General features: G+C 37.0%; 8 protein-coding genes and 3 pseudogenes across 8 annotated transcripts; 5 read left to right on the forward strand and 6 right to left on the reverse strand.

The window, feature by feature from the left end:
* The first annotated feature begins 6762 nt into the window (after positions 1 to 6762).
* LOC143583060 (putative indole-3-acetic acid-amido synthetase GH3.1) lies at positions 6763 to 9171 on the forward strand. Its single transcript, XM_077065478.1, has 3 exons — positions 6763 to 7156; positions 7236 to 7337; positions 7589 to 9171. Exons 1-3 carry the CDS (start codon positions 6840 to 6842, stop codon positions 8952 to 8954), a joined length of 1785 nt encoding a protein of 594 aa, XP_076921593.1. The 5' UTR covers positions 6763 to 6839; the 3' UTR covers positions 8955 to 9171.
* A 16684-nt stretch (positions 9172 to 25855) lies between these two features.
* On the forward strand, positions 25856 to 40341 carry LOC143583061 (uncharacterized). The gene is made up of 4 exons (XM_077065479.1): positions 25856 to 26223; positions 37486 to 37691; positions 39405 to 39663; positions 39740 to 40341. The coding sequence occupies exons 1-4, from the start codon at positions 26053 to 26055 to the stop codon at positions 40190 to 40192; spliced, it is 1089 nt and encodes a 362-aa protein (XP_076921594.1). The 5' UTR covers positions 25856 to 26052; the 3' UTR covers positions 40193 to 40341.
* Positions 40342 to 46194: 5853 nt separating this feature from the next.
* LOC143583062 (uncharacterized) lies at positions 46195 to 48404 on the forward strand. The gene is made up of 2 exons (XM_077065480.1): positions 46195 to 46862; positions 46956 to 48404. Exons 1-2 carry the CDS (start codon positions 46353 to 46355, stop codon positions 47877 to 47879), a joined length of 1434 nt encoding a protein of 477 aa, XP_076921595.1. The 5' UTR covers positions 46195 to 46352; the 3' UTR covers positions 47880 to 48404.
* A 7691-nt stretch (positions 48405 to 56095) lies between these two features.
* Positions 56096 to 56984, reverse strand: LOC143583071 (uncharacterized). Its single transcript, XM_077065490.1, has 2 exons — positions 56780 to 56984; positions 56096 to 56703 (listed from the first exon to the last, which is right to left on the reverse strand). The coding sequence occupies exons 1-2, from the start codon at positions 56982 to 56984 to the stop codon at positions 56096 to 56098; spliced, it is 813 nt and encodes a 270-aa protein (XP_076921605.1).
* A 7913-nt stretch (positions 56985 to 64897) lies between these two features.
* LOC143583076 (U2 spliceosomal RNA) lies at positions 64898 to 65020 on the reverse strand (annotated as a pseudogene).
* An 11303-nt stretch (positions 65021 to 76323) lies between these two features.
* Positions 76324 to 76429, reverse strand: LOC143583075 (U2 spliceosomal RNA; annotated as a pseudogene).
* Positions 76430 to 79565: 3136 nt separating this feature from the next.
* Positions 79566 to 80707, forward strand: LOC143583073 (3-oxo-Delta(4,5)-steroid 5-beta-reductase pseudogene; annotated as a pseudogene).
* A 5361-nt stretch (positions 80708 to 86068) lies between these two features.
* LOC143583064 (uncharacterized) lies at positions 86069 to 87038 on the forward strand. Its single transcript, XM_077065482.1, has 2 exons — positions 86069 to 86423; positions 86493 to 87038. Exons 1-2 carry the CDS (start codon positions 86076 to 86078, stop codon positions 87036 to 87038), a joined length of 894 nt encoding a protein of 297 aa, XP_076921597.1. The 5' UTR covers positions 86069 to 86075.
* Positions 87039 to 90178: 3140 nt separating this feature from the next.
* LOC143583063 (putative protein phosphatase 2C 63) lies at positions 90179 to 93550 on the reverse strand. Its single transcript, XM_077065481.1, has 4 exons — positions 93211 to 93550; positions 92108 to 92481; positions 91164 to 91400; positions 90179 to 90588 (listed from the first exon to the last, which is right to left on the reverse strand). The coding sequence occupies exons 1-4, from the start codon at positions 93464 to 93466 to the stop codon at positions 90334 to 90336; spliced, it is 1122 nt and encodes a 373-aa protein (XP_076921596.1). The 5' UTR covers positions 93467 to 93550; the 3' UTR covers positions 90179 to 90333.
* A 3627-nt stretch (positions 93551 to 97177) lies between these two features.
* LOC143583065 (putative E3 ubiquitin-protein ligase RHY1A) lies at positions 97178 to 99704 on the reverse strand. The gene is made up of 3 exons (XM_077065483.1): positions 99356 to 99704; positions 98188 to 98360; positions 97178 to 97990 (listed from the first exon to the last, which is right to left on the reverse strand). The coding sequence occupies exons 1-3, from the start codon at positions 99530 to 99532 to the stop codon at positions 97651 to 97653; spliced, it is 690 nt and encodes a 229-aa protein (XP_076921598.1). The 5' UTR covers positions 99533 to 99704; the 3' UTR covers positions 97178 to 97650.
* A 34049-nt stretch (positions 99705 to 133753) lies between these two features.
* Positions 133754 to 134678, reverse strand: LOC143583067 (LOB domain-containing protein 37-like). Its single transcript, XM_077065484.1, has 2 exons — positions 134418 to 134678; positions 133754 to 134254 (listed from the first exon to the last, which is right to left on the reverse strand). Exons 1-2 carry the CDS (start codon positions 134599 to 134601, stop codon positions 133878 to 133880), a joined length of 561 nt encoding a protein of 186 aa, XP_076921599.1. The 5' UTR covers positions 134602 to 134678; the 3' UTR covers positions 133754 to 133877.
* Positions 134679 to 144179: the final 9501 nt, after the last annotated feature.

The following is a 144179-nucleotide window of genomic DNA, read 5'->3' on the forward strand; positions in this document are numbered from 1 at the left end:
TGCATTGTTCTTTGTTTATTTATTCTTTTTGTGATTGAAGTTATGATATGTTACTTTATTTTCTTTTGTTTGCTAAATCATTGAAAATAATACTAAATTTGCACGCGTTGCGCAACGAAAGACCACAAAAGATATTAACGTTGTCCAAGGTCTATAACTATAAAATTAAAACGTTTACTTGAACCCGCCCTATCGACTAGCACTGCGATGAGCACATTGAACCATGAAAAAAGTTGACGTCAGATATGTATACGTTTACATGGGTGCTCAGATGACTTGTAAGTTTTCACCCGCAACTTAGTTTTAAACAAACTTATATAAAGATAAACACGTCACAACTCACAACGGTATACTCAAAATTTTATAAAACAATATACGTTAAAAGTTATAACCAGAAAACAACAAATACAAAAAGTTATGTTACTTTTAGTTGATAATTTAATAATGACATGAAAACACTGTACATTCAACTCCGATAAAAAGACCCCTCATTTTTGTGAGTTGTTACGATTGATATAGTCGTGGCAGAGCCGACTCAAAAGAAGACCGAGAAAGGCAATAGACCCATGCCTATTTTCCTAAGAGGCCCATAATTGTTGAAAAATTATATATTTTTATATAATTTTGTTTTAAAACGTAAGTCTACAAAATGATTTATTGTTGCAATGAAAATAGTGGTAGTTTATGGAATTAAAGGCCATTGGTTCAATGTCATTTGTAGTATTTTTACTTTTATAGAAAAACTTTCTTTTGTGTTTTATATCACTATTAAAGTAACTTTTTTTTATTATTATTGGTTTTTTGCTTTAGTCCATATTGAGGTTTGAAAATGCAACATAACTGATAAAAATGTCAAAGTATCTATCACATAATTAAAAACGTGATTTAAACACCGTTTTTAATACTCGTACTAAGCTTCAAAATTTTAAGAGATTCTTAGAAACGACTCTATGCGTGGACACGTTCTTTTTGAGGAAAAATTATAATGCAAGAAAAGATCATTATTATTTGGATGATAAAAGTGAAGTGGACAAAATGTTAGGCAAATTAGGAGCATAATGTTCAATGTGCTATCAATGCATACAGTTATCTAGAAGTTTTATTATTATTTATTTTATTTCATTGTTAACCAAACATACAAAAATAAACGGCAAGATAACAAATAATCTTTTAAATTTTACAAAGTATACATATCTCAATCTTAAATCTATTTAAATCTATATAAACGAAACATCTCTAAATTTGCTCAAACTATCATATTGTTTTATTTGTAAACGGAGGATTCCCATACATTTAACCTAAATTCGGATACGAGTCTCACCAAACCTAGATTATTTTTAAACGGATTATAACATTTCATTAATGTAAAAATTAATCTCACCAAATATTTGTTATGAAAATCCTATAAATCATGGATATACTAAATATTAATATTCGGATTCAGAAAAGAGATATTATTTTGAAAACAATTTTATAGTGAAAAATAAGCGGGTTATGAATCTTACCAAACTCACATAGTTTGGGCTATAACATCTCATTTATTTATGAAACAATTTCATCATCATACCCTAAGTATATCATTAACTTCTTAAAGTACATAAAATTAATATATAAAAATAGATAGAATTACAGAAATTGTCCTTTATGTTTGAACTAAATTTCAGTGGTTGTCCTTTATCTTTAAAAGTAACATGTTTTATACTTTACGTTTCCAAATGTTACACCGTTTGTCCTTTAGCCCTAACCCAGTTAGTTTTTATCGTTAATTATAGTCATGTGTCTTGCACGTGAGGGTAACTTAGTCATTTTACCCACTTATTAAAAATTCATTTTAAAAATTAAAGAATATATATATATATATATATATATATAGGATAGGGTTAATGTAAAAAATAATATTTTTGTGAGAAAAATAAGAATAGATCTAGACCCTTGGATCTATGATCTATGGTTGAGATTGGTAGTTTCTAAATAATTGTATTGTTTCATATTTACATTGTATAGTGTCATATTTAGGTGGTTTGTTTTATTTTAAAGCTCTTCTCACACTTCTCACAAAACACTTGTTTTTTATTTGAACTCTTTTATATATATATATATATATATATATATATATATATATATATATATATATATATATATGGTAGGGTTAATGTAAAAAACAATAGTTTTGTGAGAAACATAAGAATAGATGTATACCATTGAATATAGGATCTAGTGGTTGAGATTGGTGGTTTCTAAAAGTTGTATAGTTTCATATTTACATGTTATAGTGTTATATTTAGGTGGTTTACTTTATTTTAAAGTCTTCTCACACTTATCACAAAACAATTGTTTTTTATTTGAACTCTTTTATATATATATATATATATATATGATTGATTTCTTTTGAGAACCACTTTGAGTTTTAAGAACTCGAAAGAACTCAACGTAACAAATTTTTTTTACACATGTGTAATACGTAAGTGTAAGTGATGTAAAAAAAATTACGGTATTTTTTTACACACCAAATCGACTTTTTACACATGTGTAACTAACGTTTAAATTTGTGTAATTATCAAAAATATTTATTTTCTCTCCTGCTTCATTTTTTAATTAAATTTAATCTAAGCCATACATTTCAAATCATTAAATTAAATGTGTGGTTTAAAATTGAGTTCTTAAAGTTCTTAAAACTCATCATGGTTCTTAAAATAACCCTCTCATATATATATATATATATATATATATATATATATATATATATATATATATAGGGGAGGGATATTTTGAGAACTTGATGAGTTTTAAGAACTTTAAGAACTCAATTTTAGACCATACATTTAATTAAATGAGTTGGAATATGTGGATAAGATTAAATTTGATTAAAAAAAGAATTAGAAGAGAGAATAAAATTTTGTTGATTACACAAGTTTAAACTTTAGTTACACATGTGTAAAAAGTCGTTTCGGTGTGTAAAAAATAACGGTAATTTTTTGTACATTACTTACACTTACGTATTACACGTGTGTAAAAAAAATTCAAAAAAAAAAAGTTGTTACGTTGAATTCTTTCGAGTTCTTAAAACTCTAAGCGGTTCTCAAAAGAAATCAATCATATATGTGTGTGTATTCTCTCTCTCTCACTCTCTCTCTCTCTCTCTTCCGTTCATACACAATCACCACCACCGTTTTTTCCGGCGAGCCTCCACGGCCACCGAAACCCCTACCCCACCAACCTCTCTCCTTCCCTTTTAAACAATGGCCGGAAACCACTACCACCGGAAACCACCGCTGCACCGTCGTCGTACCCACCTCCGCCATGACTTACTTTCATTAAATCTACCACAACAACATTTCTGTCTCCCATCGACAACACCATCTGAAAACCTATGGCTATAAACACCATCGTGCCTTTGCCGTGAACTCCTGGTGGCGACTGCGGTGTCACTCGTAAATGGATTTTGCAGATCTGAAACTCATTTCTCAAAGAATAGATCCGAAACTACTTAAGGAGGCTGTCGTAGTGGCTGACGAAGGTTTGAGTTGGTTGCAAGGTTATGGGTTATCACCGGAAAAAAAAACTCTTTATACAGATCCGAAACGACACGGTGCGGCGGCGGTTTCCGGTGGTGGTAGTTTCCGACAAATGTTTAAAATGGAAGGAGAGAGGTTGGTGTGGTAGGGGTTCCGGTGGCCGTGGTGGCTCGCCGGAGAAACGGTGGTGGTGATGGTGTATGAACGATTGAACGGAAGAGAGAGAGAGAGAATACTGTATGCATGTATTCATTTATTTCTAAAATGTTTTTTTTAATAAGTGGGTAAAATCTAAGTTATCCTCACGTGCAAGGCACATGACCATACTTAACGATAAAAACTAATTAGGTTAGGGCTAAAGGACAAATGGTGTAACATTTGGAAACATAAAATATAAAATATGTTACTTTTAAAGATAAATGACAACCATTGAAATTCAGTGCAAACATAAAGAATAATTTCTGTAATTCTGTCTATAAAAATATAAATATTAGAAATGAATAATGTAAAATAACTTTGTAATACGGGGAAATCAAAACTAATGATATATATAATTTAAAGAGTTTGTATTGGCTTTCGTTCGCGAGAATAACACTATTGATTATACTCTTAATTACAAGAACATTTAAGTTGTTTTACATTACATACAAACTTTTAATAGAGAATGTATGGCTAGTTTTGTACTATAAAATAATACAGAATCACAAAAAGTAAAATGTTAATCTATTGACTCATTCATTGTCGATCCTTCCTATTTGCTCTCATGATGGCTCCTCCTTCACTATCAGGGTGGAGAGAGTGCGTTTTATCGATCGTTTGTACTCTCTCATCTCTTAACATTTTTTCTTCATGTTAATGTAAAATTATTTTTTTCTTCCACTTCTTACTTCATCCATAAATAATCTAAAAAGTGGTTATATTCTTAGTCCTCATTCCTAAACATTTCTTATGTACACACACGCACTTTTATGTCTCACATTGGTGGAGCGAGCGCTTTAAACCTAAATGAAAAATGGTCACGTTTTTTGAGAGAACCACCATACGAAGTGGTTTTTGACGGTACCAGCCTACCTGGTAGCTGCAACAATGTTCCGGTTGGTACCGATTCATCTTTCCACTCTTTCAGTATCATATTTTCCCCACTTCGTCCACCTCACTACTCAACCACCATAATCCACCTTATACTACAATTTAATCAACTCTTGAGCTTTTGACGCTAAGTTTTTGTTGGTACCAACAAGGGCATGTTTTGGAAGTGAGTAAGGTGATGTTTGTTTTTTTGTCAGCGCCACACAAACAACGCGCATACATTGCTATCTACAAATTGTTGTTTTTTCGAAAATGTTTCATTATAAAACATCTGCGTGAATTCTTCTTGATTCAGAATTGGATCAACTTATAAGATCTTCTAAAGTTTACAGAGAGTTATACACCACCACCCATTTTGACATTGTCCATGTAACACCCTTGGCAAACACAACATCGGCAGGACATTTACTTATGAACCAAGGATCTCTCTTGTCCACTGCCGATGTGGGATTTGCCTAAGTGTGGGACGATGTTGTGTTTGCCAAGGGTGTTACAAACAACCCCCCTTTGGACTCATCGTCCTCGATGAGGCGTGTCCCATCATCCCGAACGACACAAGAGTGGCTTTGATACCACCTGTAACATCCGGCCCCTCGCACCACCAGTTTTGTCCGCTCTGCCCACGAAGAGCTCACGGATTTGTTTTTGGTTGCCCAAAACGCGTTGGTGATTGAAGAGGCAGGACATTATTTATGAACCAAGGATCTCTCTTGTCCACGGCCGATGTGGGATTTTCCTAAGAGAGGGACGATGTTGTGTTTGCCAAAGGTGTTACAGTCCACCACCACCACCCACTGTCTGCGCGAATATGTTTTTTGTTTTAAAGGTAAAACACATTTAAATTCCTTTTATTTGTTAATTTACTTATTTATTTTCTTTTTAGAAACCTGAAACTCCTAGAATAAGATTTTGTACATAAAGGTCAAATTAAAGACATAAATGACTTTTAACTTAACATCACAACGTAACAACATTAGTTATAAAGACTAAAATAGAAAGAAATGAAAATCACATACACTTAAGAGGAAAAAAAAAGAAAATATATATTATTGAGATTTTCAAAGTCATAAATATGTTAGAAACAAGTAAACTATGTTAGAAACAAGCCAAAGCCAAAGAAAAAACTCACGGAATAGAGAAAATAGAAATAGTGAAATACCAAAACACGTCAAAAAAAACCCTCTCCTAAACATATAACCCACAAGGAACCTAAAAACCGACATAACCTAAAAACCGACATGCGGAGAAGAACCTAGCTTGAGCAATCTAATGAGTATGGCATGGGTCTTTGTATTATCCACGTGAAACAACTAAGAATCGGTATTTTCCAAACATTTTGATGGTGTTAAATTTGCTCAGTTAAAAACCAATGTTTATCTCGCTTTTCAAATGACTCACAAACCCTGTCAAATCCTAGCAACACCACATCACATCCGACCCCGTAAAAAATATAGTTTTAAATGACCCACAACCATCAAATCCTAGCAACACCAATTTCAAATCCGACCGGTAAAAAAATATAAAAAAAACTTTTCATCAACCAAAAAGGTTACATCTCAAAACTTTAACCTATATAGCAAAACAAATTACGTTAATCAAAACCCATTCACCTCAAATAATTTTTTTCTAATGACTCCCAGCTATAATTCAATACATAATCTGCCATAACCGCCCTAACGATTTCACAGATAATTTCCCAACAGTCGCCAACCCAGCTTCAATCGTAATTAACTGTATTACGCAAATGTAACGTAATAAACCCATATTATTATTATTATTATTGTTATTATTATTAATAAAACTTATATTAATTAGGTGTGTTGGTTTTTCTCACGTGCCACGTTTGCAACAGTTGACACACACACACATACATAGAGCCGGCCAGCCGTCTTAATCAAACGGCAACAACATTACCAGAAAACAGCCGCGTGTGCCAACGTGTCTCCTGTGTCATGGGGCCCACCTGTCCCCTTTCAACCCTACACCCCGCCATTCCTTCTTCAATTTTACATAGTTACCCATCACCTCTCCACCCCTCTCTCTAACTTTTAGTTACTTTCCCACCCCATGGGCCCCACCATGACATGTCACGTGACTATTCCTATATAAAACCTGCCACCCCCTTCATCATTCTCCATCACTTCAACATACAACCAAAACACACATTCATTCCATCATCATTTGTTTTTTAAGGCTAACTGAAAGTTATTTTTATTATTATTATTGTTATTATTAATGGCGGTTGATGCTTTGTGTTCGCCGTTGGGCCCACCGGTATGTGAGAAAGACGCAAAGGCGCTTCAGTTTATTGAAGAAATGACGAGAAACGCTGACGCCGTACAAGAGAAGGTGCTGGCGGAGATTCTTAGCCGGAACGCCGAGACGGAGTATCTCCGGCTGCATAATCTCGCCGGTGCAAGTGACCGGGAAACATTTAAGTCCAAGGTTCCGATGGTTACTTATGAGGATCTTGAACCCATTATTCAACGTATTGCTAATGGCGATAAATCTCCTATTTTATCAGCTCATCCAATTTCTGAGTTTCTCACTAGGTGAATAGTACTTGATATTATTACAAAATTTTAATAATAAGTTATACATTCTAACTTTTTGTATTATGAACATGAACAGCTCAGGGACATCTGCCGGTGAGCGAAAACTCATGCCCACGATTAAAGAAGAGTTGGATCGACGGCAACTGTTGTACAGTCTTCTCATGCCAGTGATGAACCTGTAAGTTGACAACTAGTTAACGTTATTTGAAAGAAAGTACAATAATGATTATGAAGAAAGTAACACCATAAATTATATTTCATATTTATTTATATCTCAATATTTTATTAGAATTATAATACGTATCAAAACATAAATATAAAAATTTTTAAACTTGTTTTTGTCTTATATAGTTATGACTATACTGTCTTTGTAAAGTAAATTAATACAATACGATTATGTGACATTTTTTTCTGTATTGTTTGTAATAGGTACATGCCTGGATTAGACAAGGGAAAGGGACTATACTTCCTATTTGTCAAGTCCGAAACCAAGACACCCGGCGGGTTGATGGCCCGACCCGTTTTAACTAGCTACTACAAAAGTGACCATTTCAAGACCCGAGCCTTTGACCCGTATAATGTGTACACGAGCCCAAATGAGGCTATTCTTTGCCCGGATTCATTTCAAAGTTTGTATTCGCAAATGTTATGTGGACTCTATGAGCGTCAACAAGTACTTCGCCTTGGCGCCATCTTCGCCTCGGGTCTTCTTCGTGCAATTCGCTTCCTCCAGCTTAACTGGCGGGAGCTTGCACGTGATATCCGAACAGGAACTTTGAATTCAAAGATTTCTGATTCGGATATCCGAGCATGCATGCTCCGGGTGCTGCGACCAGACCCGGAGCTTGCGGATTTTATTGAATCCGAGTGCTCAAAGGATAACTGGGAACGAATTATCACACGAATTTGGCCGAATACAAAATATTTAGAAGTGATTGTCACAGGTGCAATGGCTCAATACATTCCAACTTTGGATTATTATAGCGGCGGGTTACCGAAAGTTTGTACAATGTACGCTTCGTCCGAGTGTTATTTCGGACTCAATCTGAACCCGATGTGCAAACCGTCCGAAGTTTCGTACACCATCATGCCAAACATGGCGTACTTCGAGTTTCTCCCACACGACCCGAATTCACCAACTGCGAGAAGCGACAAACTCGTTGACCTAGTCAACGTGGAAGTCGGAAAAGAATACGAACTAGTAATCACCACTTACGCAGGCCTATGCAGGTACCGCGTAGGTGACATCCTCCGTGTCACGGGGTTCCACAACTCTGCCCCACAGTTCCGTTTTATCCGACGCAAAAACGTGCTTTTGAGCATTGACTCGGATAAAACGGACGAGGCAGAGTTGCAGTCTGCGGTGGAGAACGCGTCAAAACTTTTAACCGAATTCAACACCACCGTAGTTGAGTACACGAGCTACGCGGACACGAAAACAATCCCGGGACATTACGTAATCTATTGGGAGTTATTAATAAAAGATCCATTAAACTCTCCCACAAAAGATGTGTTAGAAAAATGTTGTTTAGCAATGGAGGAGTCCTTGAACTCGGTTTACCGACAGGGTCGGGTCGAGTGCAATTCGATCGGGGCGTTGGAGATTCGGGTCGTGAAAAACGGTACGTTCGAAGAACTCATGGATTATGCAATATCAAGAGGTGCTTCGATCAATCAATACAAGGTTCCACGGTGTGTAAACTTTACTCCGATTATGGAACTACTTGACTCGAGAGTGACGTCATCGTGTTTCAGTCAAACGTTGCCTCATTGGACACCCGAACGACGTCGTTAATTGAGTTGGACGTACACGTACACGAACACGTACAGGTGATTAATGATTAATGATTTACGTATATTGTTTAGTTGTCACGCGAAACCGACCATATTTGAAGTCAAATGTAAGAAAGATTCGATGGTTTAGGATTTGTGTTTTTTTAATGTGTGTGTGATTATTAATTAATTATGTATAGTTTTAATTAGGCGATTAAGATGGGGACGTTACAAGTTTTTTTATTTTTTTCTTAAATAAGAACTTGTACGTATGCATGTAATGTATCTTGCTTGTGTAGTAAGAAATTGAAACTCCTTTCTTTGATGTATAAGTTGATTCGTCACAACGTTTATTTTTATTACGTGACAAACAAGCTAACAATATTCAATATATTAATTTCTCTAAAGTGGCACATGGATTTGTGACTTGTATTACTTGTTTTGTAATTTTAACACGCGTCGATCATCAAAAACTTCAAATTAATTTGTTCTGAAACATTATACTTTTGCATATACAAGTCACATTTGCGCATGCTTATATGCATAGGCCGATCTAACATAATGAGGAGTATCCCGGGATGCTGTAGGGTCCAAAGAAAATTTTAAGATAGTCCTGAATTTTGCTTCTAGATCCACCACTACTTATGCGTGTATATCTTGTTAATTATCGTAGTTTGAAACTCCTTTCTTTAACACATAAGTTAGTTTGACAGAAAGTTAAAATTTGTTACGTGACAAACAAGCAAATTAACAGAGTTCATGATAATAACAATCTAATTAAGGTGGCACATGGATTTGTGACAGCTTGTATTACTTGTTTTGTAAGTTTATCATGAGTACGGATTGTTAAAAACTTAATTTGTTCCTAGACGTGAACAATAACCAAAAACCGTACTAAAGTACTTTTGCATATGTAATTTGCGTATACGATACTTATACGTGTGTATCTTGTTAATTGTCGTAGTTTGGAGGCTATATGCCTATATCTAGTCTGGACATAATTTCATATGAAGTAATTAATTAGTGTATGTTTATTAATAAAAAAGCAAAGTGAAAACTGTACAGTTGTTAGGTTGGATTTAATATAGCTAGAATTGCATGCCTTAATGAGAGGAACGTGAAATTCATAAATGGATGTGAAGTTTTAAACCACAATGCACATGCAATTCTTCTCTTCTCGTTGGACGTTCTTTTATTTAGTTATATTAAATTATATTTATATTATTCTTTTTTAAATCAATGATTGTTTAATATTATATTGCAATCATCATTAAATATATAGTCCAGTAATTAAGTTAATAATAAATCACATATATATAATATATTAGATTATTAGCTATATGTATTGCAACAAATGACTCAAGGTGGTTGGAAAGACATATAATATGATCTTAGTTAAATATTTAGCTTTGAAGTAATGTCACGATTGTTTAAGTAAACATATATAGTAAAATTAGGTTAAAACTGCATAATAAAAATTCGTATACGTAACGGAATGTATGTAGAAACACACACGAATAATTAAGCACATATAGAGAAAATTTTCCAGTTACATGAAAATTTAAAACTTTGAATAGACGCAAAAAGACGCACGCAAACTTTTTCGGCCTACCATTTTGGATTTTGTAGACTACGGGATTGATTTTCTACAAGCATCAAAGTAAAAAAGGTGACACTTTTCTAAACGATAACACGATATGTATGCTCAGGGCCGGCTTCGAGAACACGAAATTTTTTTTGGGCCAAAAGCGAAATTTTTTTTAGGCCCTAAGTAATAGGAATATTTTGTTGGGTTTAAACAATTTAATTTTAAGTGGGTTTACTTGGTTATGATTTGAGTTGTGTAAAAAAGTTTTGTATAAAAATAAACTTAATAATGTTTCAAATAAGAATAGAAACCACAACCTCTTGGTTCTTTGTCATACATCTTTGCCACTAGACCAAACTATTGTTTATGTAAATGTGTTGAAACATTGATTATACATATTCTGTTTCATAAAAATACATATAATTTTTTTCTATAAAAAAAGTTTCGGGCCTAGCGAGGTGTCGGGCCTATGGCCGTCGACTACCCTGCCTCACCTTTGGGCCGGGCCTTTGTATGCCAGGCTGGCACTGCTACAAATGTAAATGAATTAATAAGAATATGTTCTTCAAACATATCCGATTGAAAGAATATGTTCTTCAAACATATCCCGATTGAAAAGAAAACGATTTAAAATCTTAATAATTGCTTTCAACATGTGCGTTTGGCGGGTACGCAGTGGAAACTCGGTCATCATCGGTTAAACTCACACATATAATTAAGAGTATGTTTTTCTTAGTCTACAAGACAGATAAGCTAAGGAAGTGCATTTGTAAGCTAGGCTTAGCCTACAAGTGACGCATGACTAAAAATCTAAAATATGTTGCGCATGTTGGACTAGCAGGCCAAGGGTACTCCTTTTGGGCTTCGAAGTTGGTTGTGTTGGAGTTAATTCCCGAACCGAGTTATGGGTCGGGAAGGTGGGGCTGGTTTGAGCCAATGGATCGATCTCAATAATTATTTAATTATTGCAATTAGAGATAATTATCTTTGTTATTTATTAGATAGAGATGGGATTTTATTTAATAGATAAATAGGAGTTTGTGTTTTACTCTAATTGTAATCGAGCCTCTATATAACCCCAAAGAATTCATGTAAGGGTTAAGAGAGAATTGATCAAGTTTTGAGTTAATTTCTTGATTAATAAAATTGGTGAGTTGTGCCAAATATATTCTCGTGTTTAATTCGATCCGGGCCATTAATTGGTATCAGAGCAAGGATTGAATAGCCTATAGATCGCAGGAGAAGCAAACCAAGAACAACCAGGTTTGTGTTCGAGCGGCGAGACGAGAATTGTAGATCGAACAGAAGGATTTGTTCGGTTCCAGCAGGTTTCGCAGGTCCTGTTCAAGCAAGGCAGGCGTTGGGTTTGTCGAATTCGAGAACGAGGGTTCGGTTCTACGGTGAGCAGTGACAGGTCGGGCGGATCTCTGGCAGTTGCTCATTCTTGTCCGGTAGTTGCGATTGGAAAAGTAAAGAGGTCCGTTGATCAGGTTTACAAAGAGAGATCTCGGATTTTTTTTTTTTTTTTAGATGTGTTAAAAATTGGGTTCTAATATATAGATCTCGGATTTCCAACTTTTCCAATTTGTGTGATTTGATTGTTTTGTGATTAAAGGAGTGTCACAAACGTATTTGGATTTTTGTGGATAAGGTTGCAGAGATTTCTTTTTGTGTACAAGGAAACGCAAAAGTCAAAGGATTTTTATATTTCTTTCTTTTTCTCAGTTACTATATATATATATATATATATATATATATATATATATATATATATTTTTTAATTTAGCAAAGAGGCATTTGTTAACGGGTTTCAAGAACGAACGGATTCGGTTCTGAAAGTTGTTCAGGACTGATTTGTTTGTGTTTGTTCCAACGGACTGAAGCAAGGGAGTTCGACACCGTTAAGTGTTTACCGACGGAAGAGAAAAAAGGCTTCAATGGCAGATGCCGAAGAAAGACCGATAATCTCACCCAAAGCGAACGGGGGGATATCATTGTAGGTTACAAAGCTGAATGGAACACATTACATCACATGGGCGATTGTGATGGAAGCGATTTTGGACGATCAAGGATTATGGGAAGTCGTTCACCGGAAGAGGGCGCGGCTATTTATGCGAAGAAGAATAAAACGACAAGGTCGTTTTTGTTTCAAGTTATGGAAGGTAATATTCTTCTTCAGGTTGCTCAATACAAGAATGCTCGAGAAATATGATTTTTTCGATTTATTTTAAGTTTTACAATGCAATTTCACAAATATGGTCTCACCCTAAACAACCTTAATTTAATCATTGCTAATTAAGAATGGTTTGTTTTCAGCCAATTATTGATGCTAAGAGACTCATGGTGCTAGTTGGGGTCTGGGGAAGTTGGCTATGACTTTGTTTGAAAGTTAACTACATAGATCTTGTTTCATGATATTCAAAATTAATATTAGAAAAAATACACTACCTATTTATATAAATATGGTCTTTTAACTTTACTTGTTTTCAACATTTGGACTCACAATATAATAAGTTCTACCCGTTACATTGAAGATTATTCAAGATGATTAATTTAGAAGTAACTAATGTGGAGTTTTTATACCTAATAAATAGAAGAAGATGGTTATTTTGCTAAAAAGGGAAAATATTCTCATGTCCTGTGGGTCATAGCTCCGAGGGCCCGAGTCATATAAAATAAATTTTGTTGGGTTAATAATAAGTATGGCCCAGAAAGAAAGCCTCCTAGTCCTTGCTCACACATGAGTCATGATTATGCGAAAATAAAAATAGTAGTTCACAGATAAATATTTAGGTCGAATACGAATAATTAAACTGGATTATTTCCTAGTATCATTTTTCATGAATTCAGTAATTAACCCCCCTTACATTACTCTTCTTCCCGACTTGGTTCCCGTAATCCCGGTTCTGTGTTTAGTGATAAATAGTAGTTCATCGGTAAATATTTAGGTCGAATACAAATAATAAAACTGGGTTATTTCCTAGTATCATTTTTCATGAATTCAGTAATTCACCCCCCCCCCCTCCCTTCCATTACTCTTCTACCCGACTTGGTTCCCGTAATCCAGTTTCGGTGTTTGGTGATAACTGATAAGCATGCCAAAATTTAACAAACCTTAACTCTAATGTTTTTGATATGTAAATAAAAAACATAGAAAGGTGGAGGCCCCAAGCTCATGCCTTACCAGACATATATATTGGGTAGGCTCTGCCACAATGCAGCCAAGATCCAAACGACTAATAAATAAGATTTTGAGTTAAGTGTCATTTTAGAATATCTGGTTTGTTCAGTTACGTAACTTTAATACCGTTTTTGAATTTATTACAAATGACTATCTTAGTTTTCTAAAGCTTGCAATTTTAGTACTTTAATCTTACCCCGTCAATTTTTGTCCGTTAAGTTAGGGATACTTTGGTAATTCTGTTAATTTCTTTATTTTTTTTCCCTTTAAACAAACTCCTCTCTTTATATCTTCAAAACCCTAAATTTACATATCACCCCATCCATTTCCCTAAAACACAATTGTTCATTGTGTAAAAAAAACAAAGTGATAGGAAAACAATGACATTGAACCTACCTAAAACATGATAGAGGTAGGGTACTAAAAAGACACAAATAACCTTAAGTACCACCCGCGGGTCAGAGGGGATCCCCTCATAAGCCACTCGCGGGGTCATATAAACCACCTGCATAACTCAAGGCAAAGGAAGAATATTTATCTATCATAGAGACTATGTGCGGGAGGATCTAGACGCCCTCAGAAGACATCCGCAGGGTATTGTTTACACCTGCAAGGATGTCCAGAAGGCAACGTCATAGGACATATGTGATTAACCAACTTCATTCTAGAAGATTTACCAAGATCCCCTCGTGGGAAACACGTGACCCTTCAGCCAATGGAAGAAGGACACCTGGCGAGGTTGTGACAACCATGTAAATGGCTAGGTTTATCTCATCCTATCATATACGGACACGTGTCCATGTGGTTGCAACCATGCACATGGGACGTATAGCTCAACCTATTACATGAGGACACATGTCTAGGCGGTTACAAAGACATATTCTAGAATGGGACAGCTGAGCCAATAATATTCTCATAATCCTTCGGCTATAAATACCCCATAATCTCTATGAGGTACACATTCACTCTTCACTTTTTACTCTCAATACTTAAGTATTTTATCTTCACCGGAAATTGTACTTATTCTCACGCCGGAGGGTGGTTACGGGAAGACCCCCCCTCTTGTCCTTCCCGTAACGAGCTTACGGTGCTTGTTTTGCAGGTTTCTGTCACTGGACTTATGGAGATTGTGCTCATGTCGTTAGTCGGTTTATACTTGATTCATACCCAGTGGACTCATTGGATCTAAGATCCGTAAGGAGATTAGGTTCCGTGTTTCTTCACACACATATTTGAACCCTACATTCCGTCAATCCCCAATTTCAATTTGTATTTGGATCTTCCATTTGAAGTTGCTTGTAGCTATAATGGTGATTGCAAATAAAGTTGCTTGTAGCTATAATGGTGATTGCAGATGGCGGTGGCGAAAGGAACTCACTTTTCCAGTGATGGAGATGGTGCAACGGAGATGAAGATAATGGAGGTGGGTGAAGATGGTGGATGTAAGTGTTGGTGAGGCGAGCAAGAGTTGGGTGCGGCGGTGGTTGGTTGCAATTTTCCGGCGCACAAGAGGGGCGTTTTTTCGGTGAGAAGATGGGTGAGACAGTCCGGCAAATAGAAGGTACGTTTTTCCGGTGAGTAGAAGGTGGGTGCGACAGTTGTTGGGTGCGTTTTTCCAGCGAGGATCGATGGAAGAGAAATGGCTTGATTTGGGGATTTAGAGTATGGATTAATGTCATGAGCTAGGGATTCAAAGGGTTAGAGAGTAGGAGATTAATGTACGAGTTAGAGGAGAAAGGGCTTGATATGGGTTTTACAGATATATTAAATATTAAAAGGGTTAAGTTTAGTTTGAACATGCAATAACCATTAACTCTTGAACCAAACATGTTTAAAGGAAAAGAGAAAATAAAGAAAACGAAATTACTTAAGTGTCCCTGACTTAACGAACAAAAATTGACGGGATTAAAAAAAAGTACTAAGATTGCAAGTTTTACAAAACTGAGATAGCCATTTGCAATAAATTCAAATACGGTACTAAAATTACGTAACTGAACAAACCACATGTACTAAAATGGCATTTAACTCTAAAATTTTAGATGACGTTTGACCGAAAATAATAACAACCCACACTTCACTACTCCTTTCACTTTCCGTACATCGGTACATGCCAAGTTTACTTTGTGATACGTTGCTTTTGGTGTAGTATCTAAAAGCACCTAAATTAGCATGGTATGTTTTAAAAGCTCTAATACAAAACTATCACATAAATAACCTAATGTCCTATCACATCCAGGGGCGGACCTAGGTGTAGAGGACAGGGGGTCGGCCGACCCCTGTGGGAAAAAAATATATTCTTACTATACTATTAAAGCAACACATATTTTCTACATGTCATTTAATTAGGTTATCCTCATAGGATGCCAAGTATACAGTTTCTATAAATAAATTATTCACCTAATAAACAATTTGATTTTAAACATTAACTCCTAAGTTGAAAAAAAATTTCAAAATAAATGGTTGTAATCACAATTTATTGAGTAATAAAGACAATTAATTGTCTTCATTTTTATTTTTAAAAATTTTGAGGTTGTTATTTTTTATTTTTTTATTTTTGGATTTTAGGAGATTATTTATGAACGTCTCGACCGGATGTACGGATGTTTGGATTGAAGTGGTGCTTTAAATCACGAAGTTTGGATTTTATTGTTACTTTATTAAACGTCTTAATCAAACTTATAATTGTTATATCTCATTGTTATATTTATATTTGAAGCATTCTTTATGTTGTGTGTTTATAGGTCTTATAATTTCAATAACAATACTTTTTATAACATACAACTTATGTTACAACATCTACATGTTTACCCTTTATAGTTTAAATCATATGACTTCAAATTTAATTAACGTCTATTTTCTTGTTTCATGGTATAAATTAGAAATACGTGGTACAAATTAGAAATATGTTTTAACTTGTTATTTTTCTCTTTTTTATCTTTATATGTTGGATTCTTTTAATTAAAACAACAATGTGATACATTATATTAATGATGGTTCGATTATCTTACGTTTACATTTCATTAAAATGTATAACACATGCATACTTATACGAAGTTTTATATATTTTCACATGTGTGTAACACGGGCTCTAACCTAGTCTTTTATTAAAGCATCATCATTTGTTAAATATACCGATATAGTATTAAAATTCAAGAAAATAAATACGTTAATTACTTTCATCAATAAAAATATATTTAGCATGCTTATCATATAACTAATTTCATATTAATTGATAATAAATTGTGTAATATACAACGAAAGATAATGCATGCCGAAACCTACTTCTTGTGTACTATAAGTAACCCAATATTGAATATTCGTTAAACGTAAATATATTTCAAGGTATAGAAAAATCTTTGGGTAAGATGATAACCAAAACGCTCACTAAAGATGATATAGCAAGAGTAGGGATGATTAGTTTGCCACAAGGCAAAGTCGAAAAAGATATAAAAACGCTTATCGGTGAAGATGATTTTAATGAACTTGTACATAGGATTAAGTTTACTGGTGTCGTTATGGTGAACAAAGAAGAAGAAGAAAAGGAAAAAGAAAATAGAAAGGTGTTCGAGCTATGGTTTGCTGTAGATGGATACGATTACCGATTTGGAGATTTCTTTCAAGTAATCAATACTTATAAGTTAAAGGAGGGGGAAACTATTACGTTTGATACTAAGGAATATTCTGGTGGAATATTGCATATTACGTTTAAGGTTCCGCGTGATCCTCAAACTATACCAGTACCACCAGATGAATGAAGTTGATCAAAGTGGGTATTTTATCGATATCTAAGCCGTCTATATCTAAGCCGTCTATAACTCATTAGTAACAGCTATAAGAGTATCCACAATGTCAAACCTATAATAGATGCTCAAGCTATACCAACCTGTTTCAGAGCGCCCACAAGGTGTTCGATGAAATGCTCGTTTTCATTACAGAATTCTGCAACAACTTTGACAGAAGGATGAAGATGTAGTCATGTAGAAGAACAGCAACAGTGTTCACTTCTTCCATCCGCCATGTCTGCACTTTCAACTGTTCAGTTGTTTCGTTTTTTGAAGTGCCCACAAGGTGTTCGATGAAATGCTCGGTGTAAGTATTTCTATGAGCTTCGGTTCAAAAAGCTGTTGAACCGTCGGGTAGCTCTTGTTTCTGTTTTTTTTTTCCTTCTCGTTTTGAGGTGGAGACATTGTCTAAGTGTCTCGGTTGAAGTTGTTCTCAATTCGGTGGTTTTTTTTTGGCCATGTCTAATGGTTTTTGGCCTTGCCCCTTTAAGGGGTTCCATTGTTGCCCCGATGGTGTTGCTGGGTCTAAGGGGATCCGTATGCTTATGCCTCATATTAAAAGTCACCATTTTGGTTCGGATGATAGAAAAAATACTTTGAGGCGTGCTATTGCTGAAGACCCTTATCTTTTTACATCTGTTTGCGAAGCCCTTAGGTTGTCTGAACAATGGTTGTGTTGGGAGTGCATGCGTCTTCGTTCCTTCCGTTGGGCGTGTCACCATGAAGATCGGGTTATTCGGTTTATTCCAAGGGAAGGGGATGAGGAGGGTTTTATTGTGGGAGTCCCTAGACCGTGTGTCACAACGGAGCCTTCCTCATCTGGAGAGGTATGTGTGGATGTTGCTCTCCTTGACCGGGTTTTTTCTCTTCCTATTAAAACTGTTAAGAGCATCCCTTTTAGTTGTCGCATGGCGTTTTCCCAAGCCTTGACCACAGCTTTGGACAACGTGGTGGCTATGCCTGATTCGGTTGATGCATGGATTCGTCTACTACTTTTACCTCGGTGTACGCTGCGTGTGTTTACGCCAGTCAGCCGCCACGATAAGAGTTCGGGCAACAGGAAAACAGGTCAATGCCTCAGTATACAGCGGGCGCTAGCCCAATGGAGGGACCGTGAGGGGTTTGGCACTCTCATTCAGTCTTTGTTTTCTCAACCTGCGATGGAGGGCCCAAACGGTTTTAAGAAAGGGTCTGATAAAAAAAGCGAGGGGGTTCTAACGTCAAGCAATGTTACGTAAGGTTGCCGATGGTCATTTTACCGCTGCAGTTAAGGTTCTATGTTCGTCTGGGGTCACACCACTTGATAAGAAAACTTTGAAGGCTCTCGAGGATAAACACCCGTGTATGCCTCCCCCCACCATGCCCGCTTTCTTACCAGCACAGCCTCCCCTTGTAGCAGAGACTGACAGTGTACTGGTGTGCATCAAATCCTTCCCTAAAGGGACGTCGTGTGGGAGAGATGGTTTGAGGGCTCAACACCTTTTGGACGCCCTTTGTGGGGAAGGGTCCGTGATTGCGGCTAGTCTGCTTAGGGCGACTGCAGCTATGGTTAACTTATGTTTGAGGGGTGGGTGCCCTAGGAGTTTGGCGGGGTTCGTTGCATCTGCTCCCCTTACGCCTCTTCTCAAGCCCGATAATGGGATTAGACCTATTGTAGTGGGCTCAATCTGGAGGAGAGTAGTCTCCAAGGTGGCTATGAAAGGGGTGAGGAAGGATATGGCCAAATACCTTGGCGACTTTTAGTTTGGGGTCGGGGTTCCAAACGGGGCTGAGGCAGTTCTTCATAGTGCAAATAGGTTTGTAAATGCGCACCACCGAGACGGGTCGTTGGCTATGCTTACAGTCGATTTTTCGAATGCCTTTTAACCTTGTGGATAGAACTACTCTTTTAAATGAGGTAAGGAAAATGTGTCCATCCATCTTTGCTTGGGTTGATTTTTTATACGGGCAGCCAGCTAGGCTTTATGTGGGAAATGATAATATTTGGTCTTCCACAGGGGTGTTCAGCAAGGGGATCCCTTAGGGCCTATTCTGTTTGCCCTTGTTTTACACCCCCTTGTCCACCGGATCAGAGATCGCTGTAAGCTTCTTTTTCACGCCTGGTACCTGGATGATGTGACCCTTATTGGAGACGCTACTCAGGTTGCCAAGGCTTTAGACATCATCAGAGTGGAGGGCCCCTCTTTGGGCCTCTTCTCAACATCAAAAAAACTGAAGTTTTTTTGGCCTACATGTGATGGGGCGAAGACTCAAGAGGGTTTATTTCCACGGGAGATTGGTAGGCCGGTGCATGGTGTAAAACTTTTGGGTGGTGCTGTCAGTAGAAACGAGGAGTTTATTAGTGGCTTGGCCCTTAAAAGAGCAAAACGTGTGGTTGAGCTGATGGAATGCCTCAAAGGCCTTCGTGACCCTTAAAGTGAACTCCTCCTGCTTCGTTCGTGTATGGGGGTCGCTAAACTTCTGTTTGGGCTTAGGACGTGTCAGCCTTCCTATGTCGGAGGAGCCGTCTCTGTTTTTGACACGGGTCTTCGGAAAGCGATCGAGGACATTGTTGTTTGTGGTGATGCCTTTTTTGGGGACCTACAATGGAGGTTAGCTTCCCTCCCAACCCGTTTTGGGGGTCTTGGGATTTGCTCGGCTGAGGATGTCTCTTCCTACGCTTTTGTGGCTTCAAGGGCCCAATCTTGGGTTCTTCAAGACCACATCCTACGGGAGTGTGGGGGTGGGTTGTTTGACTCTGATTATAGGGGTGCGTTGGATACCCTGCATAATTCTCTTCCTGATCTTGATCTTGGCGGTTTCGACTTTAAAGACATCGCCCCTCCTAAAGCCCATAAAATTTTGGCGAATGCCTTATATGGTGAAATCGTCAAGACAGTTGAAGAGAAGTTCGTTTTGTCCCCGCGGCAGCGAGCCGTGTTTGAGTGTTTACGTGCCCCTCACGCTCAGGATTTCCTGTCAGTTGTTCCCATTGAAGGTTTAGGGCAATGTATGTCGCCAGTGGAATATCGGGCCATCATCAAATACCGGTTGATGGTACCCCTTTTCTCGGTGGATGACCCGTGCCCCGTATGCCGAAAGGCTTGTTTGGATTATTTTGGGGAGCATGCAGTCCATTGCAAAGAATTACCAGGCTTTAAATATCGACATGATCTAGTTCGAGATGTGCTTTACGACGTCCTTAAGCGGGCCGGGATCTCGGCAAAAAAGGAAGCCCCGGTGAACTTCTTAACCGACCCTTTAGATGGGAGATCAACCCTACGACCCGCTGACATTCTTGTTTTTGGATGGGAAAAAGGGAAGCACGCGTGCGTTGATTTGACAGGTGTGTCCCCCCTCGTTGGGCTACAGGACCATGGGTTTGTGGTGGGTCATGCGATAAACAAGGCAGAGGCGGGTAAAGTAGCAAAGCACGAGAAAGCTTGCCTTGAGAATCAGCACGTGTTCATACCGTTTGCTTTCGACACCTTTGGCGCTCTCGGCCCTGACGCGGTTCAGTTCCTTAAGTGGGTTCAGCAGGTGGTCAGCAGTAACTCCGCCCATGCTAAAGGGAACGTTGTGTTTAGTAGGGTAGGGTTTGCTATTCAGAAGAGGGTAGCGGCGCAGCTTGTTGCCCGTCTATCTGCCATTAGTCTGTAATTATCCCGGTGTAAAAGTTTTCTCTCTCTAGGCATCTTAATTTGTGGTAAAAAAAAATAAAATAAGTGTTTTGTTTAATGATTAATCTATTGAATTTATAATAGATGTAAGACAATTTTTTAGTACAATAATCTATAAACTATATATCTAGTTATACAGGAAAGAAATATAAGTAGCACAACAAATATGAAAAGTGTTTCGTGTTTGAAAGAATATCACCTTTTTTATATTTTTTTATCACACCGCAGGAAAGAAATATAAGTAGCACCACAAATATGAAAAGATTTGATATTTAGTCAACTCTAAAACTATCTAAAATATCGTAAAGTAGTATTGTAACGATAAGAACCAAATATCCTATCAACTAATTTTATCACACCGTGATACCGGAGTTTTTTAAGTTTTTGTTTTTAATATATATATTAGTTTGGGTACTTTCAATTGAGATGTGTAGGTTTTTCATATTTTTAACGAACAAAAATACACGAACACAAACATGTTGATTTTTTTAAATGAACAAACATGAACACAAATATTTGTCTAATGAAAAAGGGGGACGTTGATGTAGTTGACGATGGCGGATAGTATCGAAAGTTAACCGGCGGTGGAGATGATAGACCAGCAATAGAGAACATGTAAAGAAGATAAATTAAATTAGGGTTTGAGGATGAAAATATTTACCAATAAATAAGTTCTTATAACCCATTTGATAGCTACTAGGGTTTGGTAAGACCAATAACCCGTGAAAATTATTCTTTGATGATTAAGGGGTTGTTTCACAAATAAATGAGATGTTATAACCCGTTTAAGGATTATCCGGGTTTGGTGAGACCCATGACCCGCGAAAATTATTTTTTGATTATGAAAGAGTTTCACGAATAAATGAGATGTTATAACACATTAAAGACTATCTGGGCTTGGTAAGACCCATACCCGCGATTTCGGGTCAAATGCATGAGAAGCCTCCATTTAAAAATCAAGCAATCTGGTGGCTCTAGAGAATGCGGGGAACAACCTGAGAGCGACATGTAGGATTTCATGGTAGACAATTGTATAGATAGTTAAACACGGTAGCTCTTTAAAAAAAATTATTTCCATTAGAATCTCCCTAACCTTTCACTTACAAGAATTTGAACACACCACCTTCATTTGGAAATGTGGACATCATACCACTAGACCATTCAGTCGGTTTTCATTATGCTTGTTACGGTACCGGAATTAAAAAACAAATATCAGCATTTGGTCAATAGTTTGTTTTCGTCGTGTTCATTACGGTACTGGAACTAAAAAACAAATATCAACATTCGGTCGGTTTTTGTTATGGTACTGGAACTAAAACAAAATGTGGTGAGTCTACGCGAATTCGGTCGGTTTTCGTCGTGTTCGACACGATACGGTAACTGAAACAAAATAATAAAGAAAAATGAACAAAAACAAAATTCACATTCGCTAAGTTTTCATTCCGTTCATTATGGCCGAAACTAAAAAACAAAACAAAAAACAATAAAACAACAAAAAAATATACAACCAATAGGTAAAAGTGTATGATAAAAGAAGTAAGATAAGTATACATAGAAATAAGCTAGAGATCGGGAAATAAACAATCAAGGAATGAAATCACCTTGGTTTCATTTCCACCGGGTGCACATATTATTATATAATATAAGTAGCTTTTAGTTTGTGTGTTATTTTTAGTTTTTTTTAATAATTGTTTTTTTAATTATTATATATGTATATTTTTCTTGTAGGATATGTTTATGTATTAAACTTAAAGGTTACATTAACTTATAAAACATGTTATATTTATTAGTTGTAGTTAAAATATAGTTTGCTTTGTTTTTTGTTTATATCTCAAACTAGTTTTTATCCCCCATATTACGGGGGTTGTTCTATATTATTTGTTTCTAATATTTATTTATTTTTTGAATTTTTATTTTTTATTGTATGAAAGTTAATAATATACTTATGGTTTGATGATAAATTGTTTCACAAATAAATGAGATGTTATAGCCCGGTTTAAAAGCTATATGGGTTTGATGAGACCCAAGACCCGTTTATTTTTTTTACTATAATATTGGTTTTTTAATTATAAATTATATATCTCTTTTTTTTAAATAAATCATATATTAATTTTTAGTATATCCATACTTTATAGGATTTTTATATCAAATATTTGATGAGATTAGTTTTTTAATTTAATGAGATGTTATAACCTGTTTAAGAAATATATGGGTTTGATGAGACCCATACCTGTGAATTCGGGTCAAATGCATGAGAATCCTCCATTTAAAAATCAAACAAATCTGGTGACTTTAAAAAAAAGGGGGGGGCGGAGCAACCACATCACGATACGTAGGATTTTTGGATCTTCGTTTATATATGTTATAGATGTGTCTCATTGGTCTAGTAGTTAACGTGACCCAACATTTTGTTATTTAAGATGTGAATTTTCGTCTTAATATACATCAATGCATAAAGAAATTTATATGGTTTGTGTTATTTTCGTTCGCATTGAGTTGTTACGGTTCGTTGGTGATGTAGAACGTATATGTTGTTTAATGGATCACCAAAAAATGGCTCTCATGTGTCTGTCAATTAATGTAGCCCAACATTTTGTTTTTTGTTGTTTAAAATATATATTTTGTGCTTAATAGTGAATTGAGCTTTTAATAAATTGATGTATTTGAATTTCTATAGGTCAATTCTAGTTCCACGTCTATTTGAAATGGGTACGTCATGTGTTATCATTTCATTTTTGAGTGACTTATTAGTTTATTATATTTTTTCTAGTATGATTTTTAGTTTGTGATTTTCTTATTATTTTGTATGTATTTGTTGTATTTATAAATTTTGTAGTTTAGTTATTTTTGTGTATTAAAAGACACATTTAATTTGTTAATTAGTTTTTATTCTTATCAAATATAATAGAAGTTATATTAGTTTATGAATTATATTAACGAAAATTTTATGATCATATGTAAAAATTAAGTTTTTAAAAATTTATTTTTTATTAATAATGTATACGTTTTAATATTTTATACATAAATATTTGTATTATGAAGTTTTGTAGATTTGTTTCCTTTTTATATGTAAATGGGTAATAATTGGAAGCCGTTATTTGAAAGTGACGCTATAATTATAATAAACCGTCCTGAAAAACTCTTTTCTCGTCTTCTTTATCAAATTATTCGTTCATTTAACAATTAGAAACCCTAAGCTAATATTCCCCTTAATTAGGGCGGATTTTGTTGTTAAGTGAAAGTTTTGTAGGTTGTTGAAGAGATTGTGTTTGTTCTTAGTTTATTTAATCAAACATTGTGTTAATAATAATTTATAACCACTTTTAAAATAATATATTGGTTTTAAATAATCTCAGCTATCACCTTTTGGCCACTGACGATCATGACTAATGACTAATTTTGATGCGTGTTCTAGTGATATTGTGATGTAGTAGACTTGTTCATATCCATTGCAAATTGTTCATTTAGATTTTAAATGAATGAACATGAATGCACACGGGCATGCCCTTATTTTTTATGAACGAACATGAACAAAGTAATGATAAGGTACCTTGGAATACCAAGGATTCTTGTGTAGGTCGCCCGCTGGGACCGAACCACGTAAAAATTCTTGTGTCGTGTTTATCATTTATTTTCTGTTTACTGCGCGTGTAATCGTGTGTGCATGTTCGTGTGTGGTTCTGCTACGCCGCTTTGTTCCTAACAATCTTTAAGCCAAACATATCTATATGATCATCTTTAACCATTATCAATAACATGTAATGGTAAAATTAGTGAAAATAATCCTCTGTCTCTCGTATTGGATCTAAATCTTTCAAGAACCCATATAGATAAATCTTGATTTACTCTTCATATATTGATGAATTCTAATAGTCCTTAAACTCGAGATGTTATAGACGTCTATGACCATACAAATCTAGAACCATCTGAGAAACCGAGAACCAAGATAGAGGAGCCCTACAACAAAGCTCCAACTAATGAAATACATATAATAAATATATCCATCATAGTTATTTAAATTTGTAACCTTTATACACTTATTGGTCTTGTTTAAACATTGTTGCAAAAAAACGACGAGTGTTCCAATAGGAGTTGTAATGGTTCTAATGGACGTGTAGGCCTTTAAACCAACGAAACGAACACGAAAAATGGTGTGTTTGCGTGTTCATTTAACTTTAAACGAACACGAATATTAATCGGACAAATATTTATGTTTATATTCGTTCATTTAAAAAATAGACATGCTTGTTCATTTAAAATAAACATAAATGAACAAAACGAATACAAACAAACATAAGTGAACATACTTAAACGAACACAAATAAACATAAACGAACAAAATGAATACAAACAATCATATAAGAACATTTTCGAACATAAACGAACGAACGAAATATGTGTTCATGTCTGTTTAATTAAAATGAGCACAAACTTTTTGTTCATGTTCGTTCGTTTATTAAATAAATAAACATAAACAAACTTTCCGAACACAAATAAATATAAACGAACAAAATGAATACAAACAAACATATAAGAACTTTCTCGAACATAAATGAACGAACGAAACATTCGTTCATGTTCGTTTAATTAAAATGAAAGTAAACCTTTTGTTCATGTTCGATTGTTTATTAAATGAACATACATAAACAAACTTCCGTCAAAACAATTCACTAAAATGTTGAGTTTGTTTACGAGCTATAGACGAGTGGAGTCCATTGAAACACAAATCATCGACAGAGATATGAAACTAACATAAAAAAGAAGCTGACTTGCATAGAGATACGGTGGTCAAACCTCCATTGTTGACCTTTACAGTATCCAAATAACTTATACACCAACATTGTGGCCTAACTTCAACAAAGCTTCACCAAGCAACCAGAAACAGAGAGCTTGCAAAAGCTTGTCAATCCATGGCAGCTTTTGCAGCTGCCTCTTTTCTCTCTCTTCCATCTTCACCACTCTCTTTCCGTCCACGTCACTCCATATCTTTCACCACGAATCTTTTCCCCAAACACTCCGTCAAAACCCTAGTTTTCGCTTCAAATGGAATTAGACCGTACGAAGGCGATTCACGCTCAAAGGTTTGTGGGTTATTCAATTCACTCGATTTAATTTGTGGGTTTGATTTGGTTTAGCGAGATCTTAATGGGTTTTGTTTATTTCGGCTGGTTGATTATAAATCTGTACTGTTGAAATTGATTCAAGAGATTGAGCCGTTAGATGTGAGTGTGATTCAGAAAGATGTTCCGCCTACTACTGTGGATGCTATGAAGAGGACTATATCTGGGATGCTGGGGTTGTTGCCTTCTGACCTGAAGAAACACTAGGCGATCCTGGCAGATTACGGATAATCTTAGGGTTAAGTAGATGTTTCCCACGAGGGTTAGGTCCGGCAAAGATGGTTATTCTTCTTGACCTGCAAAACAGACACCGTGAGCTCGTCACTGAGAAGGGGGGTTCCTCCTTGTGACCACTCTCCGGCGTGAGGATCAGACTAGATTGCTCTGAATATAGGTGTATATTGAGAGAAATAGCTAGAGGATAAGATAAGATGATATGAGATGATGATACCGTTTCAAGGTGTTGGAGTATTTATAGCCGAAGGTAGGTTTCCAAGCAGGTACGGCCAGCTGTATAATATTCCTTTTCCACCAACTACGGGCTATGTACGTGCCACGATGGGAGTTGGTGGGTAGGCAGCGGCTGATAGTGACATTTTGTACTGGAGCGTGCTCCTCCTCGTACTATTGTCGGTGAGCTGTCACCCTGTGATTGATTCATGGGCTGCTTTGGTCAGATCTTGTCTATTTTGTCCATACCTTGGCAGGTATAGTACAAAAGATCTTCCAGAAGCGTACGGACTGGCTCATTTGGGCGGGAATATTCCCGCCTTGCTAATTCCTTCCTCAGGTGACATTGCTGAAGTGTAAGAGCTAGTGCCTTATGCGTGTAGCCTTACTGTTAGTGCGGGTAGCCTTCCTTCCTGGCTTGTACCCATAGCTGCGGGAACAGGCAGGGTACTGTACCAAGGGAGGCTTTCCTGCGGGAACAGCTGGCGTACTGCGTGTAAGGTCTTCATCTCTCTGAGCATGGTGGGTCATGCGGGGCCAGTTAGTCTTTGCGCAGACGTACCTCTTCAAGGTGTGTCTTGCGGGTCCAACTGGGCTTTGCGGGGACCTACCTCTTCAAGTCCCCCAGTCCATTGTTCTTCTCATGAATTGTTAATAAGTGAGGTGAACTTTTGGACTTTAAGCAAGGGTTTTTAAAGAGGTTTTTGTTTTATAAGGTTTTCCGTGGGGATTCTTCCCACGGTTTTCCTAATGTCACTTGCAGAAATTCCCGACTTTTCTGCCTGATCTTTGGTTATGATGCGCGTAGGTGTTTAACCTCTTCGCAAGTCGGGAGCGTTGAATTTCACTTGTATACTCTTCACGAGGTTTTGGTAGTTTTGGACATAGTGATCAGTTATGTTAAACTACCAATTCCACCTTGAAGTTTCAAACAATCTAGTTGTCAACGTTCCCGCCATGCGGAGGTGTTATTTCCCTTTCCCCAAGCATGGCCCACAAGATCCTTCTTGGCTTCAATTCCCTGCAAGTGCTAAGTATGTGAAGGGTTTCGCCTTGACACTGTACCCGCACTTGTCTTATGGTTTTTTGCTTCCCAAGGTGAGGGGGTATATTCCCTCTTATTTTTGAATCTTTTTGAAATCTGAAGAGTTGGTGAAAGGATAAGAACAGTCCAAACTGTTGAAGGGACGTTAGCGTATTCCAACGGTTTCTTCTGGCAGTTCAGGATGTGCCGGAAGTTATGGCGACGTGACAGTATATGGTTATTCCAGACGCTTTTTCAGGCGCGTGGGCGCAAGTTTTCGGGCGCGTGGGCGCGAATTTTACGGCACGCGTCCTGTCGACAGCTGTTGCCAGCTTGCTTTCCACGTGTCGTCATCTCATTGCGCCTGCGCTCTTCTCTCTCCCCCGCATTAAATTCATCGCATTCATTGCGATGAGTATATAAAGGGGGGAGAGGATGCATCTCAACTCACACTTTCACTTCCTTATTCTTCTAAGCGATTTCCGGCGAATACTCTAACTTTTGTCGAGCATTCTCCTGAAATCGTTCCTTCTTTACATCTGAAACATGTCTTCCATTCACGATCCTGAAGTTACTGCTGAAGAGTCCGACGTGTATTCCGAGAACCCGACGTCCACGTCTGACAAGGACGATAAGAGTACTGTTGGCGAGTGCCAGTGTGCTCTTGACGGTGGATCGGTTCGTGGAGGTCTACCCGCCGGGCCATGAGATTCTGAGCGCCACGCGGCCAGGTAAGGGATTCTTTAACCCCCGCCCTCTTCATGCTCAAACCTCTGCTGGAATTCCTCTAATTTTGTCATCTTCTGATGAGGAATCCGCAGATGGTCCTTTCTTCGCGAGGAAGAAGAAGGCTGCCGGCGTGAAGGGCAAGGCGAAGGTTACCTCCGCCGATCAAGGGAATCGGTCTGATTCGGAGACCGAAAGCGAGGAGGAGGCGGGGAATCCTGGTGATGGTGAGACCGCTGTCTCGGAGGTTGAGATAGTTGTTACCTCCGAGCAGCCCAGTACGACGACGGTGACCTGCATGAAGAGGCCGGCTCCATCGGGTTCGTCCCCACCTGTCAGAACCTTCAAGATCATTAAAACCCGTAAGTATAAATTTCATTTGTCTTAACCGCATTTCTTTCCGCCATTATATTTAATATCTTGTCTTCATGCAGGCGTGGATGCAACCGCATTCCAGAGTGTTGCGGGAAGAAGCAGTTCTGGACCCACGACGGTAGGTTTGGTCAACCTACCCGAGGCTATGACCCAGGCGGCCGCGCCTGTTTCAAGTATTGGTTCAGTTGCTCGTCCCGTTGAGCCAACTGTTCCAATTGTGACATCTCCGCCGGCTGTCAGTGCCATCTTCACTGCCTCCACTGAGCCGGCGGTGGTTTTTTCTGCGGGTTCCACCGCAACGGCGGCCACGGTTGTGAGTTCACCTCAAGTGAGTTCACCTCCGATGGTTTCTACCGCGGCGGCTTCTACAGTGCCTCCTCCGGCACCGGCGACTACTTCGTCTATGGCCGGTTCCTCAGGTATGTCCAGGGTTGGGGCTTCTAGCCAATCTCTGTCTCCTTCCCATCTCCCCGACCTCTTGGATGGATATCCCTTAGGTTCGGGTGATGGGTTTGGCGGCTACCGGCCTGTTGTCGACCCTACAGGTACGTAGGGTTATTTTGGCCTATTATCTTTTTTTTTTATCATTTTTTCCTAACTGTTTCTTGTTTTTGCAGTTTCAGATTCCAATGAGGTGTATGTTCCACGGTGGAACATCCGCCGGGGAACAACCCTTCGAATGGCTGTGGACTGCGTCGAATGGGCGCGCCACGCCGCCCCAAGCGGTGCGCTGGGGGAGGCCATGGCTAGCTACCAGGAGGGTAGGCTAACCAACGAGCTCCGAATCCTCCTTGCCCGGATGCAGCCGCGCGTCGAGTTGCTCTGTCGTGAAAACGACAAGTTAAAGACGGCGCGTAGCCTGGAAGTGGCTCAGGCGCGAGCTATCCGGGAGGAGAATAAGAGACTTGCCGCCATTGCTGCGGAAAAGGAGAAGGCCTTCAAGGACCTCGAGGTTGAGGTTCAGGTCCGGCACGAGGCCCGTTCCAAGGCTCCCCAAGCTGTTAACGAACAGCTTAGGTTGGCTAAGGAAACTGCACGGAACTCAACCGAGAGGGCCACCAAAGCTGAAGCCGTTGCTGAGCCTTTGCGCACAGAGAACGAAGAGCTTAAAGCCGAATTAAAAGAGCTCCGGCAGGCTCATGATGCTTTGGCTTTGGAAGATGCCTAGAAGCTCCAGGAGCTACTGGACCAGAGGGGTATGCTTGACCGTGCTGAGCGTAAGCTGAAGGGCGTTGAAGAGGCTGCTGCTAAGGATGTGTTGCTCGCCAACCTTAACAAAAATGAAGCCGAACGTGCCCGTGATCAAGCTCAAGCTGCCCTCCAGGAAGCTCTGGTCACCAAAGAATGGCTTATACGAGAAGCGTTGTCGCAGGTATGCGTAGTTCCGTAGTTTCTTTACGCTTTTCTTTATACTTAGAAAAGTTTTTGATATATTTCTATTTTGTAGGTTGTGCATCGGATCTTCACGAACACATCCTATGACGATGCTATGAGCGCAGCCCTCAACGCTTCTCATGAGGATGGGGAAAAGGCTGGGTTCCTGCTTGGTCTAGGGTTTGTTGAGCAAGGCATCCCGCCTTCCAACTTCCCTCTTTATGACGTGGACACTGAAGCTGCTTATGACCAAGCAGTGAATCAGTATGCTGCCTTCCCGCATCTGGTGGTGGAGAAGGTCAACGAGATTGCTGAGCTGATGATGGGCTAACTATTCTCAAGGCTTTCCTTGACCCGCCACAGTCAACTGATGGTGCGGGTTCAAGTGGGTTTGGAAGGAGTGGTCCTGAAGCTTGAACCCTAAGATCCCTTCCACCCGCTAGGATAGATTTACATTTTTGTAGGCGGGTAGATGCCCAGCCATTCTTGTAATGTTTGAATTTTTATGGAATATAAATGTTTTGTTAATGCCTTGCCTTGTAAACCTTATATGTTTTGCTCATGCATATTTTAGTTTAACTTAGCAACTTTCTAAGTGTTTTGGATAAGTTAACCTGTCAACGTGGTAGATAATAAGTTCAAGTTTTGCTTCCTCTATCATGATTGTGCGGGTAAGACCGTCACTTTCACTTAGTAGAATGACCAAACTTTACCTATATCTGACCTGCGTGAAGGTTTTCCTCATCTTTTCCTTAGAAATTTTTACCGTTTTTATGTTTATGCGGGTTTTGCCGCCTTCCACACGCAACGACTTACTTCTTTCCCCACTTATTTATGCTGTGAATACCGGCATATCAGCGTGGAAAGTTCATAAGTATAAAGGTAAGGCTATCAACACAATGTGATAAAGGAGAATCATTTCCATTAGAAGTGGCTCTAGGCCTTTTCTTTACAAGTTTGGAATTGATCTACATGTAACATTTGCGTAATTAAGCTCCATTCCATGTTCTTGGGATGGGGGCGCCATCGAGCCTTTCGAGCCGGTATGCGCCCTTTCCCAAAACTTCTTTAATAGTGTATGGCCCTTCCCAGACCGGGGCCAGCTTTCCTGGGCGCTCTTGGTTCGAAGCCTCGTTGTTACGCAGTATGTAATCTCCGACATTGAAGTTGCAGAGTTTTACCCGCGTGTTGTAGTACTTTTGCATTTGTCGCTTATAATTTTCTTCACTCGCTGCGGCTAAGTTTCCGCGTTCTTCGGTCAGCATAAGGTCTAATCGTCTTTCCGCATCATTGTCTTCTGGTTGAGTCAAGACCCTTGGTGAGGGTAAACCAATTTCGACCGGGACCATGGCTTCAGTGCCATAGGTGAGGCTGAACAGGGTTTCTCCCGTACTTGCCTTTTTTAGCGTTCTGTTCGCCCAAAGGACATGTGGAACTTCATCTACCCAGCCAGATCTATGTTCCAAGAGTCTTTTCTTTATGCCATCGACGATGCTCTTATTTGCTCTTTCCACCTCACCGTTACCCTGCGGGTGCGCCATTGAGGTAAAGGTGTGGGTGATTTGAAGTTCTTCCAGCCACTTTTGTAGCTTCTTCAGTAAAGTTGGTGCCGTTATCGCTCACCAAATTATGTGGAAGTCCAAAACGACAAATAAAAAAATTCCCAAATAAATTTTTTGATATGTTTTGCGGTTGTTTGGGCTAAGGGTTTTGCTTCTATCCACTTGGTGAAGTAGTCGATGGCTACCACTAGAAACTGAACGTTCCCTGCTGCTGTGGGAAATGGGCCTGTCACATCGATGGCCCACTTCTGGAATGGCCATGAGGAGGTGACTGGAACAAGTTCATTCTTCGGGCGATGCGTGTTGGGTGCGTAGAGCTGGCAAGACCTACATTTTCTGATGTATGCCAGCGCATCCGTATGCATCCCCGGCCAAAAGTATCCCGCGTAGTTTAGCTTGGCTACAACAGCGCGTGGACCTGCGTGTACTCCGCAGATGCCTTCGTGTACTTCCCTTAGGAGGTAATCAGCATCTTGGTTGTCCACGCACCTTAGGAGTGGGCCAAGAAAATTACGTCTGTAAAGGATGTCATCAACGAGTTGATAATTCAGTGCTTTACAGCGTATCTTTTTTGCCTGTGTTTTTGATTCTGGTAGTATACCCGCCGCAAGGTAATTTATGATTGGTGTCATCCACGTTTCCGTGCCGGTTTGGATGACACAAATTTCCTTGTGCGGGACTGATGGTGCTCCAAGGAGTTCAACGCGAATGTCCTTTCCCAAGTGGGTGAAGGCTAATGATGCAAGCTTGCTTAACGCATCCGCAGATTTGTTTTCGCTACGCTTGACGTGTATGACTTTACAACCGTTAAAATCGCGCATAAGGGTTTTTGCTTGTGCGAGGTACAGGGCCATTATGTCGTTCACGGCCGTGTACGTCCCGTTTATTTGGTTGGCTACTAACATGGAATCCACGTGGGCTTCCAAGTTTTTCACTCCCATTTTACGCGCAATTCTCAACCCGGCCAAAAATGCTTCATACTCCGCTTCATTATTCGTACTTGGAAAATCCAGTCGAATAGCGTAAGTGTATTCTTGGCCTGCTGGGTTGGTTAGTTTCAACCCTGCGCCTGAACCCTCGTTGTTGGCTGCTCCATCAGTGTAGAGTCGCCAGACATCATCGATGTCCTGTGCTGGATAGGGTTGGGCCTCCTCCTGGCACTCTTTCTCCCGCGAAGCGGGGACTTCTGCAATAAAGTCGGCCAAGACCTGGCCTTTTATGGCTGGTCTTGGCTTGTACTTTATCGCGTATTCTCCCAATTCTACTGCCCATTTGGCTAGACGTCCTGACAACTCGGGTTTGCCTAGAACGTTTGCAAGTTTGAAATTGGTGAGAATGGTGATTGGGTGACCCTGGAAATATCGTCTCAGCCTGCGTGAAGCCTGTACAAGTGCTAAGACTAATTTTTCCAGGGTAGAGTACCGGGTTTCTACGTCTGTTAAGACGCGGCTAACATAGTAGATTGGCATCTGGATGCCTTTCCGTTCTACTAGTAGAACTGCCCCGGTTGCTCTGTCTGTGGCGGAGAGGTATAGGATTAATTCCTCCCCCGCTTCTGGTGCTGTGAGCGTTGGGAGTTCGATCAAGCGTGACCGAATTTCCTGAAAAGCTGCTTCCGCTTCTGGTGTCCAGCGGAAATGTGTTTTCTTTAAACAGTTTCTCAATGTTGATACGAATGGGAACGACCTATCCGCATGGTTCGCCAAAAAGCGATTAAGTGCGACTAGTCGTCCATTCAGTGTCTGAGCTTGTTTGATGGTAGTAGGTGATTCCATTTTGATAATGGCTTCGACCTTTTCAGGGTTCGCTCTGAAGCCATCTTTGGTAACGATGACTCCTAAGAACTTCCCTTCTTCCATCCCAAAAGAACACTTGCTCGGATTGAGCTTTATGTTTATTTTTCTGAGCGTGTTGAAAGTTTCTTCGATGTCTTTCAACATCGCTTCTGGCTCAAGGCTTTTGATGACCAAGTCATCCATGTAAACTTCCAAGTTCCTCCCAATTTGGGCATGAAACTCTTTGTCCATCAGGCGTTGGTATGTGGACCCGGCATTCTTAAGTCCGAATGGCATCATTTGATAACAAAATGTGCCATCGGACGTCCGAAATGCGGTTTTGTCCTGATCGTCAACAGCCATGTGGATTTGATGGTATCCCTTATACGCATCAAGGAAGCATTTAAGGCGAAACGGTGCTAACGAATCTACCTTAAGGGTCAATTTCGGGTAACGGGTAACAATCTTTGGGGCATGCTTTGTTTAGGTCTTTGAAATCTATGCACATGCGCCATTGTTTGTTAGATTTCGGTACCATGACGGGATTTGCAACCCATGTTTGATATCTGCTAACGCGTACGATGCCCGCGTCAAGGAGTTCCTTGACTTGGGTTCTACACGCGTTAGCCTGTTCCGCCCCCATTACTCGACGCTTTTGTATGACTGGCGTAAAAGCCGGGTCAAACTTGAGCTTATGCTCTGCCTTACTTCGAGGTACACCAGTCATGTCAGCCGGTGTCCATGCGAAGATGTCAGCGTTTTTCTGCAGTAAGCGTTTGAGTAAGGTGCGTGTAGGATCGGTAATTGTTGGGCCAATGGTAACAGCCTGGTCAGGGTATTTGCCATTGAAGGCCCATTCTTCTGGTTCAGTGATGGTTGGTTTAGCCATCTTTGGTTTGGGTTTAGATGAGACAAATGCGATGCATACCTGGGGAATACCGGTGATCATCGCTACACCTTCAGCTGTTGGCCACCCCATCATGCCGTGGACTGAAGACACCATGGCATTGAATCTTGCCATCCCATCTCTCCCGAAGAGAATGTCGTATGTGTGGTGTGGCTTCCTCATTACGACGAAGTCTACGTCTTCTGTGCGGGAGTGTTTCCCGTCCGTGAGAGTGACGGGGAAAGATAGGATACCCAGGGGGTGTTTGTGCTGCCATCGAACCCTTCCATCGAGGCGTAAACCGTTTCTAGGCGTTCTTTGTCTTCGTCGTCTAGCTTGTCGAAGAACTGCCTGTACATGACCGTTGACGAAGCGCCGTTATCAGCAAGAGTGCGGGAAGTGATGTAGTGCCCCAGCTGGCTTTTGATGACTATAGGGCCTTCTTTGTTGGGCCCTCCTGGCACTCGCGGGAAGCGCACTTCAGCTTCCTTCCACGCACATGGTTCTGTCGTTCATCGTTTTCTTCCTCTGACGTTACCATGAACCATGTGGATGCTGATGTCAACAGGCTTTCGCCCGTTGCCCTTGTACCGATTATTGTTCCTCCCTCCATTCTTGATTGATGCCACAAGGTGTGTAAGTTTTCCATCTTTGACGAATGTTTCGACAACATCCTTCAAAGATGTACACTCCTCGGTGGTGTGGCCCTTTGTCCCGTGGAAGTCACAGGATTTGCTCTGATCCGCGTTATGACGCTGCCGGATAATTGGAGCTTTTGGCCATGGGAGTTTCTCGGTGGCCAATATCTCCGTGACGCTTTTGGTGAGTGGCGTCCATCGGGGGTTTCGGTTTGGTGGGTGCGTGTTATCCCTTCCGCCTAATAGAGGGCGAGAGCTGGATGAGGTGTCAAAGTTTACCCTTGACTGCCAAATACCTAGCTTCCTCTTCTTGTTTTGTTGGGTGGTGCAGACATTATTCTCTCTGGTCCTTTGCGTGTAGAGGTTTGTACTCTGGGGAAGATTTCTACCCAGTTGTTTCTCCGTTTCGGCAAAGCGTTTAGCTGCCGTCATGATGGCATCCCATGTGGATGGCATGCCATCTTTACCCGTCAATGTGCGGATAAGCTCTGGGTATTCGGCGCCCTGGATGAAAGCTGCGCGAACGAGATCTTCACTTATGTTGCCCAGACTTAGCTTCTTTGAGTTGAAGCGAGTGATGAAGTCTAGCAAAGATTCATCCTCCTCTCTAACGCATTTGAGGATCGTCCACTGCTCTTCAGTATATTTTCTCTGTTGACTGAAGTGCTGGCTGAACTTGTGCTGGAAGTCCGCCCAATCATAGATGTGGTGGACCGGTAGACGATCAAACCACGCCCTGGCCGCTCCGACCAGCGTCATCTGGAACATATAACACCACGTGGGTTCCGTCCAGTTGCTGACGGTTGCCCCCGCTATGAATCTGTTCAAGTGATCGTCTGGGTCGGATATGCCATCATAAGTGCCGATGTTGGACATCTGTTTGGCACTCTTCGGGGAGATTGCTTCCGCAATGTCCTTTGCAAACTTGGACGTTCCCGCGTTTGCAACAGTTGGTCTGAAAGTTTTGGAGAAGTCACGTGGGTTTCCCCTCGCGTTCCTTGGTTTGAAGGTTTCTCCAAAATTTCTTCTCGGCTGGAGGTCCATTTCTTTACGCTTCCCTTTCGTCTTATGACGAGGGTTTGCGTCACTGTCAGATTCTTCCCACTCATCATCCGAATACTCGCAATCATTGCTCATGTTGAGCTGTTGTCGAGTGCTTCCGAGTTCGTCATTAGCCTGTTGGAGTGAACGTAAACGTTCATCCAACTCAGCTTGGAATTCTTTTTGACGTGCTTCCGCCCAAGCTTTAACTTGATCAAGTGTTTGGCGGGGGAGCCTCGTCTGTTGTTTCTCCAACTGGGTATCAATGAATCCCATGGGAGGATTGTTTACTGCACTTGCCCCGGCTTGAGTAACCGGGGTAGTGTTCGTAAAAATCGTGTACTCGCTGGTGTTCCCCCCAGTAGCTGGGGTTGTGGTTACCGGAGTTTCTTGGTCACTCGTTGGCCTTGGCATCGGAGTAACCTTAACCATCTTTCCAGAGGTTTTGAAAAAACTGAATTAGTTCTAGCTTTTATGCACGGATGGCGCCAATGAAGAAACACTAGGCGACCCTGGCAGATTACGGATAATCTTAGGGTTAAGTAGATGTTTCCCACGAGGGTTAGGTCCGGCAAAGATGGTTATTCTTCTTGACCTGCAAAACAGACACCGTGAGCTCGTCACTGAGAAGGGGGGGTTCCTCCTTGTGACCACCCTCCGGCGTGAGAATCAGACTAGATTGCTCTGAATATAGGTGTATATTGAGAGAAATAGCTAGAGGATAAGATAAGATGATATGAGATGATGATACCGTTCCAAGGTGTTGGAGTATTTATAGCCGAAGGTAGGTTTCCAAGCAGGTACGGCCAGCTGTATAATATTCCTTTTCCACCAACTACGGGCTATGTACGTGCCACGATGGGAGTTGGTGGGTAGGCAGCGGCTGATAGTGACATTTTGTACTGGAGCGTGCTCCTCCTCGTACTATTGTCGGTGAGCTGTCACCCCGTGATTGATTCATGGGCTGCTTTGGTCAGATCTTGTCTATTTTGTCCATACCTTGGCAGGTATAGTACAAAAGATCTTCCAGAAGCGTACGGACTGGCTCATTTGGGCGGGAATATTCCCGCCTTGCTCATTCCTTCCTCAGGTGACATTGCTGAAGTGTAAGAGCTAGTGCCTTATGCGTGTAGCCTTACTGTTAGTGCGGGTAGCCTTCCTTCCTGGCTTGTACCCATAGCTGCGGGAACAGGCAGGGTACTGTACCAAGGGAGGCTTTCCTGCGGGAACAGCTGGCGTACTGCGTGTAAGGTTTTCATCTCTCTGAGCATGGTGGGTCCTGCGGGGCCAGTTAGTCTTTGCGCAGACGTACCTCTTCAAGGTGTGTCTTGCAGGTCTAACTGGGCTTTGTTTATTTTGGCTGGTTGATTAGAAATCTGTACTGTTGAAATTGATTCAAGAGATTGAGCCGTTAGATGTGAGTGTGATTCAGAAAGATGTTCCGCCTACTACTGTGGATGCTATGAAGAGGACTATATCTGGGATGCTGGGGTTGTTGCCTTCTGACCAGTTTCAGGTTTTGATTGAAGCTTTGTGGAAGCCTTTGTCTAAGTTGTTGGTGTCTTCTTTGATGACAGGGTAATTGTGCTTTTTGTAGTTATTTTGCATCAGCGGTTTTATAATTATATCTTGGGGCTTATTACAGTCATGATTATTATTATACATTTATGATTTTGTGTATATCTGAATTCAATTTTAACAGATGTAAAAAACCCGTCACTTATACTTGTTAGTCGGATATTGTCTGAATTTGTTATAATTCTTATTTAGATATGCCTAAATAGGAACCAAGGTTTTCAACTTTTCAAATATCACACCTAGGTCGTGTGACTTAAAACATTTTATGTAGGCATCAAATCACTCGAGTTTAGATACATGTTCACGTCATTTTCTAGTCTGTAGCTGTTTATTGGCTACATTCTGTATGTTATAAATTGTTTATATAGAAATTTGTATTGTTACAAATCACACAAACACTAACTACAGCTACCATCTTGCAAATTGCAACACCGCTTGTTCACTTATTACCACCCTAAAATTTTCCGCTTAGAATCAAATGACATCTCGATAACATCTGCTGGATAGCGGATTCAGCGAATCATGAAACACCTTTGATGGCGGCACCAATGTCTCAGGTAATTTGTGAACATTTGTCCTTGTCCTGGTTTTGAAAAGTGAGGTGTTTTGGTGATTTCGTCACGAAAAAACATTTATGTACAGCCTAGAAGATGCATGACACGCCTTTGGAGACGAAAAAACATTCATAAATTCTTCATCCCTTTGGTTGTTTTTTTACATATCAACCTCCTACACACCCTAATTTTGACCAATTTTGACCCAGATGTATGACACGCCTCCTCATGTGTGCGTTTTAAAACCAAGGTTCTTGTGAGTTGTGAGCATTCATAAAGTGCAAGTTCTGTCACTGAATTTGACTCCAGTTATACTAGTCTATCATCGATTTCTAATCAATTGCCTGTCATCTAACTGTAAGCTTTTCCGTTTCTACTAGCCTGCTTTGTAAAATCATCTGTTTGGATGTAAACTAGTTGACCTGCGCCAAGCGGAGCTCGACTTGGCTTGTTTAACTAGTTAATCTTGAGGTAGGCTTAATATGAGCTATATTTCTAATGCTCGGCTCGTTTCGAGCTCTATTTTTAAGGCTTGAGCTCAGTTTGTGAGTAGTTTTTATATATAATTACTTTTATGTATATTTTATATAATTATTTTTTTTATATATTTTAATATAACTTAAATAGATAACATAATGTATATTATTTAGTTACTTTTATCATAACTTTGTACAAAATAATAATTATCATGTTGGTATATATTTAATATGTTGAATAAAGATTAAAGACTACATAAATAATAGGGATTTTTTAGGCTAACAAGCCAGCTCGAGCTTGATAAGTAAGCCTCGGCTTGTGCTCGTTTATTGAACAAGCTTAATTTCAGGCTCGAGCCTGTTTAATCTCAAGCTTGATTTGAGCTTTTAGCAAGCCGATCTCGAGTAAATCTACATTTACACTCTTTTAGAGGGTAGACTAGTAGAACGACAACTGTTTCTTACATTTATATATGTAGAAACTCGCATCTTACAATTATTTATGGGGAAAGTTTATGAGATGGTTATATGAAGTGATGGTACTGCTGATGGAGATGTTTCATGATCCGTGATTCCGTGAATAATGTTATCTGGTGTCTCCAATGGAGATAGGATTTTATATATTACACATTATCAAAGGAAATATAATTGTCAACATGTTATTGAATTACGTTGTGTTGCAGGTACACATTAAGGAATGCTGAATACAGGCTGTGTCTGGAGAAGAACTTTGATACCGAGGAAGATAAGCACACAATCGAATATTCTAAATCTCCAGTGTTATTAAACATGGATATATCAATAAACGCAATCCCGGGCCAAGATGATGAATTACATTCATCTAGTGAAAACACATACGAGATTCCAGATCTTGGTCAAATGACACCGGAACTACAACAATATATTCTAAAACTACAATCCCGCTTATTCTCTGTCAAAAAGGTAATTACATAAATAAATAAATCATTAATAATATATACTTCAATGTTTCATTTCATAAAATTTGATTAAATGTCAGGAACTACATGAAGTAAAAAGGAAGAATGCAGCACTGCACATGCAGCAGTTTGTTGGGGAAGAAAAGAATGAACTTTTAGACTACTTAAGATCTTTACAACCAGAAAAAGTTGCTGAGCTGTCAGAACCGACATCTGCTGACCTCAAAGAAACAATCAACTCTGTTGTTCATGGTCTACTCGCAACCCTATCACCTAAAATGCACTCACAAGCTCCACTTATATCCGAAAACACTTCTATAGGAGTCGCAAATGCTGGAAATGGAAATAATGATAACGTGGATAACAACACTTCAATGCAGTTTCAGCCTCTCATTTCTTTGAGTCGGGATTATCTAGCTCGTTTACTGTTTTGGTGCATGTTGCTAGGGCATTATTTGAGAGGGCTTGAGTATCGAGTGGAACTTATGGAGCTGTTAACGTTGCCACAAAATGACGGTTCTGGTGGTCAATAACTTAATATGTAAATCAAGGGCTTTTGTTTATATACATTTGAATTTTGTTTTTGTAGAAGGATAATGAATTGTAAGTGAGATTGTTTTTATTGTTCAAAAACTTCAAAATAAGATATCATAATATCTAGTAATATTACATAACTGTTTACTCCGAATCTGAATCATGCGAATTGGAACTGTGTAGGACATTTCTTGTTTGGGGTTTTGATGGTTTAAAAGATGATGATTCGCCTTCAATATAGATAACTTGAGCTTTGGTCAATCTCTCTTCGAGTTCCTCCGTGCTAAGCCCATCGGTCCCACCAAACTCGTTAAATCCCACCTGCACGTATCATTATTTGGACAAAATGTTGATAATGAACGAAGAAAAGCTACGATAAATTACGAGGTGTATAGATGTTAACTTACCACAAAACCATCCACTTTTACATTCTTTATAAAAGCAATTGTTGGAAGAACAATAATATTTAGCTTCTCGGCTAAGAACGGGCTTTTCTCAGCTTGAATCTTTATGAATCGTGTCTCGATATGTTGTTTTGCTAATATGCTCAAATGTTTGTCTACTACCTGCACTATGTCAACATCAGAGGCTGTATTTGGCCATCAAAGGCATATGCCTATTCTTAAATTCTTGTTTGTAAAGAGAGATCTTGAACTAATAACAGTAATTTGAGCGGTATCTTGTGCTAATGCATTGATCAGATATAAAAAATTAAATATTGTCTATGTTAACATCGTTAGTTATCATTACGGTATGTTTTCTAACAGGTGTTTATTAACTAAGTTAAGACTTAAAAGAGCAAAACACTCAGGTGATTTTGGTTATTCACTTCGAACTCTAGAATAGCATAACAAATAGCTAAGCGAATCAAAGCACGCAACCGTACATGAGTACTAATAAATAACACAGGTTCTAAAATACCGTTACACAAAATCCCAAATGTTGGTTACTTGGAATTTCATCATTGACAAAGCTACTGAAAACTGAACCAAATAGCAGGCCGGTTTATTTGGGTCAAGGTCAGGTAACCAGAATAAGGCTTCAATAACAGTAACGACCAAGTTCAAACATGGCCTACAGCCAAAAAAGCCCAATCAGACTAGGCGCTATAGGGAAGATATTGTTGATAAAGCTTGCAAACAAATGGTCATAGGCTTGATTGCTAAAGTTGAATCAAGTCTATTTAGAATCTTTTGTAACTCGGTTCATTTCTTTCCGGTTCAAAATGTGTTCCGCAAGCTGCATGTTTGCAGTATCTACATCTGAAGATGTTATCAAAATGTTCATTTTCTCTTTCTTAATATCTATCAACAGTTCCGGACTCAGGATTTTTTGACAACGGGGTCCTATTTTTTCGTTGTTCAAATTTTTCGGGCCGATCGTCGGTCTGGTCGGGTCGAGTCGAGGCGAGAAACATAATAATAAAACACACACAAACAATCCTTGCATAATTAGCTCTAAAATTCAAGTTTTTACAAAACTATGTCACACGAGAGAGCTTGTTTGGAGAATCAACACGTGTTTATCCCCTTCGCCTTTGACACTTTTGGTTTCTTAGCTCCGGATGCCGTGGACCTTTTGAATAGGGTTCATAAAGTTGTGTATAGTAACGTATCAGCCCATAAGAATCAAAACTTTGTTTTTAGTCGGATTGGGTTTGCTATTCAAAAGGGGGTTGCGGCGCAGCTTGTTGCCCGCTTACCTGCCACTTCATTGTAAATCGTTTGGATGTTTCTATGAAATATAATACATTAAAAATTAAAAAAAAAAAATCTAACAACATTTGATAATAAAACATACAAAATAATTCTTGTGTTGATTACCAATATAAAATAATCAATCAACATTAGCCCTAAAATGATCTTTTGTATGAGACAAAGTCAGAGGGCGGACGAGATGGATAAGAACTAAGAGGGGTGGAGGCTAGCCGAAAGGAACCGAGGTTGGTTGGAGACTCGGAGAGGTGGCGTGACTGTGTTAGTGTTGGTTGAGTCCTGAGAACATGAGATGTGTGTGAGTTACGATGTTGGAATGGTGTTGAGGTTCCAACATGTTAATCGTTGTACAAAAGAATTTATAAATAAAAGAACATGAACCTAATTCTCCTACCTTTTTAAAGGCTTGCAAACTAAGACGTAGGATAACATGGACTTAATGGGTTAAACCATTACTTACAAACTTACGTAAACAAGAATAACAATTAACTATACCTGCTAGGAATTAGGAAATGAATAAGGACACATGCTGAATTAAATTGTGCAGAATCAGGAGAGTGGGATTTTAATCAGTACATATCAAATGGCTGCAGAGTGACTTTAAACCTAACTAAATGACTAATAATAACAAATAATAAAAACAAAACAAAAAAACAACAAAAAACTGAGCATTGCAGAACTGAACCGGCGACCTTTAGAAGGTAAAACAAGGAACTTTCCACTAGACCACACCAATGATAATAGTAGGGGTTCTAATCTAAATATTAATTCCTATGGGGTCCTTAAAAAATTCAATATAGCGCTTCTAAGAAATTTCGAAAAAATAATGGTGTCCCGGGACCCCGATCCATACTATGTGGGTCCGCCCCTGTCTATCAAGCACTACATACAAATGTATTATGTGGTTCTCGAGATTTTTTATTTTCACTAAAAAAAAATAATTATGTAACAAACTCTTTCTTAATTCATGTTACATATGTGATCCGTATCTCTCGATTACATCAAGTCTTGTCGTATGAGGCCTTTAAGTTTAGATTTTAATGTATTGAATGAAAAAGAATTAAAAGTAAAATAAAACAGTAAAATGTTGTTACATGAAAAAGATGAGTGAGTTGGGCCCAGGATAGAATTTAAGCGTGTTATTGGCACTTGCTTTGTACGTGTGGAAGTAGGCCCATTGGATGCCCTTATCTTTCATATTTGGACCACCAGGCTTTTAGCCATAAGCTGTTAATTACTTTTTCAAGATAACTCTCAATCTGGATACATATTGTGGTCACAACTCACAAATACAATCCCTACCTTACAACATTATATTATCCTTACTTATTTTATATAATATTTCATAACTTTATTAAAATTGTGTTCATAATTCAATCAAATTTAAAATATGTATAACTCAGAAAGGGTTAGAACTTAGAATACATTTTAGTATTATGAACTTGACTCCAAACTGGAAAATGAATAGTATGTTGTCTTGAATTTAACTAACAAGAATGTACATCATCATTGAATCAGCTGACTCACTAATGAGTAATGAGTTGTATTTCTTTAAGGGCGTTCATCCATTTGGGTTTTGTTTCCCTCAGTTTGAAGATTTTTTTGGTCGAAATAAAAATAGACTGAATTTGGTTCAGTTTCAGTTTCAAACAACATTTCTGATTTTAACCAAAATAAAGTGTATACATAATTGTTGTCAAGTCGATCTCGTTTCAATCAAAAGAATTTAGGCTAAATGTTATTGGACTGATTGAAACTTATGTTCCTCTGCTGTAACAGAATTGATTTTCCTAGAATCGAAAACCTATTACTAGATTTGGTTTCGGTTTTAAGTTTTCTATTCTATTTGGTTATCAGATAAATGTGGTTTGGAACCGAAAGTACAACTTGAAGTATTCTTTATAATTATTGAAACTTCTAACCATGAATAATGAATAGTCTGTAGTTCATTCCTATTTTTATAAGGACTCTCATCTTATTTGTAAGATATCTTAGTAATAATTTGTATTGATTAGGTTAAGTCTTTTTTATTTTGAGACGGAGACAATATTCAAAACTTAACTCTAATAGAAAAAGCATATAACGTTTGTTAAGTCATGATTAGAGTTCACATGTAACAATAATGTCTTATTCATACTTGAGATTTATGTCTCTACGTAATTCTTCATTGATTTAGACTTACGTTATTAAGTAAATTACTTTACAGGGCCGGCCACATGTCCGACACCGCGCTAGACTCGATTTTTTTTATTATATATATATATATATATGTAAATTACTTTACAGGGCCGGCCACATGTCCGACACCGCGCTAGACCGATTTTTTTTATTTTATATATATATATATATATATAATGCTTAAACTCAACTACATAAGTAGTAGCTTGGTTTAGTGGCGCTTTCAACCAAAAGGTTATGAGTTTTAGTCTCATTTGAGGCATGTTTAATCTTATTTTTTATACAAAAGTTTTTTACACAACTTAAATAATAACCAAGTAAACGCATATGAAAATTAAATTGTTTAAATTTAACAGAATGCTCCTTTTACTTAAGACCCAACAATATTTTTACCTCCGGCCCAATTTTTTTTTTCTCAGAGTCGGCCCTATGAGTTTATATTATACCAAGGATTGTTCATTGCTTTCTTTTATTATAATAAATTTATTAGTACAAAAATTGATGTCTATGATACTAAGTTTTTAACACCCTTTGCTAAAGTATTCTTAATATTCTTGGTTTAAATTGACTTTTTTAATGTTTGCGCAAATTTAGTATTTTGGACTTGATTAACCTATAAGACCTTCATCAATAGGAGGTTTTTAGAGATTCTTGAATGGGAGAGAAGATGAGTTGAAAGAGATAGATGATGATGCGGAGGAAAGAAGGTGTGATGAGATTCTTCCACAAGAATCTCTAAGAATTTGTTTGTGAGAGGACATATAGGAGAGAGGAAAGAGAATATGGTAGTGGGAGTGTATTTTGGTGGACCATATGTTTTGTTGGCATTTAAAAACACATTCTAAGAATTTCTCTATTGGTGATGCTATATAATACATATGTTATTATGTAATGATAGAGGAACATCTTTAAATTTAGGGTTTTTACCCACAGCATTACAACAATATTATATAAGTGAAATTGAGAGATATATGTTCTCTATAAGTAAATTCGAGTGTAAATTTGTGATGATTTAATGAATGAGATTTTAGAGAGAAAAAAAATTATACCATCGCAGGGTTTATTTAGGTGGTCAGGGATTTTGCGTACGACATTTCTCCTTACTGTCACATGTTTTGAATCTAGCAAGTGTATACTAATTTTTTTTTGAAGAGCTAATTTATTTATTCTCTACATTTCGCTTCTTATGGGACTTGAACCCCAACCTTTGTTGGGTACACAACACCTTTACCACCACACCACAAGGGGTGGGGCAAGTGTATGCTATTAAAAGCGTGAGAACGTCACTGTTTAAAGATTGAACTTGGATAAGAAGAAGTTGGTAAGTGCTATAATCATTTGAAAGACACACCGCTACAACCAATATAACGTACTTAAGAAAAATAGATAACAAAAATTAAAGTTAATTACAGGTATTAGAGTACCACACAAATTAAAGTTAAGTGCATAGCCTATAACTAGACATTATTATGGTGTATATAATAATAACACCACAAGTGGTATTTATTTAGGAGTAAAACTAGTAAGTGCATGATTTATTTCTATACTTTCTTTTTTTCTTTTTTTTAATTGATAAATAAATTTAAATGTGTATATTTTATAATTACCTTTTCTTTCGTTTTATTTATTTATTCTACTTTTTGGAACGGATTTTGTCGTTTTATTTAAATCATTATTTTATATTTATAACTTTTAACAACACTAAGATATATAATTTCAATATTTTTTTCAAACGATGAACAAATTTATTTATTATAATTTCAATATTATATTTCAAAATATATTTTATAGTGAATCTAGATGTTATCGATATCGTATATTATACTAGTAACAATCGGTCTTCTAGTTTAATAGAATGTAGGTGATAGCTAAGATTTAATTTTAAGGTTAGATGTTTAAAAATGACTCAATAAAATTTTTTTATAGTAATGAATTTCCTCATTTTTACCTTGTAGTTGTATTCTTTGTTAAGTCAAATCTAGAATGTAAAAATCAGTATGAACGAATAAAATTTGTTTCATAAAGACGTAATAAATATTGAAGATGGTTTTAACGTTATTTGATAAAAAGAATATATTATACTAGTTAGTAAAAAAGTATTAAATGCATATGGTAGACAGAAACTGTTATGTGCTTTGATCACATGCTATATGGGACGCGTCTCCTGATTGTCACCCACAACCTACACAGTAGCAAGCAGTACTCCCACCCTTTTACTCTCACTCTAAATCCTAACAAATTTCCTGCTTCTTGATTTCACTTTTACATGTCTCTCACTAGATCACTTACCCCCATGTCTTCTAGTGATCGAGAAACTCAAAACCAACAACCAAACAATATGGAGAGGAAGCAAGGGTTTTTTTCCGCCTTAAAAGACGAAGTCATTCGCGGCCTCTCCCCAGTGAGGTCTCGTGCCCGCTCCAAGAGCCCAGCAAGAAACGGCTCCCCTATGTCAGGCCTCCTCCTCCGCAGGAGGCCCAAACAATTAACCAACAGGGACACGTTTCTTGCTGGATCTGGCGAGATGCTCGCCCCGTTACACGAAGGCCCGGATCAAGACGAGCCGGGCCTTGGTGATTCCAAACGGGTCGGGTCGGCCATTGGGAACTGGATGAAGGGGCAGCTTTCTAGAGCCCCTTCAATGACAGCTACCATGGCTTATAAACGTAGGTCTGATTTAAGGTTGTTGTTAGGAGTAATGGGTGCACCACTAGCCCCCGTGCACGTTAGCACCAACGACCCGTTACCTCACCTTAGTATCAAGGACACGCCTATTGTAAGCCTGTCTTTTCATAGTTAACATCGAAAAATCTTCATTATTTCTGTTTATAGAAATTTAATATTAGTTTTGGTTTTTTGTCTTTATTAGGAAACTTCATCTGCTCAGTACATATTACAGCAGTACACAGCTGCATCTGGAGGCCAAAAGATTCAAAACACGATTAAAAACGCCTACGCGATGGGGAAAGTCAAAATGGTAGCTTCCGAGTTCGAAACCGCTTCGCGGGTTGTTAAAAATAAGCACGCAGCCAGAGCCGCCGATACTGGCGGCTTTGTGCTGTGGCAAATGAACCCGGATATGTGGTATGTTGAGTTAGCTGTCGGTGGTTCTAAGGTTCACGCGGGTTGCAATGGGAACCTGGTTTGGCGGCATACACCTTGGCTCGGTGCTCATACCGCCAAGGGCCCGGTTCGTCCATTGCGCCGGGCCCTCCAGGGTCTTGACCCTAGAACCACCGCTAGCATGTTCACCGACGCGAAGTGTGTCGGTGAAAAGAAGATTAATGGTGAAGATTGCTTTATTCTTAAAATATCCGCGGATCCGAGGACGTTAAAGGCGAGAAGTGAAGGCCCGGCGGAGATTATTCGACATGTTTTGTTCGGTTATTTTAGTCAGAAAACCGGGCTCATTGTTCACATGGAGGATTCGCATCTCACCCGGATTCAAACCGCGGGTGGGGATGCGGTGTATTGGGAGACCACGATTAATTCGAGTATGGATGATTATCGGCCGGTGGACGGTGTGATGATAGCCCACTCGGGTCATTCGGTTGTGACCCTTTTTAGATTTGGTGAGATGGCTATGAGCCACACCAAGACCCGAATGGAAGAAGTGTGGTCCATTGAAGAGGTTGCGTTTAATGTCCCCGGTTTGTCAATGGATTGTTTTATCCCTCCCGCCGACTTAAAATCCGCATCGTTTAGTGAAACTTCAGAGCTCCCAGAGGGCGAAAGGGGGAAATCGGCTCTTATGGTTGTAGGTCATCGAGCTAAGGTTGCCGCCCTAGTTTAAACCGGGCAATTTCATATATCCTCATTTAAACTTACAAAATATCATACTTTCTAAAATCATGCTGAAAGTATAATATTTTGCAAGTTTAAGGAAAGATAATGAAATTTTCGTGATGCTGGGTCGACGATAGTTCATATAGGGTCTAAGGGTAGTTTGTGATTGACTTTTAACACGTTAGAAGTTACAAGGTAGAAGGTTTAGGTTATTTAAGTAATTTTGCAACTCGAGTTTTAACCGAGCCAAAGGAGGGTTTGGAAGCTCACGTATTAGAAGCAAATGGAGGTTTCATTTTAGTTCACCTTCCATAACGTATACACACCACCGTGTCTGTTCCTAGTACTGTTTTACTTCAGTTGTTTGTTTTTTTTTACTAGGTATTTTTGCATTTGTTGTTGGTGTCAATTGTAAAGATCAAAGATGATGGTTCTTCTGATCTATTGTTTTGTGTTTTTACTTTTTACCCTACTGTAACCAAAATGTTACTGATGTTGGTTTACTGAAAAATGATATAATATATTTATTAATATATAAATTTGGATTTATTTTGTGAAGAAGATTCTTTTAGGTCCCTTTACTTTTGTAAAAGTTGCTTGTTTGGATAGAAAGATGTTAAGATTGTCTAACTTTTTGGTTTGGCTTTTTGAGTGGGTTCGACGTGGCCACGGGGTTAAAGTGGTTTGTTTACAGCTGTATAAGATGAATCATGTGCATTGCAACTTGTACTTTGTGCTTTAAACTATACATTTTATTTTATTAAAGTAATAGAGAAAATATAATTAAAATTTAATGTAAGGTTCTTGTTTTGACGGTGTGTTTGGAATAAGATACGAAGATTCAAAGGATAGATGTTAAGCTTCTGAAATAGCCCAACGTACCTTGAAGTGGTCAAAGGTGGTAAGTGGTAACCATGTGACCTTAAACTTTTGTCATGTGGTCTTGTTACTAAGGGGGTGTTTGGCCAAGCTTTTTTAAAAAAGCTTATAGCTTTTTATAGCTTTTTTTACAAAATAAGCTTAATTTAGTGTTTGGTTTAGCTTTTTAAGCTTATGCTTATGAGCTATATAAGCTCATTTAGAGAAGCTTATGTGAAGATGGTTTTTTAGCTTATTTGAATAAAATTATTTGTTTAAAATTGTATGTTACTCATTTTCTCTCAAATAGTGATGGATTAGTAATTATTGAAGCAACTTATTACTCTCACAAATTAAAGAATGATGGATTTAACAGCTTATTAAGACACATAATTAACTTGTAGGATATAAGCTAATCCAAACACTTGAAAATAGTTTATCAAATAATATAAAATAAGCTATAAGCTAATTTAAAATATAAGACCATGTGTAGTCGTAAAGCTCCACATCCAGGGGTTATGCGCCACGTGGCGCCCAGTCAGAGTTATGGTTTTGTACAAAAAACAAGTGTAGTCATAAAGTCTCCATAACTTGGAGAAGGGCGGTGTTTCCAGAGTTCTACACTTGTTTTTTGTTGACATTATCCGCGTTGTATCTAAAACGCACAAAAAAAAATCAACATAACGCAGGGGGGGCGGTGTACCCCCCGCGTTTTCACAAAACGTTGGCCAACAACGTGACCACTACACCTAGTCTAAGCATAAGCCAAAATAAAAAAGCTAGGCCAAACACCCCTAACTAATTCTTGAAGGTGACTTGTGAGATTCCAAGACAAACTGTAATCTATTTTTTATATACACAGGCCTTATTAAAACCATATATATAATGCGTGTGTAAGAGAGTGAGAGAGTGGGGTCGTCAGTGGGCTAGTCTACAACGGCATACTTCTCTTTGAAAAACCCGATCTATGGAACAGGGTTTGTCTAGTGTCTTCCTAATCCGGACCTCAAAAGTTGAGGCATTGTGGATGCTCTTAGGCAATGTGTAGTGAATGGGGTGATTTTTGTCATGTGGCGCCCAATCAACAAAATGTGGGTTCACCGGAGGGGGGGGGGGGTTACTCCATTTTGTAGCTCAGCCGCCCATTATTCACCCCCATCACGCACACTCTTAGAAGTAAAGAATTTAGGATGTTAAATGTAGATTGATGGGTCGAATCGGTAGAAATAAAAAGTTTGGTACAAAGCACACGTTAGCGTCAAATCAATTTACATTTATCTCATATTTGGAAGTATGGATGAGGAAAATACTGAATCGGTATCAAATATCGAGTTTTCGATACAAATACCAAAAATTTGGAAAAATCGGTACTGGGACCCGCTTATCCCTATTTGAGAGCGTGGTTCCAATTTCCGCTTTAGTTTCCACCGCGATATTATTTTTACTTTTTAAACACATGTAATATTTTTCTGTTTTAACTATAACACATTACATAATATTAATTTAAAATATTGTATAATAGTATTTAAAAAAATGCTTAGATTTTAAAAACAAACTACTAAAAGTAATAGTTAAAAACATGAATACATGCATAATAATAAAAAATACAAATTATTTATAAGAAAAAAGATATACAGTCATAAATAACAATTTGTACTTATTAGTTATCAAGAAAAACATTTATAATTTATTTACTTATTAGTAAATTACGTATTAACTAATAATTAAGAAAATGTCTATTTATTAGGAAGACTATTTAATTATTTTAAAAATTATTTACATTAAAAACTATTTATTTATTTGTTTATTACAAATAACATTTATAATTAAACATATTGATGGTGGGTTTAAATCCTTTCATATGCAAGGTTATGGGATTTCAGATAAAAAAGTTTGTTGTTAAAAGATATATTGGATGCATTATACTAACCATGTTTATTAAAACCTTATAACTTTAGTTTATATTCTTATTAAAACTAAATTACGTTATATAAATAACATTTAATAATACTTGATACACAACATACTAGTTTAACCCGTTCATCACGCAAGTGGAGTTCTTCATACCAACTCGCAATAACGTGACACATACGCATGCAACTTAGTGTTTCACTCTGTGTTTTGGTCACTTTAGACTACCCCTTCCCGCTTAACAACAAACCATGGTCATATTAAAAAGAAATTAAGAGATATTATTTATATATAAATACATTGTTTCGGATTTTTATTATTTGATATTTGACTAATTTTCTTTTAATTTAAATTTTATATTTGATTGATGTGCAAGTGGAGACCATGGACTGAAATGTTTGAAGCAATAAACATATTTTATCAGAAGAGGCATTTAAATAATAAATAAAAAATAAAAAATGAAGGAGGTGGGGGAATACTTTATGATGAGGTCCCTGAATAATGGGAGTGATAAATAGCTGTAAAGAGGTTTATTGCTCTTCAAAGTCATAGTCTTCGTTTTGGGATACTAGTCCCCACATGCTTCACTCGTTCATTATTCTATTTATCATCAATTTGGTGTATATAATAACAAAAATATTTGTTTAGATATTTGTTAAAAGTTTATAATAATTTTTGATAAATAAAACCAACGAGTCAAAAACAATAATTGCCATAGAAGTAGATAAATTTGATACATGTATCTAAAACCACAATGAACCGATGCCATAAAACCATTTGACCACTTGACCGAAACTTTTATAGATTTCCAACAACAAGACAATAACAAATCTTTCATTAAGTTGTTCATTTTTTGTATTAACTAAAATATATTCCCCTCCTTTGAAAATCTGCAAAGGAAATTTAATGATTTAAGTAGAACAATAAAAGCCTTAAATTAAATTATTCCTTCTTTTTTTAGTGAAATTGAAGTAATTTTAATTTTCGAATATTCTCTCCATTGGGTGTCCACTAAATCCTAAAAGGTATTGTTCCAAAAATTGCACTAGTGAGCATTGAAGAAATTTTACAAATTAGAGTGAAGTTAATAGTGGATGAGAAAAAAAAGTTATTGATTTTTTATTTGTGGCCAGTTTGTTTGTCCACGTTTAGTTTTTGATATTTGTTAAAACTGTTTGTGAGTAGAAGAGAAAAAAACAGTAAAGATAACGATATAAAAGAATATTATATAATTGAACAAGAAAGAGGATGACGATAATTTTTAGTGTAATTATAGAGATGAAGATGAGGGACAGCTGAGATTGGTCTAACTCAAAAACCATCGCTCATGCCAGGTGCGAGAGAGTGATGAAAGAGTGAGGATGCACCGGTGCACCCTTTCCTGTCTGGACAATCCTCACTGGTGTTTGCATTTAAGGAAACCATACTTTCCCTATGCTCTAAGTGTTGAGGGGTGAAAGCGCCCCAAACACAGCCCCATGGCTTTTTCGGTCGGGGCTCTTTGTACAAGGCATCTCTCGTTTGAATGTTTTAACCAATCAAATTTATTCCTTCAAACTCCAACTAATCACACATTTATCTTATTTATATTTAATTTTAATTATAATAACTGCGAAATAATTAAATGGGCTCCATCCACTACACCCCTTTATGGCAAAAAGCCCAAACGATAACATGACGTCACATTGCACAAAATAGCCCCATAGGAGTTACATCCACTACACGTGATGTTATAAACTTCTCAAAGTTTCCCCACTAATATGGGACATGTTCCCCCTTGTTCCTTCGTTTTTACTTCTTAAGAGCATGTTCGTTTCAAGGATTTGTAAGGAATTTCAAGGAATGGGATTTTAAATCCCATGAATTGATATGTTCATTTCATTAAATGAAAGAATGAGAATGGAAACTAAATCCCATCAAATCCCACATTTCATGGGATTTTTAAATCCCACCTATTTGAAATGATTGTTAAGGATTTTTTTATTAACAATAAAAACCCATCAAAAAAAAATTCAAAAAAATTAATAAAAATTCATAACTCAAAATATAAATCAAAAACGAAAAATGTAAAAAAAAACTAAAACATTTCTGCCTTTGCCCTCGTTTTTTAAAAAATAAAAAAATAAAAAAAAACTCAACAATGAAGAAGATTCCAATTCCAGTACATAATAACCAACCAAACACATGATAGGGATTCTCAAACATTCCAGTACATTCAATTCCAATTCCAATTCCAATTCCTATTCCAATTCCAAATCCTTTAAAAAAAGTCCGTGAAGCGAACGCGCCCTTAGTCTCACAACTTTCATAAATTTTATGTGTTCAACTTCGAATATCGATATCCCATTATCTTAGTTATGTTCTAAACATGATTTGATTTGTTGCGAAACCCTTACAACTTCGAATATCGATATCCCATTATCTTAGTTATGTTCTAAACATGATTTGATTTGTTGCGAAACCCTTACAACTTCGAATATCGATATCCCATTATCTTAGTTATGTTCTTCACCTTTATATTCAACCTTTTTTAAAATATAGTTGTTTGGAAATGCATTTCAATACGTTATTTATTATTTTGTTTAGAACAACCAACTAAGTAACGCCGGGTACTCTGTACGCGGTACCCATTGGCTAAAGGTAGCCCGAGCCGGCCATACGTTATTTTTACTTGAGCAATATAGCTACAAAATTACTTTAAATCTTCTAATTTTTTTCTATAACTAACTAAATATTCAAACATGTCATCTTAATCAGCAAATTAAACACAATCACGCAGTGTCGTCCATAGCATTTTTTTTATCTTGTGGGAAATAATTTTGATCGATATACTTCTTTTGTTCTATATGTAAATTGTATTTTTTTTATGTATATTTTTATGTAATTTGTGCTTATAAAGAACACTCTCTATATTTAATTTAATAAATAATAAGAGATTATTAGTTGCTTACATACATAAAAAGCAAATGTTAGTTATCTTTTTAACAAAGGCTAGTTTGATGCAACTTCAACAAACAAGAAGTGTGTTTATTTTGAAAGGTGTTTTAACTTTTAAGTAAGAAATTAATTTGGAAAGAAAGGTAACTACCCAAAATCTGATATGAAGCTAGGAGTGGGTCCAAAAGATTTAAAGCACCCTCACAAGCAGGGAATGTTAGCACCAACAAGAGTAAATGGTTTGCAACACCATCTCAATCTGTCACTTAATCATTCACATACGTCATAAATAACAAATAATGAAATCTAAGTGTTGCCTTGTCTGTTGGTTATTATACAATGCTTGCAAATTATATCCAATGAAAGTTATTCAGGTAGTTGAAAGTTGTCTCGTAATTAATTTCAATATATTGTATTTCAACATTATAGTTTGTCTAGTAAGTTCCAAGTATTAGTTGATGGACACACAACAATATCTTCATTTTCTAAAATGCTTTGCAAGTGGTGAGACAAAATTAATCAGAAAAACACAAAGCAATGCCCATGTAAAACGGTCTATACAATTGACTCATTACGTGTTTCAAGTTTACAGATAAATAAATAAGTTATCAGATTGAAAATTAGTGAAATCACAGAGGAAGTATAGTCTCAATTAGAGAAGAGACTGGTATGTGGAAGAACGAGAACAACAAATAAAGAGTGAGGTGTGAGGGCATTCTTAGTCGTGTCTCATCCAAATCACTATAATTATACACTAAAAATCAATACATTTTTTTCTTTTGTTTAATTAAATCATAATATTTTTTATAAATTTATTATTATATTTTTCTTGTTCCTGCGCTCATAACTATATTCAATAAATATTAAAAAATAAATATGAGCAAACAAATTATTCTCAAAATTACAAAACATCACTAACTTTTCTCTCTTATTTACCCACTTACAACCCCACCATATAATTTATAAAAGAGAAATTCCTAAAATATACCTTTAGAAGAGAGATCTTGAAAATAGGCCAAAAAGTTGAGAAAATTCCAATATTAGTCCACCGAAATCCATCTCCGTTGTGACATTTGGATTTCCGCCGATGGTTTCGTCTACCAATGAAAACGTGCCACGTGTAAAGGTTAAGATGCGAACTAATGGTTTTCCCATGTGCCGATATTTTGGGATTAAAAGTCATCTCCGCGAAACTCATCTCCGTCGTGATGTTTGGTCCTGCTTTCGTCTCCGCCGTGAGTTTTTCAAAAAACGTCAAAATCCGTGTTTTTTTTTAAATTCGTCTAACCAGAGGAATTGCAAGTGAATTTCGTCTTCGAAGACGATTTTCAAAATGAAGATAAAGATGAAGAAGATGAAGTTAGGAAAAAAATATGAACTGACCAGATAAGAAACATTAAAAAATCGTCTTTGTAGACTATTTTATAAAAAGTGAATTAAGTTTAAAATATGGTCGGAACAGACGAGATTTTTAAAAATCTCATCTGGTGTGTCAGATCCTTTACACATGTCACCTTTTGATTGGTTTAAAAATTTCATCGTTTATTTTACTAAATCGTCTCCTCAATACATATTTGATGGGTTAGTTTGAGAACTTGGATCCATTTAGAATCTTTTTTTTCTCTCTCTCTTGTTTTGAATCATTTTGGGAATTATCCTTTTTTTCTTTCATTAATGATTAAATATTTGAAATTGAAGGTGCTTGGGAATAAGTGTTTTAAATCTATGGGATTTCTTTCCCCAAGGACGTCATATTTATTATTGCACGTGTGTGCCTGTTTCTATCCATGCATCCACCTCTAAGACGGTCAATTCCAGAATTTATTGTTATGTTATTATTATTATTATTTGTAATTTCAAAACTAAGTGAATTCTCTCGTATGCCTTGGAACAAAAAAGAATATACCAACAAAAACAACTCTCATGCATGTCCTTCTCATACCCTATTAATATCGTAGACAATGTCAGATGGGTCTTTACTGCTATGAACGAGTATCACACACCATAATTTGATAAAGTTTATACGTATACTAGTCATTCATTAATTAATTATACCTAGAAACATGAAAATGATGTGAAGTCAATCTAAAGCTAAGGGTAATAGGGCTTGGTTGAGCCTAATGTGAGTCAAGCAAAATCTGACACGTAGGCGATGACATGGCCATGGATCAAGCCCCTCAACCAAGCCCCAGAGGGTGTAGTGCTCCAGGTGAGCAGAGGCTTGATCCAGTTTTTTATTTATTTAATTATTTTAAATAATACATTAAATAATAATATAAAACATTACATTAATAATAATATAAAACATTACGTGGATACTAGTCTAATACAAGATCATCGGGTCTTCTATCTCACAAATGCTCGACCAACTCATGCCGAACGTTGCCATGTAACTCACGGCTCTTGATGATATTTATGTTGGCGAGTCGTTGTTCATTGGTGATCGTCGATTCTTGTCTTGGAATATCACCTTGGTAGTTTTGACAAATAGCTTTACCCTCGTCTTCTAGTATCACGTTATGTAGGATTATACACGTGATAACGACTTTCGTTATCTTCTCCCTTGTCCAAAATCTTATTGGATTCGCCAACATTGCCCATTTTTTTCTTTAGGACTCCAAACACCCTTTCAATATATTTCCTTACCGATTCTTGTTTCTTCGTGAAGTACTTTCGTTTTTCAGAAACTGGAGCCGCGTAAGCTTGAACAAGTATCCCCCATTCGTTGTAAATACCATTAACGAGGTAGTATCCGTATTTGAAATGTTCTCCATTTGCAAAAAAAGCTTGAGGAGGTTCTACCCCGTCGATAAGGTCATCGATTATCGGTGACTGATAGATAACATTGAGGTCATTATTATACCCGGCAACCCCACAGAACGCATGCCAAATCCAAAGATCCTGTGACGCCGCCGCCTCAAGTACGATAGTAGGGCCGGGGTGATCACCTTGATGAAATTGACTTCGCCAAGCAGTGGGACACATAGCCCAACCAACATGCATAAAATCAAGGCTACCGAGCATCCCGGGGAAACCATGCTTTTCACCGTGCACCTCGTATATGCGTTGGATATCATACATTGTTGGTCTACGTAAGTATCTCCGTTTGTATAGCGACATGACCCCTAAATATAATTATTAAAGTTATATAAGTTATGTAAATATTTGAAAAATATATAAACAAACGTAAAAAAAATATACCTCTACAAAAGTGGTTAAGCGCATCGCGTCCGGTCTTTTTAGCCATTTGTAGATACTCGTCCAACGTGTCCGATCCAACACCATACGCTAGTTGTCGAAGAGCGACGGTAATTTTTTGAGTAGCCGTGAACCCGGGCTTACCTCTAGCGTCATCCCTTTGTTGAAAATACGCAAAGTGCTCCAGCAAGTCATTTGCTAGACGCATGAATAATTGTCTAGTCATTCGAAAACGGGTTCTAAAACTATCCTCACCATATGTGGGATTGGGACTAAAATGGTGACGTATCAAAGTTTCGTTAGCGGTCTTTCGATCACGAATACGCGGTTGGCGGAACAATGGGGCTCGGGGGCAATTTTGATATCTCAAAAAGCTTATCTTCGTTTGAACCGCTTGACAAATGAGTTCGTCTTCTTCAGTAGAATAGGAAGACGAAGACGATGACGATGATGCCATTTATAAATATATAAATAGAAGTTTTGATAGAGAGAATGTATGGTTTGAGTTTTTATAGAAATTGTGAATTTGTATTTATAGGTAAAAAAAATTATTTAAACTGGCCAACGGTAATGTTGACCAGTCAACACACCTCCAACGGCTATATTGTGCCGCGACCACAGCCACGCCGGCCGGCCGCGCCCTCGCTCACTGGAGGGGTGTAGCGGTGTTCTCGAGCCACGTAGGCGGCCGCGCCCACCCCTCACCCCCTACTACCCTCAGTCTAAGAAGTCACCAAAATGCATCACATGTATTTTAAAGAATGTTATAAATGTCCGTATATAAATCACATATCAGGTTGAAATACCCTTGGAATAGTTGGGTACAGTTTAAAGTTAATTATTTAGTTTGGCGTGCGGAGTTGGATCAGATTCCTACTAAGGAGGCTTTAACGCTCTTGAGTGTGGTCGTTTTTGCCAGATTTGACATGCATAGACCGTGGGCTTGGAGATGAGTCGGTTAACCACTTAATTACTAGTTTTGTGTCCTTGGTCGAGGTTAATTTGGACGCAAGTGGGGATGTGGCTGAGAATCGTCCTTTCTTGATGGATGTGGACTCGGTGAAAAATGTTTTGGATCTTAGTGTTAAAATAAAAGATAAGGAGAGAAGTGTTGATATCCAGCGTACATGTACATATATGAATATGTATATATATGTACCGTATATGTTTAGCATCTATAGGTACTTGCGTTGTAATCACTTTTACATTTGAATGAGAATCATGATTTGAATTTTACAAGAAAGAGGTGATTCAAGTAGTCTTCCTAACTAACAGCATCTACAACGGGATGTTAAATCCAAGGTTTGGATCTACTTGGCGTACTAAGGACTTGGTTGTTATAAACTTCTTTGTTGTGCGACAAAGTCCTTGGGCCAAAGTTTGCTCTTGGAAACCAGTGGCAAACTAGTGAGGTGGATAAGCTTTCCTCTTTCAATCTCACATACATATATAGATATATTATATACACATATATTATATATTAGTTTGTAGAGGTTTGTTGTTGTTGAATAAGTGGGTGTTTGGGATTGTTTGTTTTCACCAACTTATAAATTAGAAATTTTTTGAGAAGTAATAAGGTGTTTGAGATTACTTATGTTGTGAGAGGAAAAGTTCCATAAGTTACATTTTTATAACTTATTAACTTAATGAAAAGTTAGACCACCCGTAGTGGTGCGTTGTGTGTGTGCGTTTTGGAGGATAACGCGGGGGGTACACCGCCCTGCGTTTTGTAATTTTTTTTGGCTACGTTATAAGCAAAACGCGATTAATGGCAAGCAAATAAAAAAAAGAGCCGTTGGGGACCTTGGAGCCGTTGGTTTTTTTTTAAATTTATATTAATTATATTTATACTATATAAACAAACCAAACTCATTTTTTAACACATTCCTTCCACTTCTATACCAATTATATCTTTTACACAAATATTTATACCATCATGTTTCCGAATAACAACCAAAATATTCTCGGTTTCGGTCAATATGCCCGTCAAGGCAACCAAAAACCACAACCGAACCAATCTACCGCCCCGACGCCAACCGTACCCGTCCCGCATATGTATGACCCGCAAATGGCCGCGTACATTGCATATTTACAAAACTTTATGCCAAATGTGGTGCCCGGTTTCCAAAACCCGACGACAAACATTTTTGCCGTTTCGGGTTCCTAACCCGTCTCGGAGACCCAACCCGAGGTCGAGTTCGTGCCGGAGACACAACCCGTCCCGGAGACCGTAGGCGGTTCGAGCCAACGCGGACGTCCGAGAAAACACGGAAAGAAGTCCACCGGCGAACCTCGGGTTAAAAAAACGGTGATACCGTGGAGTATCGACGAGTGCGTACCATGTGCTCGTGCTTGGTGCGTGATATCGGAAGATGCCAAATACGGTAGGTTTTTAAAATACATATATATTTTTAAATTTCTTATAACAAACATTAAACTTGTAATGTTTTTATTTTTTTAAGCGAACTATCAAAAAATGGGGGTATTTTGGCACAAAATTATAGAGTTGTTCCACAAGCTTTGCGGGAACTCACGTCGAGAAAAAGATTCGTTACTCTCGAAATGGGGCTACATAAACACCAAACGCTTGGCTTTCCATACGGTTTACTCTCGGATGAATCGACATAGGAGTAGCGGTGTCTCGGACGCGGAAGTCATGGAAAACGCGTTGACATAGTATCAACATAAGGTCGGGGGGGGGGGGGCTTCAACTACTTTGGCATTTGGAAAGACCACTTGAGGTGTCACCCAAAATGGGGCACGGTGTTGGATGCCGAAGCCGAAGCCGAAGGTGGTTCACATAAAAAAAGTCTAAAACATCGTCTTCGGTTGATCCAGACACGCCCCGTTTCGACGCCCGAAACTTCAACCTAAGCGATAATGACGCCGTGAATACTACCGAGATGGCTCGGCCGGGGGTTAGAAGAAGCAAGGCCAAGAGAAGGGGGAAAGAGGTCGCTTCATCGTCGGCAACGGGTTCGAATCCCGAATTGGAAAGTCAATTCAAATAAATGAACTCTCGACTCCAAGCTTTACACGACGTTGGAACCCAACGACTTCAAGTAAATTTGGACGCCGTCGACCTACTTAGAAGGAATGAAATGGACAAAGACATCGAGGTTTTATCAAATAAGCTTTCCGAAGACGACCCGATAGTCCAATCTTTAAAAGCCACTCGACGAGCGAAAATTTTAGAAAAATATAAATAAGTTTTAGTTTTATTAGTTATTTATGTATTTTTTTTTTAATTTGATGTATTTTTTTATTTAGTTTTTATTTGGAAGTTTAATGTAATTTTTAATTTTATGTTAATTTATTTAAATGATTTAGTATTTAAAAAAACAAACAAAATTAATAATGACTGGGCGCCACGTGGCGCATAATGCCTAGGGGTGAAGAGTTATGACTACAGCATGTTTTTGTAAACACCATAACTTTGACTGGGCACCACGTGGTGCATAATGCCTGGTAGTGGAGCTTTATGACTACACATGGTCTTATAAGGAAGTAAAATAAGGAATCCCAAACACCCTCTAAGAGCATCCACAACCTATTCCATATATGTTTTTTATAATTTAGCTAAAAAATACCATTTCATAAATTTATCTATCATTTTTTAAAATTCTTTCACATTTTATTCTCTATTCGTATCCATAAATTAATTCTTTATTACTTTTTTCTCTTTTGTCTTGTTATATAGTGAATCGTGATTGGAGAATAGGTGATATATTATATGGTATGGATCAAAATTGAGTCCCTATATTTAGGGTTTTACTTTAGTTTCCATATAACTCATCCATATAATAGGGAATGGATTGGAGATGTGATTTTGATGGTTTCCTTAATATTTACCATAAATTATATGGGTTTAACAATTTTAGAGAATGGGTTGAGAATGCTCTAAATGAAGGTTTTTAAGAAAAGTTCAGAATCTGATGTGGAGCTGATGTGACGGTTTGTACAAGTTTGTTGTTGTAGATGCTCTAAATTTTGGATTCTTTGGTGGTGCGGACTCCCCTACGAATCCATCTAAATTGACATTATATTACTGTGTTGCATATTTGACGGTAGTTTTTTTTTTTAATTTATTAAAGGCCAAATTTTATATAGCCTATACGTATACTTGACAGTACTACATAACACTTGTCAAAGGATTCATTATTATATATTAACCAGTAATCACAACATATCAATTCAGTGAGAACTAGTAACGGTGTAGTCACCATTTACGCGATACTGATATACTTTTGTTTTAAGTTATAAAACATGTCAAGTAATTCAATAAAATCATATTAGAATAATAAAGGTAACTTGACAATAATATCTAAGTTAACGTTAAAAGGAATAAGCCCATCTTCTAATTATTAATCGATTCTATCAAATGTTGACCATGAATTTTCAGTTTGAATTCTTGAAAACATAAACTCATGGTTGACCACACTTGTTTCAAATATAATAAATCAGCTTATCGTTTTCATCTATTAAAGTTTTAAACAACGATTTTTCTTTAACACGTGCTCCGTTTTTTCGTTAAAATCAATTATATCAATATAATAAAACATTTTCAATCCAAATGAGTGCTATGCTCTTATAAATTTATAACTTTGATGTCGTTAAATCTTTATTAGGCCTCTTGACGGTATCTTATTGGTTAACAATCCTTGTTAATGTTATCTATTATACTTCTAAACGTCATGTGATATTTCTTAGTCATCGATCCACATGAGTACTATGCTGTTAAGGTTTGAGTCTTTGTTGCATTCGATTCAGTTTTATTATGTTCGGTTTTTTCCATGTTATGTTATTAGTTAGGGATTCAGTTATGTTGTTTAATTACTTTGGATTAGTTAATCAGTTAGTTTAACAAATTTAGATGTTTGTCACATCCATTTGTTCCATTTACTTTATTTCCTAGAATCCAAAGGCATAGACATCAATTTCTATTTTTCTAAAAGACGTTTATGATCAAATCATTTATTCCTATGTATAATTAATCACGTTATTAGATTTTCAAAAGAAAACCTATTACGTGTTTCAACGAGTTAAAGATGTGTTTTCATAGATTTTAAAAAATATTTACTACTAACTTACATCATGTTATGTCTTGTACGTTAAAATTTTTGTTTTTTATTAACCTACAACATACAGGCCTTTTCGTTAGCAGTTTTCACAATTTATAATTTTATATAATCATAGGTTACGTAGGACCAAAATTAAATCAAACAATAAGACAAAACCGAACAAGGGAACAATCACGAGCGGCAGGTAAATTATAAGAGTTTAGGATTCATCGAAAATGTCTAGAACTTGAACCCCATAATGTCGAATTTCTTATCACAGATAGATCTTCGTGTGTAGCAGTGCAGGTGGCGGGTGCTCATATTTACATGTATTTTATTATTTCATCTATTAATGAAACAGTGGAAATTTAATACAGATTAGAGTGTAAATGGTCATTTAAAGCAAGTTAAAATACTTAAAAACATGTCAATTAGGCTTATTTTGACCTTACTTTACTCAACCAAACATGTTTGGTGGTTTACAGTTTGGAGTTTGGATAGTGAAACAGGTTTTTTTAATTAAGACAATTGTTTAACTTTATACTACATTTGCAATCGTTTTTGTGTATAAACTGTTTTTGTGTGGTTACTATGACAACTTTTTGTTTCTGTTATTCTTTTACAGTAAAAAGGTAAGCTCCATGTGTCATACATTTAACATGTTTATCATTTATGGCTTAGTACATTCTTCTAGACATGTATCCCAAAATTGTACCATTAAAGTGTTCAAGAAAATTCAGTGAAAAGGTGAGTGAAAACATAAATTCGGACATACAAATATGTCCTAAGCTATAAATTAAAGTCATACGTACATGTTGCGATAGTGACTCGAAATTTACAGAATGAATAACATAATATATAACGATACGTCTAGACATAATATTGTACCTTGTACGACAACTACTATCGTTATGAGTTGTTGCTGTCAACCATCATAAGTCGATATGAGTTCATATGAAGGAAGACTAATTATTTGCTTCATGTGTTTCCTTGAAACATGACATTTCATGAAACGTGAACTAAGAAAAGGGTATCCATTTCCTCTAATTTGTAGAAACACAACCGTTTATTTCTTTTTTTGTGATTGTGACTTGTGAAAATGAAATATGAAAAAATTCGGGTTTTGAAATTGGGTTTTGGGCTTTTAAGACGTAGATAAGTACCAAATTCCACAGCGCTGGTCCATATAGAGATGTTGATGGATTCTTAACAGAATGCAGTAGCTTGAATTATATGGGCTCATATGTCTATGCATTTTAAGGTTTAAACTGTAACCAACTGTGAAACTAAAATCCGCACCTATTATAAACGGCTGTTTGGGCCAAGGAAGCACCCAAGACCCAGCCATTATCGTAAGAAGTCTAGAAACACACCCTTATATAGGGCCGTCCAAACCGCTCGTCGCTCGAAGTCGCTCGCCGCTCGCTTGTTTTTTCGCTCGATTGTAAACGAGCCGCTCTGCTCGATTCGATTGGCAAACGAGCCAAGAAACGAGCAAATGTCTGCTCGGTTCGGTTCGGCTCGAATATTTTTAATTTATTTTATATATAATTATATATGAACAAATATATAAATATAAGCATACAATTTTTTTTAAACCCTTTAAATTTTTTCTATTTCGTCAATTTTATAGTTTTATTTGTTCTCTTCAAATTTTTAAAATACTAGAAGTGTGTTTACATGATCAATTTATCTCACTTCAACTTACTTTTTATAAAAACTTGCAATTTGTTACACGTTTGTCTAAAAACTATTAATTTATTTATAAAATATATAATTTACAACCTTTAAACTTGTTTCTTATTGAAAAATTTAATGTGAAAAAGAAATAAATAATGCTCGAAATCGCTCGATGTTCGATCAAAAAATGCTCGATTCGATTTTGGCTCGTTTCAGTTTTCGCTCAGTTCGAATTTCATCCGTTCGGTTCGGTTGCAAACGAGCCAAGCAACGAGCAAAGCCTTCGCTCGGTTCGGTTCGACGCGTGATATAAACTTGAAAAGGGCAGGCCAGATTTTGCAACAACTTGGCCCAAACGGTCAAGCATCAAGCACAGTCCATCCCATTTTAAAGCCCTCACTTGACTTACAGTCGTAAATTGAACGAATCAGTGATACTGAGTGAATGAATATATTTAGATTTGTGTGATACTTATAACATCTTGAAAATATATATTTAGGACAAACTTACCGTACAGTTTCATGAGCGTTTTTTTTATAAAAACTCAAGCATACATGTGAAATGCCTAAAAGACAAACATGTACCAATAACTTTTATAGTACTACAAACATTCATTCTTCACTATCAAAAACTGGCATTAGTGGAAAGACTAATAAACAGATATACCTTGTTGGATGTAGATTTTATTATCCTCGGAATTGAGCATAACTTGAGGATGTTGACTTAAGCTGTTATTCTGAGGAAGGTACGTTGACTAATTCAATTGTCCTATATTATCTGATTGTTTTGCAGATAAGAGCACGTGTTAAATATGTTTATAAGAACGTGGATTGCAACAGAACGCTGCTTGAACTTCGTCAACAAACAACGTGGGCAGCAACGGCTTGTTGAAGAAATAGTCTAGGGTTTCCGGAATAATCGGAATAACAGTTGTAATCTTCTTATTATAAATTCGAGCTCGCTGATAGTATCGATATGTCACACACAATTCACTTGTTTAGCTGCTAGTACTCATTGTATCACTTAGTTCACGTTTACTAATCAACTCCAACATTTGTAATCACCGATTTTGTTATTAATAATATCAACGGTGATAATTTTCACCGTCCATGGGTTTTTTGTGCCGGAGATCATAATAATTAAGCTTAATTTGATCAAAAGTTAAGTTCATAATCTTTAACCGAAGATATTCGATTAAAGATTATGTTGTAAACTCTTGACCGAAACGAAGATTATCATAATTAAGGGTTTTTTCCCTTGTAATAATATCCTCGTGATCAATCTTTTTACCATTAAACACCTCGCCTCACACACTAATTTGATCTAAAGTTAGTTTGTTAATTTTTGACCGAAACATACTAAAAAATTGAACTTTAAATTGGATAGGTGCACCAAACCTTGGTGGTTGTGTAAGACCAAGACGACACATGAAAACCCAAGCAACAAGCTACTTTGACGGGTTTTCCCCATAAAAAATAAGATTAATATTGTGACATTCATCAATTTCGAGTCACTTTTGTTATGTAAACCCGACCCGTTTGTAACCCGAACATTTCAAATATATAAAATATTGGATCTTGTCATTTAAAATATATAAAATATTGTTTTTTTTATATTATGCATTGTTTGACCATTTAAACATACCCATTTTTATGCAAACCATAAAAGAATCTTTATACCCAACCCTTCACTCCTTCCCTATATATACACACCCATCTTCTTCATTTTACTCTTGCTACATCTCCAAAAAACTCTCTCAAACTCCATAGATTCAAGGTTGTTATTTCTTATGTATTTTTTAAAGTTTTGACTTCTCAAGTCAAACTAACTATAGTCTTTCATTCTAACTTGTTCATCTAACATTACTAACTCTTGAATATGGTGGTACAACATATATATAATACACACCCCTTGTTTCCTTTATTTGTTACTTCACCGACTTTGGTTGGTTAAGTTTCGAATGTCATAAGGCAAGGCTTCATGGAGGACTACGTGTTCTTGATATATATTTACACACACATAACTTATTATACATATCACTTATGACTAACTTCTAACCCTTTAGTTTGTTCATCTTATTTACAAGTTCCATGGTGTGGGTTTGTATAAGACTAACCTCGGTTTAACCGAAACTAGTCCAAACCGGAAACCGAACTTTTGTTTACTAGTTTTGTTAAAATAGTTGTTTAAACATGTTTATTGCTATATTTGAGTTTCAAAAATCATTTTTACAAGTTCTTTGATATTAAGCATATATGTCACACCCGGCCCTGAGCGGCGGAAACAGCCGGGCGTGCGCGAGTGGGGATTGATAATTAAGCACGGGCCATTGCAAACATTCAAAGATTTTCATTGCGCATGAAATGTTTAATACAAATACATTACATTGTTTAAAAATTACATAAAAACATCCAAGTATAAAACTGTTGAAGATTTCCACGCCATATCCCCTTGCGCGGCGGGAACAACCACGCGCATCGAAGGGATAGAACTAAAATCTTCCAAAAAGCTAGTTTTAGATGTTCAGCGTGAGGTGCTCTAAGTGTGACTCCATGCGCTACCTAGTTATCTCCTGAAAGACACGTAAAAACATTTGAATCAGTATAAACTGAGTGAGTTCACAAGTTTTAGTAACTTGATAAATCGTATTGCATCATAATCTTGATACAAATCATTCTGAAACACAATTCTGATAGCATCATTAAAACACATGCTTGGTAAAACATAGTTCTATCAACATATTCTGATAAAATCGTTCCGCGGGTTACGCGCGAACATTTCTGGGAGCTGTGCTCGTCTGTGTAAGTGGCGCTGCCACTACGAGCGAAATAAGTAATACCGTCCCGCGGGTTGCGCGTGGACATTTCTGAAAAGCCGTGCTCGTCTGTGTAAGTGGCGCTGCCACTACGAGCGAATAATACTGTAATACCGTCCCGCGGGTTACGCGCGGACGTTGTGCCGGAAAACAAGGCGCTCGTCTGCGTAAGAGGAGCGACCTCTACGAGCGGGCTCAATCCCATAGTACTGCCCCATGACCATACTAGGCACTCGTCTGTGTAAGAGGTGCGACCCCTACGAGTGGGCGGATCAAACCAGCAGTCCCTACCCTTAGAGTTCCAATGGTAAAGTGATCACTTACTCGAGTTCTAGCGCACGCACATCGAAAACCTTAGATAACCGTTCGCATTGCTCATCATGAAATATAATTTAAACGCAATCGCTTGCATAGCTTGTAAGTATACCATGATAAAACATTATTTAAGTACGTGTCCCTCGCCCCGAAAACAGTTTAAAAACAGTGAAAACAGCGAGAATAGGGGCTGTGAGACTCACCTGTGGTTCTTGTTAAGGGATTAATCGAGATTCGGGTTTTCTTGGTGTTGGCCTCGGAATTGAAGGTCTAGTAACAGGATCGGAAATGAAAACAACGGATGCTTGGGAGATGATTAGTGCAAGTTTGCAGTTCTTGAAGTGTGTTTGGGTGATAACTTAGGTTACATATTTATAGGCAAACTCGAGGGAACACAATCCCTTGCTTTAGGGGATTGTAATCTTTTCATATCCAGGTGTAAGTATGGAAATTATTATTATTTATTTAAAAGTGGAGTAGTGGATAAAAGATTTTGATTTGATTTGGTCAGGACATGCAGGTCTGGGGTTGGTGAGAATAGGGTGGCTGACAGTTGACTTTTCATGTTACTGTGTGCTTTTTTTCAGGTACTTTTGTCAGTGTACAGTAAAAAGTGGAAAATCTCTGAAACACGCTACTGTTTCCTTTTGGGCGGGAGCAATCTCCCTACGTCTGGAGAATAGACTAAGTGTTCTGTGCGTATCACTTTGTGCGCATAGCTTTCTGCGTGAAGGACATTTCTTTGCTGCGGGTAGGTGCGTACCCTTCTCGCAGTTAGGGACATTGAGTTTCATTTGTAGATTCTCCAGGTGGTCTTGGTATTTCAACATAGTGATCAGTTATGTTGAAGTCAATTCCATCTTGGAGCTTCAGACAAACTAGCTCTCAATGTTCCCGCCATGCGGGGAGGTTAGTTCCCTTCCGCACGCGCATAAACGATTTAGGATGCACCCGCCTTAGCATCATGCGGGATGGTCAACCCATTAGACAACATAACGTTAAGGTACATGAAAACATAAAGCCAAAACATTCGCGCATGGCGCATATAACATATGCCCACGCTGGTTCTTAACATGGCGCGCTCGCGCAGGGCGCACATAACAAATGCACGCGCTGACTATCATGGCGCGCTCGCGCAGGGCGCACATAACAAATGCACGCGCTGACTAACATGGCGCGCTCGCGCAAGGCGCATATAACATAATTACCTAATATTTAGGTTGATTACTTGGTTTAAGGGATTGGGAATTTACCGGGTGTCACATTCTCCCCCTGTTAAGCGAATTTCGTCCCGAAATTTAGGAGACGTTGCTGGCAGAAGCCATGCTCTGAAAGAGGTGTGGGTATTTCTTGCGTATTTGATCTTCTCTTTCCCAAGTGAATTCAGGCCCACGCCTTGATTTCCATTGAACCTTTACTAACTTGATTTTGCTTCTGCGTAACTTTTGTTCTTTCCAATCGGTTACTGCTATAGGTTCTTCTACGAAGTGCAGCTGTTTGTCGATGTGAATCTCTTCCAACGGCAAAATCAACGTTTCGTCAGATAAGCACTTTTTGAGGTTGGACACATGAAACGTATCATGAACTCCACTGAGTTCGGCGGGTAAACGGAGTTTATAAGCAACCGGACCGATCCTTTCCAGGATCTCAAATGGTCCAATGTAGCGCGGATTCAACTTTCCTCGCTTGCCGAAACGGGGGACTCCTTTCCATGGAGAGACTTTCAAAAGTACTCTATCCCCTACTTGAAACTCCAACGGTTTCCTTCGCACATCTGCGTAGCTCTTCTGTCTGTCGCGCGCTGTCTTAAGGCGATCCCGTATCTGAAAAATCTTGTCTGTTGTTTCTTGGATCAATTCTGGACCAGTCATTTGCTTGTCACCCACTTCAGCCCAGCACAGTGGGGATCTACACTTGCGCCCATACAAAGCTTCAAACGGCGCAGCCTTGAGGCTTGTGTGATAACTGTTGTTGTAAGAAAATTCAACCAATGGGAGATGAGTATCCCAGCTACCTCCGAAATCGATCGCGCACGCGAGTAGCATATCTTCCAATGTCTGGATTGTTCGCTCGCTTTGCCCATCCGTTTGAGGATGATAAGCTGTACTCATATCAAGGCGAGTACCTAGAGCTCCTTGTAACGATCTCCAAAACCTTGATGTGAACCGACTATCTCTATCAGAAATGATGGACACTGGGACTCCATGTTTTGAAACTACTTCTCGAATATACAATCGGGCTAACTTTTCCATCTTATCGGTTTCCTTGATCGGTAGGAAGTGCGCTGACTTAGTTAGCCGATCCACAATAACCCAGATCGTGTCGTAACCCCCAGGTGTCCTTGGCAATTTGGTGATGAAGTCCATAGAGATTTGTTCCCACATCCACATGGGAATTTCTGGCTGTTGAAGCAACCCTGATGGTTTCTGGTATTCAGCCTTCACCTTCGAACACGTCAGGCATTTACTGACATACGTCGCGATGGCGCCTTTAAGATTGGGCCACCAATACAGCACTTTAACATCTTGGTACATCTTGTCCGCGCCAGGATGTACGGAATACCGTGTCTTGTGAGCTTCGTTTAGTACTTGCTCGCGCAATCCTCTCTTGAGAGGGACCCATATGCGGTTAGCGAAATATAGATTGCCGTTCTCTTTAAGTTCCAAACTCTTAGTCATACCCCCAAGGCATTCGTTTTTAACAAACTCTGGTTTCAAGGCTTCTTGCTGAGCGTCTCGGATGCGGGTAGAGAGATCTGCGTGTATGGTCAACCTTAGAGCCTTGACTCGTAGCGTTTTTATTCGCTCCTTCCTACTCAGCGCGTCTGCTACCACATTCGCCTTTCCAGGGTGGTACTTAATTTCACAATCATAATCATTCAACAACTCCACCCATCTTCGTTGCCTCATGTTTAAATCCTTTTGATCAAATATATGTTGAAGGCTCTTGTGATCCGTAAAGATTACACACTTTGTACCATAGAGGTAATGGCGCCAAATCTTTAGCGCGAAGACAACCGCTCCAAGTTCCAGATCATGCGTTGTGTAGTTCTTTTCATTGGTCTTGAGTTGGCGCGAGGCATACGCTATGACTTTGTCTCGCTGCATAAGGACACATCCAAGTCCCTGATGTGAAGCGTCGCAGTAAACAACGATGTCATCCGTCCCCTCGGGCAAAGACAAAATTGGCGCACTACATAACTTCTGTTTCAACATTTGAAACGCTGCTTCCTGACTTTCGCCCCAAACAAACTTCTTGTCTTTCTGAGTTAGCGCGGTCAGAGGTAGGGCTATCTTGGAGAAGTTCTCAATGAAGCGTCGATAGTAGCCAGCTAGTCCTAGGAATTGCCTCACCTCAGTTGGGGTTTTTGGCGCTTCCCAGTTTTCGATGGCCTTGACTTTGGAAGGATCAACGTGTATTCCTTTCTCGTTTACAACGTGACCGAGAAAGTGAACTTCTCTAAGCCAAAACTCGCACTTGGAAAACTTCGCATACAACTTTTCTTTCCTCAACAATTCCAAAATCAATCTCAGGTGTTGCTCATGCTCGGCCTTGGTCCGTGAGTAAATCAGAATATCATCTATAAACACAATCACAAACTTGTCCAAGTATGGTTTGCATACCCGGTTCATCAGATCCATGAATACAGCCGGCGCATTAGTTAGCCCGAAAGGCATCACTAAGAACTCATAATGGCCGTATCTAGTTCGGAAGGCTGTTTTCGGCACATCTTCCTCATGGACCCTAAGTTGGTGGTATCCTGACCGTAGATCTATCTTTGAATAATAACTGGATCACTGCAACTGGTCAAATAAGTCGTCAATCCTCGGTAAGGGGTACCGATTTTTGACTGTCAGCTTGTTCAGTTCCTTGTAGTCAATACACATTCTGAACGAACCATCCTTCTTCTTAACAAACAGTACTGGAGCTCCCCAAGGTGAAAAGCTTGGGCGTATGAAACCCTTATCCAATAGTTCCTGTAACTGATTGGATAGCTCTTGCATCTCAGATGGAGCTAATCGATAAGGCGCTCGAGCTACTGGCGCAGCTCCTGGGACCAAATCAATACGAAACTCGACTTGTCGCGGCGGCGGTAATCCGGGCAAATCTTCAGGAAAAACTTCTGGAAATTCGCGCACTACTGGTAAGTCTTCAATTCTTCGCTCATCTCCTTTCTTCTCTACGACATGCGCCAGGAAGGCGTAGCACCCTTTCCTTAGGCACTTACGCGCCTTTAGGCACGAAATCAGTTTCGTCGCAACTCCCCTTCCTTCCCCTTGAATTACCAAGGTTTCTCCGTTCAACAGTGGGATCCGAACCTGCTTCTCATGGCAAATAACTTCCGCGCGGTTCTCGACTAACCAATCCATACCTACCACAATGTCAAAACTTCCCAAGTCTATTGGCAACAAATTAATATTGAACCCGTGACCTCCCATGACTATTACACATTGTTCAGTTCTTTCGTTCGCGCATAACTGCCTATCATTGGCTAGTTCTATAGTATAAGGCGTGTCTAGCCTACTGGTTGCTAGGCCTAGGGAGTCTTTAAACTCAGCGGATATAAAACTTAGGTCAGCGCCAGTATCAAATAAAACAGATGCAAAATGGCCGTTAAGCAAAAACGTACCGGTTACCACATTCGGCTCTTCTTTAGCTTCACCCGCGCCGATCACAAAAGCTCTCCCGCGAGCTTGGTTTCCCCTTTGCGGGCAATCCCGACTGAAATGCCCTGGCTTTCCGCATGCGTAGCAGTTGTCACTGGCTCCAGCTTCTTTAGCACGGCAATTCATCGTCTTGTGCCCTGGCCTGTTACATTTAGCGCACGTGACGCTCGCGCATTCACCCTCGTGGTGAAACTTGCATTTGTTGCACCATGGGTAAGGCCCGCTGTATCCTTTCCTTGATGGCTCCGCGGCTTGGATCGCGTAAGCCCTTACGCTCTCCTGCTTCTTGAACGGTGGCTGCTTGGAGTCGGACCCTCGGTGGTGAGAGTTCCATTTCCTCTTGGAGTCAGAGGTTCGCTGCTCGTTTCCGCGCGTAGTCAACATACCCGCACGGACCGTATCCCTTGTAAGGGTGATGGCCCGCGCTACCGCCTCATCAAAGGTTGGAGGCGCTGCGGCGTTGAGCGGAACCCTAACAACAGGAGGTAACCCAAAGATATACCTCTCGATCTTCTTTTCCTCCGTGTTTGCCATGTCTGGCACCAACTGGCAAAGCTCGTTGAACCGGTTGTTGTAGGCGTCGATATCCGTTCCTACCATGGTGTGGTTCCAGAATTCCTACTGCAGACTCTGGATTTCTGCGCGAGAGCAGAACTTTCTCATCATCATTTCCTTCAGTTCCTCCCAGGTCTTGTGGAGAGCAACTTCTCGCCCCAATGTTTTCGTTTGAAGTTTCCACCAAGACGAAGCTGTTTCTTGGAACATGCAGGTCGCGTAAAGGACCTTCTGGTTCTCACTACATCCGCTAATGGAGAGAACTGTCTCCATCTTGTCAATCCAGTTGTAGAGCCCAATGGCCCCTTCGGTACCCTTGAATGGCCAAGGCTTACAGGCCATGAATGTCTTGTAGGAGCATCCTTTGTCCAAGGCTCCTGATTCAGGTTCTGGGGTCTCATTCTGACGACCCTGACTTGATTCGGCCTTGCTGGCCTCATGTGTTGCGATTGCTTGCGCGATTATTTCCGCGAGTTCCTCGGGTGTCATGGTAATTCCTTTGGCTTTAGTTGGAGGCATTCTCGCTTTAAAAGAGAATGAAAATATATCAAACTTAGCGCATGTACTCTGAGCACATAATGTTCTTTATCTTTATTCACTAGACACTGTGTGACCCGTGTTCCTAAGTGTGTGTATAGTTTCTTTTGAAAATATTTTCTTTGAAAAATATTTCATGCGATTCCCCAACGGTTATAGTCTAGGTTAAAACTTCTTTTCCTAGTTCGCTATAACCAGTGCTCTGATACCAATCTGTCACACCCGGCCCTGAGCGGCGGAAACAGCCGGGCGTGCGCGAGTGGGGATTGATAATTAAGCACGGGCCATTGCAAACATTCAAAGATTTTCATTGCGCATGAAATGTTTAATACAAATACATTACATTGTTTAAAAATTACATAAAAACATCCAAGTATAAAACTGTTGAAGATTTCCACGCCATATCCCCTTGCGCGGCGGGAACAACCACGCGCATCGAAGGGATAGAACTAAAATCTTCCAAAAAGCTAGTTTTAGATGTTCAGCGTGAGGTGCTCTAAGTGTGACTCCATGCGCTACCTAGTTATCTCCTGAAAGACACGTAAAAACATTTGAATCAGTATAAACTGAGTGAGTTCACAAGTTTTAGTAACTTGATAAATCGTATTGCATCATAATCTTGATACAAATCATTCTGAAACACAATTCTGATAGCATCATTAAAACACATGCTTGGTAAAACATAGTTCTATCAACATATTCTGATAAAATCGTTCCGCGGGTTACGCGCGAACATTTCTGGGAGCTGTGCTCTTCTGTGTAAGTGGCGCTGCCACTACGAGCGAAATAAGTAATACCGTCCCGCGGGTTGCGCGTGGACATTTCTGAAAAGCCGTGCTCGTCTGTGTAAGTGGCGCTGCCACTACGAGCGAATAATACTGTAATACCGTCCCGCGGGTTACGCGCGGACGTTGTGCCGGAAAACAAGGCGCTCGTCTGCGTAAGAGGAGCGACCTCTACGAGCGGGCTCAATCCCATAGTACTGCCCCATGACCATACTAGGCACTCGTCTGTGTAAGAGGTGCGACCCCTACGAGTGGGCGGATCAAACCAGCAGTCCCTACCCTTAGAGTTCCAATGGTAAAGTGATCACTTACTCGAGTTCTAGCGCACGCACATCGAAAACCTTAGATAACCGTTCGCATTGCTCATCATGAAATATAATTTAAACGCAATCGATTGCATAGCTTGTAAGTATACTATGATAAAACATTATTTAAGTACGTGTCCCTCGCCCCGAAAACAGTTTAAAAACAGTGAAAACAGCGAGAATAGGGGCTGTGAGACTCACCTGTGGTTCTTGTTAAGGGATTAATCGAGATTCGGGTTTTCTTGGTGTTGGCCTCGGAATTGAAGGTCTAGTAACAGGATCGGAAATGAAAACAACGGATGCTTGGGAGATGATTAGTGCAAGTTTGCAGTTCTTGAAGTGTGTTTGGGTGATAACTTAGGTTACATATTTATAGGCAAACTCAAGGGAACACAATCCCTTGCTTTAGGGGATTGTAATCTTTTCATATCCAGGTGTAAGTATGGAAATTATTATTATTTATTTAAAAGTGGAGTAGTGGATAAAAGATTTTGATTTGATTTGGTCAGGACATGCAGGTCTGGGGTTGGTGAGAATAGGGTGGCTGACAGTTGACTTTTCATGTTACTGTGTGCTTTTTTTCAGGTACTTTTGTCAGTGTACAGTAAAAAGTGGAAAATCTCTGAAACACGCTACTGTTTCCTTTTGGGCGGGAGCAATCTCCCTACGTCTGGAGAATAGACTAAGTGTTCTGTGCGTATCACTTTGTGCGCATAGCTTTCTGCGTGAAGGACATTTCTTTGCTGCGGGTAGGTGCGTACCCTTCTCGCAGTTAGGGACATTGAGTTTCATTTGTAGATTCTCCAGGTGGTCTTGGTATTTCAACATAGTGATCAGTTATGTTGAAGTCAATTCCATCTTGGAGCTTCAGACAAACTAGCTCTCAATGTTCCCGCCATGCGGGGAGGTTAGTTCCCTTCCGCACGCGCATAAACGATTTAGGATGCACCCGCCTTAGCATCATGCGGGATGGTCAACCCATTAGACAACATAACGTTAAGGTACATGAAAACATAAAGCCAAAACATTCGCGCATGGCGCATATAACATATGCCCACGCTGGTTCTTAACATGGCGCGCTCGCGCAGGGCGCACATAACAAATGCACGCGCTGACTATCATGGCGCGCTCGCGCAGGGCGCACATAACAAATGCACGCGCTGACTAACATGGTGCGCTCGCGCAAGGCGCATATAACATAATTACCTAATATTTAGGTTGATTACTTGGTTTAAGGGATTGGAAATTTTACCGGGTGTCACAATATAGAATCCATCTATGAACTCGTTGGGAGATGGAAACCGAACTAAACCGAAACTTTTGCTTAAAAGACTTGTAGTTAACTTTTTTTGTTGTAAAATTTAAGTTTTCTTCATTTATAAACCAATATACAAGTTCTATGATATTTGGGCATGTAGAAACCATCTATGAACTATTTGTGAGATGGAGACCGAACTATACCGACTTTTACTCGCTTAAGACACACAAGTGTGTTTTTAGTTATCAAGACTTGTATATTTCTTTAAAAAAAATAGTTTACAAACTGATTTTAATTATTTTTCTTAAGTACTTGGAATAGTTGGATCCAACTTGATCTCATAACATAGTTTGGACCGACAAAACCGAACACTCGCTTAACGTGCGTTGTTAGTTCTCAACAATAGATCTACGTACTTGGTTAAGTGTTAGTATGTTTTAATGAGTTATCTCATAACAATTAATATTTTGGAAAGTTGACTTTGGGTTCGACCATTTGTCAAGACCCGAACCGACAACCCGAACACTCGTTAAAAACCCGTTTTAGTATCTTTAGCCTAATGGAACTTGCATTTTAGCATTTTCCCCACCTTATTACTTAACATTGGTTAAGTAAATATTAATGTTAGATACTTTAACCCGGTTTTGAGCAAACTTACATTTTTTAAAATGGTTATTATTATAAATTCTTAAATAGTTACATTTTAAACCTTGAACTTTAATTGATTAGTTTTTGCAACAATTATTTTATTTAAAGATCTTCAAGACAACCTTTCTAAATCCAAGACTTTCTTTTATTTAGGCTTTATACGTTAAACTCGTCGTTCCGGCAAATCTCCAAATAATCAATCTTTCAAGTTTATTACTTGAACGTGAGTAACTTCATACCCCGTTTTCTATCTTTTATTTTGGGGGTGACATTTCAACTTATCTAAACTAAATGTTTTATATTTGGGGTCTTAAACCACAAACGTTGTTGTATACCTTACTTGAATAATTGCTCGATTTGGTGTTCTATGCTTATTTGACTATGTGTTTATCGCTTTTGGATGGTGGAACTATAAATCCTAGACCATTTGGCAACCCCTCATGGCAAGGTGTCGTTAACGTAATGCAATTAACGATAACTATAAAATCCTAAACTATTTGGCAACCCTTATAATTGGGTGTCGCTAACTTGTTAGCGATAACTATTTATCCAAGTTTATAGCTATTATTTATGGTTTTATATACTAGTTTTGTGGCTTTTCATACTATATATCTATTGTTCAAACTTATGAATTGCTCACCAACCTTTGTGTTGATAAACTTTATTTTATGAAATGTTACAAGTTTGCATCTAGGTTGATTATAGAGTTCGGTGAAGAAAACGTCACAAATACCGTTAAAATATTAGCAAAATTGAACAATATTTGATTTGCTATATTTTGTTGTATTTGAGTTATGAATATTTGGTTATGCAACATTATTGATGATGTGAAATATAATGAGTTTGTTAAATATTGTCGCTTTAAATAGTTTCATGCTCTTATGAGCAATCGTTGCACCCCAGCATGTTCAGCCGCCTTTGATCGGGGTGTGACAAATATCGAGTGAACCAATGACTCACATATCAGATATTAAACTGATAAGAACAGAAACTACAATTGAACTTAGCCAAAAGGCCAAGAAAGGTATGCTTCTTCAATTCCAAGGCCTTTGTTTTTATACTGAATTGCCCCTTGTATGTTTGTTCCCTCCGCCGATGTGGGATGTATACGAAAGTCCTCCTTTTGTTCCATAAAACAACAAATCTCTCAGTTTGATATCTTCACTTCTTTATTTATCTACTTTAGAGGCAGCATTTTGAAACCAAGTTGTGAATTTGTGGGTTTCCGTTATCTAATCAACTTGTGAATTTGCGAGTTTCCGTTATTGAATAGAGTTATGAATATGTGGACTTTTAACCGGACAGGACAGTCCCGAATGTTGAATTACACATATATTCCCTTCTTATATATGAAATATGGTGTTTCGTTTGAGTCAACCGGAATCAAGTAACGAATTTCCATTGTTTTTTCTCCTGTTCTTTTTGTTGTGCAGGACTGCCATCTGTGGCTATACACTCTCCAAATGACATCTTTGCCTGCAAATAGATTCAAGAATATTATTTAGTCATATGTTCTCTTTCTTTGTTGTTTTCTCCACTTCTTATTAATGATGCTAATCCATGTTTTCAGAATCGGACCAAGAACAAGCTACATAACTGTTTTGATTGAGTGTGTATTACTATTTGAACCGTCCGCATTTGAACCATTCTGACCGGTTTTCAATCTTTTTCCTTCAAAATTCATTTAGTGGTCCATAAACGATCTTAGCTTGAGTTCTAGTAAGTCAAAATAAGCCGAGCTCAAGCCTAGTCAAGTTCGGGTTTGACTCATTTCCACTCCTAGGTCCGCTTACTGCTTCAACTCAATCATTTATTTATTTATTTAAATCTTCATATATCATTGAAAATTACAAATCCACATCAAAGCATAGAATTGTTTCATATTGTTTTAAATCAGTTTTATATGTGGTTTACATTTATAAATTTTTCGACTAGTGGACTGGTAAGGTGACCAGTTTAGTTACGAAAACATCGATCCTAATTAGCTAATGAAAATGAAAGCATACACTGCATGAGTCAATGTTGTTACAACCGAAACTAGCTGCCCGTTAGCAAAATCTACAGCAGTGTGTGGACCTTCACCGTCACTCCTCTAAAACATTTCAATAATGCACGTACATGAGTTGAGTTTATTCGGTGTTCAATGAAGATTATTGTCAAAGATGATGGAAAATACCTTATAAATGTAACAGAAATGAATTAGGCCATCGTTTACCAGCAGCACGTTGCTGATGAAATTAAAATAATATGCTTAGATTTCAAAGGATATGAAAATGATACATTATAATAATTATATATAATGGGGCTAGTAAGTAGTAACATACTTAATCAAAGATGCGGATTTCAGTTTTTTTTTTAATTTCTCATATGGGTCATCCAAGTATGATTGGTAATTAAGGTACAAAGGTGAATGTTCTGTGAATGGCCTGTAACACCTCAAAAATTTAATTCTCGAAATTTCATTTGACTTGAAAACAATACACGAAAAAAAAAGAACTCGGTCCCTCCCTATTTTACTCCGTGGACGTATTTTGCAACATATCTCAGAGGACATTGGACGTATGCTCATACACAACAACGTATGATACATCATTAGATGTACCATAAGCCACTTACGTGTCTTCTGATACGAATTACCTAATCGTTTATCAAATGGTTCTAAGAAAATAGAACGAAAGTTGATAGAAATTAGAGAGATAATCAGACTTTTAATTCATTTCATTCATAATTCCCATAAAGCAAAACAACATGGGCTTATATAGCCTTACAATCTAATAACCCACTAACACACTAACTAATTAACTGCTAAAACAAATGTAAACAAAGGAAATACAAGTATTAAAAGGTGTGATGCATGGAGACTTGGGGAAAATGGTGTTGTGGCATGACATGGTTTTGGGCACACAATATCTTCACGGCCACTTTATGAATCAAACGTGCAAAGTTAACCCAAAACACTTAGTATGTGACACATATAAAACTCATCTCATGTAACATATTGGACTATAGCAATATAAAAATAATTAATCACATTATACAAATAAGAAATACCCCATTACACTTGCATATTCAGGTCATGTAATTACCTATCAATCAATCAATCAATCATGCCCAGTAAAATCCCACCGACAGCAAAGCTATAAGTAGGGTCTGGGGAGGGTGGGATGTAGGCACACCGTACCTCTATCCAAAGGAATAGAGAGGTAGCTTCCAGAGAGACCCTCGGCTCTAAGTACATGTAATTACCTAAAATATGTTAATTGTCTCGGCCCTCTCGTAATTAATGTTACCCTTTTATACAACCTAATCTACATTATGATTAAATAACTCAATTAACTCATCCTTATACTCTATGCACAAGTCCTCTCAAACTCTCTTAACGTATTTTAGCAATTCACATATGCAGCGGTTATGTGAAACGACATTACCCCTTGTGGTGTTACCGGTTTCATCTCACCCCGCAATCACACTTTATATCTCACGAACTACCACTCATAACTTCTATAACAAATAGACCTGATATTATCATAGATTCATAATAGAGGGTCCGTCTTTATCCATATAATATTTTTTAATGATAAACTAATCGGAAATTTCCCAAAATAGCCATTTTTTACCATGGTTTTCCACAAATAGCCCAAGACCAAACAAAATACTCAAACTAACCAAAAAATTTCCGTCGGGCCGACTAAAACCATTTTTGATCCGATTGAATTTTTTGCCCTTTAAAATTGCGCCACGTGACAATGTTTTAATGGATCCGACTGAATTATTCATCTTCTACCTCTTACACCCTAAACCTCCATAACCAACCTCAATCTCCATCTTTCTTATTTCTTCACAAAATCAAGCAAATCAATAGTGCAAATCCCCGATGATTTGTTAAATTGTTTTAATGATCTATCACATGGTAAGCCAGCCAAATAACAAGAAGTCTATAAAAAAAAAACTCTATTCCACATCCTTCTCCACCGTTCCACCTATATCTTTATCTCGCCGGGTCACCCAAATCCAACATCCACAATGAGCTGGTGGTGGGCCGGAGCCATCGGAGCCGCTAAGGTAACAATTTAACACTTCAGTTCTCAATTCAATTCAATTCTCAAAATCCAAATCTCAATTCAATACATCATTAATTAATCATCACTCACCAACTGACACAAAAAACTCGATGAAGACGACAACGCACCACCCAAATACCAAAGCGTTGCCTTAATAATCGGAGTCACCGGCATCGTCGGCAACAGTCTCGCCGAGATCCTCCCTCTCTCCGACACCCCCGGCGGCCCTTGGAAGGTCTACGGCGTCGCCCGTCGTCAGACCACCCAATCGAATACATCCAGTGCGACATCTCAGATCCCGACCAAACCTAACCAAACTAGGTGCTCTACATGACGTCACTCACCTGTTCTACGTCACCTGGGCTAACAGATCCACTGAATTAGAAAACTGTGAAATCAACGGTCAGATGTTTCAGAACGTGCTTGATGCTGTGGTACCGAACTCACCCGGTTTGCGACACGTGTCGCTTCAAACGGGCCGAAAGCGTTACCTCGGGCCGTTTGAGTTGTACGGAAAAGTGGCCCATGATCCACCTTTCCATGAAGACTTGCCGCCCCGAATTTTTATTATACTTTAGAGGATGTTTTGTTTAAGGCGGTGGAGCAAAAGGAAGGGCTGACATGGTCGGTCCATCGACCCGGGACGATATTCGGGTTTTCCCCGTATAGCATGATGAACATTATCGGTTCGTTATGCGTTTACGCAGCGATTTGTAAGCACGAAGGGGTACCGTTTAGGTTTCCGGAGATTAAGGAGGCGTGGGAGGGGTACTCGGATTGTTCGGATGCGGATTTGATAGCGGAGCAGCATATATGGGCTGCGGTGGACGAGTACGCGAAGAATGAAGCGTTTAATATAAGTAACGGGGACGTGTTCAAATGGAAGCATTTTTGGAAGGTTTTGGCGGAGAATTTCGAGGTGGAGGATGGCGGGTTTGACGAGAGTTGGGGGAAGATGATGAAGGATAAAGGGGGTGTTTGGGATGAGATTGTTAAGGAGAAAGGGTTGCAGGTTACTAAACTGGAAGAGGTTGGAGTGTGGTGGTTTGTGGATATGATTCTTGGAAGTGAGTGTATGTTGGATACTATGAACAAGAGTAAGGAGCATGGGTTTTTGGGGTTTAGGAATACTAAGTCTAGTTTGGTTTCTTGGATTGATAAGATGAAAGGCTACAAGATTGTACCTTAGATTTGGTGTTTGTTGTTCATCATCATGTCGTATTTGTGTGTGAATTAAGATGGAATAAAAGGTTTGATTGTTGGAGTTGATGGTAATTGGAGGTAGTTTGGAACAAGTTTGCATAAACCAGCATCAGTTTTGTAAAACTTGTAATACATTAATTCTTTCTTTGGATTAAGATGATATGTTTTTTGAATTTATCGGTGAATACTGGGGCGGGAATTGTTGACACGAAAGAAAAAGAAAAGGTTTTTGGTCGACTCACACAATCCGTTTAGAAAAAACGGGTAAAAAAACGGGTCAGATTCGGATTAACCAATTACCCGTTTAAGTCTTTTAAAGAAAACTTTTATAATTATATTTTTATTTATGTTTTTTTTTAACGACCAACAAATTTTTATTAAAACTAACAAGATGCTAAAGCCGTCAAATACAATCACCAAAATCGGAGGCAAAGATGGAAATTACAAACTAAGCCTCACCACCAAAATTATTTATGTTTTTTTAATTTCCATTTGTTTATCGAGACACTTCTGTTTCAATTCATTTTCAATATTTTTTAGTAATTTCAAACAAAAAATATATGTATTAATTGTTTACTCAACTGATTCAGATTATATTAACTTTTTTTTATTGTTTTTCTTTTATAAATAGGTTCAACGATTTGTGTTCGGGTCGGCTCAAATTTACGTGTGTGCAGGTTAGAGTCGAATTTTTTGACACATAATAATATGGGTCACATTTGGGTTACAAATTTTAATATATCAATTTGACATGACTGACACTCCTAATAAAAACACTTCGTTGGTAGTGTTTTTAATGTTTAGTAAATACCATTGGTGTTTACTTTATTTACTGATAAGGTCTAGGGGTATACCTTAAAGCTTAGAGCGTTAAAGCTGAGTTGACAATAGTTAACGAGTGACATGCTACTCTCTTCATGGTTAAGGGGCGTTAAATGTAAGATGAATTAAAATGTTAACGGATTTTAAAATCCTCTACACACACAATAATTTAATAATAATCAGTTTTACATTAAATAAAGTAAAGGAAAGGGGGTTAAATAGGGTGAGAAGAAGTTGAATGAGCTAAGTGATGTGACGTAGGTTAAGGAGCGTGAATATATATATATATATATATATATATATATATATATATATATATATATATATATACCCATGCCCTAATAAATACAACATTTATAAAATTATTAGTAGTATTAATCAACTAATATGTGCCAACTCTTAATAGTGTATAGTATACTAGGGTATAGCTCGTGTTACACACGGGTGAAAAAACATAGCAATAAACATAATAAATTTAAACAACGAATTCAAGAAACACAAAAATTCTTCAAACTTTCGGATCAAAACGTTAACCATTTACATTGTCTAGATATTAAAAGTTAAAAGTTACAATAAGTTAATGTACATCGACCAACCAAAAAACATCAATAAAAAACATACACATGTTATTTCATATTAAACCACCATCAACTTCTTCAAACATTCTATCAAAAGAAACTCATTTTACTTCACCACCTGAAAAAATATAATAAAACAATAGTATACAAATTAAATATACCACAATAACATATTTAATAATGAGTAACATTTGAATATTAATAAAGTTAGTCAAATACCATCCTTAACACTATAATCAAAATTTAAATGTATATAAGTTATTATTGTAAAGAGAATATATATTCCATTTAAATGTTAGTCAAATCATTAGTATGAATCATTACTTATAAATTAAAGGTTAAATTATATGTAAAATTTGATTTGCATTGCACAATAAATGTTGAAATCTTATTCTGTTTCGTGTATTTATTTTAGGAAGTAGTACTTTTAAAATATTTAGAACGAAATTTGAATTCGTAATAGTATGAACGCTAAGTTGTAATTTTATAACAAAAATATAAATAATAGCATACTTGTAAACTATAATTTTAATAATTTGTAAATTTAATATAATCTGAATTAGAATTTTTTGTTCACATAAATATAATATTGGAAAAACAGTTGGATATACAAAAATGTCGGAAAATATAAACAGGACATTAATATGTTAGTCAAACATATATATTCCAAATAAAAATACGATTTATGTATAAACATGACAACTTCATCAAATAAAAATACGGTTTAAATATGAAACCTGTTGATATATATTCCATGTAAATATTAGTCAAACAATTATTATAGACATTAATAAAAAAATTCAAATTTAAATCATATACAAAAAATGTAGAGAAATACCATAGACAAATTCGAGATCTTCATTTACTTATTTATGTAAAATATAAATTAGTCAACTTATTATTATGTATCGATTATGAACCATTAATTTTAGAGAACTTATTATTATGTAAATTATGACTAATTATTTTCAAATTAAGTTGTTATGATATAAAAAACTATATATAATTACGGTAAACTCATATAAAATTTGACTTGGGTGAAATGATTTTAAATTAATTATAATTCGTTAAGATTGATTAAATTTGACTTTGGTGAAATTTGACTTGAAATACAATAATTATATTATAAATGGCAATAACAAAGTACTATAAATATGAGTTTGACCATCATAACTTATTTGAATTTGAATTTGACCGTCTATAAATCTCAATCTCATCTAACACAATCAATCAATCAAATAAGTTATAATATTCATGTTAATTAGGTTATTTAAACAAATTAAGAAAGTCAAACTAACTAAATTGTATTAATAGGATACTTAATTGAGTCATTTATTAACGCGTCGGAAAAAAAATATACATCAAGGTATCTCCGATATACATGAATATTTACAATTAACTAAAATTTATGAAATTGAATATACATGAATATTCAAAAAAGTAAATATACATCAATATATATAAAAAATACATCTTATAAAGTCATGCTCGATCCGTGAAATTATATTATATGAGTCGGACAATAACCTGAAATAATAAAATCGAAAATTAATATTGATATACGGATTTTTGAATTATAATTAATTACCAGAAAATTTTAAAGGTGTTACCGGAAAAACGAAATTGTGAGAATGACCATGGTATCTTGGATTTTTTTGTAGCATTTAAAGAGAAATGACCTTGTATCAGTCTGGACGTTGACCTGAAATTATAAAGTAGAATATTAATGTTGATATTATTGAGCATTTGATATTTAATTTCTAACCAGAAAATTTGAATGTCTTACCAGAAAATAACAAATAATGATAATAACCATGGTATCTCCGATTTTGATTATCAAAGTAAAATGAAATCTTCAGTAAATCAATCGGGTAAATAACCTGAAATAAGAAAGTTTTGTTAGAACATTGATATTATGGAAGATTATAATTATAATTTATAACTGCATAATTTAAATGTAGCTTACCGGAAAAACGAAATGATGATACCGTCGATGGATGAACCGAATTTTCATCTAGAACCTAGAATAACATGTAGAACAAAAAAAAACACGAAAATATAAAACTTCAAACAAATATAAAACAATTATTGTTATAGGTATAACACATAGCTGGAAAAACTTACCGGGAATGCTTACCGGGAAAACGTAAATAAGTAGATATATTAGCTTCATCGTCGTTTTTGATTTAGAACCTAAACTGATTTAAAAAAACCAGTTAACAATGAAAATAAAGATAAAAAGGTTAGATCTACAATAACCGGAAGAAAATATGATGTTGCCGGAAAAAGATATAACCTTGCCATAAAATCATATAACATTGTTGGCCAGTAGAGTATAATATATAACCTTACCGGAAAACGATTAATCTCGATTTACATTACCGGAATATAGAAAATGGTGGAGTTAGCAAGGAGAGAGAGAGAGAGAGAGATTAAATGATTATGGTGGAAAAATCTTAAGGTTTAAATAAGTTTTTTTGGTGTGTAGTGAATGACATGTGGCAGCATAATAGACACTATGAGAATGAAAATATGGTGAGTTGGAGGTCTAGGTGAACAACCTAGTAGAAGGACATGTGAAGGAATTGTATTGATTTAATAAATTAGTAAGATACTTTAGAGAATGCATTATTAACCGTTATACATATAGAAACATGAATGAAACATCCATCAGTCCACTTCATTGAACTTCATTTACAGGTAAAAAAAGCTAATATAATGAGACTGAAAACACTTTTAAATCTTGGTGTTTGTTATTGAATACACTATGTTAGTATTTATGGATTGTATGTCTCAACAATTTTTTTAACAAACTATTTTTTAACTTAAAAATTCACATAATCACACTTGCGAGGATTTGAACTCGCTATCATATTTATGAGAGGCAAACATCATACCACTAGCTCACTAGGTTATAGGTGTGTGTCAGATAGTTTAAAAAAATCACGTTTACTCATTCCAAATGTAAAAACTGATTCACAAAATCTTAACTAAGGGGGTGTTTGGTACAGAGATTTAGAGGGGTGAGAAATGGAAAAAGAAAAAAGTCTCTTGTTTGGTAGGTTAGTAAGAAAATAAAGTGGAGAAATTTTTCCCACTTCTTAGAGAAATTCATTTCCCCCCATTACACAGAGAATTGCAATTCTCTTTCTCTGCCATTTCCCACCCGTCTCCCCCTCCCACTCAGGTCGCCACTCAGCCTCCTCCCCCTCCCCTCGTCGCCGCCGCTCAGCCTCCTCCCCCTCCCCCTCCCCCTCCCCTCGTCACCGCCTCGTCCCCCTCCCCTCGTCGCGGCCGCTCAGCCCGTCTCCCCCTCCCCCTCGTCGCCGCTCAGCCTCCTCCCCCTCCCCTCGTCGCCGCCGCTCAGCCTCCTCCCCCTCCCCTGGTGGCCGATTAGTTCGATTGGGGTTCGATTAGTTCTATTTGAAGCTGAAACTGACCAACTGCTCAGGTAATACGAAGCTGTATGTCTCTGTATGTCTGTAGATGCAAATGTTTGTGTTGTTTCTGTATGTCTCTGTATGTCTGTATGTATGTAGATGCAAATGTCTGTAGATGCAAATGTTTGTGTTCCTGCTATATAGATGCAAATGTTTGTGTTCCTGCTATATAGATGCAAACTATAAGTCGGTATTTCAAGTTAGTCTTAAATGCTATATGTCGATTACACAAAGAACTCTACAAGTCACCCGTGCCAGTGCCAGATAATGAAACTGATGAAAGATGGAAATGGTTTAAGGTTAGTCAAACACATTATTTTATTAAAAGATATTTTTTGCTAACATAAATTATTAAGTAATTTTTTCTTTTATTAAGTAAATTATTAAGGATGTTTCTTATTAATATTTATTTATGCACTTTATTTGTTTCTTATTCTCTGTTTATTTATGCACTTTATTTGTTTAGAATTGAATTTGGACAACAGTTGCTGATGAGATAATGCTTCAGCTGCAGCTGCAGTTTATTTGTTTCTTATTCTCTGTTTATTATTCTTCCTTTTGTAAGTAGACATGGCAGATTCAAATATACTGAGAGGAGTTACTAGGAGCAAGCATACCTGGACACATGATGAAGATACAAAGCTAATTGATGCGCTAATGGAGATACATGCATCCGGAAAGTATGCTGGTGCTGACAATGGATTCAAACCAGGTTATTTAAATGGTGTTCAACAATTGCTAGATGTAAGTCTTCCTAACTCTGGCATCAAAGCAGAACCACATATAAAGTCTAGGATGAAGACATGGAAGACACACTTTAGCATTGTATATGATATGGTGCATACAAGTGGGTTTGGTTGGGATGAACAAAAATCTTGTGTTATTGCCGATGATAGTGTTTGGAATGAATACGTGAAGGTATATTCTAAAAAATATATTTTTTAGATTTTAAAATTTTGGTCTAATTTATTTGTAATTGTCTTGTAGTCTCACAAAGGTGCTGTGAATTTTCGTGACAAGTCATTTCCTTTCTATGACAAATTGTGTACCATATTCGGTAAGGATAGAGCTACTGGTAGTAAAGCTGTTGACCTTGGAGAAGAAGATGTTGTTCAAGAGACGCAAAATGCCTCACCTGCTGATATTGAAGACTTTGATTTTGTTGATGAAGCCGTTCCAAGTGTTGTTCGATCTGAAGGACCAAATGGTAGTGTAACAAGCAAGCGTAAAAGAGGTAGAAGCACGGATGCAGATGAGATATACCGAGAGTCTTGCAAAGAAATGAAGGAAGTTTTGCTTCGATTTGGGGAGATGGTCAGTGAACAACTTAACAAAGAAGTTACAGAGGCTCATGAAATCTATGCAAAGGTTAGTGATGAGTTGAAAGCTTTACCAGGTATCACTACGAAAAAACGGTTCAAAGCAGCTCATTTGATTGGTAAAGATGTGGATCTAGGACGTTCTTTTCTTGCCTCGACAATAGAAGAGAAAATTGAGATGGTCGAGTTGTATACTGATGGTTCAATGGGATAGTTGTGTATGGTTGAAGTAATTTTTTTGTTTCACCGTGGTTGAAGAACTTGAAGTACCTTTTTTTGGTTTCACCATGGTTGAAGTACTTTTAACTTGCAAGTATGATTGATGTTTTTTTGCTTAAAAACTATGTTTATGCATGTTTGAATTTATGGGATACTTGTGTATGGTTAAATTTATGCATGTTTTTATATGTTTTTTTATTTTTTAATAAATATTTGTTATGAAAAAAATACCTGTGCAAATAATAAAGTTGATATGATTCTCTGTTCATTTCCTGTGTACCAAACAAGAGAAATGATTCTCAGCTATATTTCTCTACTGAAATCTCTGTACTACCAAACAGAACAGTCAATTCTCATTCTCCAGACTAATTCCATTTCTCTACAATTCCATTCTCTGTATCATTCTCTGTACAATTCCATTCTCTGTACCAAACGCCCCCTAAGTGTGTTGTGTACTCAATATCACATATCCTTGTTTCAAATTTAGAAATTAGTCATGGAATTCATTCGTAAAATTAATACTCTTACTGAGACATAAATCGGTTGCAAAGTTCGGAGAGAGTATGTCAATATGATTTAAGGATATTGATTTATTATCAAATGAAAGAAGACTGATATTATCAGTAGAAAAGAGAGTGTAACCAACTTGAAATTCGACATGTTTATAGATGAAGAAGAGAACACGATAGTTGAGAAGAAAAGTCAATATTATTGTGACATAATTACAGCATAACAATTCCTAGCCATATATTTGAATATGATGAGTGATTCTTAGATATTTTCGTTGTTGTTGTTATTATCAAATATAGATGTGTGTATGTATATAACTTAACATCAAATTAAACGGTCTTTGATCTACTGGTGTTAATGTGTTGATAAAGTTTCATTTTTTCAAATTATGAGTTTAAAACTTAAAAGTCATTTGATTGTCAAAATAGAGGTTTGGATCAAATATAAATATAATTAACGTGCTAATTGTGAGAATCAAATAGAGTTTTTATATATACATGTAGATGATTATGTAATTACATCATAGAGTAATTACATAATTACCCTAACTGTATATATAATTGTTCTACTTAATTCTCACAAGTAACACATTAATTTTATGTATATGTTACATTTCCCTGTAAAAAAATGTAAATTTGAAATTACAGTTTAGAGAAAAATGAGTAGCGGTTATTTAAAAATGTATATAACCTAACACCATTATTTGTGTAGGTTCATCTTCAATTTTATTGTTTTTCGTTATTTATTTATCATCAATTCCTTTATCAAGTTATATTAATTCTCTATCATCAATTTGTTTTAACTTTATCATCAAATGTGTATTAAAAAAAACAACTAATATATGCAAATGGCATTCAAGTATGTATCTTTTTTCATATAGTCACGTATAAAAATTATCATGTATGTTTGTTTCTGGACCATGTGTAATGACAGAAAATTATATTAAGCTTTTATTTTCTAAAATTGTTTTCTTTTTTCTTTTGAACAGCTCAAATTATATCCTAAAATTGTTACCCTTAAGACAATTCAGTGTTACATGTTTTTACAGGAATTTATATTTAATATAAACGCCTTTATATGCACACTAATATAACTTAATTAAGAACGTTGATTACGTATATCATTATTGAAACTAGAAGAAAAAAAATTGATAATGTGAACTGGAGTAATTAGCATAGAAATTGAGATCCATTGAAACTTGGGTTAATACGTGTGTGTTTCTCCAACATAAGTTTCAGGCTCTTCATGTTAAGTCAAATTAGATTATGGGCATGTTCCTTCCACGTTGAGAAAGCAACATAAACCGACCAAGAATGTTTTTAGTCCAATATCAATGTACTACAAACTATTTTAAGTCCAACCATGTATATCTATCTTAGACACATAAGAAATTTTGCAATGATCATATATTCAACTTAAATGTCTGTACCATCATCATAAATATTTTGAAAGGTACCACATGGACGGTTCAAATTTAAAAGACAAAATAGACTTTAAAAACAAGGCTTTACTATTTTTGTGTTATCTAATTGGAATTTGCTTGCCCAAACAAAATAAAATAAAGTATAAAAGAATTTAGTTGCCGAAACTTCTATACTACAACTATACCTCTACAATCATGAAATAAGAACTCCTTTCAGTGTTTCAAGTTAGGGTGTGTTTGGGATGCCTTATTCAAGTTCAAAAGGACTTCTTGTAAAAAGGACTTTTAACATATGATTTTTTGAAAAGAAGTTTTCAAAAAAAGTGTTTGGATTAACTTTTAAGCAATAAGTCAATAAGTTGTTGTAGGTCCTGATAAATGATCGAGACTGGTGCGGTATAAATGTTGGCCTTACAGTTGTTTTAAAAAAAATGTTGAATTACCTTATTAATGTAAAATGACAAAAAAAATGACATTTTTAAGTTGTTTTTTTTTTAATAAAAATGTTTAGGATTGTAGTTGAGAAGGGTCTAACGGGTAATACTCATCTTCGCCAAACTCAAAAGTTCATAAAGTTGGAATTCCTTAACTTTTCAAAAACCTCATTTTTACACTATCTAAGAAGTTAAAATCTAAAAGAACTTATGGGTTACCAAACACCTTTCTATTAACTTCTACCAAAAGTTAAAATTGCCAAAAGGAGGTTTCAATAAGGAATCTCAAACACCACCTTAATAACTGAAAAAGTATATGTTTCATGTTGGCACCAGAAATTTCCATCTGCGTGCAAAAGATGATTCGTAGCTTTTGAACTTCGCATAGCAGAGAAAACATTATTCAAGTAGGATATATTATGCATTTTATTTAGAGTAAAACCGGAGACACAAGCAAACGTTCATACACATTCAAGATAATGAATTTTACAACAGCAATCTTTTCACCTAAAATCCCTTAAATCTTACACTAGCAAAGAATTTGAACCCACTACCTCACATATGTGAGGGGCACCATACCTATAAACCGAGAAGATGAATTACTAGTTATTACCCAATTTTTCTTCTCTTACTGAATAAAATGTTCTTTTATTAACTGTTATTTTAGATAGCAAAAGTCAAAATTTTTAGTAATCAAATTTTATTTGTTCAACCACTAGCAATAACCATATGATAATGTTGGTTGATTATAACTCATAATTAGTCATAAACTCCATATCATTAAAAAACACTCTTGTCACCAAAAAACAAAGGAATAATATGTTGTTAGAACTCAAAAAACTGGTTTCAAACAGGTATCTTATCAGCAGCTGCAACCCTCTTGTAAAACTATTTACACTGTTTTAACTTTATCATCATCTTCTTTAGTTCTTCAACAAAAGGGGGTCTTCCACAACTTTATCTTCATTATGAGAAAAGATGTCAACAGGTGCAGTTGTGAACCCCAACTTGCTATGTTTTGATGTTTTTTCATGATCAAGATATATCACTATCACGGATATATCATCATGAAAATGGCGCCGTATGCCCCGTTCTATTTTCATTATATCCTTGTATCTCAACTCCCGTTTCTTTGTCGCCTCGCGAATTGCTGCACCCACCAATCTTTTCGCTATTCCCTGAAATGACAAGACGCGTTTATATTATTATAAAGGGTATGAAACCGTTTATATGACTGTAACTTAGGGGTGTGCAGAGGTCGTTTTGGCCCAAAGCTGTAACCAGAAGCCAACTTTCAGTTAACCAGAGAATGATAACCAAAACGGTTATGGTTAATCAGTTAAGAATGTTGGTTTGGTTCAGTTAACCGTGAACAAGATTTAGTCTTGAAATGTTTGGGCCACCCTAAAATGGCGCAAAATATATAATCAGGCCTAAATGTTTGAGCTTCTATTTTTTTTAGACACTATATAAATTTTTTATTACACATTTGGACTCGAATTATTGAATTTGTATATATTACTTAGCATTCGGTTATACGTAATAGGTCAGTTCAGTTAACCATGAATTTACTAAAACTTTGTTCAGGTCGGAGTTGTCGGTTATGGAATTATAGATAACCAGAACTAGCCAACTAATTTCGGTTTTCAAATAAACATTAAACCAATCCACCGGTTTTTGGTTAGGGTTGGTTATATCGGTTCGGTTTCATTGGTTGTGTCGGTTAATTCGGTTTTACAAGAAGGCGACTTACGGCTCTTGGATTTTTGTAAACAATATCAACAGCTGCTTCATCACTCAAATGCTCCCAAAGTCCATCGGAAGCAAATATCAAAAACAAGTCTTGGGGTTTAAGTTTCCTTGATATGATGGAAGGTTCGGCGGTTAATACGGGTTTTTTCAAAGGAATCTGGTGCCCGAATTGCATAAGACGTGGGTCCCGGTGAAACTCGGGTTTCTTCAAGTAGAAGTCACCTATAGATCTTGATACCTAAAAGGGAAAAATAAAGGTCATGTTATATAGAAAGTAACATGAGGATAAGATCGAACAAACATATCATATCATATCATATCTAGAACCATGAAATGTGACATCTTTATGTTTCTTTCATGCATGGAATACTTGCCACAATAACTTCTTCAACTGCATGAGATAATGGCACAAAGTGGAACATGTGATTCTTGAAAAAGTAGGTCAGGCATCATCCTTTTTGGAGGACTTAGATCAAAGGTGCCATAATGATTCTCAAGAAAGCAAAAAGAAAATGGACAAAAATAATTGAGAATAAGATGCCACAATTTAATAAAGAATTTTGGTGTGCAGAATAATCATCTTTACAGAAAGCAAAGGCGAAAAAGATCCAAAAATCAGAAGTGAACTGGAAACTGAAATGTAACGTGCCTATTTTTATAAATGTTATACATATCTTGTTAAGTAACATGTGTGCACATTGATGACTAGGACACCTAATTTCTACAAATGCAACACAACATGTAATTGTCTCAATCAAAACTTCACTTTTGCAGGATGAAAAGAATATGCTAACCGATACAGGTTTAATGTCATAATCAAACATGACAAACTCAGGCCCATAGTTAGATTTTTTCAGCGTCATTCAAAAATCATCATATCATAACTGCAGATAATAACTGTTAAGCATTGATCATACTGTAAACTGAGTTCATATATCAAAATACCTGAATTATGCCTTTGATTCTCCAAACTCCTCTGCAGTAAATAACAACAGCTGAATCATCAGGATGTTGTGCTTCAACCTCCTTCCTCACCTCTTCATACGAAACATTATGATCACGAGACAACCGCTCTGCAACAACTCTAGATTTTCCTCCATCTGAACGTTTCTGACCTAGCACTACACGAGAGTCACCAAGGTTAGCAACATGCAATTCACCATCAGAGATTGCACCAACAAGACAGCATGATCCAACTGATGCGATTTGAGGTTTAATCGGCATTTGATGCTTCACAAACTGAAAGAACTTCTCCTCAGTAGCATTAAACGCCTTCTTTATAACATCTGCAGATATACCTCCTTGTTCACTTGCATACTCTACAAACACATAATCAAAGATAAATTGTAAATTTGTGATCTTCAACTTTCTAACCTAACAAAATAGCACAAATCAAGAAATCAACATTTGATTTCATCAAAATCTCCTTGTTCACTTGCATACTCTGCAAACACATAATCACGCATACAGTTGTAAAACTGTGAAAATTCAACTTACTAACCTAACAAAATTTCAGAAATTCAAAAAATCAACATTCAATTTTATGATTTGATAAAAAATCTCCTTGTCCGGCTGCATACTCTGCTAACACGTAATCACATATAGAACTGTGAAATCGTCAAATTCAACTTACTAACCTAACAAAACTGCACAAATCATAAAAATCAACATTCAGTTTCATCAAAATATACTCGTTCGGTTGCGTACTCTGCAAGCACATAATAACACATAAGTGTGAAATTCAACTTTCTAAGTTCTAACCTAACAAAATTGCACAAATCAAGATTCAATTTCATAAAACTCAACAAAATCAAGTGTTCAATTGGTTTAAAATTACTATAAAATTCAACTATCTAACCTAACAAAATCACACAAATCAAACAATTCAACATTCAATTTCATCAAAATTAAGCCTTCAATTCCACATTAGAAGCACCTAGGGTTTAAAATCACTATATAATTCAACTATGTAAGCATTCAAACCCACACAAATCACATTTAATTTCAAAAAACAATCAGCTAGGGTTTAAAATAAACAAAACACTTACTGTGAATAAACGGAAAGAGGTTAGTATTAACAAACCGCGAAGCCTCCGGTCCACCATGACCATCATAAACACCAACGTACGTGGCAGACGGCGAAGTGTAGACCTGGCTCTGGTCTTCCAGATTAGAATTAGCCTGAACGACTGCAATTGAGAAGTCACCGGAGGAATGAGGCTTCAAGTCGTTGTGCCAAAGCAACACGTCGCCGCTACGGCGGCCTATACACCTCTCCAACGGCTTAACACACATACGCAGCATATTGATTATTAATTAATTAATTTAGGGCAAATGTTGAATGAGAATGAGAGAGAAAGGTGGTTTTAATTTGTATGGGATGAAAAGTGAGAATTGAGAAATTGCGTGTTGAGTGATGTAAAGAAAGAAGACGATTAACACGCTACCGTTTTACAACTAGATGTTCAAACCGTGTTACATACGTTTGACTTTTTTATTCATGTTCACATTCACTTTTTACTGTTTTGTGACTTTGTCAATAATTAGATTTTGAATTTTGATACATGAATATTTAGGTTTGTAATAGAATATATAAAGTGCTCAAGCCTGTTTATACTGGGTCGAAATCGAATTCGATCTATAAAGTTTAAACAAATCGATATTGAGTAGTTAATGATAAGACGTCTTCTCTTTTTTCCTTTATTTTCTTTAATAGTATTGTAGCTTGTCTTTTTTTGAATTAGAATTTTCGACTTTGGAAAGAAAGTAGCGCTTACTGGCTGCTATATCGTTAGATATGTAAAAATAAAAAATGATCGATTTTATATTAGTGTCACACAATAACAAAGTAACTTCAAATTTTGAAGAAACATAAGCTTGAGATTTTATTTGTTAACATCGGCCAGATTAAGGAGTCTTAATCGTATTAGGAATGACAGGCTTTGGAGTGTAGAATGAATTATAAAACTGACATGACATGTGTATATATATGTGTCAAAAATATCAACTTAAATATATACATTAAAAACATGTCATATGAACACGACCATGTAACTGTTTTATCTAAACGAGACACACGGATTGGTGGTTGTAAACATTTTCAGGTTGTGAACTTGCTGTAAACAAGTTAGTTGGGTCGTATTTGCAGGTTGTGGTAAATGGTTTAAAAGGGTTTATAGGTTGGCGTGAATACTTTTTTTAAAATGGGTTGATTGGTTGATCAACTTAACTAAAAGGGTTGATGTTTTAAAAATATTTTTTTAGTTTCTAATAAATCGACGGCTAACCTATTTAACTAAGCTGGTTGATGAATTATTTTATTTAAATAAATGTGTTAAACAGGTCAACCTAATATGTTTATTAGACGGGGGAAAATGATGACTCATATTCTAGTTATTTGTATCTATACTTTCTAATAAAAAACTACAAGTTTTGTCACTTGTCACTCATCCATTAAACCTCACCCTTTTTAACAAATTTATAAAAGTAAAATAATAGTTATCATTCTTAAAATTTGTTAATTTAATATTTACTTCTTATTTTCTTTTTCAAACATTTGATATTTACAATCATCTTTTACTTTAAAATTATTGTACAACGAATGAATTAATAGTGTTTAACGGGTTTATTGTTTCTTGTATACTGATTATTTGCTAAACATTGTATTTTCAAGAACTACTCATGTAGTACACGAGCCTCAAACTAGTAATTTTATTGTTATTAAATTGTCACATGTTGTAAAACTTAGGGGGTGTTTAGGATTGCTTATTTTCACTAACTTATAAACTTTTGGAAAAGTAATAAGGTGTTTGGGATTGCTTATATTGTGAGAGGAAAAATTCAACAAGTTACACTTTTGCAACTTATTAATTTAATAAAAAATATAAGGAGGTAAAATAAAGAATCCCAAACACCCCCTTATTTAAAAAACTTATTTAAATTATCAATAAATATTCAATGATTCATACACAAGATGATAATAATGCCACATGCGATGTTGTGTACATTAAGCAACGGTTTATTTAAATTCCCGGGTCAACTTCGTCCGGTTGGGTTATAACATGTACTCCAAATCTTTGTTTGTGGCAAAAACATAAAATACATGCGACTTGCAACGACCGACCAACGGAGACCATTTCAAAGTCTAAACATACCTACCACCGAATAAAACGTTCTTTTTTCCACTACTTATATTATTTAATTGGAAATATGATTTGAAAATTAAATTGATTCGAGGCTACGTAACATTTTGATAAGACAGTTTTATATTTTAATTGTTATTTACAATATGCTGCAAATTTTAAAAAATATAAAAAAAAATACTTTCCTTAGATTTAGGTTCAAGTTGCTCACAGATAAAAATATTTTTATTTCAGTTTCGCCATTTGATAGTATATCAATGTGTTTGATGTGGGAATAGATTATGATAAAAAAATACGATTTATATCTTAATTAAAGATTTTAGCAAAGTAAACCCTTCCAGAAGCCGATAGACTTATGGTCCTTTTCTATATTATACCTTCTCTGGTATGCACGGCATATATCAAATAAAAATAATGAAAACTATATTCAGTTTAATTATTATAAATTTATAGTATGCGCTGTGGTAATATCCTAATGAAGTGTAACAAAGGTGTCTAACATTACAACAATGTATGTTTGTTTGGCATGAAGTAATAAAAGAGATGTGGGGTTAAAAATTTGAAATGCACGCTAAAATGAAACGGGTCATTAACATTTTATTGTCATATTTTATTAATCTAGTGGAATGAAATGAACTATTACATTGTGTTGATTGTTAAGCTGCAAAATATGAAGAAATGAAATACAAATAACAAAAATATCTCTTACTAAAAATAAAGAAAAATACTAAATAAAAAATTGTAATGGTGGTAGTGATAGTGGCGGCAGTGACGGTGGTGTTGGTTGTGATGCCGCGGTGGAGATGATGATGATCAGATGGTGGGGGCGGAAGTTATAGTGGTCAGGTTGTAACGGTGATGGAGGTGGTGGTGATGGCGGGGTTCGTGGTGTGGCTAGGTGGTCAAGTCGAGAGTAGGTTAACGGGTCAATACAAAATTCGCATCCATTCTCATTAATGGGTCAATACAAAATTCGCATCCATTCTCATTCGTTAATGTAAAGCTAATGGGTTAAAAATTAATTGGACAAAAATGGGTTAATTTATATCCATTAACTTGTATTGATTGGCATCCCATAAAAAGAGTAGGTTATTGGGCCAAATGAAAGCTGAAGAATTTAGATAAGCCCATAAAGGTCTATTGGAGATTCTAGAATCAAGAGAAAAAAAAAACTAGTGTTCAAATTCGACATCCTTAGATAATGAATTTTACTATTACAATTCAAATATGAAATTTCATATGTACGAGTGTTGGATTGTATCCGAATTCTATAAGAAAATTTATTTCATATTTTTTGAATTTCTTTTATGGAGTAATTTTGAAAAATAAATATTTAGTAATTTTCAAAGGAATTTTTTTCGATATTGAAAATTTATCTGAAATATTCGAAATTTCTAATAACATATTTGGAAATCCAAGTTTTCGAATATTTCGGATTCAGAATATTTGCACACCCTAGACTACGCTAAAAAGGGGAGTTGACGGAATTTATTGATTAGGAATTATATCAAGGTAGTCCAAAATCATGAGTCGTGCAAGCAGCTTGCTCGTCAGGGCGTGCGCATGGGTCATTGTGCAAGACACTAGTCGTTAGGGCCTTAGGGGTGTTTTGTAGGCAACACAGGCTAATCTGATGAAGTTTTAAGCAGGTTAAAAAGAAATAATGATGACGAGCAGGCCCGAAACCTACATGGTCAGCGTTATAACCTGAGAACATAAACTCATGATTCCAAACCACTCTACCTATGCCTATATCTACTATCGAGTTAACACGTTACAATCATTCGTTTTGGACTTTTGGTGCAACTAATTCGACATACGGATTATGGTACTTCACCTAATAGTCAGCTTCTTTCCCCTTGGGTGATCATGGCTATGAACCACGGGCTTCATCTTCTTTCTTCCACGTCTGCACTCACTCACTATTCCAAACCTTTAACATGACTGTTGATATTTCATGAAATCTGATCATCATACACGAGCTGAGATTGATTTAGATGTCGATCTTCATACGGGACCCAAGATTACTCCGGCTATTGATCTTCATACGCGAATTATGATAAAAGATTTCACGTATCTTATAAGTTATAACTATGTGGGAAATCGTTCTCACACGACTACATAACTAGCAGAATAAAAAAGATGAACTACTTCCGTGATGTTCTTTTATATATAACCTTCTAAATTTAGTACAACTGACATGCTATTACAACTATTCCTTCACCAGGTATTACAAACACCACAAAGATCTCTGTTTACTTCACTCAAATCTCAAAACACAAAACTAAACTTATGTTACCTACAATCATACAAACAACTCTGCATCTAAGTTAGAATACATCATACTCAACAACCAGGTTTATTACTAGTTACAACTATGTCTTTCCTACAGTTTGGGCAGGCACCACATACCTCAGTCCATGGTAACAAACAGCAGGAATGAAATCTATGCATGCAAACCAAGTTTATAAGTTCATCACCATCTTCAAAACCTTCAAGACAGATACTGCACTCCCTTGATGCACTTGAAGTTTCATCGTTTCCTTCTTTAAAAACCGTCATTTGTAAACTGTTCAATTCTTGTTTAGAAAGTCCAGGAGGAAGCATCTTTGTCATTGATGACATTGGCAGATTATTATACGAAAATTCATCCTGATGATTGCTGATTGAAGACCTAATGCTTTCCCTGCAAATTGTGTATCATGTTTGAACATGAATTTAACTTAATTGTGTCTTAAACATGTCAACTTATTTAAGACACGAAACCTGTTAAGTTCAAACCAAAAATTGTTTTGACTATGTTTCATGCCATATTAACAGGTTCGTGTCAATGTGTCATAAATTGTCAGTGACAGACTGATCAGGAAAGATGATTCTGGATACCTGCTTTGTGATATATGAGCACCTCTCAATCTTTCAACAAGCCGTTCTCTAGCGAGTAACACAACTCCAGGAAGTCTATCGTTCTCAGTGGCTCCCCCTCGGCGTATGCTTCTGAAATCTTCTGAATTGATGATGCTACCGGATTGAGGTTGATTTACACCTTCGTCATGTTCCTGAGGATCACAAATTTTAGGTTATTAGAGAAACTGAAGTTAAAAAATGCCGAGTTTGTGGAAGCTTGGGCTCGGTTTACGTGAAAGCATGCTTTGGGTTTAATAAAGATTGAAAACACGAGAGGTCTTTAGGCCGACTCTATATCTCTTTATTATGGCCCGTTTATGTTTTATTGTTCCCTAAGCTAAAACCCTAAACTACTCTATATATAGTGTATAATCCTTGTACTTGTAACCTCTCATCACGAATGTAAAGACTAAAGAGCATTTATAACAAAGTTCCTGGACTCAAGGACGCCAACATAGACCGAACCATGTAAATCCTTGTTAGGAATGTGTAGGTTACGGGTCACACCTTTTAAACCCGTGAAACCAGTTTACCAAAACCATTTAGAAGAATCGATAACTAAAAACTGGTTCAGGTCCAGTTTTGGTTTTCAGCATTAAAGGGGAAACGGTCCGGTCTGGGTATGTAACTGGTGGACCAAATAAGAACCGTGAAACCCGTGAAGCTTATTCATACACCTGCTATATTCTTCGTATAAGTTAACGTATGATCGGTGTTGTTCACGTGTCATCCATAAATAAGTAGAATCATAGAAGAATCCATGAGTTGTTTGTACAATATGAACTAAAATAACACTCAGATGATGATGTTGCAAACAATCAATAACCCGCGAACCCATTCCCACAAAAACCAGACCGACCCATTTGTAATAGGTCCGGTTCCGGTCTGGTGTCAATTTATTTTCTGCAGTCAGTGTGTGAGTGTTCGCATCCTAACAACCCCCCCCCCCTAGAATTAGCTGAACCTCATGTATACCTACCTACCAACCATAACTAACTCGGATACAGTTTTAATCAGTTGTTATAAAACGATTACAAATTTACAATCAAGTTTTGCTTTTTACTGTAAACTGTTAAATCAAATACGAATAATTAAAAATAAAATATTAATTAATTTGATTATTAAATAAAAGAAGTATTGGGAGTACCGGGAGGTGATGGCGGTGGGACCGGCCCTGTCGGTTGTTGCGGTGGTGATGGCGGCGGTCGGCGGTGGCACGGCGGAATGAGTTAAAGTCAGGCGGGGTTGAATCTAGGTGGGTATCGTTAACGGCGTCGTTTCGGGAAGTGAAACGTATTCTCCTGGTGTGAAATAGCTTCGACATTCATTCAATTGGATCCACTGATTAGAACTGGGTTTGCATCAATCAGATGATTTGAATTGAATTCAAGTGAAATGAAAATTTGTTGAAATTGGTAAAGGCGATTTGAAAAGAGAGTGTCACGTCACGTGTTGTAAGAAGAAAACTAGATTTATTAGTTTTTGGATTTGGATTACTTGACCCAACTGCCCCTACCAATTTAGAGATGCACAAAAAAAAAACCGAATTCAGAACCGGACCTGAAATAAAAACCCGAAACCGGTTTTTCTAATATCCGGGGTTTTTAATACCCGACCTTACCCGTAGGGTACGGATATGATATGCATTTCGGTACTAAAACCCGAACCCGACCCAATTTGTACCCGGTAATACCCGAACTGGTTCCATACCCGAAACCCGGTTTTTCCAATACCCGAAACCGGGTATTTCAAATACCCGATGCAAACCCTAAAAATACCTTAAAAATACCCGAAAAAGATCCCAAATAAGTGAAACCTTTTAAAAAATCCAATCTATAACTGATAAATACCCGAAAAAACCCATAAATATGGTTTTTTCAATCCCCGAAAATAGGGTATTCAAATACCCGGTTTTATACCCGACCCGAACCCGATGCATAGGGTATGGTTTTTAGAGACAGTAACCGGACCCGAGCCCTATCCGGTTATTGGCAATACCCGATTCCATTCTCTCACCCCGGGTATTTGAAAACCCGATTTATAGACGTCTACAATACCAGATACAATTTATACAAATACAGGATAACGTGGCCGTGGATTTGAAAATAGGCCTGGGGCCTGATGCATTCTAAAAGCCCGTATGTTTATGACAACATGATCTAAATATTTATATGGGCCTGGGTTCTTATAATCTGATCTATATATCTTCTAAACAACTTAAGAGGTAAAAATACTGGTTAACAGGTTTTTGGAATATTGGTTATTAACCAAAACCGGTATTGTCAACAACCAGTTATGGTTTCTAGTGGAAAACACTTAACCTATGTACCGATTAGGTTCGGTTAAAAACCAGGTTATTAACCTTATTAACACTACGTTATAAGCGTATTGTTTTTAAGCGGCTTTTCTTTACCAGTTATGTGTGAAAATTTCTAATTAATCCATAATCTATGGTTAATATCGGTTACAAACCGGTTTATACTACAGAAGTTTATAATTTATTTTGATTCTAGATCGGTTTCGATGCAGTTAACTAGTTAATAATTGCACATGTACTAGCAACACTATTAATTTTTATTTTGGTAAATACTCCTAATGTTTTTTTTTTTTGCCAACATCAGTTTGGGTTGAAACCGTGTCGGTTAGTAGGGTCATTCCCGAGAAAGAATTACGGTGTTGGAGGTGAGTAAAAGAAATGGGACTAAATATAAGCTCATAAGCTCAATAACTCGTGTATAACTTAGATAATTGTGATAAAAAAGTCAGTTTCATATATAACAAACATGAAAACTAGACATTCGAGATATGAAAATTTAATACTAAAATCAAACTAGATAAACCTCGCCGCACTGCGGCAGAACAACAAAATGAATTTGCTCGGTATCGTTTAAGTTCATTACGGCTTCAATACTAAATTAAAAGCGATTACGCTTGTTTCGGTACCGGAAATAAAATATGGTTACATACTTTCATAAAAAAACATTAAACAAAACAAACTGTTAAACCCGGGTGTTGCGTCGGGGAGTTGACTCCTCGGTTGGTTTCAGTTTGGTTGAGATTTAAATTCTAACATAACTAAGCAAAAAAAAAACATGAAAAAAAACGTTACCGTACATTAAACAAACACTTTCAAAAAACATAATGTAACAAAGGAGGTTAGAACCTGTGCAAGCAACCAGATGGAAAGTGTTTGGCGTGTTGCATCAAAGCCACCAGACCAACATTCCTCAACTATTAATGTTTTGGTCTTTTGGAATTATTTGATTTAAGCAATAGGTGCAATCTAAAAGTCAATATAAAAAGGCAAACTGTGGCACTGGCATTTTGTTTGTTATCTTATGCATAATGTTAATTGGCTATTGATAGGGTTATTCACAATCAGATCTGAGCTGACCTACGCCAGCATAGTTTCGATTGAAATCACAACCGAGCCAGATCAAGCGGCTCGAATACACCGAGTTAAAAACATATAGTCGAGCTTGGCTTGACTCGATGTGGCAAGAATTTTCTCACCAGGGGGAATTGAAGGATTTATTTGCACTGACGATGTAAGACAACCTTTTAAAAAGGAATCAATAAAAGAAAATAACAATTAGACACAAAAAATTAAAATGCACAGCTACCGGGTCTCAAACTTGAGACACTCGCAATCTCTTGAGATGGTTATTCCAATTGCACTAAGAAAAATTTGTTATATCATAAATAAATGTAGAAATTAAATATATTATTTTAAATATATATATCTATACTATCTTAAAATACATATAGCAAGGACAGAATAGTAATTTACACAAAACTCTTAAAATTAAGAGTTTACAAGAGTTAAAGCCTAGGATATAACTATTCTTTGTGTTTGAGTTTCAGATCCAGGGTTTCTATGAAATCCCGCTAATATCCCACTAGCCAATATACTCATACCTCTTTGGCATATTGATTCAAAATTCAAAATCCGTATCCCAAATGAAATCTTATGTGGTAAATCCCGCTCACAACTCTTCTTTCTTCTCTTACCAGGCGAATTTTACTCCTTTCAATCTATGGCCACTGGTCTTTAAATGGCGAGCAATGGAGATGGTGATATTAAATCATTGTCTCTTAGCTCTCTGGTATGTTCTCCCTCTTTTGATTACTTAGATTTGAGTGTCAATATGGGTTTTAAATGTGATGTTGTTTTGTTTTTGGTAATCCTCTCTGCAATACCAACTAACCAAATCGAAGACAATAAACAAGCTAGGCTTCAATTTTTGGCTCCCATTCACGATTCAAATATTCAATTTTCTGATTAACAGCTTCAAGATTCAAATTCAGTACTTCAGGTTTGTTTTTGTATATTCATTAAAGAAATCATAGTTAAATTTTTTAGAACAAAACGCTATTGATGACAATTGAGGTTTGATTTATCACTAGGTTACTGACCCGTGTACGACACGGGTGGAAATATAGAAATCGTCTAACAAACACGTTTAATATGAAAGGACAACATAATTTATAATATGTTTTTTTGGGACGACAACATGATATTTAGTTGTAAATAAGACTGGAACGAAAAAAATGATTGTCTAACATAAAGGTAAACCAAAATAACATTCAAAGTGCAATATTTAGAACCATAATCAAAAGTTGAAAATATAAAATTCATAAACTACAAAATACTTTCTTATAAACCTTATTTGTTGTTTTATTTGTAAGTTTGCTTTCCATGTCTAATATAAGTATTTTAACACTGTCACTACTCTTAACTCTTGATAAAGCGTTTCTCATGTATATGTCAACTCCTGCTAGAGACTGATCTTGACTTTTATTAATGATCATAGCAAAACAATCTGCAACTGGAAACTACATTCTTTTCAATTTAAACGGAAGTTTCTTTTAATCTTAGTGAAGCCTTCCTAACAATCAACACCATGTTCTCACCAAGATAAATATCATACTTTGGAATATAAGCCTAACCTTACTAACATAAACCTAAATTCAGTTACAAAATTAGCATTTTAAGTTTGTCTTACTATTTATAAGGCTACATATAATTGGTCATGTGTAAAAGCGAGGTAGTATATGCTAACTCTTGTTAGAGACTGACCTTAACTTTTGTTGATGGTTATTGCAAACAAACTACAACGGGAAACTATCTTCTCTTAAATTTAAACAGAAGTTTCTTATCTAAAGGCGTTATACTTGTACCCACCCGATGCACGGGTATTTTACGGTAATAATATGAAGAAAAAAAATGTATTTCTCATAATTATTGATAAAATTAAAAAAAAAAAGTGTCAACAAAAGTACAAACTTTTAAGTTAACAAAAAATGAGCCCCAATAGTAAAACAAACATAAAAACGATGAAAACTATTACTGATAAAGCCCTAAAATGTGAGATTGTCTCTTTCTGACTTTCTGTTACAAAGGGATATGGTAACCAAAATATATGCAGTATAAAGTAACACTTTAATACATTGGTTTATGAATTTTTAACTTTTCATTATTTAGTAGTTTATATGTTGTAACAAAACAAATAAAAAATTAAAGAGAACTTAAATATGACTATAAAATAATATCTTGAGTAAATTTTCCATGCCATCCTCTATGAATTTGTAAAACTGAAAAATTATATTAGAAACAATTTAGCTAAGATGGTTATGAAAACTGTAACATCCTAAAATTTATAATGTTGAATAAAGGAAGTTATGTTTAGTGATTTTGCGTAATTAATTAATATCGGGTAAGGAGCGGATCATGGACTTGGATTAATTGAGATGGGTTAAATGAGAATGGGCCTTAGGTCCATGGGATTTAAGGGATATAAATACCCCCTAAACCCAAAAATATCTTTCATTCGATCACTTTTCTAACACACTCCAAAACACACACACACCACACAACTTCGCTGCCGGCCGAGGGAAGAACCGGGCAGATCCGAGAGAGAGAGAGAGAGCGATTAGTTGTGATAACAAGTAAACGAGATCCAAACAAGCTCAAAAAGGTATGATTCTTGATCTTTGAAGTTTAAAGATCCGAGCTTTATAGCGTAAATACGACCGAAAATGGTTGGGAAACGTAGTGGGTGATGTCGAACCATAACAAGGGTGTTAAAATTGCCCAAAATGCTGGACAGAAATCAAAGCCATGGCTGATCTGGGCAACTTCGCCTGCAACTGGGCAACTTCGCCTTCAAAGCGATAACTTCGCCTTCAAAGCGATAACTTCACCTTCAAAGCGATAACTTCGCCTGAGACCAAGTTCGCCTAATTGATAACTTCGCTTACGGCCAAGTTCGCCTAACTGGAAACTTCGCCTAAAGCCAAGTTCGCCTGATAACTTCGCCTAGAGCTAAGTTCGCCTGAGGTTTAACTTCGCCTAAAGCCAAGTTCGCCTGATAACTTCGCCTAAAGCTAAGTTCGCCTAAGGTTTAACTTCGCTTAAAGTCAAGTTCGTTTAGAAAATGAATTAAAAATCTAATGAAAAACGTGTTAAGACAGTTAATGGAAATAAAATTTTTCCAAGCTGACCTGGCAGCTCGACCCCAGCCAGGGGCTCTGCCCCTTGGACCCTGCTAGGGGTTGCCGCCCCTAGACCCCGCTGCCAGGGGCGCTGCCCCCGGACCCCCGTTCGTTGTGGGTCATATAAAGATAGAAATACATATTGAGAAGTGATAGTTAATTGATACGTATACTTGTTATACAGTCAGCCGTGCACAACTGAAGAAAGGGATTACGATTAACGGTGAACGTAACCGTGTTCATGTGAGTTTCTAGCCCCATTTATGTGTTATGTTTTCGGGGCTGTGTGCATACTTGATATGTTTGTTAATACGCTTATCCTAAGAGGTAAGTGTATGCCTTATGTGAATGATATGATATGTATGAATGATTGCTTGATGGTACGTGAACGATCTTCGGATATTGCACGTACTGTCAGGTTGTAACGCTATGTGTAAGGTAAGTATGATATGTATGCTTATGTGTATGAACGTGATAAAGTTAATAAAAGAAGGAAATGACGGTTGCATGGTTGTATGGTTACGAAAAGGGTACCGAGCCCTAATAATACTCGAGGTATGATGTATGGTTGTATGGTAACGAAGAGGGAATCGAACCCTACTAATATTCGAGAACTAGGGAACCGAACCCTACTAATATTCGAGGAAAGAGGGAAACCGAGCCCTAATAATACTCGTGAAAAGAGGGAAACCGAGACCTAATAATACTCGTGGAAAGAGGGTACCGAGCCCTAATAATACTCGAGGAAGGAGGGTACCGAGCCCTAAATACTCGAGGAAGGAGGGTACCGAGCCCTAATAATACTCGAGGAAGGAGGGTACCGAGCCCTAATAATACTCGAGGAATGTAGGGCGTAATGCTCTTTATAACGTAAGATATGAAGGTAAGTTAATACAAAAGAAAGAATGAAAGTATGAAAGTATGAAAGTAAGAAAGTATGAATGAAAGAATATAAGTTTATGTGTATTGTATAGTGTATGATTAACTAGAACTCACTCAGCGTAGCTGACTTTTAGTATGCACGCAGGTGAGTAGGATGAGGCGGCTTGCTTGAGGAGACACGTGGCATTGAACAAGAGTCTGGCATCTGAAGACTTATGATGTTTTAATTTTAATGCTTTAATGTTGAAAGACAAAGGATGGTTTGAGACAAGTTATGAATTATGTAATGTTTTATGAAAGTTTTATATTCCGCGTAAATGTTTTAATTAACTCTGATATTTAGAACTGTGTTTATGAGTAAATCCAACACGAAAGTAGGGCTACCGGTAACGGGGCCTTACAAAAACTATCAAATACAACAAATAAAAACAAAAAACCCCAAACAAAATGAACATAATCATATCTACATTATTATCCTAATAAACATCAAAACTTGTAATTGTTTCCAAGATAAATACACGAAAAGCAAAAACAAAATAAAAAGAAATATTTAATGCACCCAGCTGTCGCGACCATTCATATTACCAGTAAGCTCCATTTTGGCATTTGGGTTTCGGTTTCTTGTTCAAGTTGTGTTTCACCTTAAACCGACATGGCTTTAGTTCAAAAGTGTGTAAATGTGTACCTCTTATGGCTTTTTTTCCCGAATCGATGTCGCGTCCATTTAACCCAACGACCTATTAGAAGCCAACAATTCTGAAAACTCAACTTCATCGACGTCGCGCGGAAGTAGCACATGGTCATGTCATTGGCCCGCTCCATCACAACCAATGTAGAATACAAACCTAACCAATCACGGATACTAAGGGTAAGGAATCTAAAACTTAAAACCATTAGAATGATTTTTTAAAGTATATGAATTTTAGACAACATAAATAGTATATGTTCAAGTAATTAAATGACATATTTAACTTGTAATGTGATTCTATGATATTCTAGAATTATTATATTTCTAGTTTATTAGCAAGGAAATGGTAGAAAAAATATAGAAAAAAAATGAATCAGGCAGCTAAGCTATCAGTGAAGACCGAAGAAGTAGAGTGGTGCATCAAACATGCATATCAACTGCTTCATTAAAAAGATTAGGTCTTACATGGTTAGGGCTAAATCTAAAATACAGTAACAGCAAATGCTAATAGAACAATTATGTCTAACTTGAAACTTGCAATCAGCATGCTATATGTACGATGGTGTATTATTCAATTCACATATTAAGAACACCAAATAAAATTGTTGATAGCTTTGGTACAACAACTCACCATTCTAAATAGGCCTCCAAGATCATGCCTCTTTTTTCCAGAATGATATGATCATCATCACATAACACAAGGCGTTGATGATACCGACTCCATTTTGGCTATAACATGTTTAAGCCAATCCAAACTGATACTTTTAAAAACAACACGCTTTGACCGAATCAAAATTGATACTTTTTAAAATTGTTCCATTTTTGCCTTAACCAAAGTATGTTTTTTTTAATACGGGCCCATTTTGACCCGAACTAAATTGATACTTCTTTAAAGAGATTGTTCTGACCCAAACCAAACCAACTTACTGTTTTGACCCAAACCAAACCAACTTAATCCTTTTTAAAACCTGTAACATCCTAAAATATTATAATATTAAATAAAGGAAGATTTCGTTAAGTTGTCGAGCGTTAAATATTATTAGTTAGTCTTTAATAAAGAAAAAGGGTCTTGGACTTGGAGTAATTAAGATGGATAAAAAAAGAGTAATGGGCCTTATGTCCATGGGCTTTAAGGGATTTAAATACCCCTTAAACCATCCTAAAACCCTAAATCCTCATTCTTACCATCTTATTCTCTAACACACTCATAACACACACACACACCCTACACCACCTTACGGACGAGAGAGAAAGAGGGAAAGCGAGGTCGAGCGAACATTCGTTTTGGTGGATCTTGACTATTCGAGCCATACACGTGATTTATAGTTCATAAACAAGCTAGCCTAGGCCAAACGAAACGTAAAGGTATGATTTCGATCTTAAAGTTTATGTTTTTATAAACGGTTAGCCTTGAAACTTGAGTCTAGAATAGATCAGGTATGAATGAAACGTAAAGTTGTAAACTTGATGTTAGAGATGAACTTAACGAACTTACGGCTGCTATGGCTCGTTAGAAATAAACCTTTAAACCTAGTATTGAACGTTTTAATCTAAAGGTCCAAGCTTTACGCACTTTCGGGTCGTGTTTTACCCAAAAACGGCTAAAGGAATGTTTGCGAGAATTATTAGCATCTTATCGATATATTACACCTTGAAAACCGACTGATTACAGAGGTTTTGGGACGAGCCGTAGCTGCTGCTGGGTAACGTCGCCCACAGCAAGTTCGCCCAGCAAGTTCGCTAAGCATACAAGTTCGCCTACTGTGAACTTCGCCTGGTATAAGTTCGCTAAGCATGCAAGTTCGCCTACTGTGAACTTCGCCTAGTATAAGTTCGCTTGTATAAGTTCGCCAAAGCCAAGTTCGCCGAACACTAACCTCGCCGAATGTTAAGTTCGCCGAATATTAAGTTCGCCAAAAGTTAAGTTCGTTTAGAAAATAAATTAAAATCCTAGTGAAAAATGTATTAAGACAGTTAATGTAAATAAAATTTTTCAAATTTTTCAAATTTCCTGAGCTGTGCCCCTCAGCTCGACCCCAGCCAGGGGCTCTGCCCCTTGGACCCTGCTAGGGGCTGCCGCCCCTAGAACCCCGCTGCCAGGGGCGCTGCCCCCGGACCCCCGTTCATTGTGGGATTACAATAGACTAGAAACACGATATGGGTAGTGATAGTTAATTAATACATGTAATTATTATACAGTTAGTCGTGCACAGCTCAGGAAGGGGATAACGATTAACAGTGAACGCAACATGATCCAGGTGAGTTCTAACCCCATTTATGTGTTATGTTTTCGGGGCTGTGTGCATACTCAATATGTTTGTTAATACGCTTATCCTAAGAGATAAGTGTATGCCTTATGTGAATAATGTGAAATGTATGAATGATTGCTTGATGGTACGTGAACGATCTTCGGATATTGCACGTACTGTCAGGTTGTAACGCTATGTATAAGGTAAGTATGATATGTATGCTTGTGTGTATGAACGTGATAAAGTTAATAAAAGAAGGAAATGATGGTTGTATGGTTACGAAAAGGGTACCGATCCCTAATAATACTCGAGGTATGATGTATGGTTGTATGGTAACGAAGAAGGAATCGAACCCTACTAATATTCGAGAACTAGGGAACCGAACCCTACTAATATTCGAGGAAAGAGGGTACCGAGCCCTAATAATACTCGAGGAAGGAGGGTACCAAGCCCTAATAATACTCGAGGAAGGAGGGTACCGAGCCCTAATAATACTCGAGGAATGTAGGGCGTAATGCTCTTTATAACGTAAGATATGAAAGTAAGTTAGTATAAAAGAAAGTATGAAAGTATGAATGAAAGAATATAATTTTGTGTGTATTGTATAATGTATGATTAACTAGAACTCACTCAGCGTAGCTGACTTTTAGTATGCACGCAGGTGAGTAGGATGAGGCAGCTCGCTTGAGGAGACACGTGGCATTGAATAAGAGGCTGGCATCAGAAGGCTCAAGACGTGATATGTTTTAATTACTTTGTTTTTGAAAGACAAGTTGTTTGTTTAAGACAAGTTTTGGATTGTTACGAAATGTTTTATGAAAGTTTTTAATGTTCCTCGAATGTTTTAATTAACTCTGATATTTAGAACTGCGTTTATGAGTAAATCCAACACGAAAGTAGGGCTACCGGTAACGGGGCCTTACAAAACCGCCCTAATGTTTTGATAAAAACCAAATTGATACTTTTAAAAAAGGCATGTTTCGTTCCGAACCAAACTAATACCTTTTCTAAATGGCCCATTTTGACTCGAACTCATTTTGCTTACACCTGATGTAACATCTGCCCCGATCCGACCTGACCCAGGTACCCGTTTCTCTGACCCGATCTCTTTCTTTTATGATTTAATATTTATTTATACTTATATTTTACTTTTAATAATAATATATATTTTCCTTCCCGCCTCTTTCTCTCTCTTTCTTTCCGCCGTCCCGTCCCTCTTCTTCTCTCTTTCCGCCTTCTTTTCCTTCTTGTCGCCGTCCCGCCCTTACGCCTTGTTTCCCTCTTTTTATTCTAACTCTTTGCTTGTCCTTTGTTCCTTCCCGCCTAAGGTTGTCTGCGCAGCTCCACGCGCCAGACCCCTTACAAGGAATCCTGCGTGAAGACCACCTGTTTCAGCGATACGCGAGACGAACTCTTCTCGCAGCGCGCTAAGAATTGTAATTCTTCTCGCAGCGCGCTAAGAACGGTAGTTCTTCCCGTGACGCGCTAAGGATTTGTAGTTCTTCTCGCAGCGCGCTAAGAATCGTAGTTCATCCCTCGACGCGCGAAGAATTATAGTTCTTCCCGCGGCGCGCTAGGAATTTTAGTTCCTCCGGCGGCGCGCTAAGAAATGTGATTCTTCCCGCGGCGCGCTTAGAAATGTAGTTCTTTCCGCGACGCGTTAAGGTTGGTTCCGTCTGCCTTCGCGCTCGCGCTCTCTTGACCTTCTATGTCTGCCTTCGCGCTCGAGCTTTCTCACGCTGAACCCTTTGAGTTTTCTTCTGTTTAATCTAGCCGTTTGCTTTTGTGTTGTCTTATCTTTTGTGCTGTTGACCTAATCTGCTTTATGTCTGAAAAGTTACTTTCGGCGCAGCATGCGCACCAACCCCATTGGTTGGCAGAAAAAGTGACTGACATTATCTTTTGAGATCTGCTTTTTCCATGCTTGACCTGTACCTTTATCTGAACCGCCCATGCTTTTTACTGTTCCCTGTCAGCTTTTTCTCTTTTTCCCTGCTGCCATATCTTTTGATATCTTTTGCTTTTGGAATCTTTTACTTTTTGAGATCTTTTCCCCTTTTTCTAGGGATTGTGTTCCTTAGGGTTTCTCTATAAATAATAGTATTATTTTTCCTAACACTACACACACAAAACACTTAATCTCTCCTGTCCTCCTCCTTGCTCTCTCTCCCGCCTCCTCTCTGCCTCCGTCTTCCTCCCTGTTCTGCCCTGCTTTTCCGGTAATATATAATATATATATAATAACTTACTTATTAATTATGCTAACTTATATCAAGACTTAAAACCAATCATTAAAACAATAATCTTATTCATAGGTTAACTTGTGCTTGTTTAAAGTTGGTTCTTGCTTTATCTTACACCGCATCGTTTATCAAGTGAGTAATCTCGTACCTAATCCCTTTTTATTTTTACTGTTTTGGGATGTTCATGTGTTCATACAAACTTAGAGTCTTAAACTTGTTTATGAACTTTAGTCGCGCAGTATCCCATGTGTTGAGGACGTTTACTTGGCTGTTATTTGTATGTGTGTATCATTAACCGCTTTGTTCGGCCTATTCCGCAGTTTTCATGGATCCATTAGATGAACACGGGAGACCTATCGTTTACGGTTTTCTTTGTTTACACTTGCACAGATGTTTTCTCGTTTTTGTGCTCAATTGGGAGCACGGATTGAACTATGAGCTATGAGCTATGATCTATTTAGGCTTGATCACAATCTGATTGCACCCTTGTTAAACACCAGACATACACGTGTTGCGCGCAGATTTATTGTTATCTATGTATTGTATTAAACTTGATTTCTCACCAACACGCAAGTGTTTGACGTTTATTTTAACACATGTTCAGGTTTGCAGTAGCTGTTTTGGAGCTTGTGGACACGTAGGAAGTTTTCTTTATTTTGGACCTAGATTAAAATGTATCAAGACAAGTTTTTGCTATTCGAATATTATGATTTATAATATATTGATTTATGATGTTTTATGTTATCTTGTTTACCTTGCGCGTGCGCGAATGAATGTATTTATTAAATATTGACACCCAATAGTGTCACGAGTAATGAAACAATATGTGGCGCCCCGATGTATAATCCGCCTTTGGTCGGGGTGTTACAGATTGGTATCAGAGCTCGTTGACTTTAGGATAGGTGGTTAGACGTAACGGCCTAGAATACCTAAGAGTCCCTTCTCGCGCATGAGAGAAATCTCATGTTTGCGCGCTTATTGTTAATTACTCGTTATTTATGAATATGCTCGCGCTTGCGCAGTATATGATTTTATGATTTATTTCGCGATATTTCGACTTTTGCTGAATTTCGATTTTTATTGATTTTTCTTGCATATTCGTTTGTTGGGATTTGAAAATCCGAAAAGTCATGGTGATGCATGAATAGTTGATTTTCAATTTCCATTTACGATTATGTTCTGAGGTTGGAGACTTGAAAAGTCATGGTGATACATGAATTGTCAACCCCCAATACTCATTTTCTTGTATATTTTATATTGAAGATTGAAAAGTCATGGTGATACATGAATCGTCAAACTCCAATACTCGTTTACTCGTCATTTTAAATTGAGAATTCGGAAAGTCATGGTGATACATGAATTGTCGATTCTTGATTCGAATTTGTTACCTTTATTAAGTCTGCATCTAGAGTCATTTATTTTACTTTAACTTTTGACAGTAACTAACTCCGCGAAACCAAGCTTTTCGAGGTTATACTTTGCGCTATAACCAAGATATTAACTAAAATTAAAATTTTTATAGAATGCCTCCGCTATCTCGTCGCCATCTCAAGAAGAAAGAAGCCGCGCGCAGACGCTCGCAGCAACGTTCCCAGGAAATGGCCGCCGCAATAGCCCAAGCTTTGAGCCAACACAATACCAACACCTCTGGTTACAACATTAAATCCTTTAACGCGGGTAACCCTCCAAAGTTCACAGGTCTTGAAGGAGCCACCGTGATGCTCCAGTGGCTTGAGAAAATAGAAAACACTTTCCTCCACACCCAATGCCCCTCAGACAGACGAACCCTATATGCTTCCAGTGTCCTGGAATCTAGAGCGCTTACATGGTGGAATGGAGTAGCTCATGCGCGTGGCGCAGAAACTGCTTCCAACATGCTCTGGGAGGAATTCAAGGAAATTCTGACGCGAGAATTCTGCCCTCCCAACGAAGTTAAGCGCCTGGAGGAAGAATTTTGGAATCTTAAGCAATACAGTGGCGAAGCGCGCGAGTACGCGACGCGTTTCCATGAACTAAGTTTGCTTGTCCCTCACCTTGTTACCCCTTCTCGCCGAGCCATAGAGAAATTCCCTGGGGGTCTCCCCATGGAAATTCAAGATTCTGTATGGGCCAGAAACCCAGTAACCCTCTCTGACGCCATTGAGTTGGCCGCTGTGCTCAGCGACAACCATGTCAGAGCAGGAACCCTGTTCCTGCGGGGAACAGAAAAGACCAAACTCACCAAGACTGCCCCTGAACCAACAGAAACCAAACCTGAACCCTCAAACCGTAACAACCTCAAGCGCAGGCGCAAGGCCTATGCGCTTACCAACCCGCCCATTGTCCAGCAACCCATCTACCAACCTCCAGTTTACGCGCCTAACCCACTGTCAACCTACCCAACACCTCCTGTAGTCCACAACTATGCCTTAACCAATCCCGCACTCCCTGCCCCGCCACCTAAGAAACCTTACACAGGAAATCAACCCTTTTGCCCAACCTGTAGACTTCACCACCCAACCCAAACCCCGTGTCGACAATGTAACCGATGTGGCCGCGTTGGTCACTCTGCCGAATACTGTAGAGTCCCTCTCGCCAACCCAATTGCGCCAACACCACCAGTCTACCCGCAGAATCCACAACCAACCTACCAAAACCCACGACCCAGGTCGTGCTATAACTGCGGTGATCCCAGTCATTTCCGGAACGCGTGCCCAAGGCTACAAGTTCAGATTACGCAAGCGAATCCGGTGAACCAGATTTCAAACCAAGTGACGCGTGGACGAGCTTTTAACATAACCGCGCACCAAGCGCAAGCGAATAATGACGTGGTTAATGGTACATTTTTGCTTAACGGATTTTATGCTTCTATACTTTTTGATACTGGCGCCGATCGAAGTTTTATCTCTCGCGCGTTTGAGCAGAAGCTTGCGCGACCGCGCAGCGATTTAAAAGAAGATTTTTCAGTTGAATTGGCTAACGGTGAAACTGTTTTAATTAACTCGGTGATTAAAGATTGCACGCTTAACCTTAACGAAAACGATTTTCTGATCGACCTCATCCCCATGCCTCTTGGAAGCTTTGATGTTATCATTGGTATGGACTGGCTCTCGAAGAATCGCGCCGAAGTTATTTGCGCCAAGAAGTTGATTCGCATACCTCGAGAAAATGGTGATCTTCATATCTACGGCGAAAAACCCTCCCGCGGTCTTAAACTTATGTCTTGCGCCGAAGCCCGAAGACTCATGCGAAAAAGGTGTATTGCATTCTTAGCTCATGTGGTTAAACCTGCTGAAGAAAAGAAGCTTCGCGATATCCCTGTTGTGCGTGATTTTCTTGAAGTTTTTCCTGATGATCTTCCTGGTATCCCTCCCGCTCGTGAAGTCGAGTTCCGTATTGATCTTGTCCCTGGTGCTTCCCCCGTAGCTAAATCTCCTTATCGTCTTGCACCCGCTGAGATGCAAGAATTGGCAAGCCAACTTCAAGAGTTGACTGCTAAAGGATTCATCCGCCCTAGCTCTTCGCCCTGGGGTGCTCCGGTGTTGTTCGTTAAAAAGAAAGATGGATCGTTTCGCATGTGTATTGATTACCGCGAGTTGAACAAACTCACTATTAAAAACCGGTATCCCTTACCGCGTATTGACGACCTCTTTGATCAACTCCAAGGTGCCTCTTGTTTCTCGAAGATTGATCTCCGCTCTGGTTATCACCAGTTGCGCATCCGCGATGAAGATGTTCCGAAGACTGCTTTTCGAACTCGTTATGGCCATTTTGAATTCTTGGTCATGTCCTTCGGTCTAACCAACGCACCCGCCGTTTTCATGGATCTAATGAATCGGGTGTGTAGGCCTTTCTTGGATAAATTCGTGATTGTGTTTATCGATGATGTTCTGGTGTATTCTAAGACCAAGGCCGAGCATGAGCAACATCTTCGATTGGTATTGCAAAAGCTTAGAGCTGAGCAACTCTATGCTAAGCTTTCCAAGTGTGAATTCTGGTCTGATGAAGTACAGTTTCTTGGTCATGTTGTTAACAAGATGGGTATTCATGTCGACCCATCCAAAATTGAAGCAATCAAGAACTGGATTACGCCATCCTCTCCTTCTGAGATCCGTTCCTTTCTGGGCTTAGCTGGTTATTACCGGCGCTTCATTTCGAACTTCTCGAAAATCGCTTTGCCTTTAACAGCTCTAACGCACAAAGGTAAACCGTATATTTGGGGCTCGAAGCAAGAAGAAGCCTTTCTATCGCTCAAGCGATTGTTGTGTGAAGCTCCTGTTCTTGCGCTACCTGAGGGTAATGATGATTTTGTCGTGTACTGCGATGCCTCCAACCAAGGTCTCGGTTGTGTTCTTATGCAACGAGGCAAGGTTATCGCTTACGCATCAAGGCAACTTAAGGTTCATGAAAAGAATTATACAACTCACGACCTCGAACTTGGTGCAGTTGTTTTTGCCTTGAAGATCTGGAGACACTACCTTTATGGTACTAAGTGCATCCTCTACACTGACCATAAAAGCCTTCAGCATATCTTTGATCAAAAGGAACTCAACATGAGACAACGCCGATGGAACGAACTCATCAGCGATTACGATTGTGAGATCCGGTATCATCCTGGTAAGGCTAACGTGGTAGCCGATGCGCTCAGCCGAAAACCCTGCCAGCTTAACTGTATCTTGCCGCGCACCCAGCTTCACTTTGCGCCGATTCAAAGCAACCTTGAATCGCGTATTCGTGACGCGCAGCGCGCATCCATCAGTAATGGTAACCTTCGCGCCGAGTTAGCGTGTGGCGCGGAAGCGCATTTTGTCCCTAATCTGAGTGGAATTCTCTGCTATCTTAATCGCATCTGGATTCCCTTTGATGAGAATCTTCGCGCTGATATCCTGAGTGAAGCGCACAAATCTCGGTATTCTATTCATCCTGGCGCTGATAAGATGTACAAGGATTTGCGCATTACTTATTGGTGGCCCGGTATGAAAAAGGATATTGCTGTGTTCGTAGCTAAATGCCTGACTTGTTCTAAGGTGAAAACTGAACACCAACGCCCATCTGGTTTGCTCGAACAACCAGAAATTCCTACGTGGAAATGGGAATGTGTAGCGATGGACTTTATTACCAAGTTACCTTTGACAGCAAGCAAACATGATAGCATTTGGGTAATAGTGGATCGTTTGACTAAGTCTGCTCACTTTCTGCCCATTCGTGAAAACTACCGTGTTGAGCAGCTCGCGCAGCTTTATGTCAAAGAGATTGTCTGCCGCCATGGTACTCCTTTGAGCATCATATCCGATCGCGATGGCCGTTTTATATCTCGCTTTTGGAAATCTCTCCAATCTGCGTTAGGAACTCGCTTGGACATGAGTACGGCATATCATCCCCAGACTGACGGTCAGTCTGAGCGAACTATTCAAACTCTTGAGGATATGCTCCGATCTTGTGTTCTTGATTTTGGAGGTAATTGGGATTCGCACCTGCCTTTGATCGAGTTCTCTTATAATAACAGCTATCATTCCAGTATTGGTATGGCCCCATTTGAAGCACTTTACGGTCGTAAGTGCCGCTCCCCGATTTGTTGGAACGAAGTGGGAGAAGCTCAAATCACAGGACCCGAACTTGTTCAAGAGACAACCGATAAAATCGCCAAGATCCGTGATCATCTGCTGACTGCCAGAAGCCGACAGAAGAGTTACGCAGATCGTAGGCGGAAGCCTCTCGAATTTCAAGTTGGTGATCTTGTTCTCCTCAAAGTGTCGCCCTGGAAGGGTGTTGTCCGCTTTGGGAAGAAGGGTAAGCTTGCTCCTCGTTATGTTGGTCCATTCAAGATTCTCGCGCGTGTAGGAAAAGTTGCCTACAGACTTGACCTGCCGCCCGCGCTCAGTAATGTGCATCCAACGTTCCATGTATCCAATCTCAAGAAGTGTTTAGCTGACGAGAACCTTCACATTCCACTTGATGAAGTTCAAGTTGATGAAACTATGCATTTCGTTGAGAAGCCTGTTGAGATTATGGATCGCGAGGTTAAGCAAACCAAGCGCAGTCGTATCCCTATCGTGAAAGTTCGCTGGGAGTCCAAGCGCGGAGCCGAGTTTACATGGGAAAGGGAAGATCAAATGAAGATCAAGTACCCGCACCTGTTCTCTGCGCAACCTACTTCGAGATAAATTTCGGGACGAAATTTCTTAAAGTAGGGGAGACTGTAACATCTGCCCCGATCCGACCCGACCCAGGTACCCGTTTCTCTGACCCGATCTCTTTCTTTTATGATTTAATATTTATTTATACTTATATTTTACTTTTAATAATAATATATATTTTCCTTCCCGCCTCTTTCTCTCTCTTTCTTTCCGCCGTCCCGTCCCTCTTCTTCTCTCTTTCCGCCTTCTTTTCCTTCTTGTCGCCGTCCCGCCCTTACGCCTTGTTTCCCTCTTTTTCTTCTAACTCTTTGCTTGTCCTTTGTTCCTTCCCGCCTAAGGTTGTCTGCGCAGCTCCACGCGCCAGACCCCTTACAAGGAATCCTGCGTGAAGACCACCTGTTTCAGCGATACGCGAGACGAACTCTTCTCGCAGCGCGCTAAGAATTGTAATTCTTCTCGCAGCGCGCTAAGAACGGTAGTTCTTCCCGCGACGCGCTAAGGATTTGTAGTTCTTCTCGCAGCGCGCTAAGAATCGTAGTTCATCCCTCGACGCGCGAAGAATTATAGTTCTTCCCGCGGCGCGCTAGGAATTTTAGTTCCTCCCGCGGCGCGCTAAGAAATGTGATTCTTCCCGCGGCGCGCTTAGAAATGTAGTTCTTTCCGCGACGCGTTAAGGTTGGTTCCGTCTGCCTTCGCGCTCGCGCTCTCTTGACCTTCTATGTCTGCCTTCGCGCTCGAGCTTTCTCACGCTGAACCCTTTGAGTTTTCTTCTGTTTAATCTAGCCGTTTGCTTTTGTGTTGTCTTATCTTTTGTGCTGTTGACCTAATCTGCTTTATGTCTGAAAAGTTACTTTCGGCGCAGCATGCGCACCAACCCCATTGGTTGGCAGAAAAAGTGACTGACATTATCTTTTGAGATCTGCTTTTTCCATGCTTGACCTGTACCTTTATCTGAACCGCCCATGCTTTTTACTGTTCCCTGTCAGCTTTTTCTCTTTTTCCCTGCTGCCATATCTTTTGATATCTTTTGCTTTTGGAATCTTTTACTTTTTGAGATCTTTTCCCCTTTTTCTAGGGATTGTGTTCCCTAGGGTTTCTCTATAAATAATAGTATTATTTTTCCTAACACTACACACACAAAACACTTAATCTCTCCTGTCCTCCTCCTTGCTCTCTCTGCCGCCTCCTCTCTGCCTCCGTCTTCCTCCCTGTTCTGCCCTGCTTTTCCGGTAATATATAATATATATATAATAACTTACTTATTAATTATGCTAACTTATATCAAGACTTAAAACCAATCATTAAAACAATAATCTTATTCATAGGTTAACTTGTGCTTGTTTAAAGTTGGTTCTTGCTTTATCTTACACCGCATCGTTTATCAAGTGAGTAATCTCGTACCTAATCCCTTTTTATTTTTACTGTTTTGGGATGTTCATGTGTTCATACAAACTTAGAGTCTTAAACTTGTTTATGAACTTTAGTCGCTCAGTATCCCATGTGTTGAGGACGTTTACTTGGCTGTTATTTGTATGTGTGTATCATTAACCGCTTTGTTCGGCCTATTCCGCAGTTTTCATGGATCCATTAGATGAACACGGGAGACCTATCGTTTACGGTTTTCTTTGTTTACACTTGCACAGATGTTTTCTCGTTTTTGTGCTCAATTGGGAGCACGGATTGAACTATGAGCTATGAGCTATGATCTATTTAGGCTTGATCACAATCTGATTGCACCCTTGTTAAACACCAGACATACACGTGTTGCGCGCAGATTTATTGTTATCTATGTATTGTATTAAACTTGATTTCTCACCAACACGCAAGTGTTTGACGTTTATTTTAACACATGTTCAGGTTTGCAGTAGCTGTTTTGGAGCTTGTGGACACGTAGGAAGTTTTCTTTATTTTGGACCTAGATTAAAATGTATCAAGACAAGTTTTTGCTGTTCGAATATTATGATTTATAATATATTGATTTATGATGTTTTATGTTATCTTGTTTACCTTGCGCGTGCGCGAATGAATGTATTTATTAAATATTGACACCCAATAGTGTCACGAGTAATGAAACAATATGTGGCGCCCCGATGTATAATCCGCCTTTGGTCGGGGTGTTACACCTGAACCCATTCTGAGCTCATCACCCAAACCCACCCAACCCATTCAGTTTGTCAATTTAAAGTTCATGAATCCAATATGGAACAAAAAAAAAGTAATATATATGATAAAGTGTAAATGTTTTACCTGCTTTTGGAGAAGATGGAAACGATAAGAATGTTGTTAAAGAACCGGCATGGAGAGCTGAATTTAAAATCGATAAAACAGTTGTAAGCATGCCATGAATCAGTGTACTTGCGGTAACTGCTTTGGAACTGTTTAAACCGTTGCAAGCATAATCTCAGGGTTTGGCAAAATGACCAGTGTAACACAAATAAGCACAGTAAACTGAAATAACTGAAGCATGGTATTCTGGTATAAATCAATGAAAACAATTTATTCCAAAAACATTAATATAAACCTTTAGCGCGTATTATGATTCACCTGCAACGTCTGCCCATTTTCCAAATCATTTTGTCCTGTAACCTAAAAGATAACATGGCATTAATACAATGAAAGTGAAAATTGGTAACCCGTTAATCTATAATCCGTTAGTCCCATAACCCATATGCTGCTAACCCGTTATGTTCGTTACCCCATTAACCCATTACCATTAGAAAAAAATTTACTAAAAACAATTGTATTTGTATAGAATAATACCATCTCATCTTGTAAAATCATTTCTATGGACCAATCCTCTCCGGGTTTATTGTTGTCCTTCAAACGCCATAGTCTAAGAATACGAACCTTCAGTACACAGTCGTTGTTGGAAACATCCAAATCCTTAAACATGGTAATTTTTGATGCTTCCATGATGTTGTGTGAGAAAAAATAAGATTAAAGAAAAGATTAAAGATTCAGTAATTCATATTTATGTGAGATTTGCTTTATTCGGGTTATAGTATATATAGATAAACAGAGTTTGTTAGAAAATTTGAATTGTTAGATTAAAAGAAAAGGTGTAAATATAGTAAATTTAGGGAATACAATTAGGGATTTCAAAAATGTAATTGATAATTGTTATTTACTTAATTTGGTAGTAATAACCGAATATTAAATATTGTCAATTTAGAGAATGTAAATAGGGATTTATTTATAACACAATAATAATAATAACTGATGACTCATAACATATCAAAATACTGTTATTGATTGAATTTTGGAATATATTACACATTAAAAATTTAACAATTTAACATATAACATTTAACATTTAACAAATACCATAATTAAATTTGGAATCAATTACAAAATAAATATATGAAACATATCAATATGATGAATATCAATCAATTAAATTAAATGACCAATTCATGTTAACAAAATTAGACACATTAAGTTGGCTTTGAATTCAAATTGAAATCATTAGAAAGTTGTTAACTTATAGTAATGATATGAATCAATAAAAATCAATTACTGTAAATGAAATTTGGAATCAATTATACATTAAAAATTTAACAAACACCATAATTGAAATTTGAAAACAATTACACATTACACATTAAACATAGGAAACATATCAATTAACATAAACAATTAACAATTCAACATAATAACCTAAGAATGTAAAATACTAACCTAGGTTAATAATCTAAATTATATGTTAAAAAAAATTAACATAGAAGGTAATTGAAATTTGGAATCAATTACTAACCATCGATGTGAAGATATTATTAACTTACGGATAGACCATCTTTTGTACAGTGGGATCTTCCATCATGTTCTCCAAAGCTTCAACAGACATAACCGGTTCTTTTGTGCTTTTACAATATTAAATAAAACTAAATTAGCATCTACTTTAAAATATCACAATAATGACACATAAATACTAACATAAGAATGTAAATACTAACCATCGATGTGAATATATGATTAACAATCGGCATGGATCTACTGAAATCGTTTCCCGGATCTAATCAAGTCCATCTTTGTTATAAAATAACGGACCATTTTTTTATCGTCGATGGCCAAATTCATAATCCGAACTCCAGTGTCGATTGTATATGAACAATTTAATGAAATCATTATCAGATTGATATCAAATAATGGCCGATTGAAGGGATAATTTGTTGATTAGGTTAATAGGTTAGTTATGTAGAAAAGGGGCATGTATTGTAGTTGAAACTGGAAAGAATAGAAAGTTGGAAACTGGGTTTTAGTCAAATGGTTACATTAAATATTTTAATGTGAATTATTAGTATTTTAATCGTTAGTAACTGATTTTATTTTTGATTTATTTAATTGGTAAGAAAAATAGAGAAGTGTAAGATATATTTGGAAAGAAAGGAAATCATCCAATAAGAAAGAGGCATGTGGAGGCAAACTAATTTGTTTTAATAGTACAGTAGGATTGGTATGTTTTTTGATTTGACTGTCAGGTGTTTATTAACCCTAGCAATGGTTGTAGATTTCTTCATTCTTGTTGTGTATCTCGCTGTTGATTCCACCACCACACCATCGATTATGGCGTCGCCACATGTAGGTAAGGGTTCATGTATATTTTATTAATGCTCATGATTGTTTTTGTTTGTTTATATTTAGTATGATTCAGAGGTTTCTCTGCGGTTTTTTGTTTAAGGGTTCATGGTTTTTAGTTTGTTTAATTTAAATGTACATTATGATTTTGTGTGCTTTTTTGTATCATTATATCTAATTACGAAATTTTCTGGTTCATGAATATTTTGCTAAAAGAATGATATTTAAAGAGACGTTACTAAGAAACTCTATCATGCAAAGGAGATATGAAATTAGGTACTAAATATAAAGTTTAATTTGTTAATGTCAAGGTTAAAAATATTGGTTACAATCTCAACCCCGTTTACTTACGAACGAATGATCTGTGTTTAGTATGTGTGCACACTTTTAATCTTATTGGAATCACCCATGTTGGCTTGTTGGTAAGTTAGACCATGCTGACTTTTTTACATGCGTTGATAGATTGTTATTGTGCTTACTTATAGACAGAAAGGGGAACTTGTTGGTTGCAAGCACCGGGATCTTGCAAAGCACTTCTGGCAGGTTCTTTCTCTCTCACACCTACGTTTGTATGATAAAAGATGTAATTTTGTAAAAGCTTATGATGGCTTTACTTTACGATGTAGGAAAGGGATGCTAAGAATATATTATATGGACTAATGATTTTGAAGGAACATGTGATGTCATCATTGTAATACAATCAGTTTGTGTTTTTTTTTTTTTTAATTTATGATTCTCGGTTTTACTTACTGGATGTTTGTTATGTGTTTGTAAAGCATTGCTAGACAAGGATAATAAAGTTGATTCAGGTTGTTATTGATGACATCAGCTATACCAGTTTACTATGTCATATTGTGATTGTATATTTAAGTTAAAGTTATTGATTTCCTTTTCGTTTTTATGCAGAGAAATTCAGCTTCAACTGCCAAGGATTGCTATGGCCACTTTGATTTCAAATATTATCTTAGAGGATGAGGGAACTCTTTGCAAAGTTGGTTGTCGATGAAACAAATAAGCTGCAACAGTTAAATGTGAGGATGAAAAAGTGCCTATTTTACAACGCTGCGTTTACGAAACAAAGAAGGGAAGTTGGTGAACATGAGGTATGTCTCAATAGCTAGGCTCGATGGCTTGGTTTTATGTTTTTTTTAAATAAACTAATTTTCAGTTTGGTTTATGTGTTAAAATATATTTTTTTGGTTCAGTTTTGATTTTGCTATCAATAAAAAACCAAACTGGAATGAACTGAAAAAATCAGAAGCTGGTTTGAAGTAATTTATAATGTATTAGTTAATGACACAGGGCTTTAGAATTCATTTCATTATTAAATTACAAAATAGTTATAGACTCAGTTTTATGTTCAAAATGAATTTCATTATTTGGGCTTTTTTTTTTCTTTTTTAGGCTCTAATATTTCAAGCTCAAATGGTAAAATCGAAACCGAACGGAGCTCTTTGTTAAATCCGAAAAAAAACCTAGCAGTGGTTATGTTGTCGTGAATTTTAGGCCTATAAACGAACCAAACGAACACGAACAAGGGTTCAGGTCAGATCAGCAGCCCATTTATTGTTATGAAATTAACCAACGGTTCTTTACAATTGTTCGCCTATTTATAATATATGAAACGGTACATACGAGGAGATTATACCCTTTCGTTTTGGATACCAGAAAACTATCACAACCGATAAATAATAGCCTTAACTTTTGTCCAGTTTGATTTCCGTTCTCTGCCTGGTGACCATTTTTCTAATGCATAAATAATAAACATAATCTAAGTCTATATTACATTCTAACAAAATTGTGCAACTAATCTTACCCATCAGGTTCAGGTCAGATCAGCTCATGCGCGTGTGCAGGTTAGCGCGGAGGTGCAGTTCAGCTTACGCGTGTGCAGGTTAGCGCGCAGGTGCAGTTCAGCTTGCGCGTGCTGACCTGCAACGCACTGTTCTTTCCAATTGTTTGCCTATATATACACTAAAAGTTTGAGCTGCACGGTGGACACAAGGCCACCCTACTTAAGAAGTGAATCCGCCCCTTCTGTTCTGAACGCGTGCGCACTGATTTGCGCGTGTGTTGAAAAATAAATTGTCAAAACAGAAGATTTAATGTTAAATGTAGTTATGGAAATTTGTTATGGATTTTTCTTATATATATATATATATATATATATATATATATATATATCTCAAGGGTAGTTTGCAATTGCATTATTTCACATTCTAAAACATTCAAATTTGTTAAGGGCAGTTCTGGAATTTGTTAAATTCAAACTGTCATGGACTTGCAATTATGTTATTCCACACTTTAAATGCCTATAAATTTTTTACTGTACATCATACACCTACATTTTTTGTGCAGTTATGTCAATTGAATATTCGGCTTTTAGAACAAACAAATATTAATTACGTTACTGTTTGTAAATTTGTAGTGTCCAACTCAGCTGGGAAGCACCGAGTGTGGTTATTATATCTTAAACTTCACAAAGAAGATCGTTCGTGAAGGACTTGAAATTCTCGTCAATAACAATGGAAGTGTAATTTACATGTTTGCTAATGTTTATATTGGTTTGTTTTGACCCAATCAAATGTTGTAACGTTTTCTTTTTTTTTTTATTTTTCTTCTTAGGTTGGGGGAGGCAAAGAGGAATACATGGACGCGAATTTTGATGCAGTTCGAGAAGAATGGCTGCATTATACGACACAGTTTGTTTTCCGGTAGTGATATGTATTGTACTGAATATTAAACAATATTTTGTAACTTGGGAATATTTGTAATATTTTGACATAAGATGTCTAATTAAGTAGTGAAATGAGTAGTTTTGCTCCATAATTGTGTCATTAATATATAGATTAGTAGTTATGCAAAGAAAAATAAAAATATATATTAAAAAAAACTATACAATGACACGCATAAGTGTTAGTCATATGTAGTTGTTGTAAATGCGTGTCACAAATGTATGTCATAAATTCATGTAGTTAAACATGACATGCGGGTGCTGGTCATCTTCAGTTTATGACATGGGCAGTGGCGAAGCTTGGACTGAGACACCTGGGGGGGGGGGGGGGGGGGGCGAGCTCATAATGTATACAAAATTTCACAAACAAGGGGGGCCGGACTCAAATTTTCGGCCAAAAGGCTAAACTTACACTACGTATAAAATTTTTCGGCCGAAAACGGGTAAATTTACACTACTGCGCAAAAAAACAGGGGGGGCAGGGGCCACCCCTGGCCCCAAAGAAGATTCGCCTCTGGACATGGGCTTCCACTACACGCATTTGCGTGTCATGAGTAACCTTTTATGACATGCATTGCTTGTCATTAAAGGTGTTTTTTTATAGTAGTGAGATAAATTATAAAAAGTTAAATAAGGAATCTTAAAACTCCCTTCATGTGAAGTTGGTTATGAGATCCTAAGTGGCAAAATGGATGGTTTGGTAACAAGTTTATGGTAGAAAGAATTAATTCTACGCACGTACACTGTGAAAAAGAAAAGTAATAGACAAGTATTGCATGCAAAATTGTTGCAGCCGTCGCATCACGCGGGTACCTACTAGTATATATATATATAGATATATATATCAATTTAAAAGAAAGAAAAAAGAAGACCCCCAAGTGACCGGTGAAACCAGTTCAAATTACAACCTGTTTTTTCATTTTAAGAAAAAAATCATGTTTGAACGATTGGAGTTGGGTTTAATCAGGTTCAAACTGGTTACAAACTAATTTGAACCATACGGATAAGTTGAGGGTCCACCTAAGTTTGTACTTTGATAGCATCATCCTTAACTTTCCTAATAACTTATGTATTGACCCTACAAGAAAAGTGGAGAGATGTCACACTTTCTATAGTGGCTTGCTGGACATTGTAAACGGGCACAAGTACTTGAAGCTTTTGTAGAAGTGTAAAATCAATATAAAAGTTTAGTATCCAATTTCAAGTATAAAAAAGTAAAAACGCCTTTAATTTGTCTTTATGGCTTTCACTTGATGTAACGTATCACTATCTTTTTAGTCATACCAAGACACTTTATTTTCTTGGTTGTGCAAGAGATTTTGTGTAAACAAACTATTGTAATTTTTAAATATTTGTTCTTATCTTATAACACGTACCAGTATTTTTTTTCCCCACCGATGCTGAAGCTATATCACAACTTTGTATTTGGAACTTTTATTTAATTAGGTTGATATCATTGTCGACATTATTTTGTTTTATGTTGTGTATACACCAGTTTCTCTCGCGCAACGAATTTCTGTAGCAAGTATAAGGTTTAGAATTTTCTAGTGTACAAAAGGTTCAAATTAAAACCCCTCTAGCTCTATCCATGCCGGTTGAAAGACCTAAATCCCACCTGTTAATTTGGATAAGTCATGGACAATTTAAAACCGTTGTTAGAATATCCGATGTTCTCTCTTCGAGCTCACGCCTCTTTTGATGTAGACATCATCCAATGCAACTATTATGCAGATTTTTGGCTTTGTTCACGTGTTCTAGCATTCCGTTGACTTTGGTGTTTAATTAAATGCCATCCTTAGAAAAATAACTAAAAGATGGGATTTGACGTCTTGGGTTAGTGGTCCATTAGTAGAGACAAAAGTCTTTAAACACCCAAAGTATACGAGTTTGAGTCAAGATAAGTAAAAAAACTTGTCTTTCAAAATATATGATGGAATTTGGTAAATACCAATTAAGTTTTGATAAACAAAAATAATTATTTAAGAACTTGCATAATTCGTTAAAGCTTCTAAATAAAGGTAAAGATTTCAAATATGAAAATTGTATATTGAAATATAGAAAATAAAAAGATAGTCATTTGTTTAAAGTAAGGGCCGCCTAGTGATTGCATACGGTGATACGGGGATCGGAATCAAATTAATTACCAACAATATCGGGGTAGAATGAAAGCATGTGGTAGTTAATTATGATTAGCTTGATCATTTGATGTGACTATTTGTAATAATTTGACAGTCGTTTATTTAATACTAGTCTGAGCCCAGTGTATTACACGGGAAATTGGTGAACATTTTATAATTTGAACATTGATCAAAATACAATCGACAACACAATTAATATATTTAGTTAATAAAATTGTAATTTATATTAAATTATAGGAATTACTAAAGAAACATTACGCAAATATTTACTAATAAGAAAATACTTGTACACTACGTTTGCGGTTGTGTTGGTCAATATACCTACTTTATCAATAATCAAAATTTTTAGTCAATGTCTGTCTGTAAATCTTGACAAAGCGATGTAGATGCCCGTGTGAAAACATGGGTGTTCTTTCAAGTACAAGCCAACCATAAATAATAAAACAAAATTATGTATTAAATCTTAATCTTATGTATTAATATAAACGAAATCTTTTTAAATTCTCTCAAACCACCATATTGCTTTATTTGTAAATGAAGGTTTATCATGCATTTAAACTGAAGTAAAGGGTATGAGTCTCACCAAACCCAGATAGCCTTTTAAACGGGTTATAGCATCTCATTATATTAAAAAATATTTTTATCAAATATTTTATATGGAAATCCTATAAAGTAGGGATATACTAAAAATTACTATCCGATTTTTTTTCAAGTACTATTTATAATTAAGAAACAATTTTATAGTATAAAAACCAGGTCATAGGTCTCATAGCTTTTAAACCGGGTTATAACATCTCATTTATCCGTGAAACCCTTTTCATCATCAAATCCTAAGTATATTGATAACTTCCTTACAATAAATAAAATTAAAATCCAAAAATATATATTAATATTATAAATGAATAATATAAAACAATCCCGTATTGCAAGAAATAAAAGCTAGTTATATATTTATATATCATAGCTAAGAAAAGAACATGATTCTAGCATTCCAAAATAAACCATAAGAATAAATTTAAATGGTTAGTATGACGATAAACAAATTTATGAGATTGTAGTCAATGTATATATTGAAAATTTTTAAAGAAAACGTATTTTAATTGACTTTTATTTTATATACCTGAAAATACTAAAAAAATAATAATAAATCAATGTTCCGACCACTTCAATCCCATTTGGCATGTTCTTTTTCTATAGCTAAATTGTTTCATTTTATTACTTAAGGATAAACATGACGTTAAAATACAAAAAGAAAAAAAAAGAAGAAATAAATAAATATTAACACACTTGCTTTATATATACATAAGAATAAGGCTATAAGGCTATTTTGGGTTGGGTAATGACCCAAATGGGATCCAAATAAGAAAATGGGTTTAAAAATGTGAGGATCAATGTTTTAAAAAACGGTTTTTTACTCATACCGGATTGGGTTAAAAACGGTTGAACCGGTAGAACTGGTTGCACGAAGTGCAATTTCTTGGTCACATAATAAACGATAACGAAATTCAAGTAGATCCCGCTAAGATTGAAGCCATTTCAAAGTGGGAGGTTCCAAAGTCGCCAATCGAGATCCGAAGTTTCTTAGGTTTGGCAGGTTATTATCGAAGATTCATCGAAAATTTTTCCCGAATCGTTGTTCCCTTAACTTCTTTAACTCGTAAAAACATTAAATATGAATGGGGAACAAAGCAACAAGAAGCGTTTGATGTACTTAAACAAAAGCTTACCCAAGCTCCTATACTGGCTTTGCCAGAAGGGATGGAAGACTTCGTGGTCTTTTGCGATGCATCACATTCCGGTTTAGGATGTGTGTTGATGCAACGCAAGAAAGTTATAGCTTACGCCTCTCGACAACTTAAAGTGCACGAAAAGAACTACACAACTCATGATCTAGAGTTAGGCGCCATAATCTTTGCACTTAAGATATGGAGACACTATCTCTGTGGAGTAAGATTTGTCGTATACACCGATCACAAAAGTTTAAAACACATATTCGATCAAAAAGAACTTAATATGCGCCAACGACGTTGGATGGAAACCCTAAACGATTATGACTGCGAAATTGTCTATCATGAAGGTAAAGCCAACGTGGTGGCCAACGCCTTAAGTCGTAAAGAGCATGAAAAGCCAAAAAGAGTCCGAGCGTTAAGGCTAGAACTTCAAATTGATCTTATCGACCAAATCAAATCCGCGCAAACTCAAGCGATTAACAAAAATCAAATCTCCGATGAGAAACGAAACGGCACCATTGACTCGTTGGTCAAAGGTGACGATGGTATCCTTAGACTCGGAAATAGAATTTGGGTACCAATCATTGGAGGAACGAAGCCCATAAGTCCAAATACACGATGCATACCGGAAGCGACAAAATGTACCAAAATCTTAAAGCGAATTATTGGTGGAACGGAATGAAAAAGGATGTTGCTTCGCATGTGGCGAAATGTCTCACTTGTTTAAAACTCAAGGCCGAACACCAAAGGACTTTGGGATTGCTTCAACAACCCGAACTTCCCGTATGGAGGTGGGAGTTGATTACCATGGATTTTATTACCAAACTCCCGAAAACGACTCGACAACATAATGCTATATGGGTGATTGTGGACCGTCTAACTAAGTCCGCACATTTCATACCTATAAATGAGTCGTACTCAATGGATAGATTAGCGCGTATATATGTGAACAACATTGTTGCTTTGCATGGTGTACCGTTATCTATAATCTCCGATCGAGACAGTCGTTTTATATCTCACTTTTGGAAAAGCTTCCAACAAGCACTCGGCACTAAGCTAAACCTTAGCACCGCCTATCATCCGCAAACTGATGGGCAAAGCGAAAACGTTGGAAGATATGCTCCGCGCATGTGTGATAGACTTAGGAGGAAGTTGGGACGATCACTTACCTCTAATGGAATTTTCGTATAACAATAATTATCACACAAGCATTCAAACCGCACCCTTCGAGGCGTTGTATGAACGAAAATGTAGGACGCCCGTGTGCTGGTCTGAAACCGGAGATAATCAATTATCTGGACCCGAGATAGTCCAAGAAACTACCGACAAGGTTCTTCAAATTCGTGAACGACTTAAGACGGCACGTTATCGCCAAAAGAGTTACGCCGATGTCCGTCGTAAGCCGTTAGAATTTAATGTCGGTGACAAAGTTCTTTTGAAAGTCTCGCCATGGAAAGGCGTAGTCCGATTCGGCAAGAAAGGCAAACTAAGTCCTCGATTAGTTGGACCCTTCAAGGTACTCGAACGAATTGGTACCGTCGCATACCGATTGCGACTACCTGAGGAAATGCAAGGGATACACGATGTATTCCATGTTTCGAATCTACGTAAGTGTTTTGCCGACGAATCTCTTTCGATGCCACTAAAAGATGTAGAAATTAACGAGAATTTAAAATTCATTGAAAGACCAATTCAAATTGAAGATTCGAAAATCAAGAAACTAAAAGGACGAACATTGAAGATCGTGAAAGTAAAATGGGATTCCCGACGAGGACCCGAGTATACTTGGGAACTCGTGTCCGAAATGAGAAAGAAATACCCTCACTTATTCTTGTAAGCAATCTCGAGGATGAGATTTATTTCAAGGTGGGGAGGATGTAACATCACGTAAATTTCGGGCCAAAAATGTCAAGTTTCAAAGTCAATGGACCAATTCTGCAAAAAATCCAAAATCCAAGGGCTTAAATGTAAAATCTGTTTTCTTGACCCATCGCGCTACGCGATAGGTCAAGAGAGACACCCATCGCGTATCGCGATGGGGTGTCTGACAGAATATGACACGTGTGCCACGCGGCACACGGTGGCAACGCCTGCCGCCACGTGGCAGCACGTTCGCCACGTGGACTCGGCGCCTGCCATGTGTCACACGTGGCAGGTCTACGCTGTGACTCACCAACCCTATATCGCGATACGCGATATGTGAGCCATGGAACCCATCGCGTAGCGCGATAGGGTCCAATTTCAGCCTATAAATAGGCAGCTACGAATTCAGATCCCTCACACCTCAAATCACATACATTACTCTCTCTCCAGACTCTCTCACTACCTCGAGTTACGTGCCAACAATCCCTCTCGATAAACATACCCCGAAACCTCGTTTTACATGCCTGTTACCTCGATTTCCGTGCCACTCCCGACATCCCGAACAAAAAGGAAATGCTGCCCCGACGACCCGGTGATTTCCTCAAAGTGCGTGCCAAGAGTGTTGGTATCTCGAAAAGTGTGCCAAGTAAGGAGACAAGATTTTACTAGGAAAGAGTGTTGATTGAGCGGCGACGAAGTGCTACCCAAATGACTAGGGTTTATCAAGCCGACAAAGGTAGGCATAATGCCCAACCAAAATAATAATAAAATATTAAAAGGGCTTAATACCCTAAGTCGAAGTTATTCTCGATAATCAAAGAAAGATATAACAAAGAAAATAAAGAAAAGAAAAGATAATATATATATATATAAATATATATATATATATATATATATATATATATATAATTATTCTTTGTTATGAAATATATTATTTAAGTATTATGAGTATACTTAAATAATAAAAGAAAAGAATACGTTTCTTAATGAAGAAGAAACGTCGGGTTTTAAAAATAAACTAAAGGTTTATAAAGATTACTTTTTAACTAAAGGTTTTAAAGTAAAATAAAATAATGAACTAAAGGTTCATCGAGATAAATAAGACTAAAGGTCTTAAGCCGGATCGTGTATCCGGCTAATGAATGTTATACTCGTACTATAGGTGCGAGATAGCGAAGGAAGATTAACGGACGGTGTTGGAAGCCGATCCCATTGAAAAGGTGAATACGCCCTACTTTTTACAAACTTGTCTTCAATCGAGTCAACTTGATTATATGAAAAACTTTACATGAGGCTATGTGTCTCTAAAAACATAATAAATAAAAGCCAGCCCTCAGGCTATAGTATACGTTTGTCTGAATCCTTTCATATGTGGAACGCGGTGGGCACATCGCACCACGCTTGGTCACGACCTCCAGCCACGATGGGCCGGACCTAAGTTACGTCTGAGTGGGGAATGGCCATGTGTATATTTGTAGTACCTAAGTTATGTCATAAACGTTGCGGTGTTTCGCTGAGGTGACCTAGTGCAAAGACTCGAGTTTATGATGATTGTTTATCTTAATTATTCCTAAGCCAAGATGGGCCGAGACTTGCGTGGTCTCGAGGGGTAATGAAGTAAAGAAAATATTTTAAGCGTCAGCATATTCACCAGCATTCGTTCCTGACGTATTTTATTTACATTTTGCATGTAATCATGAGTAGAGCTTGAAGGACGAAGAAGCTCAAGTATCTGATGGCTCGGATAACTTTTATGTAAATATTAAAACTTGGTGGTTTTTGTAAACTTATAAACAAGTAAAACAAATCGAGACTTTCGTCTCGTATTTTGTAATGTAAATATTTATATTATCGTTCCTTATGTTTTTATAAGACTTCCGCTAATAACCGTAACTCTGATTTATTTACAAATATGGTACCAACTATGATTCATACTCCTAGGCCTAGATTGGGGGTGTAAAAAAATACCGGAATTTTTTGTACATCACTTACACTTACGTATTACACATGTGTAAAAAAAAATTCGAAAAAAAAATTGTTACGTTGAGTTCTTTCGAGTTCTTAAAACTCAAAGTGGTTATTAAAAAAATCAATCATATATATATATATATGAAGGCGTATAATCAAGGACGGATTTAGGTAGGGTTTAGAGGATGGTTGAGTGGTGGTTAGGCCCACTTCCAACTTTCAAAAACAAGATTGATCAATTAACTATAAACTGGTTCCAATATTAAATTATTAGTGGTTCAATAAATAAACTTTAGGATACCCTTAGAACTTTTTCTTCTAGATCCGCTGCTTATGATCAACCCTAATATATGACTTATTTAGTGGATGTTTTATGTCGGTTTAAAATAAGGACGGGTATTAACCACTGAAGAAGAAATACAACTTTTTATAAGTTAGTTTAAAACCCATTTTTGCATTATGAGTTAATAGTATAAAACAAAGACCGGTGGGTTACACCAGTGATGTTATAATAAAAGTTTGGATTATTTTGGAACATATTTCTACATTAGACAGTGTGTTATCGTAAGTGGGGGCACTAGCCTCTCACTCGTTGCCTGTGGTTGTGTGCACCACAACGTGGTAGTGCGAGTGGGTGCGCTAGTTGTGAAACCGTTGCCTGTGGTTGTGTGCACCACAACGTGGTAGTGCGAGTGGGTGCGCTAGTTGTGAAACGTAACCATGGTAGCGACGTGAGGAAAAGACAGAAAGTGAGTTATGGTGGAGAAAGAGAGAGAGAGAGATTGGTGAAGATACGGCGAAGAACGAGATAGAATACGGTATACAATTTAGATTTTGCAAGGTAGCCCTTTAAGTATAAAAAATTTACAAGATAGAAGATGGTCTACTTTGTCATAAGGATTTGCAAGTTGCATATATACATTATACATATTTAGATTTACTTTACTAAAATATGATATTATAGTTTTAAAATATCATAAGAGATAAAAATAGAAAATATGGTATTATAGTATAAAGGTTTTGCAAACTATGCATTATAGTTTTTATTTTAATGTAACTTTTTTATTAATCTTAGTATACAAATTTTCAAAGAAAATAAAAAATAAAAAATTGATGAAGCACCCGCTCATCTGAACCACGACATGTTCAGATTATTTTAGCAAAGGCTTATCTAATGTTCAGTCAACAAAAGGTAAAAATATATTAAATGATAAATCCTTAATGCGGGTTTAACCATAACACACATTCTTATTAAATTTGAAAAAAGAAAAAAAAAAGGTGTGTATTTTATACGTCATTAGATTAATAAAATAAATTGGGACCCATCAAAGCAAGTTGCGCATATGCAGCAACACACAACAGTTGGATGGCACAAGGTGGACCCCTTGATGTTCGGTCATATTGACTAGTGATGCTACATATCACCATGAATGGATATTACAACCTTTGGGCCCCCACCCATCCATCATTCTTTTATGTATTTGCCCCCTCGCAGGATGCAAGAGCCAATCATATTATTATCTCATCTCCTAATTTACATTTATGCCATCATTCGTTTCTTTCATATGTTATTCATTACATAGTACCCAAATCAATCCAACCCTAACATGTTTGATAATGAAATCTAAACGGTTGAGTTCTCGTTCTGATTTTGACGGTTTATCTACGTAAAAGTTCTATCTAGCTAGTTTAAAACTTGAAACTAATCGTTTAACAAATCAGCTCAAAACCATCAACAAAACGTAGTTAGCAGTTTAACCTAAAATTCTCATAAAATCACAAAAATTAGACAAATCGTACCGTAAACACACTAACAAAAACCAAATATAACTTTAATGGTTAGATTATATATTTTTTGAAAACATTTTTCATGCAACATCTCACATATGGATCGATTTCTTAGCCGAAAATAAAAAGAAAACAAGAAAGAAAATAAAACTTATGGTGAAGAATAATTAATTAGCAATTAAGTGGTAATCTTTCATCCTTCACAAAAAGAGTCTCAAAAGCTTGGTTTCACTACAAGAAGATTCCTCCGTGGTTGTCTCCGACGCATCCGACGGCGTCACAGCTCTCCGATCACTATCAGATGACGTCAGCCCAAGGTTCAGATCTTCTGGCCTCAGTTTCGACCCATCAAAGTTACAATTAACCGCTTCAGACGAATCATCATTCTCCGTCGTCCCATGCGTGGTGGATCCGACAGGAAACAACTCCGGCATCGCACTTATACTTCCCCCACGTAGGACTGTCTCGACCGCGGACTGGCACACGTGCCAGTTCCCGGTCCAGAGCAGTCCTACTGCTCCGTTGACCGGGTTGACCGTACGGCCACATGCTTCAAATAATAAAGACTGAAATAAAGCTGAATAAAAAAAGTATAAGGTAAAAGGATTCATAATCAAAACAATATTTTTTTACTGCAGTAATAATAATATTATTATTTAATATTATTACTACAGTAAACTCTAACTAATATATTCTCTCTCATAAAAAACGACCAGGGTTTAATTAAATTAATTAATTACCTGGTCGTTGGGAGTCGGGGACGGAGGAGAGGAAGGACATGAGACCGGCACGGCCGAAGAATTTAGCGACGAATACGGTGGCGTTGGCTTGAGCTTGAGGGGTGCAGATTCCCTGGAGGCTATGTCGAAGAATGCAATTATCGTTGCAGCCTTTGCGAAGAACTCGGCAGCCATTGCAACTCATGGTGGATCATATAACAAGTTTAAGATTGTTGTGATGTTTTTGGACAAGATGGGTTATTGATGGAAAGTGGGAAGAAGTATGTTCAGGAGAATTAGGAAGGGAAATGGGGGGATATATAGACTAGGGAGTTTGGGAATGATTGGGTCGTTTGTTGGTGGAAACAAATTCGTATAAAAGTTAAATAATCTAGTATGGTTTTTAGCATTAAACACAAAATATTATGTGGGTAAAAAAGCATTTTATATTATTTAGAAAAAATGATAATTTAACAAATTATGTATTATAATAAAAAAAATATGGCTAATGTAGCTGTGCTTTTAGTGGATTCGTGGTTGTCCTCCGGCTTGTGGAGGGTGTTGGCCCGGTGCCTTGCCGGTTGTTTTATAAAAGTTATCTTTACGAAAAAAAAGTCCTAACTAACACTTTCGTTAGGGAAATCTCGCTTTAATGATAACATAAATGTGTCTACTGTTCATGGACAATTTACTTATTTTATACCAATCAAAATTTCATAAAGTATTTTGAAATGATATAAATGAAAGTTAAAAGAATAAATATTTATTTACTATTAGAGAGAGACTGCCTTAACAATGAAAATGTAAGTTAAGAATGTCATTTACGTTGTCAGAACGAGACAAGTCATAATTTAAATAATTAAAACTTATTTCATTATTTTTCGCTTCCTATTAATCTATTATAAGTTAGATAAGTTATATTAAGGCCTATTAGAAACATCAGCTTGGCCAATCAAACATGACTATATAGCCTTTTAATTTCGAATTTTATAAATTTAAGCAATTAAGAAATAGATGTAAAAAGAATAAAGTTATAAAAATACAATAATTGGTTGTGGGTTTGGTTGAGTTAAGGAGTAAGTAGGGTAAAGTAAAGTAACCATGGTTAAGTAAAGTTGTGAGGTAGTGTGTGTGTGTGTGTGTGTGTGTGTGTGTGTGTGATGGTGTTCCAAAGGTATTGGGGTGGAGCGGCTGCGTGTCTCCACAAGCATGGGTGGTATTGGTGTGGGAGTTCGATTCCGTTAATGTTATTGGATGCTTTGCCGCCCCCTTGTTTTTGGACATCGTTTTCTACGTCCTTTGGTCTCTCTCCATACTTTCATTCACACCCCCCTTTACTTACCCTTTAGTATCCTCCTGGACCTCACACTTTTACATAATTTACTTTCACACGCCTCATTTTATTTACTTTACGCTTGTAGTCTGGTGACGATTCGAAAAAAACCTTACAAGCGTCTCTTACAGAGGTCGAGCGGCTTAAAAAAAAGTTATTAGAAATTACTTGTTTACTACCTAAACTCTTGACCTCTTTACATGATTACTTGAACAATACAGACTTCGTTACATAGTTGTTCACTACCCGCATATCTACATGAATTGAAGTTCGTAACACAAGAGTTGAAACCGTTCTATTTTATTTAACAAGACTAAAAATACACTAAAAGTCCATACCGTGAACATCAAGACATTTTTCGTTATGTGTTAACATTTATGCAAAAGATCATTTTAAGGAATTCATTTACTGAAGACACGCTTGGTATGCTTAGATTATATTATCAACAAAAAAACATTATTATTGTTGACTTGTGGTGGTGCAAGTTAGTAAGTCTATGTGCGTATCGCCTTTTATTTTGTAAACATCGCTACTAGAAACATGTCTACAGCAAATTACCACGTTTAACTTAACATAAAAGTTCGAGTAGATGATAAAAACTCATATTTACAATATAGTTATAGGTTATTGATTTGCTTTATATTATTATAAACGTACAAATCGTGTGAGTTATGGGTTAATTTATTAACCAAGCATGACATATACTTATTTGTGTCAAAAACATTAACCATAATTAAGGCATACTTAAAAATTGAAAATGACTTATGTAACCTATTTATGCAAACAACTTAAATAGTAAGAGCTGTGAACGGATTGTTGGTATGTACTCAAAATCTCAAATCATAAATGAATTGTTGGGTTGTGATAAAATTACAAACTGATTAACAAATTGTAATCAAGTAAACGAGTTGGTTGGCTATATAAATCTATACTTTTGTATTATGATTTAAAATGGGTTAAAATGTTTAGTTAGACCAACTAAATGTGTTAACTTGACCTCCACATGTTTAACTAAATAGTTTAAACATGTTAAACCGAATATGCTAGTTTATCAAATACTTGTTTACATATTTCAAGTTATATCAGTGGCACAGTATCGCCTGATTAATTAAGTTGATATAAGAAGTGTTACTTTTTTACCAAGGTGGTGAGGAATGTGTTCTCGTATCATTAGCTTATGGGTTGTTGTAATCTTAATTTTTCAATAACTAAAAACTTCATAACCATATCATCATCTTCCATCTTTTAACCATTAAAATACCCGTCATTCACTAATTTAAATATTTTAAAATATATTAAAGGGAGAGGCTACACCACTGCATCCCCTTCATCACGCACTGACTCAAAGCACATCACTACATCGAATCCTAAAACGCAACACCGAGAGCATATAGGTTGGTCTTAGGCAATGACTTATTAGCTTGAGTTATTCTCATCTAATTATGTACAAAAATATTTGTGTACCTATCTTTAAAAAATTATTCCATTGAAGTATGAAAAATAGTACTCTACAACAATAAAAAGATGGTTAAAAATGTCCATTGAAAGACATGTAAAGATATGTTATTTTCTAGACAAGATTCCACCTTTTCAACCTTCCTTGCTTGCCATGACTCATCATTTCACTTTCATCTTATAAAAAATTCCTAATCCACTCACTTTCCCTTTTGTTTTTAAATAAACTATCCAATCTTTTTATATTCTCTTTATTTTAACTCTGCATTCTTATATTTTTATGCAATGTGAATGACCAATAATTGGATACATCGATCGACGATAAATAAAAACAAACGTAAGTGATGCACATATAATACCGAATCTTATTAAATATAAATTAATATATTTTATTTGTTTTTATTTTGTTTGTCTACTTATAACATTTCCCCATTAAAAGCCAAATTTGGTATTATGGATTTCTTTGTGTGAGAAGGTAAAGTTAAATTTCTTGTTTTGTAATTGATTGGTTTTTCCAACAAGATTATTACAATTTAAGCTATGGTAAAATGTTTGTTTTATATGTATGTATTTTGTAAAACCAGCATGTCGATAGGGGCAAGAAAGTTTCATCGAAGTTAAAAGTCTTAACTTATGAATACGTGGCAAATCGATCTTTACCACAAAAGATATGCTTATCTTTTAAAAGTACTAACATCTTAGTTTTATTGAAATCTCAATTACATTATCATCTTGTTTGTTACGAAATTAAACTAAGAAAGACTGGCATAACTTTATAAATTATAAACAACGTAAAATCATGAAATGATTGTCAATTATAAACATGTGAAATATTAAGACCTCACAAACTGAATAACTAGTACTGTTCATGTGTACGGGAAGAACATGTAAAAGGATGAAGGCGATCGTGAGTTGGGTGCAAAAAGTTTCGCTAAAATACGTGAGTCTTCGATTGCAACCAATCATATAATTTGATTCCGGCTTCCATTTAAATTATATGTGTGGCGACATACAATTATCATGGTTCGTCAAAAACACTATAATTATATTATAGTTATATAAATGTTGAGTTCGTTGTATTGTTCACAGTCATCCAAACTATATTGTTAAGAATCATTCACTCTAACTAATTGCTTACGGCGTAAAATATAAATTTTCGTGAAACTTCATAAACACACTTCATAAATTAACAAACTAACGGCATGGATGCCTGTTTTTATGATTAACCCCTTATAATATTTTTCACATTTTTTCCATATTAAAAGAAATGGGATTTTTTTGAATAGGAAGATGTATATATATTAGTAACTAGTTTTTATCCCTCATATTACGAAGATTGGTTTATATTATTTGTTTCTAATATTTATATATTTTTTTAAATTTTAGTTTGTATGAAAGTTTTATAATATACTTATGGTTTGATGATAAATTATTTCACAAATAAATGAGATATTATAACCCGGTTTAAAAGCTATATGGGTTTGGTGAGACCCAAGACCTGTTTATTATTTTACTAAAAAATTGATTTTTTTATTATAAATAATATATATCTTTCTTTAAATAAATCATATATTAATTTTAGTATATCCTTACTTTATTGGATTTTTATATCAAATATTTGGTGAGATTATTTTTCAATTTAATGAAATTTTATAACCTGTTTTTAAGAAATATTTGTGTCTGATAAGACCTATACCCGTGAATTCAAGACAAATGCATGAGAAACCTCAATTTACAAATAATGCAATCCTAGTGAGGTTGTAGTGTGTAACATATAAATTGGTGCGGTGGTGCCCCTCTTCGTATGGTTTTGGGTTGAGTCCTATAGTAGACAATTAGTGTAAAATCAGGACTATATTTAAAGAGCGTGTTACTTGTTCTAAAAAGTTACAAAGAAATAGTATTTTTCTAAGACAGAAAAGTGGTAATGTAAATTTTATCCTTTTATATAAAAGGTGTGATAAGAAATAAAAGTAAATTTCTATAGTTAATCAAAGAAGGGTAGAAGAAATTTAGGAATTAAACATTTGGTCCCTCAATAATTTTTCTTGTGTCGTTCAAAAAAAAAAAAGAAAGAAAACTAATTTTCTTGTGTGCTCTACGAAATCTATGGAGTAACGAGATTTGGGAAAATGCTTATATAAAAAATTGAACAAAATGCTAAATGCATAGTCGTCCATTAACATATTTGGCCTATACAATCTGTTTACATTCAAATTTGACGATGTCTACAAATTTTATTTACAAATTTGAGTTTCTTACATTTTAGTAAAGCCAAAAGTATTCATATGTGATTAGTAAAATTGAAATTCTATAGTTTCAATAAAACACAAACTTAATAAGCAATTCACAAATATGAGTTTAGCCAAAGCGGGTTTGGGTCTGGGCCATGGTTTACATGGGGCCATTTCATTTTTATACATTTCTACCACTATATATATTTTCGTGCAATAACTTACACTAGTTGGATATTTTATGTCAAAAGTTAAAAGTTAAAAAGATGCAATTCGACATGAGCGTCAAACATATAATCATTTTATAAATCATTGGGTCTTTTACCATTATTTGTTCTTTTGAGTAATAATATGGTAATGGCATTGATTAAACCAATTTTGTTCGTGTCACACACGAATTACAGTCATGTTTAGATTCATTCGTGTGACCCTATCTATGCCTTATCACTACCACAATTTTCATGTTTAGATTCATGCGTCTGACATTTTTCATGCCTTAACACTAACACGGTTTTCGGTTTTAGTCTAGCCCATCTGACATCCATTTTAATAAAATGTATTAAAAAGTGTTTGCTATGCAAGATTCAGATAATAATATAAAGAAAAGTTTATTGTTTAAACTTCGAATATGTGAAGTTACTAAAGTTGGGATTATCGTCTTTTCGATGAAGTAAACAAAAATGGTCGCATCTGTCAACAAAGGTTCTGTACGTACATTGTTTTGTTTTTTCTTATAAAAAATATATTATTAAACAACACTCAAATAAGTGAGATTGTTGTTGAATAAATAAACCATAAGTTCATAACCATTAAAAAAAAATATATTTGTTAAGAATTTTATTTTATTTGGCATAAGATGCAGCGAATTGAAAACTTGGGATATGCCATGACAGACGCTTGATGTATTGAACAACGATAATTCTAAGGCCTTTTGTTTGTCTTTTGGGTATTTAACAATTTAAGATATATGTTTTATTTGTTTGAAAATAGGAAATATTTTCTTTATATATTTATTAGACAGAATTACAAATTTTGTCCTTTAAAATAAGACGAATTACGGTTCGTGTCCTTTTCTAAGTTTCCTTGCAGGCGGTGTACTTTAAACTTTTTTTTTCTACACGTTATGTCCTTTACGCTAACTGGGTTAGAAAAACTCAGTTAAATGCCCTCACGTGAGGCGCATGTGAGGGCATTTTTGTCTTTTCACCTGTACCTGCAAACACCATCATCAATCACCGGAATCAATCACCAACCAATTCTCCATCACAGGAATTAGGGTTTTTTGATTTGTCACCGGAATCAAACCCGGAAAAAAAGCCCCAAATTTCAAGTTGCGTTAGAAGAAACTTTGAGAATCCCATGGCGTCTACTATACGACGAGCCGCTCGTTGACCGGAGGCTGTCATACGTTTTAGATGTAGTAATCTTTTGGAATATGAAGAGAATGCGACTATTGATAACCGATCGGAGGATGTAAGCGATGAAATGATGATTCTCATTGTACGTTTCATCATCTTCAGCTTTTCGATTGTCATTTTTCCACTCACATCGATTACGGTTACCAGATCCATTGGAGCTCTGCCTCGTGTTGTTGTTGTTGTTGTTGTTGTTCTCCCGGACGGAGCTTTTGCTCTCAGAGCAATTGCGTACGTCTCGTAACCTCTTCCGGTCGAGATCACAGCTGCCTCCGGCAATAATCTAACCTCCACGTCACCGTTCGGTCCGTTACCTCTAGCATCAACATCTACCGGACTGTTGCTGCTGTAACCGTTATTGTTATTACTGCATCCGTCAATATGAAACCCTTGGAACTCACTAACCGAGTCTTCATCATCGCAGTTTTCATCTGATTCAGGGATCGGATTAAACCGAGCTTTAGGCGTCAAACACGCTATCGGTTCATCATCATTATAAACCTTCAAATCTGGTTTGAAGGAATTCTGCTTGCTGAATTTGTGCCTCCTCTTGTCAACATCATCATCATCTGCTGCTATTGTGGCTACCTTTACTTCTTTTTCTAACTTTTTCGCAAACTGATGGTTCTGATTCTGAATTTGGGGCTTTTTTTCCGGGTTTGATTCCGGTGACAAATCAAAAAACCCTAATTCCTGTGATGGAGAATTGGTTGGTGATTGATTCCGGTGATTGATGATGGTGTTTGCAGGTACAGGTGAAAAGACAAAAATGCCCTCACATGCGCCTCACGTGAGGGCATTTAACTGAGTTTTTCTAACCCAGTTAGCGTAAAGGACATAACGTGTAGAAAAAAAAAGTTTAAAGTACACCGCCTGCAAGGAAACTTAGAAAAGGACACGAACCGTAATTCGTCTTATTTTAAAGGACAAAATTTGTAATTCTGTCTATTTATTAAGAAAACAAAGATAATATTTTAACAAAGTCAATTGATAACGTAGGTACCGTCTTAAACAATTAACCAGATAAGTTGAGAGGTAGGGGGATCAAACCTCACCACCACCAACTTATATGGGAGATATGAGGGATGACCCTGACTTGCCAGGGTTCGAGTCCTGATCTCACCCGGTTTTACCGGCTCCTCGCTGTCGTGCCGTTTGGCGGGCGTGGGGGTCGGGTTTTATCCGGTGAATCCCTCAACAGGTGGACCGCTAGGGGCTCCGTCCGTCCGGATTAGTGGCCGGCTCGGGCTACCTTTAGCCAATGGGGGCCGCGTACGGGGTACTCGGCGTTACTTAGTTGGCCGTTCAAAAAAAAAGAAAACAAAGATAATATTTTAACAAAGTCAATTGATAATGTAGGTACCGTCTTAAACAATTAACCAGAGCTTTAATACATGACCAGACTTACATGGTCCAGAGGTGCTATGGTCGGAGTGACCAACATGATTAATACATAAGTCCAGAGGTGCTACTGGGCCGTATCCGAGAATTCAGAGCTCTCTTGCGCAGACCTTGTGCGAGTATAAAAAATAGGCCCCTAAATATAAATTATTTTTAAATAAAAACAAGAAAATGACCCTTAACTAGGGGTGCAAATGAACCGAGCTGCTCGCGAGCTATTCGAGATCGGCTCGTTAAAAAGCTCGATCGAGCCGAGCTTTATCGAGCCCGAGCCCGAGCTCGAGCCTAAAAATAAGCTCGTTTAATAAACGAGCCCGAGCCCGAGCTTTACTTATCGAGCTCGAGCCGGCTCGCGAGCCTAAACTAGCCTGCCATTTATATCTTTTTTTTTAAATATAAATTTAATAATTATTAATTAATATATATAATTTTAAGAAAAATTAAAGAAAAATTACTAAATAATATATATTCTTTTATACATAAAATTATAATAGAAAAAAAAATAAAATAATTATAATTATATAAAAACATAAATGATAAATAGTAAACGAGCCGAGCTCGAGCTTTGAAAATAGAGCTTGAAACGAGCCGAGCTCGAGCTCGAGCTCTGTGTAAGTTAAATGAGCCGAGCTCGAGCTTCAAAATCCATTCACGAGCCGAGCTCGAGCTTTGAAAATAGAGCTCGAAACGAGCAGAGCTCAAGCTCTGTGTAAGTTAAACGAGCCGAGCTCGAGCCTAGTCACGCTCGGGCTCGGCTCGTTTGCACCCCTACCCTTAACTAGTATATTTGGGTTAAATGACAAATATATTTTATTCTTTAAACTAGTCGAGACTAAAAGGGCTTTTATTTTTCAAGTTTTAGTTGGGGTTTAAACAGTTTTCTGGTTATAAAAATTATACATAAAAAATTAATAAACTTTTAATATAAAGAAAGAATTCAACTATGTGACCAACAAAAAAAAATTGGTTTTGTGCATCATGTAGCCCAGGAAACAAAAAAAAAAGTTGGTAGATGGAAGGAAAAGGAAAAGCTAAGAATCGAACTTGAATCCCTGAATCAAAAAATAGACAAACAAAACAGAACCATATGAGCTAATTGACAATAATGTTTAACTTCCGTTTGAGTTTTATATAACCTTTTGTATAACAAACTTCAGTTTTCTTAATTGGGCCCCAGATTTTTGGGCCCTTGGGCCGGACTTGATCCGGAAACACAAAGTGATTGACCACCATGAAGTAGAGGTGTTAAAAGTGGTTTGGATTTTCAAACCGGTTCGTAAACTGACCCAATGTTACCAATAAAACAGGTTTGAACCGACCCAAACATATTGTACTAGGTTCAAACATGGTCCACCAAATCCGGTTTTGTGACCCGAAACAATGTCTCCTCAAATAGGTTATGACCAAACTAGACCAACCCGAACTGGTTTTGAAGAAAAATTGTTTTGTGCACATCTAACTTAAAGAGCAGACAACGGGAGATATATTTAGAACACATGTCGGTCATCTCAGCCCCATGCACATTGTAAAATAAAGTGGCATGCATGTTAGGTACATGATTACACAATGCACATCGGGTTTACCTGCGGGTATTGGTTATAGGTCGTTTGCTAAAAAATATCTATATAGATTTCCATTTATATTTCGTACTATCTAATTTTATTTAATTTCATCATATTAGAAGATTTCTCTATCATTAAAAAGGAAAATAAAACTAAGTCGTTAGATTTAGAAGTGACCTACACACAAAAGTAAATAATAATAATAATAATAATAATAATAATAATAATAATAATAATAATAATAATAATAATAATAATAATAATAATAATAATAATAATAATTGCAGTTCTAAAGAAAATGATTTCTCTATATATAAAAAGGTTAATTAAAAGAAACATAGAATATAACACTAAATGTCATTAGATTTGGACGATTTCTCTTA

This window comes from Bidens hawaiensis, unplaced genomic scaffold, assembly GCF_021521415.1.
Source record: "Bidens hawaiensis isolate Kalapana, Puna unplaced genomic scaffold, B.hawaiensis_p1.1 tig00032115_1, whole genome shotgun sequence".
Classification (NCBI taxonomy): domain Eukaryota; kingdom Viridiplantae; phylum Streptophyta; class Magnoliopsida; order Asterales; family Asteraceae; genus Bidens; species Bidens hawaiensis.

Bases quoted from the DNA above. Each gene is read 5' to 3' on its own strand.
- LOC143583071 (XM_077065490.1), bottom strand. From the start codon at position 56,984: ATGCGTCTAGCAAATGACTTGCTGGAGCACTTTGCGTATTTTCAACAA. The intron at 56,704-56,779 runs GTATATTTTTTT...AATTATATTTAG, and splicing joins GCTTAACCACTTTTGTAGAG to GGGTCATGTCGCTATACAAA.
- LOC143583067 (XM_077065484.1), bottom strand. From the start codon at position 134,601: ATGAGTTGCAATGGCTGCCGAGTTCTTCGCAAAGGCTGCAACGATAAT. The intron at 134,255-134,417 runs GTAATTAATTAA...TTTTTTATTCAG, and splicing joins CCCCGACTCCCAACGACCAG to CTTTATTTCAGTCTTTATTA.
- LOC143583063 (XM_077065481.1), bottom strand. From the start codon at position 93,466: ATGCTGCGTATGTGTGTTAAGCCGTTGGAGAGGTGTATAGGCCGCCGT. The intron at 92,482-93,210 runs GTAAGTGTTTTG...ATGTGTTTGTAG, and splicing joins CCTCTTTCCGTTTATTCACA to AGTATGCAAGTGAACAAGGA. The intron at 91,401-92,107 runs GTATTTTGATAT...TTTCCCTTTTAG, and splicing joins GAATCAAAGGCATAATTCAG to GTATCAAGATCTATAGGTGA.
- LOC143583062 (XM_077065480.1), top strand. From the start codon at position 46,353: ATGTCTCTCACTAGATCACTTACCCCCATGTCTTCTAGTGATCGAGAA. The intron at 46,863-46,955 runs GTAAGCCTGTCT...TGTCTTTATTAG, and splicing joins GTATCAAGGACACGCCTATT to GAAACTTCATCTGCTCAGTA.
- LOC143583064 (XM_077065482.1), top strand. From the start codon at position 86,076: ATGGCAGATTCAAATATACTGAGAGGAGTTACTAGGAGCAAGCATACC. The intron at 86,424-86,492 runs GTATATTCTAAA...ATTGTCTTGTAG, and splicing joins TTTGGAATGAATACGTGAAG to TCTCACAAAGGTGCTGTGAA.
- LOC143583065 (XM_077065483.1), bottom strand. From the start codon at position 99,532: ATGTCGAAGCTATTTCACACCAGGAGAATACGTTTCACTTCCCGAAAC. The intron at 98,361-99,355 runs GTACTCCCAATA...TGTGATCCTCAG, and splicing joins CCCACCGCCATCACCTCCCG to GAACATGACGAAGGTGTAAA. The intron at 97,991-98,187 runs GTATCCAGAATC...CACAATTTGCAG, and splicing joins GCTCATATATCACAAAGCAG to GGAAAGCATTAGGTCTTCAA.
- LOC143583061 (XM_077065479.1), top strand. From the start codon at position 26,053: ATGGCAGCTTTTGCAGCTGCCTCTTTTCTCTCTCTTCCATCTTCACCA. The intron at 37,692-39,404 runs GTAATTGTGCTT...GTTGTGTTGCAG, and splicing joins GTGTCTTCTTTGATGACAGG to GTACACATTAAGGAATGCTG. The intron at 39,664-39,739 runs GTAATTACATAA...ATTAAATGTCAG, and splicing joins GCTTATTCTCTGTCAAAAAG to GAACTACATGAAGTAAAAAG.
- LOC143583060 (XM_077065478.1), top strand. From the start codon at position 6,840: ATGGCGGTTGATGCTTTGTGTTCGCCGTTGGGCCCACCGGTATGTGAG. The intron at 7,157-7,235 runs GTGAATAGTACT...GAACATGAACAG, and splicing joins ATTTCTGAGTTTCTCACTAG to CTCAGGGACATCTGCCGGTG. The intron at 7,338-7,588 runs GTAAGTTGACAA...TGTTTGTAATAG, and splicing joins CTCATGCCAGTGATGAACCT to GTACATGCCTGGATTAGACA.